Here is a 122956-nt window from a genome sequence, read left to right as displayed (position 1 = left end):
TTGCAGTGAGCCGAGACTGCACCACTGCACTCAAGCTTGGGCAACAGAGTGAAACTCTGTCTCAAAAAACCCCCCAAAATATACTTGCATATCATGATGTTACCAAGAAATTAAAGGAGGTGCAATGTAGGAAGTGGTAAGACTGCTTTAGATGTCAGGAGAGGCTTTCCTGAGGTGATATTTGAGAAGAGACCTGAAGATATGAAAGAGCAAGCTGTATAACGTTCTGACAAAGAAGTGTTCAAAAGGAAGGGGATGGCAGGTGTAAGGGCCTGGGAGCAGAAAATGAGCTCATGGTATTGTAAAAACTTTAAGGAACTAGTGTGGTTGAAGTGGAGGGAGTGAGGAGGAGCAAAGCAGGAGTTAGGTTGGAGAGCCACAGAGACCAAGGGAGCCCACAGCAAAGAGCTGGGCTGTCCTCCCCCATGCGATGGGAAACTGTGGTAGAGTGTTGCGGGGGAAGGGACAGAATCTGAGGTGTAGTTTGAAGGAGCTCTCTGGTGACTGTGTGGAGAATAAACTATTGAGTGGCAAGAGTAGAAGCAACACAGCCAGTTTTGAGATAATATCTAAAGTCTGTGAAGGAGACGGTTATCTCAGAGAAGTGTGATATTTGAAAAAGTGAACAAAAGTAACGGGACTTGGATATATTTTGAGAGTAAACCCAGTAGGGCTTTCTAGTGACCTGGATGTGGGGCTGTTGAGGTGAGAGAAAGATTTGAGATTATGGAATGAATCATTTCAATATCTAGGCATCTAGAAGAGCAGTGTACTACCTTCCTGTAAGCACAGGCCCTGATTGAGCTTCAGCAAGTAGAATGTTGGTGGCTGAGATGAAGAAGATAGTGAGAGAGACCTTTTAGGGATTTGAGGTGGAAAAAAATGTGGATATGAACAAGTTATGTTTTAAGCACCTGTGAACTACTGCTAGTACTACTAACAGTAAGTTAGAGATGAGTCTGGAGTCTGGAAGAGGTCTGGATGGGGAATACAAATTGGGACATTATCAACATGTAGATTCAATATGAGATCACGGAAATGGCAGATTGCTGAGGGAGGCAGAGAGAGAACAGGGCAAAGGACCAAGAATGGGGGCAGGACAATATTCAAAGAAGGATATAGAAAAAGAAACCAGCAAACAGAACTGAAGAGGAGCCATCTGTGCAAAAAATAAACTTCACAGAGAATAAAGTAAAGAGAGTATTCTGAGCTTTCTGAATGTTTGAGTAATACAAGGACATAGAACTGACTGATGAATTTACTGCAATAAAAGCACTGGTGACACTGATAAGAGTGATGAGTGAGGATAAAAGCCTGATTATAGAGTTAAAAGAAAATGGAAGGTGAGAAAGTGAAGAGTGAATATAGAAAATGCCCTCATTTCTTTTTTTTTCTAACCATAGCAGAAAAAATTGAAGATAGCTGGAGGAGATATAGGATCAAGATTTTTTTTTTTCACAATGTGTTCACATGCTTTAGTGGTCAGGATAGGCTAAATTATGCTGCAGTAACAAATTGGACCATAAATCTCAGTGGTCTACAACAAAGGTTTATTTTTCACTTATGCTATATGTTCAAGGAGGGTTGGCTGAAGGCTATGCTCCCTAGTTTCTCGGGTTCACAGTCTGATTGAGGCTCTGTTGTTTTGTATCTGTTGTATATCTGCTCCGTATCTCAAATATGGAGACACCTCATTGCTGCAGCAGAAGAGAAACACTAGAAAAGAATGAATGGGATTTTCACTCTTAGCCTGCAAGTGATGCACATCTAATTGGTCAAAACTAGTCACATGACCTGTGTAACTGCAAAGGCCATGGGAAATGTAGGATAGCAAAGAAAGTCTTTTGTAGCATCACTGCCTCTACTACATAAGCTGATAGGGATTATCCAATAGAAAGAATAAATTTGATGTAAGAGCCAAATTCCAGAGCAGACAAGAGGGAATGGAAATCAGTACACTTTGGAGGAACAGTTTCCAGCAGCCTTATCTGAATAAGGATGTTTTACCCTACCCACTGTGTCAGGAAAGAGAGTAGGGTGTATGGATAGAAATTCATGGAGCTTGGTAGGTGGAAAGATGAATGTGTCCTTTTCTGAATAATTTATTTTCTCAGGGAAATAAAACCAAGGTCATCAATTAAGAATGAAGAAAAGGGAATGATTCTTGTAGGTTTTAAGAGAAAATATGTGTGTAAATATTGGTCTCTAGCAGTGGAGAACCAAGTTTACTAGAAACATGAGAGATGACGACAGAGGCAGTATAATGTGCTACTTACTAGTCACAGACTGTGGAGCCAGAGTGTCTGCGATCCAGTCTTGGCTGGGTCACTTATGATCATGGCCTCAAGTAACATCCAGCTAAGTGCCTTAGTTTTGTGATCTGTAAAACTGAGATAATAATGGTACTTACACCATAGAGTTGCTTGGGAGTTCAAAACAGAGCCTGGCACTTTGAAGTGTCAGCTGATATCATGAGGATAGCCTAACAATGGGACAACTTCAATTTTACAGTCTTAAAAATGAAGTGATGCCAGTTAATAAGGCTGTGTGGTTTTCCTCTAGCCATGTCCAACTGCTTAGGAAGTTCCACTGCTCATCTTGCTCGGAAGCAGGTGTAGAGTAGGTAGAGAATTCGAAGTAACCAGGGTTAGACAAGATGTGCATGAGATAGGGCATTTTGTCCAATGCTCTACTGCTAGGTTTCTGCCTCTCCCAAGTATAAAGATGTTGCATTTCTTATCTGAAATCCTAAGTATTTTTTTTTATTTTCTGTGAGCTATTTCAGATTTTACAATGTCAAACTTTATAAGAGCCCTATAGAATATTAAGAGGCTTAAAATTCTATTTCTGATTAAATTAGTCCTCTTCTTCAAGAAAAGCACCATTTATGATTCCATAAAAGTGGCACATTTAGCAGAGACCAACCTACAAGCCTCTCCATGAGAAACTATCACCAAGAGCCACAGAAGTCAGGTAAATTATATTCAAAGCTTTCCTCTTGAAGGTGAAGGAGATGATTTCTATACCAAATAATATTACATTATTGGGATAAAGTTCACATCATATTTTCCATAGGTGACTGCTTTTTTTTCTATTTTACATCCCTGAGTATCTGAACCTTGATCTTTAGGGGGAGAAATACACCACAGTGTCCATTTCAATTTTTCTGCCAGCTTACATACTGCTTTCTTGGTTGCTAATGATCTGAAGCAAATGTCACCAAGTAGAAAAGAGGAATGATTCCAATGAGACTAAATGGGCAGGCCAACTCTACCTCCTCTTTTCACACAGGAATCTGTGAGGCGGCCAACAGAGGAATCTGTTATTGTATAATGATTATAGGACAATTTTCTCCATGTTTTTATTTGCCTTTAGAATTTTTTTACTTTGGCCTATTCTGCCAAAAATTGCATCTAGCGTCCTTAACAACCCACACTTTATGGAAACCCTTACACTGTTTGGCAGTAGATCTTACTCACTATCAATTCATTGGCATTCCCCATCCTAAAAATAATAGATTTCTGATTTAAAGGGGTGAGTAGCCTCTTCCAACTATCATTAAAATACAATTGTAAGTATATGCAAATGAAAATATAGAAATAGCAAAATATGTAAATTTAGAATAAACAAAAATTGGAAAATAATGTAATCAAAGAAAAATTATAATATTTATATTGCAAATGGAGCCAGATGGGAAGACACTCCCCATTCCATTCTTCTGTTCACAGATGCAGAGACCTAACACCTGGACAACGAAAGCAATAAGCAATTCTCCTATGGCATTATATTTATAATGCTTACTTTATTTGCTTGGGGAAATTGTGAGTGATTTTGAAATTTTTTCTAATTTTTATTCTTTACTTTGTAATTTTTTAGTCTAAATAGCTTTTAAAAGAGAACATATATTTCATATATGTTATATATAGTCTTTCTGTTTTATATTTCCAAATATTTTTACTATATTCGTGAATTACCTTATAATTAGGAAACAAGATATAGTCTTTAAAAGACAGTGCTTTGGAGGACTTAGAAGAAATTGGTTTTATTACCTCTTATTTTAAGTCAGATTTGCAATAAAATATTTTCTTCCCTACTTGGTATGTTTTATCACCGAGGTGAAGATTATCCTTTTTTTAATGAAGAAGGTTAATTTATATAGTGAATTTTGTTTGGCAAGCAGAGAAACAAAATAGCTGTCTGGGTTCTTGTCCAAAATGGAGGGTATGTTTCTGTCTGTTTCGAACTGTAACCTGATTAGTATGCAGAACAGCTATGAAATAGCTGGATCACCTTAATGCCAAAACTGAGGATGAGTTTTTAATACAAATAACTTTAATAATGTGGAGAGAATTATTGAGATGGTGTGTGTCATTGGTAAACTTTCTTTGGGTGTGGGGGAGCTGTGGCATATCCTAGGATATAGGAGTCATCATCAAAAACTACAACTGAAATATGATAAGAGACCCTTGTAACTGCCAATTTGGAAGCACCTGTTTTAAAATGTATTTTTTAATATTGTTGACATGATTGTTATTACTGTTATTATTAAACCATCATTTGTATACATTGAAACATACAGCTCTTAACTGTTTAGGTGTAACTGGCATCCATATGAAGATATGGAACACTTTCATCACCCCAGAAAATTCATTCAGGCTTCTTCCCAGCTAATTTGGTTTCTTTCCAGTTTAGCGCTTCTATGCATAAAGAGGCTGCTGTTCTTGTATATTATGGTGAACATAAGCACTCATTTCTGTTGGTCATATGTCTAGGAATGTGATTGCTAGGTTGCAGGATATGTGTATGTCAAGATTTAGTAAGTACTTTAAAATATTTTTTCAATGTGATTGGACCAATTTCCACTCCTCTAGCTAGGCAAGAGAGTCACAGTTGCTTCATAAACTTGCCAACACTTTGTATTGTTCGTATCTTTAATTTTACCCAACTTACAACCATGATGGGTTCCTATACATACGTAAAAGTGATTCATGATTTGAGTCATTTTTCATGTTTATTGGGTATTTTGCTACCCTGTATAATAAAAAGCCTGTTTATCACAGTGTGTTTTAAATGTTCATTTTCTTATCTACAATTGTGACCTAACAATTGGTCTCTGATTTCCTAAAGGTGAGGGATGCCTTTAATAGGTCTTTCTATTCCTAATGCTTAGCACACTGCTCTAGCACATTGCAGATTCTTAAAAATATTGATTTGAATGAAATGAGGATGATTATTAAATAGCTCCTCCTATGCTCCAGATGCTTTTCATGTATTTCTCAGTTAATCCCCATACCAACTTCATTTACAGATGAAGAACTTGAGGTTTAGAGAGTTTTAGGTACCTGCCATGGTCACAGAGCTACTAATTGGCTTTCATTGCTATAGTCTGAAACCAAGATTTTTGGATTCAAAAACTATTTTCTTTGTTCCTCCATTCACCACAATGGCTTCAGATTAAAAAGAGCCTTCCATTGTATTCATTCTGCACCCATTTACTGAGCAGAATGGCAGAGGATGCCGTCCCTTCCAATATCCATGTCTCTCTTCTGTTCTCTGGGCACGCAGCTAAACTACATTTCCCAGAATGCTTTAAGTTAGATTGCATCTGTTATGACACTGGAATGTGATATAAAATTGTATACCATTTCCAGGTCTCACCTATAAAAATCTCCCACATGCAACCTCCCACTTACTGCTCCTGTGGAACATTTGGAGTCTACATACTGAACATAGAGTTGCCATAATATATAAGAAGCCTGGGTCCCCGAGTGACTCTGTGGAACAGAAAATCTCACCCCACCCCCACATCCACACCCCTGCTATCACAGTGGTCTTTCACGAGTGAACATTGAATTCTCATTGTGATAGACAACAGAGGTTTCGGGGTTTGTTAGAACACCTCAGCCTACTACAATTTTTCTCTAGGTGTTGGTGCAGAGATGAACAGCTGTTAGCCTTAGGGAACTTCAGTTTGATAAACAAATGCAGTTGATCCTTGAACAATGAGAGGCTTTGTGGTGCTGACTCCCTGCACAGTCAAAAATCTGAGTATAACTCTGGACTCCCCAAAAACTTAACTAGCAATATAGCCTAATGTTGACCATTAGGCTTTACCAATAACATAAACAGTCAGTTAATACATAATTTGTATGCTATCTGTAATATATACTGTATTCTTACAATAACATATGCTAGAAAAAAAGATAATTTCATTAAGAAAATTGCAAGGAAGAGAAAATATTTTTACTATTTATTAAGTGGAAGTAGATCTTCATAAAGATCTTCATCCTCATCATCTTCATGTTGAATGGGCTGAGGAGGGGAAGAGGAGGGATTGGTCTTGCTGATTCAGGGGTAGCAGAGGCAGAAGTGATCAAGGAGGTAGAAGATGAGACAGAAAAGGAAGGAACACTGAGTGTAAATTCTATTGAAAAAAATTCACATGTAAGTGACCTTTGCTGTCCAAATCTGTGCTATTCAAGGATAAACTGTAATTCTAACACAATATGACAAATGTTATAAAGCTACAAATGGAGTTCTATGGCAAATGATGGAGACGGAACAATTCTGTCTTATAAACTTATAGAATATCTCATTGAGAGGATAATATTTTATGTGGATCCTGAAAGATCAAATCAAAGCGATGGGCCTTTCAGGTTACAGAAACACTATGAAGAAATGCATGGAATAATAAAGAGCATGGTGTACTTTCTCCTGGAGATTTGTGAAGTTCTAGGTAGCTGGAGTGCAGCTCTCAGAAGGAGCATGGTAACAGAGAAGTCCAATAAAATAGACTGGTGGTTGAAATTGAATATGCTATAAAAAGGAATTAGAACTTGGTCTTATGATTAATGGGGAGCTATCTCTTATGAACTGTAGGGAGAAGAAATTAGAAAATGGAAAATCATTTGAAGATATTGCAATTATCCAGGTGAAAAATAATGAAGATCAGAACTAAGACACTGTAAATAGGAATTAAGAGGTGGTAGAGTCTTAATAGTGTTGTGGATGCAAAAATAATAACATTTAGACTATTCCTTTTGTTGAATGTCTCCCACTATTAAAAAAGTATTACATAAATCAAGTCTGAATGAATCTTTGGTATTTGCAGGTCTCATTCTAGAATCCATGTTTCCAACTTCTCAGAACGTCTAGAAGCCTTGTCTATACACAAAATGTGCTTATCAATAACATTTTATCAATGAAAAAGCTGAGCTTTGGTTCTGGAATTATTAATTTTTTACATGCCTTTCCCCAATTTATCATTTCTTTTTCTGCTTTACATGGAAGACAAACAGTTTAATTCCACAAACAGTTATTGAGCCCCTATTATGTTCTCATATAGCAATAAATACTAATGATAAAGAGGAGTATAATCTTTTATCTCAGTCTTTATGAAATTCCTGGCCTAGTAAAGGTAGAGAGAAAGTAGGCCAAGAAGGACAAGATCACAGCACCAAATGGCTACAATGCAGTCTAAAGGAACTGTTAAAATCAGGTGGTATGAGGGTTCAAGTGCTAAGAGGGTTCAAAGGAGTGATGTTAAAGGATTAGGTGGGGTTGGTATTAGTCATGGTTCTGTGCAAACCACAAACAATGTGGTACAGGTTTTCATGATGAAGACAAGGGTGATGAGATGATTGTGATGATGATGATGATGATGGAGAAGGAGGACAAGTTCCTTTTAGCATTTACAGTTTTATCAGCTACTGCTGACATTGTCTGTGGGCACATGGCCAGGCAGGCCATTCATCCACATTGACATCTGGTTTCCTGCATTAATGACTCAAACCACTGATTATGTAATAATAATGATAATAACTGTTAGGCAAAGAGTCAATTTCCACTGTTTGTTTTGTATCTTCAGGGGATTAAAGGCAGTTTTATAAAACCTCCCTTAAATTTACAGAATAAAGCAACTACACAGGAGGAAATATACCACCAAGGATTAAAGAAGCTCATGTCAGGACCAGGGTAAGAGACACCCAGAAGCTTAGCAAAATGAATGAATGAGTAGTTTATTTACTTTTGCTCCTGAAAATATATGTACAAACAGAATCACAAGTGGAGGGGAGAAGAGTAGACCATTGTATAATGAGGGAAGGTAGGGGAAAAAAGTAGAAAACACAATTTTAACTTGTTTTTAGATTAAATAGGGCTGATTCCAGAAACATCATAAATTTCCCAAAGGGAGAAAATTTTGGCAGAAAATCAGAATCACGATTTTAGAACTGAACATTATTTTTCTAACTGTAACAAAAAAACTCTAAGTTTTTCAGCCTGAAAATGAATTTTGGAAATAATATAATAGATGCATTCATTTATTCTCTAAGCACATAATGATAGTCTCTTTTAGACCAGATCCCATATTAGGTATTGTTAGAAAAAATGCTGAGACAGTGTTATCTCCCTCTAGGAGTTTGCAGTCACATAGAGTGACTCCCAGGGAAATCAAAACAACCAGTAACCATGGTGGTGAGTATTGTGGAGCTATGTGCAAGGATGCTAAGAAAATATGGAGAGATGAAGTCTTGGTCTGCCTGGGACAATGTGAAAAGGTTTCCCAGAGAAGAAACAATCTTCAGCTGGGATAAGCCATATAAGTAGGAATTAGATAGGAGAAAAAAATGGAGATAGGCATTTAAGGCAAAGAGGAAAAAATGAGAAACTGATCATGTATCAGTAATAGTTATTGCAGGTAAAATTCACTGATGAGTCTTAAATTTATTGGGTAAATCTTAAGAAAAAACAAAATTTACATACCCTCAAAGCATCTCCTCCAGGGTATGATTGTCTACAAAGGCAAAGATAATTTTACAGAGGTAAAATCTGGCAGAAACAACCTTCTAATGAATAGAAAACAGCATTACCAGTAATAAGACCTATCAACATTATGAGCTCTGTGATATGATGCACTGAGAAAAACACAACATCATTTTGTGGTGTTCTTGCCAAAAAAGAAAAAAGCATAACTTTACTTTGATCCTAAGAAAACATGAGACACACCACAACTGAGGAACATTTAGCAAAACAACTGATCATTGCTCTTCAAGAGTGTCAATGTCAGGGAAGAGAAGGAAAGACTAAGGAACTATTACAGACTGTGGCAGACTAGGAGGAAATAACAACTAAAATGCAAGGTGGGATTCTGAATATGATATGGAACCAGAAAAAAGTTAGTGGAAAAAAGGGTGGAATTTGAATAAAGTTTTAGTTAATAGTATTTCCTCATGTCAATTCCTTTTACTTGATAAATAAACTATTGTTACACAAGATGGGAGGGGAAGAGGAGTGAGGAATATACAAAAAGTCTCTGTAATATTTTTTCAACTTTTCTGTAAGCCTAAAATTGGTTCAAAATTTAAAAGTTGAAAAAGAGGAAATGCAAGTTTAAGATAATGAAGTGTACATATGGCAGATAAGTACATTGATAGAGTCTAAGTGTTGGGTATTTCTGGGAAATGAGGTAAGCCAAGCCCTTCCTAAGGACTTTGGGCTTAATCCTATAGATAATAACAGACTATTGAGGCAGTTCAGCAGCAGAGCACCATAATGACATTTGTGGTTTATGAACAACCTTTGTTGACAGTGTGGACAAGAAGATAGAGGCCGGGCGCGGTGGCTCACGCCTGTAATCCCAGCACTTTGGGAGGCCGAGGCGGGCGGATCACGAGGTCAGGAGATCGAGACCATCCTGGCTAACACGGTGAAACCCCGTCTCTACTAAAAATACAAAAAATTAGCCGGGCGTGGTAGCGGGCGCCTGTAGTGCCAGCTACTCGGGAGGCTGAGGCAGGAGAATGGCGTGAACCCGGGAGGTGGAGCTTGCAGTGAGCCGAGATCGCGCCACTGCACTCCAGCCTGGGCGACAGAGCGAGACTCCGTCTCAAAAAAAAAAAAAAAAAAAAAAAAGAAGATAGAAACAGTGGAGTTGTGCACACTTCTAAGTAGCTGTAGGCTCAGGGAGAGATGTTAAAGGTTTGTACCAGGATAGTCACAAAGGGGGTGAAATAGAATGACAGAGTTCCACAACAGTCTTTTGAAAGATTAATCATCATTCCCATGCAATATAATTAAACTTAAATATGAGTGCTCCTAGGCCTATATTATATATGAATGTTTCCAAGGCTATTTTTCATACCCACCACCCATATACCCATGTGTGTAGTCTACATTGTTGTCCATTTTACCCTGATTATGAATTTACTGATTCTCTGTCTTCTATGCACTCCTTCCTCAATTTTAGCTTGAAATTTGGTGTTATTACCTGGAGAGCACCTATGCCTCACAAGAACAAGTCAAATTTCTTTCAGTGGATCATACGAGTAGACAATGCATTTTTTTCCTTCCCCAAAACATGCTCCATGTAGGCATCAAGAAACAGAGACAAAGAATTTTCACTCTTTTTCTGTGCTAAAGTTGCCAATCCATCTAGCTGATCAAGACAGCTAGGGCTAAGAATCAAGTAAGTTTTAGCCAAGAGTAGCATTGAAAGAAATAAAGAAAGAGAGAGAGAGAGAAGGAGAAGGAAAGCAAGAGAAAGAAAGAGAGAGAAGAGGCCGGGCACAGTGCCTCATGCCTGTAATCCTAGAACTTTGGGAGGCCAAGTGGGGGGGGCGGATCACCTGAGGTCAAGAGTTCGAGACCAGCCTGGCCAACGTGGTGAAACCCTGTCTCTATTAAAAATACAAAAAAAAAAAAAAATTAGCCAGGCATGGTGGCACGTGCCTGTAATCCCAGCTACCTGGGAGGCTGAGGAAGGATAATCACTGAAACCTGGGAGGCAGAGGCTGCAGCAAGCTGAGAACACACCACTGCACTCCAGCATGGGCCACAGAGGGTTACTCTGTCTCAAAATAAAGAGAGAAAGAAAAGAAAGGAAGGAAAGAAGAGAAGAAGGAGAGAGAAGGAAGGAAAGAAAGAAAGGAAAAAAGGAAGAAATAAAAAGAGAAAGAAAAGAGAGGTAGAGAAGATAGGAAGAAAGGAAAGGAAGAGAAGGAAGGAAGGAAAGAAATAGAGAAATGAAGGAGAAAGAAAGAGAGAGGGGAAGGAAGGAAGGAAAAAGAAAGGGAAGGAAGAAAAGATAGAAAGAGAGAGAAAGAAAGGGAAGAAAAGGATTGTCAAAAAAATTTTCTTGAACCTAAAAAAACAAAAAACAAAACCAACAAAAAACCTCACATCCCCAATCAGTTCACTTCTTTGGATTTGCCACTACTTTGATGCTTTATTACTCACTGCAAAATTCAACAACTTGTGCTTCCATTTGAGGCTGTTTAGTTTTCCTGTGTTGTGATTTACTCTGGAGCTTCTATTTTAAAAGACACAGAAGTGGGAAGGGCTTCAGTTACAATAAGAAGGCTGGCAAATGTATCTTTCTCCATCCTGCATTCTCTACTACTTTCTCAAATGCCTCACTGAAAATGGAGCCCAGGTGACCATCAGGTGGCTTCACAGTAAAGAGTTTTGATTTGATAAGTAGAGGAAATAAGTTGCCTTCCCCGGTGATTTTCCATCTGGGATTTATGCCATGCCTTTTAATTAACCATATCTCCCTGTTCTCCCTAAATATTTTTCTTTTTCTTTTTCTTTTTCTTTTTTTTTTTTTTTTTTTTTTTTTTTGAGACAGGGTCTCCCTCTGTTGCCCAGGCTGGAGTGCAGTGGTGCGATCTTGGCTCACTGAAACCTCCACCTCCCGGATTCAATTAATTGCCCTGCCTCAGCCTCCCGAGTAGCTAAGATTAGGTGTGCACCACCATGCCCGGCTAATTTTTTTATTTTTAATAGAGACAGGGTTTTATCATGTTGGCCAGGCTGGTCTCAAACTCCTGACCTCAAGTGATCTGCCTGCCTCGGCCTCTCAAAGTGCTGGAATTACAGGCACGAGCCACCGCTCCTGGCCCCTAAATATTTTTCTAACAAAGAAAAGACTCCTGATAGGAAGGCTACATTAGGCCACCACCATGTCTGTGTGTTCAATGTTATTAAATCCACTTACCTTGAGTTAAAGCAGGTGGAAAGCCTGAATATGCTGGACACCTTCAGTGGAATTGTGGCATAGGATCCAGTGCAAAAAATATACATAGTGGAGATCCTTGCCTTCCAAGATTCCAGGCCTCCAGGTATTAGCAGAGTACTTGATTTATTCCCATGTCTCCTGCCCTACTTCATCATATCATGCATAAGATTGCCAGACCCATCAGGTACAGAGCTATCCATTGCCTTAAACATAGGAGTAGGTAAGGAGTAATCTTGGACTTGGGTGACAAAGGGTAGAAAAGGATCCCTGAAAAAGATCTTGAAGGGAGTAAAAAAGAGACTTTTCAACCAAAAAAATTAAAAAGGAATTTATTTTTCTTAAGTGAAGATACTCCAAAGATAAATAAATAAATAAATAAGTCTAATGCCTAAGTTGAGATGGGGAACAGAAAAAGTGAGGGAGTGGAATTTGTAACCAGAGGGCAGGGCATAGCCTGGTGACAGGGAGATGCATTGAAGAGAGGAGCATATAGTGCTTGAATCTAGCTACCTGGAATGTAGCTTTGCTCCCATCAACTGGTGTAAAAAAATATGATCAATGTAGTAAACTTTAGCAAGTTTGGTGTTCAGGATGCTGAAACTCTTGGCCTATTGTGTGGCCCTGATATGGGAGTGGTGGGATGGTGGGAGATAAGTCCAATAACAACACCAACCCCAAGAGAACTAGGGGGTATGTATTTGTTTTAGGGGAGTTATCAAAATATTATGGAAGATTCACACTCTTTCTCAGAGTTTACATTTATTCATTCATTTATAAAACAATGGGGATGATTCAGAAAATGTAAGAAAAATTTTAGACAGGTTTTCATCAAAGTCCTTTTATTTTCTACTCAAAATGACGTTAATAATCAGACATTACCCACATTGATTTCTCAGCTTGCTCTGAGTGAGTTTTTTAGGCCTTATTCTTTTTTTTTTTTTTTTTTGATATTGGAGTATAGATTCAAGATCTGTTCTTTTTTAGAAGAAGGAAACAAAAATATTTTTTCTGTTGTTAAGCTGTTGCTTATGCTTCTTCCTTCTTAAGGGGACTTATTCTCTGTTATACTCAAGACTATTAGCAGAAATAACAACTATACGTCATTTCATTTCTCATTTGAGAGTAAGAGGTAGGCTCTCTCCTTTCTGTTACCCAGGTTTTACAAAGTAAAAAGCAGACAAAGTTCACAGGACATACTATAAGATATAAAACCCAAAGAACATGCTACATTTGCCTTCCTGTTCCTTGCTATAAATCGTACACTGGCGTGTGCCATGCTGTTGTAGGGACAGTACTCTCAGTCCCTTATACTGACACAGAGGCAGTGGTCAAGTAGAATTGTTCATGTGACATGTAACATGGTTCCAAAGATAAAAACTCATCTATTTCACAATTTTGCCCTGAACCAGCCCTGAGTCTAAGGAAAAGTCCTAACAACAGTGTGGTGGTGGCTCTGTTGCCATCACAACTCCACTAGTCAGGACTATGGAACAATAGCCCCATCATCACCCGATTCACAGACTCCCCACCAGTGGAGTGAATGGCTGCTGGCAGGATGCAGAGGTTCTTTATGGGCATGGGCAGGATTTCATAACAATTACAAAAAAGCTAGTTTTCAGTCAACCTCCATGAAGTATGATGTGCTATATATTAAAAATATTACTTACCACTGAATAATTTATCCATGACCTTTTGAAATATGAAGAATTATCTTGTCATATATTATCATACTAAATCATCTCTCTCTTTTGTTTAATGGCAGACATTTTTAATATGCCTATGAGGATCTACTTTAAATATTCAGCCTAATATAGAATGTCTGTATACACATATCTTTTGCAGATGAAGTGGGCTGCCTTTCTTTTGCCTTGGAGGTTGTGGGCTTTAGATTGAGAGATGGCTGGGCAATGTGAAATGTTGAAAGCTTTGTTTATAATTCGACTGCTTCATGTTGAAGTACAAAGCTAAGGCTAAGATGTGAGTTGATTGTCTTAAATTCTTGGGCAAATCAGAGGCAAAACCTAGACTCAAACTGAATTTTCTTGATTCTCTGTCCAGTACTCTATCCGGCACATTGACTAAGAGTGGGGTTTAGAAGCAGCTGTTGTCCAGCAAACCAAGACAGGAAAAGGATGAGAGGAAGAAATTCATGACATATATAGTGAGTGATGTTGTCTAATACTGTGCTGCCAGGAAATTAATTATTTGATTCTGTGGAGAATAAAGAGTTCTACCTGAAATCCTAACATAGACCAAGTTACATGTGTACTAGCTTTGGGACATTTATTCTTTAAGAAAATATTTATTAAACACCTATAGCATGCTAGACATTATCATCAATGTTGTCTAGGGATATGGGACACTGGGGTGGGGACCTCCCTTCCCTGGCTCACTGTTTCTACAGGAAGAAGAACATCAGTAAATATATCACACTTGGCATCTCTAAACCTCCACACTCACATTTTCCCAGCCTGGGAGTGGAGGTGGCAGTGACTTACCACGAGGAAGTTTCAAGTAGAAATTTGGCATAGCTCTTCCCCTTGTTCTTTTCCTTCTTTTTGAAACCTGCCTGCTCAGCTCTTGGACATGTGTTAAGCTGAGCAGTAAAGTTTCTGTTCTAATGGGGGTCAATGTGTGGTTTCCCCTCACTGTTTGTGACCAGAACTGTCAATCTGTCTAATACAAAAGCTCCACATCATGAAATCAAATTTGTCTCACATCTATGTGAAGTTTCCTATCAGTTATATTGGTAATGAGGTGGGTTGAAATCAGGCAAAGGGGTGCCAGGTCTACAAACAGCCTATGGGCCATCACAGTGCAGGCCTTTGTTATGCGTGTAGGAGCAGTGCAGTCACACAGGGCCTCTGACTTGAAGCAGCCCACGTTTCCATTTTGCACTAAGCCCCACAAATTATGTCGTGGATCTCTCCAAAGTTTTTAGCCCAATGGAAGGTACTTATTTATGGTACCAGCTGCGTGGCTAAATCTTAAACTACTCAAGTTCAGCTTGAACAGGTATTGGAAGATCATTTTAGATACAATAGGTAGAATATTTGTCACTTTTAAGCCTTAAGGTGGCTGAGACCTATACACAGAGCTCTGGTAAGGTTCTAGTATTAAAATGTATTGGATTGTATTAGATCTGTTATTCCAAATTCAATTCAATATTGGGAATGTGGAGAAAACTCTAAGCCCTGGGGCTTATTAGATGCCTCAAGAATCACCCTTCTCCTACACACACACACACACACACACACACACACACACACACACACACACAAATTGACCTCACATTTGTCCTGGATTAATTACTAAACTTTTTCTGTATTTTATTGTATTTGAAGAGCACATGTTAGAGATTTTGGTCCTCAGCACCCCCCATTACAAATTTCAGCAACAGCAAAAACTATTTCAGTTCCCAGATATTGGTTCAACTGAAAGTCAGATACGACAAGGGAGAAACTTCTTCTAGAAGGCAGGTGTTTTAGGCCTAATCAATTCCATGGCAAGTAGTTTTGTTAATAGACATTGAGGAGTAAGAATGCCTGCTGGCATGGGAGTGAGCAAATATGCTTCCAGAAAGACCCATGCTCCGTGGGTGCCAAGGACACAGGGATCAAAGGAAACATGGAAATTAGGGAGGTTTAAATGCACTTAGTGGGAAATAATGTTACTTCAAGAAAGACTTGATGATTGGACTGCCACCACTGCATATTTGTAAACTCTAGAAGACACAATGCAGTGTCAAATGGCCCTTTCTGGAATGGGAGACAGAATCCCTAAGTGAAATTCCATCTCAGATAAGATAAATGTACAGTGCCCAAGTTAACTTTTGTTCAAAAAGATCTCCTAATTGAGTTTAAATTTACAGTTGATCGTCTTCTTAAACAGGGATGGCCTGATTGGTACATTTGGAGCTGAAATCAGAATTTTTTTCACCTACTCACTTTTTTTCAGATACCATCAAATCTTTGCTATGGTCTTTGGAAGCCTTAAGCTCTGGGTTTCTTTATCTGAAATGAGGTCTTGAGGAGTAGGAATTCCCTTTGTTTCTGTATGTTTAAGATTTGCAGCAGTACTGGAATAAACTCTTGTGTTTTAAAAAATCTTTGGACTCATTAAAAAGTGAGGTACATGACAGACTTGACGTTGAACTAATTCAGTTCCTGAGGTTCAGAGAAATGGCCTGTATTCTAGTGATGGATAACACTGGCTGTGGCTTCTAAAGGAAGCCAGGCATTGAAAATATCTTAAGCTAAGACCGAGTAGAACACAAAAAGGACTTCCCTTTCTTTAGCTTTACATAGCCAAGGACAATAATATTTGATTTTGGACTTAAATTACTTTGAATTTTGTTTTATCTAAATTTGAATTTTCAAGGGGATCTAATCTATAGACTTAATTTTCTCCCAAGGAATTTGATCCTGGAAAGAAGTTTATATTCAGCTATTTGGAATTTTATTATTGTGTTAATTTTAAGTTTCCTGTTGATTTATATTTGGCAATGTGCTGAGAAAATAGGTAGGTAATATAGGTACCTACTTTTACAACATTGTTATAGATTAAATGAGTTAATGGAAAACGCTTAGAAAAATACTATATCAGTGTTTTCTGTTAACCTTTTATCTTATCTATCAATTTGTTCAAAATTTGGGGGGTGGTGAAGAGAGAAGCTGTTGGGTCTTCCATAAAGTCCAACAATCAGTACTAGTTACGGACACACAACAGTATTATTGTTCTGGCTTCAGTCTAATGATAGAGGCAGATGAATAAACTGATAATTGTAGTACATTATGTGTTATATTATAACAAAGATGTGATATACTGTGGAAACTTGGAGATGGGAGCAACTTACAATTCAAATGTTACTACAGCTGTACACAAGACTAGTCCAAGATAAACTGTGAGTCTGAGCCTAGTATTTTTCAGCCCTACAGCTAAGCCTTCCTATTACTGCTCCCCACCATTTATCTGCCACATAGGGACCCATGTCCTTTCACTGGCTGCTCTCCTAGAGTTGCTCCTTCCAATATTTAGTTCCAGATTCAATAGCAGGTTGGCACAACAGCTGCCTGAAGCACCCATCCATATGAGCTGCCAAACCATCAGCTGAGGATTTAAAACATCACTGGATACGGAATAAGGTAGAGAAAATTAAGTTTCTCAGAAAGGAAAGGACATTGTGTACTAGATGAGATTTGCAGATCTAGGCAACAGAAGCTAGCTTAGGACAATTAAACAGAAAAGAAATTTATTACATATATTTAGCAAATCACAGAATTATTAAAAGAAAGTTGGAGGCTAAGTGTTCAGGGTAATGCCTTTAAAGCACACTGTGAAACTGATCTGGTAAGAAAACTGCACACTGACTAGAAAATACAATTTGTACCAGCACTACTTGTGCATCAAGAACTCACTGCTTCTGAAAGCACTATTGTTCCTTCATAATGCCCCTTTGACATAAGAAAAGCACCTTTGCAACTTCTGCAGCCACTGCAGACTTCACATGCTGGATACTTCACTAATCTTGGGAACAAAAACAAAATGGATTATGTGTAATTCTTTCTTCCTCACACTGTTTGCTTTCTATCATATTTTGCAAAGTGTATTCACTTGGTGGAGTCTAGGTAACATGCCTGAATTCAAGCTGCAAGGAAGCTGGCAAAGCCATTTCTATAGCTTCTTTGTTGGAGTGGTGTCTTAGTCAATCAGTGGAAAGTCTTAGTCAATCAGAAAACAAGACAAATGTCTGTATACTAATGATAACTTTGGAGGAGGAGTGAAACTCTTTAAAAACTTGACTAAATAATGATTGATATCACAAAATATCTTATAACGTGCTTCTGTTTCAAATTAATGGAGAGGTTTTGCTGTGGTCTGAATGTTAGTGTTCCCCCCAAATTCATGTACTGAAACTTAATCACCAATATGATATATTAGGAGGCAAAGCCCTTGGGGGTGATTAGATTAGGTGATGGGCTTAATGCTCTTACACAAGAGGCTCCAGAGAGCATCCTTGCCCCTTTCATCATGTGAGAACACCGCAAGAAGGTGCCATCTATGAACCAGAAAGCAAACCCTCACCAGACACTGCATCTTCTGGCTCCTTGATCTTGGACTTCCCAGTCTCCAGAACTGTGAGAAATATATTTTTGTTTTTCATAAGACACCTAGTTTGTGGCCTTTTTTTTATAGCAGTTCAAATGAACGAAGACATAAAACAGTTTTTCTTTTTTATTTTACATGAAAATTTGGAGCCAGAACTCAGAAAAAACATATGCAAGTCCAAGTATTTCCACTATGAGCTTCTGTTATTCAACATTCCCCAAACAGTGCTCTGCTTCTCTTTTCAGTGCTGAGTATATATGAAAAGCAATTTGTTTTTTGTTTGTTTGTTTGTTTTCTTGAGACAGAGTCTCGCTTTGTCACCCAGGCTGGAGTGCGGTGGCACCATCTCAGCTCAGCGCAACCTCTGCCTCCTGGGTTCAAGCAATTCCGCTTCCTCAGCCTCCCTAGTAGCTGGGACTGTAGGCTCATGCCAACATGCTTGGCTAATTTTTGTATTTTCGTAGAGGTGGAGTTTCACCATGTTGGCGGAGCTGGTCTCCAACTCCTGACCTCAAGTGGTCTGCCTGCCTCGGCCTCCCAAAGTGCTGGGATTATAGGTGTGAGCCACCATGCCCAGCCCAAAATGTAAATTATTTTGAAGATGCATCTAGTTATTAGCCTACCTGGGGGCACCCTTGGTATTAACATTTAACCATGTGTCATAGTAAAGGTTCCCTCCTTTCCTGGAATGGGCAGTATCAAGGACTCTTGTTCAATAAATGGTGTCAGATATTGTCTGATAGTCAAAGCCTTCTAAAATCTGGACTAAATTACCACTTCATCTTCTGCTACATTTTCTCCTTCACCAGATGCCACAATGACACTGGACACTGCAGGCTTTGCCCAAATATATTATTCTATTTGTCCCTCTCAGTTTTATAAATTCAGGCCTTGATGCCAAATATGCTTTCAAGTTCTGGCTGTGCAATGTCATAGATAAGATATATTGGTCAAGATTTCCTCCCTAAAGTAAAAAAATGGTAATATTATCAAGTAATTACATAGAAAATATTCGCCATTGTTATTGTCTTTGTTTTTTCCTTTACTTCTCTCACTGTTGAAGTTCTGCTTAACCTCCAAGTCAAAATAAAATACAAATGCTCCCAACAAATGAACTCCCCACTACCACCTTCCACCCTCAACACCATGATGCTTGGTTTTCCACTTATTGCACCAATAACAGTTTCACACTGTCATCATCTCCATTGCAGCCTTCCTTCTCTGTAGAAGTCAGAGTTGGTTTCATCTTTGTATTCCCCACACAAAAATAAGTTGCTTATATGGAGCAGAATTTCAGCAAATATTTGTTGGCTTGAGCTAAATAGTGATTATTATTTTGTCTCATACTCCTGCCCTTTGTTAATTAAGCATAGAGAGGTTAAAGGATTTTAATGGAATACAGAGTTATTGCACCATCTAACTTATTTATTTTTATAAAGGGTTTCTGGAACCACATTGCAAACTTCTTAGGTGTAGGCTACACTTGAGTTGAATGCAGCACCAAAAAGCACTTCCAATCTGTTCTTCCCTTGAAAGATCACTGATGGATGCTGGTGGTATTAGTCTGTTCTCATACTGCTAATAAAGACATACCTGAGACTGGGTAATTTATAAAGGAAAGAGGTTTAATTGACTCACAGTTCCACATGGCTGGGGAGGCCTCACAATCATAGCTGAAGACAAATGAGGAGCAAAGTCACTTCCTATGTGGTGGCAGGCAAGAGAGCTTGTGTAGGGGAACTCCCCTTTATAAAACCATCAGATCTCATGAGACTTATTCACTATCATGACAACAGCATGAGAAAAACCTGCCCCCATGATTCAATGACCTCCCACCAGGTCCCTCCCAGGACATGTAGGGATTATGGGAGTTACAGTTCAAGATGAGATTTGGGTGAGGACATAGCCAAACTATATTATTGGTCTAGTGAAAAACTGCAGTGCTGGACATTATCAGCCAGATTCTTCAGTGACATTTTTTGGTAATAAAATCCCATTGGCTAAAGAAACTGAAACAGAAGGATTAGAAAGGCAGCTTCTCCATCTTTGGACATGGAAATCAAAGGGGAAGAGGATGGCTAACACTTTTCTAAACTTCTTCCAAGGGATTGATCTAGTTTTATTTCAATTTGGAGAAATAAAGTGTGTCATCAAACTTGCATCCTGAACTTTGACATTTTTGACCATGTTTTTACTGTTAAGGCAGTTATGCATGTGTGCCTATATACACAGATAAGGTCTGGGGAAGACTGAAGCTGCAATGGGAAAATATATAACAGTATAAAATATAAGCATAGTGATTTAACCTGTTTGCAGATAATGTCAGCCTTACTTCAAAGCAAGTTCTAGTTGCTATTTAGTCTTCCATTGTCTTGAAGGATCTTTTGGAGGGAAGAATAACAGAATGTTTGACTTAGAAGGAACTTGGAAATTGTACAGCACTTTCATATGATGTAGAAGTATCCTAAAGCCAGTGCAGAAGTGAGACCTGATAATGGTCACATGGAGTAAACAACACCAGTGAGACTGGAATCGGATGTTTCTGTGCCACTTCGTTCTGATCAAAAGCTACCTATAGTAACTACTCAAAGATAGCATTCTTTGCTTTCTTCCTAAGCATCAGGCATGCTTTATTTCAAGCTGTTTCCTTTGCAAAATTATTACTTTGCAAATATTAGCAGCTATGTTGGAAAACAACACAATTTCAGTGTTCGCTATGATATGAAAGGAGAAGGAAAGCTTTGCAAATATTTTTCTAAATATAAGTAATCCTAACTATGGGGCTAATCATTTTCCTGTTACCTTCATCCTCAATCTTAGTCTAAAAGTATATGCTGTTGAAAAACTTGTTCTGACAAGTCCTTTTTTTTTTTTTTTTTTTTTTTTTTGGATAGCAACACTTTTCTTTGCATCTCTTCAACTTTGGGCATCTGCAGGTCCTGCTTTGGCTTTGTTCCTAATTACTATATTATTAGCTGATTTTCATCTGTTCTTGGCCATTTAGCCTACGTGGACTTGTTTTTTCTGCCCTACTAATTAGGAGTTGAGTAGTGGGGTAGCCAAAACAAGTCTGCCCAGATTCAAGAGATAACCTCATTCAGTATCAATTTTCTCATTTCAACAAACTAGGGCTTCTTACATTTTGATGCATTCCCTTTCAATCCTAATCCACTATTTAATAAACTTCCCAAATTAACAACCCTGGGTCCATGTGGCTTATCCAAGAGAGCCCTGTGAGCTCCTGTTAATCCAATCTCAGTGGCAGAGTCTGGGCTTGATCTGCTTCCTGAGAAGCTGTATCTAGTTTTAAGCTTCTGTGTTTGGCAGCTTCACTTGGAGAGAATTTACTAATAACTCAGAATGTAGTTTCCTCTGGGTGCCTCTGAGTGTGTGTAGGTTTTACATACCACAAGAGAATGAAACTATTCATAAAAGTTGAGCTTTACTGCACTAAATAGGAAACTCACGCTGGATGGAAAAGAAACTTAGACTCTTTGAATTGTTCCCATTAAATCTGAAAAGTCCTAATGAATTCTCTTCAGTGGTCTGCATTTCCAACCATTTATGGATTACAGTAGAACAGGGAAAACAGGGCCTGTGAAGAACCCCCACATGGTTGAATGCTCATCTGTTGCTGTCCTGAAACTCTAAAAGCTGTAATCTTTGAAGGTATGTTTTGAATGTGCAACCTTGAAGCATGTGGTTGAACAAAGGATGTACATGGAAAAAAGGTAAATGCTTTCCCCTGTAATGACACTGTTGTCCAGCTTTTTGAACAAGGCTCTCCCTTTTTCATCACTGTCCCGAGTAAGAATGAGGAATATATCAGAGTCCCTACTTCAGCATGGCCATTTGTACCCACATATGGCCCTGTAACCTTCTGTCCTGGCTTGCATCCTACTCACACATCACCTTAATGACTCAGGTTCTCTTTTTCTCTCCTTCACTAGCAGTTATTTAAAACTATTTATTTAGCACTCGCTCTATGCCAAACACCATACCCAGCACTTCACCCACATCGCTCATGGAATCACCATGGTGGCTCTCTGGGATCAGTGTTCTCATTATTCCCATTTTATAGGTGAGGAAATTGGAATTTAGGTTAATAACTTGTCCTGAGTCACATGGTAAGTGTTCAAATGAGGATCTGTTAGGGTTTGAATCCTGACAGATTAAAGTCAGAGCCAACGCCCTAGAAACATGAATACAGGAAAAACAACATTTTTAAAAATGCCCAACTCAAGAATATGATCTGAATATTACACTCTAATTAATCCACCCCATGATTTCATCAGTGGTCTTTTAACATTTTATTGATTTATTTTTGCTTTTTTAAAAAAGTGTCTTCAATATAGTAGTATATTAGATTGTGATCTACTAAAATCCATCTTAACGAGGCATCAATGAGGGAATGACAGCTGTGATAATAGTAATAATAATGACCATCTACTTTCTTTCATTTCATTTTCATTATTTAAAAAAGGAGTAGCTGAGTAACCTGTTTTTCTGCTTAAGGTCCTTAGGTCAAAATTGCACTTTCATTCACTTTTTATTATATTTATTTCCTGATCTCTCTTTCTGTCTCTCTTTCTCAATCTGAGACTAGGTTTAGAAAAATGTGTGTGGTACAAGTGGCAAGTTCAAAATCTGTAGGTTTCAATTTCTAGAACCTGATTCCATAAAAGGACATGTGGCCTCCATACCAATCCTGCAAATATTTCCAAAAACGCCTCTTTGTATAATTCACCATTTATGTCCAAGAACAATCCAAAAGCCTTGCTGCAAGACACTCTCTCCCTTGACTGCCATGTGGGTCATTGCAAATCCTGATCTTAGATGATATTTCAGTCTGAAAAGAGGGAGAGTGGTTCACTTTCATGTCATTCCTCATCTTCTTCTATGGCTACTAAGTCAAAATCACATTGATACACATTTTATAATGTTTTCCCCAAAATCCATGTGTTAAAGCTCTAACTCACAGTGACTTACTGTTAGAATGTGACTGCATTTGGATATAGGGCCTTTAAAGAGGTTATTAAGTTCAAATGACAGCATTAGGATGTGCCTTATTCCAATAAGACTGGTGTTTTTAGAAGAAGAGGAGATTCAGCACACAGACACACCAGAGATGTGCGTGCACAGAGGGACGACCATGTGAAAAGACAGCAAGAGGACAGCCACTTGGATGCCAAGGAGAGAGGCCTCAGAGGAAACCTACCCTGCTGCCATCTTGGTCTTGAACTTGCAGGCTCCAGAACTGTTAGAAAACAAATTTCTTGTTTTTTTGTTTGTTTGTTTGTTTGTTTTGAGATGGAGTCTCACTCTGTCACCCAGGCTGGAGTGCAGTGATGCGATCTCAGCTCACTGCAACCTCTGCCCCCTGTGTGCAAGTGATTCTCCTGCCTCAGCCTCTCAAATAGCTGGGATTACAGGCACCTGCCACCATGTCTGGCTAATTTTTGTATTTTTAGTAGAGATGTGGTTTCATCATCTTGGCCAGACTGGTCTTGAACTCCTAACCTCGTGATCCACTCACCTTGGCCTCCCAAACTGCTGGGATTACAGGCATGAGCCACCACACCCGGCCACATTTCTGTTCTTAAACCACCCTGCCTGTGGTATTATGTTACAGCAGGCTTAGCTGACTAATACGGGATTCTTCTCATTTGCAGGCAAACACATTCTTAAACTGCTCACCTTGTTCCCTGTCCCTTCCAGCCATTGTCTACTATTTTGAACCCTTCTTCACAGTCAACTTCCTAAATCATTTATGTAGTCATCCTTGACTTTTTCCATCACTCATACTTAACATCCAGTTTATTAGTAAATTACACTACCTTTAGCTTTAAAATATTTTCAGATTTTGGTTTTTTCTCACCATTTGACTACTACCATCTGGTGCGAGCTGCTGTTATCTCTTACCTGGATGACAACGATAGTCCCCAACGGCTCTCTCTGCTTCTACCTGGTCCACCTTGCAGCAGCTTCTGATGAAAACCTACTAATTACCTTGCAACTTAGAGGGAAAGACTGTCTTTGAAAAAAGATTTCTAAAGCCAGACATGGTCTACTCTACCACCCCCTTTCACCACGCTGACCTCACCTACTACCCCTTTTTACTTCATGCATTCTACTCAAGCCACACTGGGTGTTCATTGTTGTTTCTTATCAATGCTATTCATGAAGCCACTTCAGGTCTCTTGTATGTACTGCCTCTTCTGCCTGGAATGTACTCTTCACAGATTTTTATATATATATATACTTTAAGTTCTAGGGTAAACATGCACAACGTGCAGGTTTGTTACATATGTATACATGTGCCATGTTGGTTTGCTGCACCCATCAACTCGTCATTTACATTAGGTATTTCTCCCAGTGCTATCCCTCCCCCATCCCCCACCCGCCAACAGGCCCCAGTGTGTGATGTTCCCCGCCTTGTGTCCAGGTGTTCTCATTGTTCAGTTTCCACCTAGGAGTGAGAAAATGTGGTGTTTGGTTTTCTGTCCTTGCGATAGTTTGCTCAGAATGATAGTTTCCAGCTTCATCCATGTCTCTGCAAAGGACATGAGCGCATCCTTTTTTATGGCTGCATAGTATTCCATGGTGTACATGTGCCACATTTTCTTAATCCAGTCTATCATTGATGAACATTTGAGTTGGTTCCAAGTCTTTGCTATTGTCTTCACAGATATTTTCATGGGGCATGCTCTCTCTCATTTTCTATAGGTCTGTGCTCTGACACTTCATCATGAGAGAGGACTTCCCTAGCCAACTTCTCTGACCTCCCTAGATAAGACAACAACCATATCCACTCAGCACTCCTTTAAGTCCCTTTAAGTCTGGCTTAATGCTGCATTATTCTTTCCAGCTGACATATCACATATTTATTTGTATGTTTATTGTCTTTCTTCCCTCTACAACAGAAGTAACTTGAGACACTGTCAATTGACTGCTCAGTCCCAGCATCTGTAGCAGTGCCTGGAATGTAGTAGGTCTCAATAATTCTTTCCTGAAAAATAGCTCCACTTTATTATTTCCCCTTTATTCTCATATTTATTCCAAACTGGTTTTTCCTCTTGTCTTCTGAATTTTCTCTTATCAGGGTCTTCAATGACCTCTGTTCTGCTAAACCCTCAACTAACTTTACCTCTCAGATGGTTTTGACAGAATAAAAAACTACCCTCCTTTTGAATCACTCTCTCTTCCTAACATCTATGATTTTTCTTCTGTGCCGCTGGCCACTCCTCACTTTCTCCTCCTTTATGCAAACCTGAAGCTGTGCAGTTCTTCAGAGATCTCACCAGAGTCCTCCTCTCTTCTCACACTTCAGTTTCTCTCCAGGTGATCTCATCGCCTCCCATGGCTTTAAATACCATGGGATGTTAAAGTCAGGAAATCTATTTTCTCACTCAGCATTATCTTCTGAGCTTTAGGCGGATGCTGTCATTAGGAATCTAGGTGTGATGTGTGGAAACTAAGTGGCAAACCTATTTGTCCTTGAGTGTTACTTCCCTCAGAAAACATTTGATTGCTTAACTTGGAAAGCTGGGAGTCTCTTCCCTTTCCCTTACTTCTCAGATTCAATTCACTAGCAAGTCCTGTCCATTCCACTGTTGAACCATACCTTCTGTGTCCGCTGCCTTCTGTTCATCTCCTTTATCACACCCAAACCACCATCATTCCCTGCCTGAACCACTGCAGCACCCATCTAAATGGTGTTACTGCTTCTGCTTTTGTCTTCTTTTAATCTGTTCTCTATGCAGTCACCAGTATAATCATATGATCATGCCACTTCCTTGCTTAAAATACTTCAAGTGACCCGCATTGCAATTAGGTTTTTAAGTCCATCACGATCTGGCCTCTAGCTATTTCTTTTGCACGACGTCTCATATCTCCTGCTTCCACTCATCATCCTACACATGCTTGAACTCGTAAATAGCTCTTATTTATTGAGCACCTATTATGTACATTGTGGTAGTTATTTAACCTATTTACCGTATCATTTTCACATTATGCAAAACAAGCATTAATGTCCCTAAATTTTAAATGAGAAAGTTGAATTCCAAGGAAATTAATCATGCAACTGAAATCATATTTGTTAAATGGATGAATAAATGAATGAATGAATTTGACCAAGACCACACAGTTGGATGTTGTAGATTTTATTCACCACACAGGTTTATTGGGATGATACACAGGCCAATTTTTCAAAGCATAAAGTACCAAAATATAAATTTTAAAATCATATTACAGTTTGAAGTTTGTGTTACCCTGTATTAAAAAGGCACTCCTGCTGGGTGGGAAATAGACAACTAAAAGGCTGAGTTCTCAACATTAAAGAGCTTATTTTCTCACTAGGCGGGCAGGGCTTACATACATTGAACTCATAAGGAACAATAAAACATGGCATTTAAAAATCCCTGGGCGAACAACTGGAAAAAATCCTGTTTTGCATGCTGTTGCAGAAGGACACAAATAAAGAAAGGGGGCCCCAACCGATCAACACAGTCAACTAAGTCAGCCAATGGAGTGACGCATTGTAGACAGTCTCTGACATACAGTGTAAAAGCCCCTAGAACTTAGCCCTGAGCACATAACCAACAAGAGTGTGTCAAATCTGAGCTTACCTAACAAATGAGGTCTCCGCTGACAATATGTGCACCCCACTCCTACAACTGCCCACTCCATTAACCTCCATACCCTTTAACCTGATGTATTCTCTTCCTTCTCACCACCTGACACCATCTAATTATCTGCTTGTCATCTGCTTGTTGTGTCTCTGGTCTGTAACAGGGGCTAGCACTTGGCAGTTGCTGGAGAAATAATGTGTTACCTGCATGAATCATGAAGCACTAGATTGAACTGAATCCAGTCCTTAACTGAGGGACTCAGAGATTAGGATGGTCACTGTAAAAATTATGGATTCTACTGTTACCCCTTCTTGACTGCAAAATACTGCCTAATTTTCTGCTGTCAGTGTTCAGGATAGGTTTCCCTTCCTTCTTAGCACATCTTATAATAGGGAAAGCTGCAGCCCCATCCACCCATTGTCCCCAGAGAGTATGACCAGAGGCACAGGCCAGGCCCTCTTTAAAGACCCTCTGAGAGCTTCCCTGGGTAACTGTCTGGTGTCTCAGTGGCCTCACTTCCTTTGCTGCTGGCTCCAACCCAGAAGATCACCAGCTCATCTCCAAATGTGCTATTTATGACGATTCATCCAGATACAGCCTTCCAGAACCCAAGGCCCCACACCGGCTCCATTCAGCTGAGACAATGTGCCCAAAAGCTACTGCAGGTTTCACTAAATTATGGAGCAAATGTCAGACTTCCCTCGCATTATCAGACACACATTTTACATGGCCTCTTTATTGGGTTTTTATATCTTGAGGGGGTCTTAATAGGATGAAAGGGAGGCTTGCTAGGTGCAAATGAGTGCCGTTCAACTATTTAAAGGCACATTTAATTAAACTGGATTCATTGCCTGCATGGGGCAAGTTAAATGAAAACTAAATAGATGGAGTATGATTACATATTATTAAGAAGAGAGACAGCTCTGGAGACCAAATTCTTTTAACACAACATTAAGCTGAGCTCATTTCATATGCACAGTTTAGCACCGGCCTATAAGGAGAACGTGTTTTGAGAAAATCAGCAGAATGGCTATGAGCTCTAAACAGCTTTTAATAAAATGCAATGTTTCAGGGAAGGAGCAGCTTCTAAGCTTCACTTAAATATGCTAATTAAAGAAAATGAAGTTTCCCACTGATTCCAGGTTCCCTTTGTGTTCCCTCTATTTTTTATGTTCATCGCACCCAGGCTACTTTCTACCTTATTTTGTAAACTCCCAGAAATGCTCCAGATTCCTTATTAAAAAGATATCAGTGCTCACTGTGAGTTGGGAAGAGAAGAAAATAAACCCAAGTCTGCCAAATTGGTGACTTTATTCAAATTGGCTCTCTGGGTCTGGGTGTCCATAGACTGAAATCATCCTCAGCTTCTAGCTAGAATCAAGACTATTTTGACAAATGGACCTCACTGAGTTTAGCAATAATAATAAAAGTAGTTTCCATCTGTTGAGTCTTTGTACTGGGACAGGTGCTTTATAGACATCACCTAATTTGATTCCCACCATCACCCGGGAAGATAGGTATTGATATCTCATTCCACAGAAACAGAAAGGATAAGGCTATTTGCTCAGGGTTACACAGTCAATGGTATTGCTGGGATTTAAACTCAGGTCTGACAAGCTCCAAAATCCCTGCTCCCTCACTGGCAACGACATCTGCCCTGATCCCATCCAGGGAGTCATATCCCCAGGGAGGGGGTGGTATTTTAAAAGCATGTAAAAATAGTCAACATAATTTTGTATCACAAAAGAGGAGAAAAAAGAAAAACTTACGCTGACTTTCAAAGCATGAACCCTTTTAAAGTAATCTTCTTAGCTGCTGGTCCACAGGTTAAAAAAAAAAAACAAGTTGAAACATAATTGATCTGATTTATCCATCCCCAAGTTACAATCTTCTGCCGTGGCCCCTCCATTCCTCTTTCTTCTGATAGCAACATCTTGGTGTTACTGTGGAGTTAGCTCTCCCCTACTTTTGGTCCATGTGGCCTAAGCTGTATTTACCCTACCCTTTAGTTTCATGAGTTGGCACATGCCCCTGGACTGGGCAACACGTCCCAAATTGGTTCACAAGTCCCATTCCAAGAAATGATCTCCAGCCCCAATACTTTTGTCTCGAGCTACTGAGAGAGAGATCCTCCCTGTAGCTGCTAAGTGGATAGGATACATTCTGTTAGTGGTCCTCTTGGCACCACTGTCAGGCAAGGTGAGAACTTTCCTGAGAATGAAGCCCAGCTGAGAGACGGAAAGGTACAGAAGCCCAGTGACATTGTTTGAGAGCTGAACCCAGGCACACATGAAGTCAAATATCTGCACATGGACTTTCTAGTTCATTACCCAATCAGCTCCATTTTGTTTTTAAGCTAATAGGAATCAGTTTTCTGTCACAGGCATCTGGAAAAGTATGGCTCCCAACCTCACCAATTTTACAGCTGTAGGGTCTGAAGCCCAGAGAGGGAGAGTAGAATTTCTTAAAATGTTTACCACTAATTAGTGACATCTTTAAGCTAAGAATCTAGAACCCCCTCCTTTCCAGCCAGATTTGTTTCCTTTACCATAACCTGCTGGGCCATTGCTTCTCAAAGTCCGATCACCAGACCAGCAGCATCAGCATCATTTGCAACTTGCTAGAAATGCAAACTCTAAAACCCCCATCCAAGACCTACTGAATCAGAACCTCTGGGAGTAGGACTAGCAATCTGTATTCTAAAAAGTTCTTCATTTGACTCTAATGCCTGCTGAAGTTTGAGAACCCCTGCTCTAGATCAATGTTTTTCCAAGTTTTGAATCCTCATCACAAGAAGACATTTTCCCTCCACCATTTCTGCTCAAATTTTCTGTAATTCCTGAAGCTCGATTTTAGGGTGAGATGTTCACTAATCTCTACATAAAAAGGGGCCTTTTGAATATTTGCAGAATTAGAAGGGGGAAGTGGGGTTGGGGAATGCACACCAATGGAGATCTGCCTCGGGAAATCTCAGGGCCTATCCCAGCCCTCCTCCAAATCCAAATGTGGATGTACACACGGAAGAGGCAGCAACTCTTTAAGGGAGCTCAAGATCTGAAGCTTTGATGTCTAGAAATGGTGTAGGAAGCTAGTTGTTAATATATTCCCCTCAAACATGGGGAATTCAGTAGGGCTACTTCATGGCAAATGTATGAAAAACTGCACGTGTTATGGAACCTGGAACTCTCCTTGCTGCATGCTCAGCTATCCTTCCCTAGGGAAATTCGGTCTTTTCCAAAGAGAATTGTATCTATTATACCTGTGTACTCTGAGGCCTCAGAGCTTTGGTGTTCTAACTTCCTAGGATGGATTTCAGGAGACAAAACTGTGTTCAACAAGAAAAGGGATCATCTGCAGGGGAAAGATTTGGGGGCAAGCTGGTTTTATAGCCGTCCAAGGAACACTAGGAACTGCTTCTGCATCTTTGCAATGGTTAGTCATAGTTATAATTCCTGAATGCCCCACAACCTTAACTCAGGCTATTTCCAACAATTTCTACTTATTATTTTATAAGGTCAACTATCCCTTTCCTTGTAAAACTATTCCTGTCTTCCTTGACAGTCTTTATTTTGTATGTGTTACCATTGATTCTTATGCATGATTTTGTTACATTTATCACATTAATATTAGGAATAATTCAACACTAAGAATAATTTGTATAATAATAGATAATACATTTTATACTTATTATTATCTATTATGGGGCAGCCAGGGAGCTCACCATCTTGAGAAGTTAATAACAGCTGCCATAAATCCAATACCTGACATAAACCAGGTACAGTGCCTAGTGAGTTACAGACATTATCATAGGTGAGGAAATTGAGGCACAGAGTTTGTCGCTTGTCCAAGGTTGCATAGCTGATGAGTGGTGGAGCCAGGACTGAACCCCAGTCTTAACCCCAGTAATTTGTCATATAATGACAAAATTGTTCTTGCCATTATATCTATCTCCCTCTCTCATTCATTCATTCATTTAACCTACACTTAAGTCACTTCAGGAGAACCTTCTCCTTACTGCTTCCACAGTGTGGCTAGGCATGTGGACATCCTGAGGGAATACCCTTCAGGGATTTCTGACTTCCACAAGCTCACAGAATGGTAAAGAGAAAGGCCCCAATACTGCAAAAAAATAAATAGGCAAATACAATCCGGTAATGATAAGGGGCTCTTGTCTTGGATCTTCATAGTACTGCTCTTTTACAGACTGCAAACCTCTCAGTACATCAGCAGTGAAATCATAAAAAGATTGTTATTGTTTCACTGTTTTTTGTTTGTTTGTTTTTTTCATACAGAAACAAAGTTCATTACTTTGCAACATCTTCAGGCTCCAAGGAAGATCAAATTAAGCAGGTTATCTTGGTACTGTCCATTATCCCAGGCCTGCTTGCCTATCCCAGCTCTAATTGCCAGCTTTCCTGGGCAGAAATAATTCCAAGCTGCATGCTCTGCATTTTCTCCTCCTTTTTAATATCATCAGATTTGAAATAGACATACACGGCAGCAGAGTTGCTGGAAGCATTATAGAAGCCCAGTAGGAGATATTTGCATATTTATGAAAATAGTTTACCTTCTGCTATGACAATAACAAATGTTCACAGTCTCAGCAATTTGCCCACTTTATTTGAGGAAAACCAGGAGTGCATTAACAATTTAGGAAGGGCTTTTGAGGGGTGGTTACACCACTATCTTATTTTCCTTGAAGTTATCATTTCGAGGGTATTTTTTGGTGCAATTTCTAATGCAAGGAATGACCATCTTCTGACAATGATAAACAGGGAAACTTTTTCAATCATCCCCAAAATGTGCTGAGAGTTTAGGTCAGACTTTGACAAACTTAGTGTTACAGTTTATACTAGGAATTCATACTCAACAAATTTAACTTTTGCCTATTTTTCTGATAACTACTTACAATTGACTCGTCGGTCTCTTGAATTGTTTTCAGTTTTCTAAAAATATTTCTGATGATGTTAAGCAAAGAAGGATGCGAGTCTGACTCAGCAATAGTTAACTTGTAACCTTTCTCTAGAAAGAGAATGAGGATGTCAGAAAAAAAATGTTTTCAAGAAGAAAGATGAGTACGGTGCCTTTAATGACACTAAGTCTCTGTCTAGCAGCCAATATTTGTATAAGACTATTCTATCTACAAGAACAGTTTACTGTAATTTTAAAATGGCCTAAAATAAATGAGACCCAGGTGGAAGAAGCTGAATGGTATATTAGAAAGAGCAGAAGTTTTGAGGTTAGACAGACTTGGACACAAATCCCCACTGACTCACTTACTTGTAGTGGCCTTCTGGAAAACATTTTAACCTTTTTGAGCCCCCATTTTGTGAGCTGTAAAATGGGGATAATCTTGCCTAGGGTTTCATAAGTTTGAGCTGACAAAAAGAGCCTCTAGTTCTGAGCACATAGTGCTGGTAGAATGTGAGTAGGTGCTCAGTAACCTCTCTCACAGAGTATGTGTTCCATGTTTTACTATTATTTGTGTTATAGTTATCATACAGTTTAAATGCTGTTACTTGTATTAGTTTTCTGCAGCTGCTGTGACAAATCACCACACACTTGGTGGCTTACAGTAACAAAAGTTTTTTTTTCTCTTAGCTCTAGAGGCCAGATGTCTGAGATTAAGACATTGGCAAGTCTGTGCTCCCTCCGAAGGCTCTAGTGGAGAGCCTTTTCTTGCTCTTCAAGCTTCTGGTCACTCCATATGTTCCTCAGCTTGTGGCTGCAGAGCTCTAATCTCTGTCTTTGTCTTCCTGTGCCTCTCTTCTGTTTGTCTTCTCTTGTTTTGCCTGTTTTAGAGACACTGGTTGTTGGATTTAAGGCACACCCAGATAACCCAGGCTGATATCATCTTGAAATTCTTTACTTAATGACATCCTCAAAGATTATTTTTCCAAATAAGGGCACATTCACAAGTTCTGGAGATTAAGACATGGACATATTTTTTTTGAGAAGCACCATTTAGTCCACCACACCAGTATATTGTGAAACTACCATGAGCCAACTTTCACAAGATGATTTATTTCAGTTGCTTAGCTTTTAAAAAAAAAAACATTTGCGCCGTTATTAAGCTGAAGAAAATACCATCTAACTCAAAATATTGCAGAGATTAAACAAGAATTGAGAGCTTTGGGTTTTGTTGTAATAAGAACCTTATATCTTGGTATAAACTTTGATAATTTATAGCCCCACTGTCCATAGTATCTTTAACTCAGGGGATCTTTGATACTCGCCTCACACCTTTGGTTTGTTGCCTCTTGATCTTGAGATTCTCAGGCCTGTCATGAACTTTGCTCCCTGATAAGTAGCTGGGTGGGTGCTGGGACTTAGACAAAAGTACAGTCATTTTCAAATCTCACTTTAAATAAATACATCAAATCCATATTTTAATCTTTCCTTTGCCTTTAAAAATAAACCAATATAGATAGAACTTTCTGACACCCTTATAAGCTAGTTTGAGATCACTCAACTCATTTGCATGGATGACCTCTACTTGAACTCATTTCTCTGGAAATAAAAGTTTAGTGCACTACTAATTCAACTTAGAAAGTAATTGGAAGACTTCAGCAAATGAGGAAAATTCTCATTTTATAGGGACTGGGGACTTAATTCAAATGAAAAAACCTTCATTGATGACATGAGTTAATTGTGCAGTTAACATAAAATAACCCTACCTAGAATTATAAAGACTCTGAAAGTATCAATTTGCAGGTATCAATGATTAAAAGATTCTTTAACAGAATATCACATTTGTTGAATTTTCTGCATATTGTATATTAAAGAAGACAGTCAGTGACCACTAATAAGTCTAATACTTTATATAATTTCATTTGATGGAACCCTATTACAACCTCAAAATCTAGATATAGTGTTTCTTCAGTTTCCAAGACACCATACTCTCTCTTTTGCTGAATCCTTAACTTCTACCTCTAAATGTCAGAGATCTCACAGCTCAGCCGTAAACCCTCCTATCTAGTTACATACCTCCTTGGAAATTCCATCCATTCCTCTGGCTGTTAATACTATTCACATGCTACTAATGCCCAAATACTCTATCTCTCTAAGGTTGAGTCCTATATCAATCTACCTATTTGATGTTATTACTTGGATACTTCATAGTCATGTCAAAAGTAACCTGCTGAAAACTAATTCTCTTTTGGGTTGGGTTCCCTAAAAGCAGAGGTTCAGACAAGAATTCTCAAGTAACTTATGATATTGAAATTGATTTAGTGATAGTCAAGTGATTTATTTAATTAGTGCTCTCAGAAGGGGAGTGAGAAAAACAGGAGAGGGCTGGGCAAAAAATGTAAGTGAGTCTAGCTTCAACATGATCCCATACAGAAGCTCTGGAATGCAAATTGTGCACTCAGCTCCTCCCACCTTGAGGCAAGGAAGGAGACTGGCCTTTTGTTGCCACATGTCAGTTCCAGCTTCCTCAGGAGTGACAGATTGTAGGACCTAACTTCCCCAACACTGCAACTACTATCTTGCTGGAGAAAAGCTCCAGAGAAGGTGGCAGCTGTGAGCAACTAGCATCCAACACTCATAGCAGATGGGAAATGGGCAAATCTGCCAAGAGAGAAGGCAAGAACAGGGCACCAATAACATCCACTATAGCTTCTTAATTAATCCTACACTACGTGGTCAAAGTTCTACCTACCAATTCTCCCTGATATCCACCATCTTTCTGTTTCTTCTCCCAATAACCTAGTGATGCAGGATATTTCTCAGTCACTTTGCCAGCCAGGGACCTCCACAGCCAGTGACATCCCCACCTGGGCCTTGCTCAGTCCTGGGCCTGCTACAGGAGGTGCCCCATTCACTTGGCCTGCTGGGTCACACCTGGCTTGCACACCAGCTTGGATCCTGCACTCGCCGCAGGTTCTGTGCTTAGCCTGTGGCTAGGCTGGGCCTGCCCCAGCCCACTTGTGTTAGAGCTCATACCCATGTTTGGTGGTTCCCAAGTTCTTGTCCTGCATCTAAGAAGAATAAGATTATGTGGACAATCAAAGGGTGAGGAGGACAGAGAAGAATTCTATTGAGTGACAGAACAGCATTCAGTTCCTCACAAGCTGAGGAATGTATGGAGTGACCAGAAGCTGGAAGAGCAAGAAAAGGCTCTCCATTAGAGCCTTCAGAGGGAGCACAGACCTGCCAGCATCTACAAGGGTGGTCTCCCTCCCAGTGTAGCTGGGTCCAGGGCTTTTATGAGCTCAGAATGGGGAGTATGTGCTGATTGGTTTGTGAGTATGCAAAAAAAGCTTAAAACAAAGGCACCACTGAAAGGTGGGCACAACAGTGTAGAAAACCAATTAGGGAAGGGTAGGTATATGTAAAATAGGTGAAGGGTGAGGATCAATCAGAAGAAAGCCACCAAATGGGAAAAGAGACTCTCAATCCAGACCATGGATTTGACTCATAGCTTGGCTTCCAGGCTTTAAACTGTCTCGGCTTGAAGGTAGGGTTTCATGGGGGACCCGCCCCTGTCTGCCTTCTGCCACTATCTCTAGGCCAAGCTACTACCACATCTTATTTCAACTAGTAAAATGCTTCCAACACATGCCTCTATGTCCACCTTGCTCATCAGCAATACATTGACCTCAGAAAAGCCAGGATTATTATTTTTTAAACACAAATCTGGTGGCTCCAAATACTTTAATGTCTTCTTATTGCCTTTATAACTAATTTCAAAACCAAGGCCAAGATCTCAGAGCCACTGTGGCATTAGGCCCCTGACTCCAATGCACTCGCCAATGATCTCTCCCTCTGATATACTATGCATCTGATGCTTCTGGTACTTTGGTCCATTCCTATATCACTAGAAGCTTCTGCCTTGTGACCTTCACTCATGTTATTTCCACTAATGAGATGAGAATACTATTTCTTTTTTTGAGATAGAGTCTCACTCTGTCACCCAGACTGGAGTGCAGTGGTGCGATCTCAGCTCATTGCGACTCCTGCCTCCCAGGTTTAAGTGATTCTCCTGCCTCAGCCTCTCAAGTAGCTGGAATTACAAGTGCATGCCACCACGCCCAGCTGATTTTGGTGTTTTTAGTAGAGATAAGGTTTCACTATGTTGGCCAGGCTGGTCTCAAACTGCTGACCTCAGGTGATCTACCCACCTTGGCCTCCCAAAGCACTGAGATTGCAGGCATGAGCCACTGTGTTCAGCTGAGAATGTTTTTTCTAAGTCTCTGTTTAATTTTGTTTGTTTTCATCACTCAGGTCTCAGGTTCAAGGACAATTGCCTGAAAGAGACCTCTTCTGATCTCACCTTGTTCACAACGGTAATCACAATCTACAAGGTTATTTGTTCTCTGAAAAACCTAACTATTGAATGAGCTGGATTTGGTGTATGAAAGCAGAAAACAATTTTCTATTAACCTTGATCTCTTAACTCATTATCCTCCACACTGGGTAATCCTATTGCTTCTTCAGCTTCTCTCAGATATTAAAATTCCAATCCAGTGAAACATCCACACTTTTAATATCTTTGACTTATACTATTTAAAGCTTTTTATCTCCCCCAACTTGGATCTGCCTTGGGCTGGTAAAACGGCATTGAACAAGTAGGGCATGATCAACTTCTTTAGGATTCCCCTAAGCTTGTGTTCCTCTCCTGGCTGCACCCAGCTGTCAATGCTGAGATTTAACTAAATAAAAAGTAGCTGTAAAATAATCTGTTATTAGGTGGGAGATGTAATAGGTATACCTGCTATTTTTGCAGGTAGATGACAATATATGAACAGTTCCATCCAGAAAGTCATGTGATTCTACTCAGTTTGCGATTCAGTTTGTGATTCTACTCAGATAATGAGTCAAGAGATAAAGGTTAATCAAAGAACTAATCAAAAGTAGTTCTTTCCCATCATTTAACTTTTTGTAAAAGAAGGTTTCATATTTACTTTTCTATTTGGGACCTACTGTAGGCAATTATAGCTTTCACAATATGATCCTTTAGAACTATGGTTAATAGCTTAATAGCCCTTTTGAGAATTTCTGGATTCTTGAAAATCAGAGCCCCACTAATGCGAAGGAAGTTTGCCAACAACTGTGAACACTGGAAGTGAGTGGGAAGCTGAGTGTTGGTGCCCAAGTCCCAGACACAACCTCCCACTGAATGGGCCTGTTAGTGAGAGAGGGATGACCCTAGTGGGAACTGAAACAGCCTCAAAGCTGGAGGCCCTCCTCTCCCTCCCCTTCTGCACTATCCTAAGTTTCTGTCAGCACTCCACAACATAACCTCACCACCTTACCCCAAGCTGTTAAGTGTAAGCTTGGTTGTACTTCATATCTTGAAGATTCTTATAGGCATCTTCAGATCTTCTGGGGCAATTAACTTCTGACTGCTAGAAATGACCAAAATCCCAACTTGTATGCCTGTTCATGGAGCTGTTTACCTTCAGATCTGTTTCTCGAATTTCCACCTGCTCTGCTATGTATCACAAAGGGTGGGGAAGCAGTGGAGGGAGAAGGCTAGCTGACCCCTGCAGACTGTGTTTTCCAGGATCCTATGCCAAGAAAGGTACTAATGGAAGATTGGATGTGGGTGGGAAGGAGGGAGAAATTCCCTCTTCTGCATTTAGGGTGTGATTCCCAGGAGCCACTGTTTCTCCTCTGGGTCTCCAGAAAACCCTGTGATGAACTGCCCTGATTCCATTTTTCACCAGGTGACTGTCACCCCAGTGCTCCAGTAACAACACTCCCTTCTGGTCCCTTCAGACTTAGGGTAGGAGCTTCCTACCATCACTCATTTCTGGTTTGCCTCCCTCTGTACTGGATGCTTTCTCAGCATCCTCCCTGCATTCTATATAGCTGTGGAAACAATTCTCTGTGTTTGTTTTAACTCCTCAGAGTGGGTTCTGTACTTCTAGTGGGACCCTGGCTGATCGAGGCTGACTTTAGAAAAGGTGGGTGGGGTGGGGCAGGGCAGTGCAGAGATGAACAAAAACCTATGACTATGGTATACAGAAGAATGAGCATGCGGCTAGAAATGAACAGGTCATGAGAAATGATTCAGACTGAAAATAAGATGTTGTTATCTCCCAAAATGCTGCATTGCAGGAAGGAAGGGAATTATTCACCACCACCTTAATGCTAGCAAACCATCATACCCAAGGCCTTAACACATCAAAACCACAGGCTTTCTTTCATGCAAGAGTACATTACTGGGCTTCCCCTCTGAGAACTGCTTCACTCTCAGCAGGAAAGCAAAGGGGTCCTGTCGCTCATGGAGTAGACAAGAAACCTTGTGATATTCAGGATGGGTGATGGGGATGCAAGCCTCAAAATGGTTACTTGAAAGAGGTATTCCTAACACATTCTATAACTATTAGTGAGTTCCTACCATGTGTTGTGTTGTTTTAGGTACTGGGGATAGAGCAGTAAGCAAATAAAAAAAATGTTCTGTCTTCAAAGAATGTATAATATTGCAGTGGAAGGATGGGAGAGACAAACAGACAATAAACAAAATAAATAAATAACTTTTTTTTTAGTGGGGATATATGCAACAGAGAAAAATAATGCAGGGAAGTGGATAGTACGTGTTGAGAATAGGGGGTTGAAATTTTAAATACAAGGTCAGGGAGGGCCTCAGAGTGGCATTTAAGTAAAAATCCAATGGAGGTGAAGAAGAGAGTCATGGGTTTTCTGGGTAAAGGACATTCAGGAAAAGAGGTGGAAAAGATTTAGCATCATTTTGGGATAGGATGTGAGAAATAGAAAGGACTCCAGGAAGAATTCAAGGTTTCTGGCCAGAGTTTCTGGAAGAATGGCATTATTTGAAATGGGGCAAAGATGAGATAGAGGATATTTGCTTGGGGTTGGGGTCAGGAAGATCAGAAGCTTAATATTTAGACACATTAAACTTGGTAAGCCTATTAGACATTTAACAGGGGATGTGACATAAGTAGTTGCTTCTATGAATCTAGAATTCATAGACAGAGAGAGAGAGAGAGAGATTCTAGAGTTGTCAGCATATCAACAGTACTTAAGCAGTATGTAAAGCCCCAAGAGAATGAAAGTGAGCATAAACAGGAAAATAAAAATTCCAAAATGAAGTCCTTGGTACTCCACCATTAAGAGGTCAGGGAGATGAGGAAAAACTCAAAAAGAAGTTTTAAAAGTAGTGGCAAATGAGGTGTGAGGCAAAACATCAGGGGTGGGGGTGTCCTGAAAGTCAATTGAAGAATGTGTTTCAAGATAGAACATGTAAAATACTGCTAGTAGATGGAATAAGTTGAGCACCAAGGACTTACCACTGGATCTGAGGTCTGCCAAGAGCAGACTGATGGGGCTGCCAAGAGCAACATTAATGGAGTGGTGTGGAGAAAACATGGGGTGGAATCAAGGAAGAATTATGAAAGAAAATGAATCCCAGCAAATATAGAAAACACTTTCCAGGAAATTTTCTGTAAAGGGAAAGGCAGAAATAAATAGTGGCTCGAGAATGAAGTAGAGGTAAAAAGAAGGTAGAAGAATAAAAAGCAAGTTATTATGTTGGTGAAAAAGACTTAATAGAGAAGAGAAAATCATGGTTTGGGAAAAAGAGGGGATAATTGCTGCCGTGATGTCTTCAGACAGCACAGAGGAGCTAGGACTTGGTGCACAAGTAGAGACACTCACATCAGCTAGAAGCATGGACAGTGCATCTATGGTACTGTTATAAGAGTTATTAAGAAGTTACTTTTGGCAGATAGAGAGGAAAAGGGTTCCTTGGGAAGTTTTTGTTTCTTTTAAAGCAGCTCCAGAAATGTTTGTTGTCTAGCAGGAAAGCCCCAGCTCTTAGATGGGCCATGCTGGCCATTAGAAACTGGGTCCACCCAAACATGCTGATTCCTGCATTCTTCTTGCCCTTGGCCCAACATGTGCCTGGCAACATGGCTGCCCCCATATATCCCCACGTGGGTAGAACATCATGGTGGCCTGCATTTACATATTAAAAAGCTAGAGTGGGAGGGCCAGATTTTTTTGCCGGCTACCATGCCTAGTCAAACCAATATCCTGAGCCCTATACAAATCAGACACTTCCTCCTCCAGCCTCCTTAGATAAGCAGCCACTTTTCCACAGCACACAGAGTTTCTTCTTTCAGCTTTGGAGTTCCCCTCCCTCTGTCTCTGTATGGGGGAGCTTCCTCCTTCTTTCTTATTAAACTCTCTGCTCCTTAAAACCACTCCATGTGTGTCTGTGTCATTTTATCAAAATCGGCATGAGACTAAGAACACTGGTGTTCCTCCAGTCATCGGAACCATATCAGTACCAGAAGGAAAAGTAGAGTATAATAGGTACAGGTGCAGGCAAGCGAGTAGATGTGGCTGGAGTTTGCAGAAGTTCTTTTCTGGTTGCTTTTATTTTATCAGTAAAATATGTTGCTGAGAAGAAGGAACCAAGTCATCAACTAATAAGGATGGGGGAAGAGGTATTAAAGATTTAAGGAAAGAACTAAAAATATGACATACTCCACTGGTAGAGTGGGAGAGAAATGGATATGGAAATATATTTTCCAGTTAACATTAAGAGCCCACTTGAGATTAGTGGTCATGAATTTAAAGTGAGGCCATTCATCACGGTTTTACGCTTTTCTTCAGTCGTATTCAGTTGCACAGTTGCAGGCATGGAGTAGACAAAGAGTTAGATTTAAGTAGGGCTGTGTTTTTGCCTATGATGAAGTGAGAGAGTGACAAAAAATTCATGCAAGGGAGGGATTATAATTATTGGTCACCAGAATTTAAGCTGGATTAAAAGAGGATTGAATTGAAGGCAAGCCAGGAAAAGTGTAACACTGATATCATGGAGAAATTGTAGATTCTGATGAGGTCAAAGGGAGGTTGGAGAGGAGTTCCTGGAGGGAGTGGGCTGGAAACATAGCAGAATGTGATACTGGGAATGGAAAATATGGAGGGCACATGGTTAGGGTAAGACAAGAGAGCAAATGTGAGCGAATGGCTGGAAAACATAGGAAGAAAGGAGGTCAGTGACTTAGAAGCCAGGATATTAGCAGGGTAACATTAGGTTGGAGGGAAATTGAAATTACCAAAAAGCAGGAGTGGTATAAAAAAGAGTGACAATGAGCCAGGATCAAAAATCCTCAAAAATCAAGAGAAAATGGTCTCCAAGTATGAGTTAATAACAGAAACAAGGAGGACTGGTATTTCTGATAGCCTGATGACCTGAGATTCAAAGTCGATTTTTTCATGGAGAAAGAAGAGAAGATAGGAAGGAAATGACAATGAAGAGATAAGAGGACACCATCCTTCCTTCAAGCACAGCACATGACAATGCAATGGGCTAAGAGCTATCATTTGAAAGGGCTATGGGGAAAATGGTATCCTCAAGACAGGGCCAGGTTCTGGAACATAGGGGATTGAGAATACCGATGTTTTTAATGATAATAGACAAGAACTTTTAAAATTCACAATGGAAGAGTTTTACAAAGTGAGGATAGTTAGAAGATGTGATCAGAAAAGGACTTTAGAGGGTTTAGGGTACCCCAGCAGTCCTGCCCTCTAGGGCTGCATCTCCTCATCATAAATACGAGATCCATTGAGGACCAGTGTCCTCTCAGACCTTTCACAGCACCCATTTGGGTGGCAGTAGGTACAGTGAGAGGAATCTTTGGAATGCTGTCTCAGACACACTTGAGCCTGTAGAAATACACAGCTTGGAGTGTAGTGTACTCTGTGGCCCCTTCCTTCTCCTTCAGGCTTGGCTACAGAATATTAGAAGTGACAGTTTTACTCTACAGTAGCTGCCCGTGATGACAAAAAGATTTCTCCGTGAAGTTTGCTATCTTCCTGGGCTTCACCCAGCATGGAACCCAGATATGCTGTACTATCAGATCTCTAAATTTAAAATGGACTTTTGTGTTACTGCACATATTTGGCATAAAGTTGAGCATATGTTCTCTCCCCAACCCTCAACAGCAAGCAATAGTTCTCTCTTATATCTAACATTCTTGTTTTTCCAATTACTCTCCTCCCTATTCTGAGTTTGAACCATCTTTAGCTCATGAGGGCATAGGAACTCGGCCAGGGCAGGGAAAGCAAAACATTACTTACTGAAGTCATGTGCTTTATCACTGAGGGGCATTTGATGTCCCTGTTCTTTGGTTCTCCATGAAAGAAAAAAAATGGTGATATCACTGGATAAGACACATGGTAGATTTTCACTTTCTCCTGAATTATCTATTTTTATTTTAGTGGAAAGCTTAAGTTGATAAATGAAATTATATGCACAGCAATTGGTAAATGCTTTCAAAGTAAAAAGCTATATGAATGGAAATAATTGTTTTAAATTCTTGAGAATGAGAAAGGAAGAATGAGCAGATGGCCCATCATGCTTTTGCTGGCTTTCGGGTTGGTTCCAAATGGCAAACTGTTGCCTGGGCAAACATTTGGAATCAAAATGACCATACTTTGTTTGCTGAGAATCTTTCAGTGCATTGTGTACTCTGCAAGTCATGTTCACCACTATGAAAGGACATTAAACTTGATAGAAAAAAAATGTGATTTATTAGAGCACTAGGAAGGAGTTTGAAAAGAAAGCAAGTGAATTAACAGATAGCCATATCCAAATGGCAAAGATGCTAACATGGGAAGAAAAGAGTCCAAGAACATTGTGAAATTTGAAATTAAAGTGGCGGAACTTTTATCTAAATGTGAGCAAATTTTATATGCATGATTGTCCCAAATACCAGAGCTATTTTCAAATGAGAATTGGATCCTGAATTACAAATTTTGTTCTAAATAAGTCAAAGAGAATATTATATAATTTTGATAGAATCAATAACCTTTATGAGAAATAACATTTTACTCATTTTACCTTTTTTTTTTTTTTTTTTTTTGAGATGAAGTCTTGCTGTGTCGCCCAGTCTGGAGTGCGGTGACGTGATCTCAGCTCACTGCAACGTCCACCTCCTGAGTTCAAGCAATTCTCCTGCCTCAGCCTCCTGAGTAGCTGGGATTATAGGCATGCGCCACCATGCCTCACTGATTTTTGTATTTTTAGTAGAAATGAGGTTTTACCACGTTGGTCAGGCTGGTCTCGAACTCCTGACCTTGTGATCTGGCCACCTCGGCATCCCAAAGTGCTCGGATTACAGGCATGAGCCACCGCGCCTGCCCTATTTCGCTTTTATTTAGACATGAAATCACTGTTTTTGAAATAGCTCTTGAGGATAAAATTGAAGCAGGATGGTACATATCTGAAGAGCACCAATGAAATTATTTCAGATAGAGAAGAAAAAAATTGAAATATAGTTAATTGGTAATAGGAACTAAGTTTTAGAGGGCGAGAACTAACATTCTTAATGCTCTCTCTAATTTATTATTTGAGACTAAAAGACAACAATGGAAGTAAATGGCAGCTAGAGATCATGGTATTGCCCAAGCAGTCAGTAAGCCAAAGTTTGAATTTCTGTGGTACCTCCGAATAGCTGTTTAATATTAGGCAAATCATAACCTGTCTCAGAACTTGCAATTTGCCTAAGTATCGCTTTCCTATTCTATAAAATGGAAATATTAAAACCTACTTCATGATTTGCAATCATTTAGCATAGTGTCTGGGACACAGATTTGGGATTTTGTATGTAGTCTCAGTAAATTATCTACCCAAAGCATTGATTTAATATTGTCTGAACTATTTGATTTTTTTAACACATTTGAGAATAAATTCAGTATAATGAATATTTGCTGTGTTTTCCCTCACTTAATGACTGAGTAAAACTGAAGTCCTATTGTCTCATTAAAAGGGGGCTAGAAGGACCCAGACATTAGGATTTCCCTAAAATAAAAGAAGGTTTATTCTAGCTGGCTACACTTTGGTTGTTCCCAATCACTCTAAGCAATTGGTATACTCTGACAATGAATTTGTATTTGTAATTGTTAGAAGTTGGGCAAGTATCTGCTAGTCCACCCTATCCAAGCTAGTGGTCATTCCTATAGTAGGAATTTGTTATTCTCCTCACATTGTAATGCATCCCAGGAAAGGGCATTGTGTTACATGATGGGGTGAGGGGTGGAAGCGGGGAGTATGGTGGTCTCTAAAAAGATGAAATTCTTGAAGATCCTGCTTAAATGTGTCCTGTCCATGAAGTCTGTTTATTTAGACCTCCAGTAAAAATTAATCACTTTACCTTTCCTCAAGTACTTTTTATAGCTCAATTTTGCATTTACATCTCACTCTGTCTTGTATAATATTTGTATTCTTACTTGTCAGTCTTCCTTAGGAATTAGCAACCTCTCTGACAGCTGAAACCAGTCTCTTTCTTCACTTTTACCTTTCATGTGGTACCCGGCATCCAGGCTTGTATGCAACTGGTGTCCAAGCGCTCAGATCAATTCATCACCCTCTGTAGAAACTTGAGACTCGAGAGTTTTAGTTGCTGTCAGTGTATCCATAGAAGTGAATGCCCTTAATTTGGGAATTGGGGAAATTTTTCAAGTAATTGTAATTGTCTGCAACCCCAATTTGAGGTAAGAACGATTGCAGATTGTGGAACCAGTCCATCATGTAATGCAGAAAGCATTTTCTGGTTCTGCTGGCTTCCAGCTCCTTGGCTGAGAAATGTCACAGACTGGTAAAGCTCACCTCCAAGCCAAAGGCACATCTATTTACATGGTCATTACTATTTCTGTTTCAAATATACATCTGCTTCTCAAATGTTCCTTTCCCTTGACAGCAATGTGTCTCACTGCTCCATGTAAATTCTTCTATTTTTCAAATTATTAATCTGAAAGGGATGGAAATGGAGGCTCTTGCATGAAAGGAAAAATCCCCTGACATATGTAGTTACCTTGAAGGCCTGACATTTGCTTTTAGTTGTTACCCTTCAAAAAAATAAATAATGTCCTTCTAAGGCATAAAAAAGGAACTATTAGAAACTCTGATTTTAAATATCCATAGGTATTCTGGACCAGATATAAACATATTTTTCTTGGCCGAAAGTGATTATGTTTTACAGATCTCTTTGATACTATTGTGCTCAAGCCAGCAGACCTCTGTTCTTCCTGATTGGAAAATGTAAGTCATATTTAAGAGTTGTTTCAAAAAAAAAGTCACCAGCTGAGTCCTTGGATGTAAAGTTGCAGCTCACTGCAGATTCCGATAGTTGAGTTACAACTCACTGAAAATCAAGGGTTTAAAATGGAAACACTGACAAACCTTCAAGCCAGGGCAGCACAAATGGCGCCTTGATAATTTATAGTCTACAGACAGCTCTCGGGTTTATTATCACAATGACAAATGCACTGTCATTGTTAATAGGATATTTCCCAGCAAGGACTTCTTGTTATGCAAGCCAGGTCCAGTATGTCATGCTGCATGATAGCAATAAAGTCTACAAGAATTTGTAATGAACTTCAATTACTAATAGATTATGGTTAATGGGAAATATGTGCAGTAAAGATATGGGTTTTTATATGCGACTTCTGGTATTCTATGAGGCAATGATTTATGCTACAATTTATGTTAACATTTTCTACTATGAAAAGGCTCAATTTGGTAGAAAGCCACTTCATCCATAACAAATATTTAAGATAATTTTGCACATAATATAAATGAAGGTATAAAATTAGATATTAATCTATTTAATTCTAGAATTTTTATTTTTATTGAAAGTGAAGACTTTTTTTCCCTCTACCTAGTAGTACCATTGGTTCAAAACTCTTGCTATAAAACAAAAGCATAAAATACATTGATATCTTTGAGTTAAATGTGACATCTTGTATGTTAATTTCTTTGTTTAACTTCCTTTTGTAATTAAGGACCCCATTAAAATTTGATGTATACTGGTGTCTTGCTTATTATGCAAGTATTATTTTAAGTTAAGAAAATGCACAAGTATTTATCTTAAAATGAATTTGTAATCCACATCATGCTTTCTGTCACTGTAGAGATCGACAGCTGGGATACAAATGTGGAAGTACATATATAAATGATTTGTGCGTGTCTTTATGTCTGGGTGTGTATGACACACACACACAGATATTATATGTAGGCCAAGTGTGGTGGCTCATGTCTGTAATCCCAGTACTTTGGGAGGCTGAGGTCGGCTGATCACTTGAGGTCAAGATTTTGAGACCGGCCTGGACAACATGGTAAAACCCCATCTTTACAAAAAATACAAAATATCTACTGGGGGTGGTGGTGTGTACCTGTAGTCCCAGGTACTAGGGAGGCTGAAGCACGAGAATCCCTTGAACCCAGGAGGCAAAAGTTTCAGTGAGCCGAGATCGCACCACTGCACTCCAGCCTGGGAGACAGAGCAAGACTCCACCTTAAAAAAAAAAAAAAAAAATTGAAAAACGCTAACCATAACTTAGCCAAACACAGACAAAAAAAAAAAATCAGTAAAATTAAACTATAAAATTGAAACAATTCACAAGATTTTATTAAATCATGGTGAATTTAAAATTCTGAAACTAGAGTCATCACAATCTTGGGAACCCGCTGAAAGCATTTTTACATCTCTAAAGTGTGTGTGTGTGTGTGTGTGTGTGTGTGTGTGTGTGTTTAAAATTGCTAAAATGATTTATACGAAGCTTGGCCTTTCAGCTCAGAAAATGTGTTTTTATGTTCTCTCTTTTCTTCTAATCCCTGAACTCATGTCTTTTCACAGATCCTATATGACATCTTGCAAATGGCAGGTACAGACATTCTGAACACCTGTGTGCTCACTATTGCTTACTTGAATAACCTTTGAGCCATGATTTTTCTCTCTGAATGATGACGGCTCCAAGATTCCATGAAAGACCTTCCTGTCTAAGAGTTAAACACCTGGACTGTGGGGGAGAAAAATCCAGAAAAGGCCCCATGCTATCACGTTTTAGCTTAGACTGTGGGCAAGTCTATCTAAACCTATCAAACCTCAGACTCTTCATCTGAAAAATGATAATAATTTTAAAGACTGACTTTTTATTGTGAAAACAAAATGAAATAATATGTTAAGAATTTTATATAGTCCCTGGCAAATATAAGTACTCAATTCACTGTGGATAATATTATTATTAATTGCAGCAATTCAATAAATACTGGTTGAGATAGGTAAGAGTATGATTTTAATGTTTCTATAATTATTACTATTTTTTATTGTTATAATATTCTTTCCAAACCTCAATATATTGCAGGTTTAGGTGTTTTGGTGAGCCAGAAAATCACCTGGTCAGTTCACAAAGACAGATTCCTGAACTGCACACATGGTTCAGATTTGGGATGGAACCAAGAAATTTACATATCTAAAAAGCCACCCAGGTCATTCTTCAGTCCACAGAAATTTTAAAAGCAGTGCATGGGCACCATTCATAGAATCTGTTAATGTTCATATTTTTATATTTTATAGAAATCTAACTAAATACCATGATGAATGACTAAGTCATCTGCTCATCTTTTGGGTATTTGACATAATGCAGATTAAATATCTAGGACTCAGGTGATTGATAAGATGAGTGCACTTCTCATCTTGGTATTTTGGCCCCATTTGAAAAAATGTTTTTCTTCCAATGCAGTCATCCACTTTCCTACCCTCAATATAACTTATGTTATATTTTCCAAGGTTTTTTTTTTTTTTTTTTTTTTTTTTACCATTTTCATAATATTTCTTGTGGCTTCCTTTGCAGATTAAAAAAAAGATTCTGAAACAGATGGGAAATACGTGGGTCAAATTAAGCTACCTATGGTAGTTTGGGCATGGTTTCAGTTGCTATTACTCTAAAAAAGTTAACATTGTACGTACAAGGTAGAATGTCCTTTCTCTCTCAGGTGACACTCAGAGGGTAGGTAGTCCACCCCAAAATGGCAACTCTGCTCCATCAGGTCCAGGGATGTGGCTCCTTCTACCTTGTTTCTCCACATTTCCTAGGGTGTTGCTGTCCTTGTCTGCATGGTCTGGCATTGCTGACTACCACATTCCAGCCATCCAGAAGGAAAAAAAGTAGAAGAGGAGAATGTATCTCTTTCTTTGTCATCATGTTCCACAAATTGTGTTATTTCTTCTCACATTCTATTGCCTAGAACTTAGTCATATGGCTATATCAAACTCCAAGGGCGTATAAGAAATTTAGTCTTATCTGGGCAGGCTTGTACGTAGTTAAAAATTAGACATTCTATTACCATAGAAGGAAGGCAGAGGGGGCTAGTCTCTGCCACCTCACCTCACGACTTTGTCCAGCTGGAGCCACACTGGGCTCAATATTTGCTGTTAAAAAGCCTTTTGTTATCAGATGCTCAGCAACTGAGGATATGTTTATACAAGGTCAAAATAATGGATCAGTTCACTGGGATTGTTCTCTCTTGCCCAAGAGACCAAGCCACAATCATACAGGAGTAGCCTCTTGAAGATAATGTATTTTGCCTCTTGAAGATAATATATTTTGGGCCAAAGTTGATCAAGTCAAACAGGTACTATCTTTATGCTAGAGTCACCAGGTGAGATCCGTCCCTGGGAAATAGGATAAAAATTAAGAAGCTAGGAGATAATTCCTATATGAAACTTAAAGAGGAAGTAAAGGGACAGAGAGTCAATGAAGGTCAACATTAAAGACAGCAAGATGTAGTGGTTATGAACATGGTCCCTGGGGTTAATTCGTGTGTATTAGAATTCTGGCTCCACCAGATGTAAGAATGGGGTACACATTATATAATTTAATGTATAATTTAAACCTCAGTTTCTTTCTTTGTGAAATTGGAATAGAAATTGTAACTAACTCACTCATAAGCTTGTTATGAGGATTAGGTTGTATAATGCCTATAAACACTTAACATGAGCACAACACGTAATAAGCCCTCAAGAAATGTTAACTATTATTAAAATGGGGTCTTTTAAATCCCCTATGGTCTGTTTTATTTAGCAAAGAATCTTCCTCCATGATTAACTCTTTTTCAAGCTGGAAACTGTGAATTAGAATGGCCAAAGAAAACAGAGGGAAGCAGCCAAGCTGAAGAGCCAGTTTTTGCTCCACTATTCCTAGGACACACAGATGGGAAACTCATAAGTTGCCAACCTTGCCTAAACAAATCCATCCCATGAGGCTTCTACTGGAGCAGTAAGCCCGGGCTAATTTCCTTGCCTGGGTAACTTATACAATGAAGAATAAGTCCAAACTCTTCTCCCAGTCAGTCCTGGAGAAATAAAAGTAATTATAAAAAAACCACAAGGAGGGTAAAGCACCTTCCATTAAAGGCTATTGTGGGGTAGATGAAGTCTGTTGGGAAATGTGTGGCATGAGGCAGCAATATCTTGATAAATAAGCTAAGGCTGCAATGTGCTCCTGCTGATAATAAGCAGCATGGAGCAACTGCCTCTTCTACAAAACCCTGGGATTTATGTCCAGTCTGCCTGCATTGAAAACCAGAGAATTAACTCATGAAACCCATATATCAACACATGCAGAAAAAGGAATCACAGTATAGAAATGAAATTAGCATGAAATTAGTTAGCTGTAGAACATAAATAAAGGTACTGACGCTTTTCTGCATCTTCTATAGCAAATGTCTTTGGAGAACTCACCAAGGTTGGACTATACCTCATGGCCCCTGTGATTTATTTCAACATTTTCTATCCTAAGCAGGTTGTTTGCAAAGTCCTTCAAGTATCATTAAGACAAACCAGGAAACAGATAATTCTTCAAGAGAAGAATATGATCATGGAAAGACACTGCTTATACAGAGTATCCCCATGTGTCAGTGCAGCCTCCAGAACAGTGTCTTGCTGTATTTATTAATCCATTGCCACAGAGATTACTACAATCTGACTCAGAGCCCTAATTAATTTTTGGCACATCTAGAAATTGTGACTGTCGTTACCCAGAGAGCCCTTAAATCAACCCCCCTTTTACTGCAGTTGCCTTTTTATGGTATATATCACACTGAGAAATGGATTACATGATCCTTAGCTTTAACTATCCTGCATTAGTTGATCGTGTACTATGGATGTGTATTGCACAGTTTATGAATCATAGGGGAGCTAGGGTATGGATGACAGATAATTTAAACATGAAATTGGTGATGTCTGGGACCTGGTAGGAGGTGAGGCAGAGAAATACAGGCAAAAGTTAAGGCAATGGGATGGAAAAATCAGATATTTATGACAAGCTTAAAATGAACTTGTTAGTGAAGTGTAGTATTTAGAAAGAGTACTATCTCATTATTCAAGGAGGTGATTTTTTCATAGTACTCTGATCCTCTGATTGCTTCTTCTTCCCTTTTATAATCAGATCCCCTTCAATGTACAAATGGATATTTGGGGGCAAAGGTGATTTAGTTCTATGAAGTCATACTCTGCATCTAAGATGAATGAAGATCACATATTTAACTTGCCCAATATGCAGACATACAGTGTGAGTCGGCAGGTATAGGGTTTGGCTAACTTCCTGTTATCAACTTGCTTTGGGAGCTGGGTTAAATTATTCAGTGTATTAGTATCTCAGTTTCCTCACCTATGAAATAGGATAATAATAAATAATCTTTCTAATTCATGAGGTAAGAACCAAATAAGATCTTCTATTTTGCTCTACCTAAGACATTTGGGAGGCAAGAAGCAGACACCCACAAGGATACCTGGAGTAAAATGGTATTTGTTTTCAGGTTAGACAGAGATGGGAATAGAAATTGCAAGAACCCTTCCTTGAGACAGCCAAAGCTCATCTCCCATTCAAAGGCCACGTGGTCTTACACTCCTGGCATCTCTCAATCTCTCTGCAAGTTGGTTCCATGCCTCACCTTCAAACCATGGCATCCCAGTGAGGTCCTCCCACATGTGGCCCACAGTGGCAACTCTAGACTTGAATCTATCTTAGGACCTCTCAGCTCAGCTACTATAGAAAGCCACCTCGCCTTCTGATTGTCCTTTAGATATGTAAAGCTTATTTCCACATCAGGGCCTTTGTATTTGTACTTCTTCAAATGCTTTTCTCCCAACTCTATGCATGGTTTGCTCCTTCACTGCATTTCAATCTCTGTTCAAATCTTGTTCTTTTAAAGAGAGCTTCCCTGATCACTCCACTTAATATTTCCCCATCTGGTACTCTTTTCCCCTTATTTACTTTTATTTTCTTAATACCACCTATCATTTTCTGGCATATATTTATTTTTTGCCTATTTCACCCGCTAGAAATCAGGTCACTGAGGTCTGGAACTTCGTTGTTGTTGTTGTTGTTGTTATTGTTTTGCTGTGATATGTCCTTTGCTTAGAAAACTCCCTCACACCAAAGAGGTACTCAATAAATATTGATTAATTGTATATATCACAAATAAGTGAATGAATGCCTCATTGCCCCAGATTTGTAATTTCACATTTTTAAGAGAATTTTTGATGGATGCATTTCATAATTTTCAGAAAGACTGTTTCATCAATTTCTGCCTATAGGTTTCTATCCATGTGCCAGCTGGATAGTCTCATCAGGCAGGATTGAGATGGGGCCATTTAACATAGTACTGAGCACAGGCACTTAGAACATGGATAGCTCAGGAAGGCAGATCCCTTAAGGTGGGGCTTGGATGGTGGAATCCTGATGGCATCTTGAGTCTCTTGGAGGACCAGCTTAGCTCTGAAAGACACAGAGGCCATCTTCCTGTGGCTAAGAATCACAAGGTCAGAAACTAGGTCGGCTCCTACAAGTACTAGCTCTCTGGCCTTAGTTGTAATTTTCCTTAAACTTTTTATTTACTCTGCATTTTGTATTGAGTTCCCATGAGTAACTAATAACAATGGTGGTTAATATTTTTGAGTATTCCTGATGAGTCTAATACTTTACGTGCATATTTATGAAGCTTAACTCCTGGGCTTCTCGTAACCATCTTCTGAGGTAGATACTATGATTCACTTCATTGTGCAGATGAAGAAATATGAGAATAGAGAGAAAATAAGTTACCTAATGTCACTTGGTGAGTAATTAATACAACCGGAATTTGTACCCAGTAAGTCTGGCTCTACAGCTTTATTTAACAAGGTTATTTTAATCCACTCACTCCACTGTGGGACTTCGCAAGGAGCTCACATTTTCTTAGAAGTAACATTCTGATGAGGTGACATATAAATATGATTTCAATAATAAAGTATTATGTGCCAGCTATTCTCATTAAACAAACATTTAAAATACATTAAATATACATTTGGGTCTGTGCAGTTCCACAGACTTAAGATCTAGTATTCTCCTATGGCCCTTGCATCTCTTTTTATGGATGTGCATTAGAAATTACTTAACTTTTATGGCCCAGAATGGCAGGGCCATAAAAAAGTCACCAATTTTTATAATAAGCAAATATCAAGCCCTAAAATGCTGTGCTCCACATCACGCTTTCTCTTTGGGTTTTGGCAATATGCCCCAACAATACATGCAAAAAAGTGTCTGAAAGAGTCCTAAATAAGTTAAGGTTTACACTGGCAACACATAACTTTATTGGGTTTCTTGAGCTCTGTTTATAATAATAATATGAACACACAAGGTATAAGATAAATGTTTGAGAAGGAAATAATTAATTGATCCCCCTTTACTTAGCATTTACCATATGCAAGGCACCATGTTAAACACTGAGAGATCCACAACGATACATAAAACAACATTCCAAATTCATGCTGGGCACTTTTTTCTGAAATACAAGAACAAATCTGAAAAGTTAGTATGTGACTGTCCCAAATTTTGGTATTATCATACAGTGCAAGAATAAAACAGGGATAGGTTTATCCCTTGAATTTATACAACTTCCCATTGCTAACTAGTAGGTTTTCATGGGAATTTCTCTCTTTAAAAAGGCTTGTGTGTTTCAATTGCACTAAAATTAAGCAGGTGAGAATTTATTTATCCTTGTATAGTAAGGGTTTAATAAGGACGAGAAAAAGGCCATATTTACAAACACCAATCTATGGACTGCAATTCTTTTGTATCTTTCAATAGCATTGTTAGTTCTAATTTTGTTTGTTTTTGCACGTGTGCTTTATACAAAAGACTCTGTAAAGTCTTGATTTCCATACTTCTGGTGAAGCTCTTCAAGGTCTTCATGGCCCCATACCCATCAATCATGTGTGCCTCACAGATTTCCTTTGTCAGTAGTACATATCAGTATGATTAATGGTTCAGTGTTCATGTTCAGGAATCTGATTGGATAACTGTCGTTTCATTTGTTGAAACATATAATTCAAAAAGCATTGATGAAGTTGTCCAAAAAAGAGAGCAATGCAAGTCCATTTTACTTATTATGAACAACAAAGCTTGGTAGTTTATTAGCGTAAATAGGCTCTCTATGCCGGTGTATTCCCTGGGGATAAACTAGGTGATTGAGATGGGTCGTTTAACTTTTTAAAGTGATTATACAGCAACATTACATGGAAGCCCTATTGCATGAAAGAGTGAGTATCACACGGGGTTGAAGGCTTCCTCACTGGCAGAATGAGGGCTCATGAGCTGTTTAGTAAAACCTTACTTTTGCTTTGTTTGTGACAGGGAGTACTAATTATTTACATACTTAAAATATTTATTTATTAATTATTAAATGTACTGTTTATGTCAAAAATAACAGAGGGTTATTATTAAAAATAAGAAACATCAAATTTGTTTTCAAAACCCCCCTGAAATCCTACAGTCCAAAGATGAGTCTTGGTCTTATAGGAGGTCTTGAGAGTGACATAAGAAACTATAAAGTATCAAAATGCATTGAAGGTTTTCTAGAACCTTGCATTTACCCAATTCCTAGAAATCTGGTAAAAGGTGCATTTTAAGCTAGAACAGGTTTAGTTTTGTGTTTTTTTGTTCTTCAATAAATTTTGTTTATACATCTGGCTATTATTTTGAGGGGAAACAGTTTGTTCTCACTGTTTATACTTGTCTAAATTTCAAACATATTAAAGATTTCATTTTTTAAAAAAAGCAAAACTATAATATTATTTTGATAAAATGTTAGTATTCTAAAACCTTGGTTTTAGAAGGTCTTTTAAAATGTATCAGAAGCCCAGACTTAAAAAAAAAATCTGGCTGAATATAATAGAAAACTTCAGGATATCAAAAAGACAAACAAAAAGCTATTAATTCACAGATAAAATTACAAGAGAAAACACAATGGGAAGAAATGACAACACGTGATAAAGAATTAATTTTTAATATTCTAAAGGTGCTTACTCTTACAAATTAATAAAAATAAGATAGCACAATAGAAGAACGTACAAAGATAAATGTTTCTTCACAAAACGGCCAAATCAGTAACACAGGCTTTGTTTTCAAAGTATTGATTAGTGCATACTTCACTAATAAAGAATCTATAGTATGTATTTTATTAGTATTCTAGAAAATTTCAGACAATCAGCAATTGGAATGAATTTTATTATCAATATGCCATAGAAATTCAGTCGTCTAATTTTTCTAGCTTATGTTATGTTGAGCCTGCATGTGGTCTCTCTACCTGGAGGAAGAACAGGGTAAGACCAGCAGTATCCCATATGATTCCAAATGGAAGTCCAATAATGTCTTGGAATTTGCTACATCTCATATCCAAACAGTGCTTTATCTACATTAATGGATGAATTTGTGATTTTAATATGGAAATAAATGAGTGATTCAAGTTGTTCAAAATATAATTTTTGAATATACTTTTGTGATTGATAGTTATGCCTCAACCACTATGAAACTCAGAGTATTATTAAAAAGAACCTTCCCCTCTTTCTTAGCACTAAATTCAGGCTCTTGTAGATCTTTCCCAAGCTCTGCTCTGAGATCAGGTGGTGCTGTGGCATTAAAGTTGCAGGTTTCAGTCAAAAAATCCCAAAGCAGGTCTCCATTTTCATTACCATCAATAAAGCAGTCAGATATATCCATGGTGGACAAAAGGTCATAGCACTCATACTTAAGCCCTAGGTTGTCCAGCATCTGAGTGAGGTCATCTGATGTGATATACTGGCAGAGGTCATCCTGGGGAAAGCGTGATCCGTACTTTTTCCACAGCTTGTCCCAGCCACTGCTTCCTGTGCAATAAAACACAAGTCAGGCTTTCATTTATTCTTTCTTTCATTTGCAATCTGCCAGAAAGTACACTAGATGCTTAGAATAGAACAAAATAATAATCTTGTCCTTTGTGCAGCTCATATTTCAAGGAGTACAGGAGAGAGAAAAATAAGTAAATATATGGTGATAAATGCTAAATGAAAAAGTAATCTGAGTAAATGCTAAGAGGGTTAAAGACTTTGATGGGCTGCTGTTTTAACTAGGGTGGTCGCAGTCTGTCTAATAACCTGACATTTGAGCAGAGACCTGACAGCAAGACATGGAGATATCAGGGGGAAGATGACTCCAGGAGAGAGATGAGCAGCTGCAAAGGACCTGAATACAGGATGATACTTGGCCCGTTAAAGAACTAGCCAGGAAGCCAGTGAAATTGGAGCTGAATGAGTGAGGGCAGAGGGGAAAGAGATGAGGTTGGAAAGATTAGGGGTGGGGAGTGGATGAAGGAACCAGATCACTTGGGGCCCAATGGGAAACCACTGTAATGCTGTCTGATAGAATTTTCTGAACCAATGGACACGTTCGATATCTGCATTGTCCAGCAGGATTGTCACTCACCACTTGTTGCTATGGAGCACTTGAAAGGTGGCTTAGGACTTGAGTTTCAAGTGTTACTGAAGACCTGAATTTTAAGTTTCATTCATTTAAATTAATTTCAGTTTCAACTTCACTACTAAAACATGGTTTCTGTATGTAACAGCACATTAGAATGACTCAATATACATTTAATAAGGTCACCCTGGCCTCACCGATGGGAAGAGAGTACTGGAGCATAAGGGCAGAGGCGGGGAGAACAGCGAGAAGGCTACTGTAATCACCTGGGGGATAGGTGGGGGTGGGTCCCACAGACCAGTGAGCTGGGAGGTGAAGAGAAGTGATGGGAGTTTTTATGTGTTATACTCCGAGATCCAACAGGGCTCGCCAACAATTTGGATGTAGGATATGGGTAAAAAGAAAGAATCAGTGATGACCCCAGTAATTTCTGTGAGGGCGCCTGAGAAGACAGAATTGCCATTGTTGGAGAGAAGAATGAAGACGAGCAGTTTTGTATCATCAGGCCTCTGGTTTCAGGAATATAAATTTGAGATACCTACTGGACATTCAGGTGGTGATATGAGGAAGGTAGTTGTTAGTCTGGAATTCAGACAAGAATCTTTAACAGTGAAAATTAAAATGGAAAGAAAGAGCACAGTAAATGGTGATTTACTCAAATCAATGATTTTTTACTCTCATCTCTATATAAAAAAAGATGCTGCCTTGGACTGACAATAACTAGGTGGATTTCTATAAATCTTGTCCCCAAGTTTAGAAGACCTTTTAGCAATGTTTGTAGTATTAAATTGAAATTCTAGCCCTGCAGAGAAGCTACGGAATACCTTATCTGAGGGAGACAGACATGAGCTGAACTCTTCTTCTGATGCTTTATGAATGAGATGAGGCTTGTTATCTAGCCTCTCAGAACTTAAATTTCCTCATCTGTAAAATGGGGATTATCAAACTTACCTTGAATGCAACTACAAGCATTACATGAGATAATTTAAGTGAATTATTGCGTAATGGTACGCACATGAAAGATGTGTAGTAAGTGCTTATAAAATACATGAATTAGTTTGCTAGTGTATTTCCACTGATTGCATTCTTGAGACTAAAAAAGCAAGCCTGCTATTCAGAAATCTATAATAATAATAATGAGTTTCTATTTATGGGCCTTCTAATACATGCATATTACATATATAGTCAGTACAGGGCAGTAATAAAGACCATGGTCTCTAAAACCCAACTGCCTGAGTATGAAGCCTGGGTTTCCTTCTTACCAACTTTATGAACCTGTGTCTCAGTTTTATCATCTGTAAAACAGGGGTGATAATATAATCCATTTATAGACTGCTACAAGGATTCACTGAGTTAATAAAGTAAAGACCCTTAGAACCATGACACAATAGTTAACGTTACTGAAGTGTTAAACTGGATTTGGCAAAAGCAATATAAGAGACAACTTATACTTCCTTTGTGCTTCTAGGATTAAATGTCTTGAGATACTTTTGGTTCCCAAGTCCCCTTTATGATCTAGTGAGAGTAACTGACTCTCCAGAAAAATACACAAACAATACATACCCACACAGTTCTGCATAAGATTATAGAATGCTCAAAGACCCTTGGCTCTCATGCATGGATTAAGCTAAAGTTCGTAGATTTAATTTAACTCAAGAGATGAACCAAGACAAATAATAGGCTAAATAATAAATAGCCTAGGATAATTGATGTTCTACTTATATTTCAGAAGAGGGAGAGGTAACTGCAGGATATGCTCTAGGAGAAGGTGGAATTGGAATGAAGCAGAAAGAATAAAACCTCTGTTCAATGAAAATAAATGAGGGTTGTGAGTATTTATTTAAAAATCTTTTATTCCAAAGACAGTGGATTGTCTTCCTAAATAAGAGTTTGCCGGCAAACAAGACATTACAAGAAAATCAGCATTTCAGTGGTTGAAGAGAGGCTCTGTTATCATCATTATTATTATTTTTAACCTGGCAGAGAAAAAAGAACCAAACACTAATTGCAGAAAATTTGCTGGTGTCAGTGCTGTGACTCGGTGCCATTTCTGAGCTAAGCAATTATGCACTTCCCGACTAATGCATTATCATAATGGCTCTCGGTGGGCACAACATATGGTGTTACTTTTGTTTTCAACATGATATAAACCAGATTTTCTTTTTCTCACTGCACTAAAAATAACACACAATGATTTGCCTCCTTCCTTACTCAGGTAAGGAGAGGACAGACAGAAAGCTTCAGTGATCTCCTTCTGGCTCATCTCCCTTAACTAGACAGGCTGCCTTTTAAACAGCAACCCTCCCAATTGATGCTTGGCTATCACATTTGCAGAAAAAAACTTTTCTTTGATACCATTTTAGTGTGGGATACTCCACATTTTTTAAAGAAATCCAACTCTCTTGTTCTTATGTCTCTTCTTTTTTATCCCCAAATCAAATTTATTTCATCTCCATTATCAGGAACTTCTACTAGTTATCACTAAATGACTGTCTCTTGAGTTGGGGTAATTCTGTAATGGATATTTAGAAACACAGAGGAAAGGTTGATTTCCATCAAGCAAAATATATTTCCATAAGCTGACCAGTAAATGTTGTCATTTAATTCTGATTTCAATTTCTTTTTCTTTCCCTAAAAATACACAAATAGTTTTAGTTGTTTGTTCTTTATTGCTTTTGTCTGGCTGCTTCCATTTGCTCTGTGTGTGTGTGTGTGTGTGTGTCTTTTTTATTGAGCCTTTTATTCGTATTTATTAAACTCCATCTGCAAATATCCAGAACTTCCTGTGTTCTCTGATTTCGTCAAGTCAGTTTTAGCTGAAATATATTCTCTTTTTTTGGATGTATATTCAGAGCTTATTGTAGTTCTGATATCATAAGGCAGAAATAATAAACAATTATTCAGTTCAATTAAAACATATTTACTGAGTATTGTCTCTGTGCCAAAGTCTTTACAAAGATCTAGGAACAGAGATGAATCTCCCTATATGCCTCCCTATATACCATGAGTACTCAGTTTTGTGCATTGGAGAGCAGCTATGGATGACAATATTACCCTGAAACAAATGAACATACACAGAAGCATCTTCCCTTTTAGGTAATTATGAGGCAAATTCCATTGAGAAAGTGACCCAAAGAATCTTAATAAAAACACAACTTAGTGTAAACCAATGTGGTATAGACATTCCAAGTTCTGGGTCAATATTCAACTTTAGGAAATGTTTCAATCTGTTTAGTAAATGAAAAATGGGGTTTAAAGAATTATAGCTCTGGTGGAGAAGGCAAGCTAGGCAATGGTTCCTAAACAGGGGTAAGGAGGGATGTAGATGGAACACCTTGGCTGATGAGGTTTCTCAAACTTGTTTTCTTTCCACTGACTAGTCTATCAGATAGGGATTTGAAGCTACATCATTGAAAGAAAACAATGAGTAGTAACTTTGTGGATCATTCCTATGTGTGTTCACTGACATCAATATGAAAATGTCTGATTGGAAATTTCTTGTGATCAAATTTGTTTCCAATGTTGGAAACTAGACTTGATCTATTTTTCCAAAAGCTGACCAATATATTTCTATTGGTTATGTTAATACAACAAAGCAACTATTGCTATTTTTTTTAAATAGGAAACTACCATCACCCTCATCATACCCTGAGGGGGGCAAAACAATTTATCTCAGGGAAATGTGTTGTTGTTAAGACAAGTTCATGTGTGCACAGGTTTATCTAGGTGATAGAAATAGAACAAAAGGGATTTAAACTACTCTATAAGAGGGTTGCTGGGTCAACTGGTAGTTCTGCTTTTAGCTCTCTAAGAAATTGCCATACTGCTTTCCACAGTGGTTGAACTACTTTACACTCTCACCAACAATGTATGTGTTCCTTTTACTCCACAACCTCATCAGCATCTGTTATTTTTTGTCTTTTTAATAAATAGTCATTCTGACTGGTATGAGATGGTATCTCATTGTGGTTTTGATTTTCATTTCACTAATGATCAGTGATGTTGAGCTTTTTTTCAAATGCTTCTTGGCCACATCTCTGTCTTCTTTTGAGAATTGTTTATTCATGTCCTTTGCCCATGTTTTAATGGGGTTGTTTCTCTCTTGTAAATTTAAGTTCCTTATAGATGATGGATATTAGACCTTTGTCAAATGCATACTATGCAAATATTTTCTACCATTCCGTAGGTTGTCTGTTTATTCTATTGATAGTTTCTTTTGCTGTACAGAAGCTCTTAAGTTTAATGAGATGCCATTTGCCAATGTTTTTATTGATTTTAGTGTCTTTGTCACAGAATCTTTGCCTGTTCCTATATGCAGGATGGTATTGCCTAGGTTGTCTTCCAGGTTTTTATAGTTTTAGGTAGTCTTTAAGCCACATTGAGTTGATTTTTGTATATAGTATAAGGAAGGAGACTGGCTTCAATCTTCTGCATATGGCTAGCCAGTTATCCCACCACCATTTATTGAATAGGAAGTCTTTTCCCCATTGCTTGTTTTTGTCAGCTTTGTCAAAGATCAGATGGTCGTAGGTGTGCGGCCTTATTTCTGGTCTCTCTATTCTGTTTCATTGGTCTATGTGCTTGTTTTTGTACCAGTACCGTGCTGTTTGGTTATTGTACCCCCCTATAGTATAGTTTGGAAACCCATTACTGGGTATATACCTAGAGGAATATTAATCATTCTGTCATAAAGACACATGCACATAAATGTTCATTGCAGGATTATTCACAATAGCAAAGACATGGAATCAACCTAAAAACCCTTCAGTGACAGAGTGGTTAAAGAAAATGTGATACATATACACTATGGAATACTATGCAGCCATAAAAAATAAAGAGATCATGTCTTTTCTGGGGACATGGATGGAGCCAGAAGCTATTGGCCTAAATAACTAATGCAGAAACAGAAAACCAAATACCGTATGTTCTCAATTATAAGTGGGAGCTAAATGATGAGAACTGATGAACACAAAGAAGGAAACAACAGACACTGAGGTCTACTTGAGGATGGAGGGTGGGGGGAGAAAGAGGAGCAGAAAAAATTATTATTGGGTAGTGGGTTTAATACCTGGGTGATGAAATAATCTGTTTAACAACCCCCACCGGACACATTTACCTATGTGACAAACCTTCAGATGTACCCCTGAACTTAAAATAAAAGTTAAAAAAGAGGGTTGCAATAGAAAATGAGGAGGTGGCATCTTAGCACTGAACTAAGAGGATATGAGGGAAGACTGAGAGAAGTTATGAGAGCAGGTTCAACGGAAGTGTGTCCAGATTGAGCAAGAGAAACGTGAGAAAAAGAGTCACGGTGGGACCTTAATGCTGAATTCTGTTCTTTGTTCCTCTTTCTCCCCCACAGGTCTCAAAATCTGTCAAAAGCAAGAATGGTGTTTTGGAGAAGGAAGGAGGTAGGACTATGTCCATGTTTAAGACAATGTGAAACAAGATGAGAAAGGGCGGCTGCAGCACATGCAAGATTTGGAGAGAAGAAATCAAAAGTTGAACTTGGGGCACCCAGTGGATGGCAATCACCAGGAACATTTAAGTCTGACCCCCAGGAACCCTCAGGAGTAAAGGAGTGATGATGAGGGGATGAATTACCCAAGTTACTGGAAATGAGAACTCCGTCATTTATTCTGGATGTTTAAGAGTTAAGTATGACATGCCAATAGGACTGGAGAATCTGGGGACATTCCAGTTCTACTAAATTGATGACAATGATCAACATATTTCACAATTCTATTTCTCTTTTCAGGTAGAATTATTTTTCACTGCAAAGTATTCATTATTGGGAAAAGTAGGTTTTTAAAAAAATTAACTTATATTTAATTTATTTATTTTCTTAGCATTCTGACAAATAGAGGCAAAAAAAGCCAAGACATTCTTAGGCTTAGGAGAGAGAGACGTAGAAAGCCCCAAATAAAATATCGAAATCTTTCTTCTACTTTTGCGAAGTGGTTTTTCTTTTAGGAAGAAATAGATGGCTATAGCTGTGTAAATCTCTTCTCAGAAGAAGTGATATGGTAAAGGAAGGAGATCATCAGAATCTCTTTAATAATCTGTCAAATGTTATGCGTTGCATTCTATTAACAATGTTTTCCTCTTTGGAACAGCTGTCTCCTGTGCTATAAGCAGTAATGAAGAATTGTTAACTGCATATTGAGAAAGTGAGTAAAACATTTCCATCATCAAATACTTCGGTTAAATAATTTTTGACTAAAAATACTTTTCAAAAAAAGCTAACTGATTGTTGAGTCTTTACTCCCTTTCTTTTGATTTTTTTATGATGAATGCTTATTTACAGATGGTACTTATGAGCCACATATATGAAAAGATGTAATATAATGCAGAGAAGGTTGTCCAGAAATAGCCCTTGAATAAACTGAGATGCAGAGACCAAATTCACATAGCTAGAAGTGCCTCAGTATTCTTGCACCATGTATTAACATACAACACATTTCATTGGGTTTATTTTGGTCTTCAAATTTCTTGATGCCAATAATCATCAATTAATTCATTCGTGATACAGCCAGCAGAATACTGTAGCCATAAGGGCACTTAATCAGTTCTCAGTTACTTGTGGACTATTCATGTTCCCTTCTAAACTTCAGGCTGGCTTTGTCTTATTGGTAATATATACTCATAGAAAGCTAACTTCTGGGTGCTCAGATACTTAATTTCTGAAAATATGTTAGAATGAACCAAATATAAATAAGAGATTAGACCTACCATTGAGATGAAATATATTCTAAGATAAAAAATACATGACTTCCCAATGAATTGTTATTTCTGTCTACAATACTTTTTCTGTATGATTGATGAATATCATCAAGAATAGGCTGCCTACAATGTTGATAACTAAGTTTACTTTGCAATTCTAAATGCAGTTTATAGTGCTTTACTAGCTCAGAGAGAGGTTAGTAGGATGAGTCCAGTTTCCATAAGCCCTTCTAAATGGGAAATGAGACCTCTCCCACATAAATGAGTATTTTTAACTAACTAGAGATAAAAATAGTATATCTAAATGTTCCCTTGCAGGAGAGGTTGTGTACAGGAGCTCTCTATTGCCAAACTTTCACATAAGGTCAAACCCAGGATTACAAGCTATAACCATGCTTGCCATCTTTAAAGCAATTCTTCATATTTAAGAACAAGTCAATTTTGTGACATATGGTGGTCAAATATGGGGTCTGGTGTAACCTTAGGAAGACAGAGTCTGCTGTGTATCTAAAATCAACCTGTAAGTACTGGTAGAAAATCCATAAAGATTGCTGAATGAAAGAAGTAATAAATACTGTCCTCAACAATGTCAATGTTTCATTATCTAAAAATGTTTACTTGGGTTCTCTGTGTGATACTTACTAAATCCCTGGCAGCAACTGGACATGCTCACATGCCTCCTTGGAAAATAAAACACCAACACAAAACAAAACAAATGAACTGTTTTTGATAGGCATTTGAAAAAACCTATAGCAAGCAGTGTTGATCATGGCTCTAAGACTGCAAGTCAATTAAAAATGATGACATCTGAAATAGTTTAACCTTTATTTATTAATAAACATCATAGAGGGAAAAGAAACACTCAATGACACAAAGTAGGTAAAATAAATGTTTACTATTTTTAGTCTCATTTAAAATCTTTTGTCAGTTGAATTTACTCTAAGCTATATAAAAAGGATTCATATATAGAAGACAAAGACATATTTTCCCAAAAGAAAGAAGTAAACAGATGTTTAATTCCACTATACCTTCTAAATTGAGAACTGTTGTGAATGACTTCCCTAATACTCTGAAAATTAATTGGCTATGATTAGAAGCCAAGGCAAGAATTTCATAATGAAGACAAAATATATAAGCCTCTTTAAACACAGGAATCCATGCATACGTATATTATTGCTGTTTTAAAATTCAGGCTCAATGAAAATAACTTACCTGACACAACAATAATGAGCATCTTAGCATTGGTACCTAAGAGACTATGGAAGAATTTCAGGGTAGCTGGGATGTCTTTTACATAATACAGCATCTAGAAAGGAGGAAAAAGAGAAATGAGCTGCTTCTCTATGTTGAAGTCTTATTGCTTGGGCTAGATACTCCTACAAAGTTTGATTTTCTAGTTGAGTGAATTTTTACCCAAGAAAACACTTAAGAAATTTAAAGATTAAAGACGTTGCATGAAGACATAGAACAATAATGTGAGAAAATATTTGGGGAAATGGAAAAGTATGGTATTTGTTCGACTAGAGTCAAATGGTTTTAAATTTACTCTTTCTGGCTTCCATAGCACAGACATTTATAGCTGGAGACACTTAGTCACCATTCCACATGGGGACATGAATCCTATGCCTATTCTATAATTCGTGAATTGCAGTTCTTCTGGGAGAAAATGGTTCCGGCACCATAAAAACAGACCCCATTTCATGGAACGTTACTTTACAATTAAGCCCTTTGCACTAGCTTCTCCATATGCTCACAGATGCTTTTTTAAAATCACAGAAAATGTGACAGCCTCTGATGATGACAGATTCTGTAGGAAGTTGGACTAAATAAAGCATGAGGTTATCTGCTTGGTCACAGGGTGTTTAGGGGTCAGGAAACCCATTTTTAATAATTCTGGATCAATCTCTAGTGAAGTACAGGCCTTTCCATCCAGCACAGAGCTTGGACTTATGCATTGACAGTGGGAAATTTTTCCCCATGGCTTGCATCTTTGGACCCCACCCCCATAGACACTTCTTATATCTCATCTTCATCTTTGTTGGACAAGAATTCAATATTCCATATAGCCTGTCCTTAGAGAATTCATTGCACAAAGGAAAAGTACTTTAGCTGTGCCTCTTTCATATGAATGAATGAAATAAAATGGACCTGACCTGTGCATGGCTCATGGTGCCTTAGGGGCCACACTCCACATTTTCCACCACAGGGACCATAGGCAGGTACCCAAATATAGTGGATCAATATGATGGCTAACAATCTACGATATGACCTGTCTAGAAATGTGGAAGTGGGCCATAGAAGATACCTTAAATTTTTCTCAAAGACAGTGAAATTTTCTGAATTGACAGTGAGGTTGTAAAAGTATCATGAGAGTGTGAGGACTATAATGAGTAATAGAGAGGCAGAGACGCTGCTCAGAAAAATGGGGCATAGACAGAGATGGAGAGAGGGGAACAGGATAGAGATGCAGAGGGAAACAGAGTTGTTATAAGAAAGAAGGAACAAACATGGAAGTTTTAAGAGAAATAGGAAAGAGAAGCTGATTCCTGAAATCACAACATTTATAACAGAGAAAAGAATGGGATCCAGGGTTAAACAGAGGGAGTGGTTTTTGATAAGAGGAGGTTTTTGCAATAAGATGGAAGAAGGAGATGATGCACAAATGCAGTTATGTTTGCAAAGTTAGAGGGTAAAAAATGAGTTTCTATCTGGTAGTTTCTATTTTCTCTATACATTATGAAGTGAGGTCATTGGCTTGGAATGAATGGTCTGGGAGAGATTGCAGGAGTAGTAAGGAGACAGGGGAGTTATGAAATAGTTATGTGAGGAAGTGGGAACAAAAGCAAGTCTGGTAGAGAAATATCTAGGCATCCTGGACAGTGATAAGTACTACCTGAGAGGCAAAAGATTTCATCAGCTAAAGAAGCAGAGACATAGAATTGCCTGCATATGACAAAATTGGAGTATTTCTTCCTTTGACTTCTTGTAAGTTTATTCTTTTGGGGTGACTATCATTGTAGACCAGGAAGAAAAATAGTGTTTTGTCGTTAATCAAGTGGTATTGCCAAAATACGTACATTTCCCAATGGTAACCAACTTCCAAAACCCATACATCCCTTATGCTATTCAGAAATATTAGTTATCTCTGGAAATCCAGCCCCATGCTATCTACTCAATAGTCACTCCCTTTCTTTTTTTTTTATTATTATACTTTAAGTTTTAGGGTACATGTGCACAATGTGCAGGTTAGTTACATATGTATACATGTGCCATGCTGGTGTGCTGCACCCACTAACTCGTCATCTAGCATTAGGTATATCTCCCAATGCTATCCCCCCACCACCCCCACCCCACAACAGGCCCCAGAGTGTGATGTTCCCCTTCCTGTGTCCATGTGTTCTCATTGTTCAATTCCCACCTATGAGTGAGAATATGTGGTGTTTGGTTTTTTGTTCTTGCATCACTCCCTTTCTATAACATGTATGAGTCAGTTTGTTGGATCTGGATGATGGAAGTAAAAATTTATTGAACTGAGGCATCATTTAACCTGCCCCTTCGACCATATGTCCACTACAGAAACACTCTGGGACATTGGTCCACCCAAACCATTAGAGCCACTAGAGAATATGTTATGATGCTATCATTCTCAAATCTCTATATAAACATTCAATGATATAAAAATAAATTAAAGACTGGGTGCAGTGGCTCACACCTGTAATTCCAACACTTTTGGAAGTTGAAGAGGGAAGATCACTTGAGCCCAGGATTTCAAGACCAGCCTGGGCAGCATAGTATGACCCCATCTCTATAAAAAATAAAAAATTAGTTGGGTGTGGTGGTGCACACCTGTGGTCTCAACTAACCAGGAAGCTGCAGTGGGAGGATTGCTTAAGCTCAGGAGGTTGAGGCTAGAGTGAGCTAAGATCATGCCACCGCACTCCAGCCTGGATGGCACAGCGAGACTCCCATCTCAAAAAAGAAATAAGAATTAAGCCAACATTTTTTAAAATGGATAACTGTAGAGATATTTTGATTAGAGAAAACTGGTTTTTTGAATGTTAAAGAGAATCTTAGTATAATAAACATCTTTATCTTTTATTTGAGCAGATCATGGTCACTTGTAAAATTAGAAATCAGAAGATTTTCATTTACCTTTTAAAAATTAGAATAGTAGATATTCATTATGTATATATTCTGAAAAGTCTTCTTTCTGAGTATGTATTATAATACAATTTCTTACTTGAATCATATGAATAAAGTCCCACTTTTGAAGCTCCTTTTTCTCCAACATTTTACTTTGATATTCAGATGATGTCTCCTTATGCCAAGCAAACTTTACGTTCTCGAGGTTCGATGTCTTGGCTACAAGCTCTAAAATACAGAGAAGAGGTGACACACCATCAATTTTAATTGCAAATGTGGAAACCATTTCCATTTAGAATTTTAATGCAATCAATGTTATATACAAACAGATAGAAAGAACATTTTTCTTTCTTATGTCTGGGAGACCAGAGAGTTCATACTGCTTTTTTTGTTTTCTAGTATTTAATGAAATTAGAGGTGAAAGAAAGAGTCAGGAATAAATAATTACAAGAACCCTGGGCAGACATAGGTTATATTGTCTTAGTATTAATGAAGAATCAACTGGTGAATTTTATCAATGGAAAGTGAATTGGAAACAGATGATATATTTGTATAATTCAGGAGAAGACAAACTACAGTCCAGGGACTATATCTAGCCTGCTACTTATTTTTGTATGAACCGCAAGCTAAAAACATATATCGTTCTACTTCCTGACTTTGTGTCACTGCCATTCATGTTTCACATCATTATATTTTTGAATGATTTAAAAAAAACAAAAGAAGGATGCTAATTCATATGTGAAAATGATATGAAATTCAAATTTTAGTGTTTACAAATAAAGTTTTATTCAAACACACCCATGCTTGTTAGTTTACCTGTTTTTCTTTTTGGCTGCCTTTGTGGCACATGGCAGGTTGATTAGTTATGACAGAGACTGAATTGACCTTCTGAATCTAAAATATTTACTATTTGGCCTTTGCCAGGAAAAGTTTGTGAACTTTTACTGTAACCCACTAAACATAAGCTCTTTAAGGTTGGTTTAAATAATTCTGGATCAATGAATGAATCTGTACTTAAGCATAAACATCAAAAGGTAATCATTGATGACAACTGGGGAATGGATGAAGTGTTAATAGAAAAGGGAGTTTATTATACACTGTTCACATTTTGAGATGTTTAGTCATGCCTGCCAAGAACTAATTCAGTTCTTCTCCCAATAAGCTTGTGAAAAGCATACCACAGTAACTATATTTTTAATCATTCAAGGGAACAATTTGAGTTAAGTCTTTTGGGATAGGATCTGGTGTAGAGGACCAGGAGTTACAGGTACCTTTGTATTTGGCAATTTGTTCAGCACTTGGCTCAACAACTTCATTGTTGATACAAACTCCTGGGTATTGAGCCTGAACTTTGGAGAGAATTTGAAGATCAATTTCACCTAGAAGATAAACATATGGGACAGGTCACATCATTCCAGCAAGAAATGATTAAAAACAATTTTAGCTGATTTATTATCTGCCCTACCTTTACTAGGAAAGCCTAACATAAATAAAGAATAATGTTCAACTGCTGCCCTGCCATGATGCAGGGCAGCTAGGTTCTAAGTAGGCATAGTAATGTGACTCAAGGAGGGCTGTGAGTGCCATCCATTCGTTTATATGATCTTTAACATCTATCACTATATTTCATCAAATCAAAGATGCTGTTGATTGTAGAAGGAAATTAACCCTTATTTTTGTTTCACCAAGTTAGAAAAAAGCCACTGTCAATTATAATTTTAAGATTTTATCAACTGGAGAGCATAACAATATCAGAGGTATTAAAATACGAAAAAAAAATGCACCTCAGAACTGGCAGAGTAGGCTAGGCCAGAAGAGTACAAAAAGAAAATGTCAGATTAAAAAGAGGGTACAAGCATATGTCAGGTAAAATAAAGAAGAAAAACATGTCAGATATCTGCCCTCATAAACACTATTACCTGTGACACAGACACAGAAATAGCCCTGGCTCGGTTGAATCAAGGTAGGAAGAGGGAAGAGAACATATGGGGAGAGGACGAGAGATGATGCCAGAGTGATGATGCTTCATGGGGGAAGATCACTCATGAACTCTGTCACTCCCAGGGTAAGTGGGAGTTAGCCCAGAAACTGTGGGGAAGTGAGGGATTGCAGGTACAGGGGACAAGATGACAGATGCACACACAGAAAATAGAAGAGTATATTTGGAACTACTAGCAGTCTAGATTTCTTAGAATATTGAGCAAGGCAGGACTTCCAAGCAAGAATCCCTGCCCTGGTGAAAATTCAGCCTCTAAGGGATAGTGTAAGAGAGATGACAATAAGTCAGATGGACTTGAGTTTTAAACCTGTCTTCTTCACTTACTCGGCGTATACGACTTTGGGCAATTTGCTTTACCTCTCCAAGCTTCTTTTTTTTTAATTAGAAAAATAAAAATAATAATAGTACTTAATTTATTAGTTGTGAGGGTTAAATGAAGTAATGCATATAATGCACAGTGCAAAATAAAGTTGGCAGTGAATAAATGTTAGCTGTTCATTATTTTTATTGTTATCTTGAGTACATCTATTTGAAAATATCTCTTCTCTCCCTATTGCTGATGCCTCCAACTTATGTTTTGCACTTTTATTCACTTAGGTTATGATGTTGACCTTCATTAAAATGGAAATACCTCCTGGCAAGATTAGCATAGGAAAATGATGTTAGTCTTTAACATTTGGCATAAATGACATTAGCAGAAACTTTCCAAGGCTGCACATAGCAGGAAGCAAAAGCAGAGGTCATAAGACTGGGAGGTCTGGAAGGAAAGAGATGAGGAAGATAAACCAGGATGCTAGACTAGGAAAATGCTAGACTAGGAAAAGACAGTGGTCCAGGTGCATATGAGAGTCCCAAGTACTGACAATAGGAGATGGCGTACATGGTGTGTGTGGAGGGAAGGAGGGAGAGTGGGAAGGAAGCTGAAATAGAGTATGAAGTCACTTATGTGACAATTTTCTTCACAGCCAGCCCTACCTACTTGAAATCATGTATTTCTTCACTGATGACTATAGCTGCCATTTATTATTGGCCACCTACTATTTGCCAAACACTGTGCTAGGCTTTTTACCTGGAACATCTCATTAATCCTGACAGCAAGTTCCATGATATTATTAATATTCCCAACTGGATTAGGTGATTTGAGTATGTTGACATTCAAGGGATATTGATATACCTGAAGTTTAAGTCACATTTGTCTAAATCTACAATGTTTGTTCTTCTAACTCATTCAACTAAGAAGTAGAAAGATCACAAATGCTAAAAAGACATGAAAAGCCTTTTATTCTTCTGTTCAGCAACTATTTTGAAGGGAAAAAAAGATAACTAAGACAAAAGGCTGGTAAGAATAGCTGTGGGCTAATGGGAAATAGATTCCAGCTTGCCCCCAAGAGACTAGAGACCAAAATTTTCTGTTCTTGCCTCATATTAACCTAGCCATACATTTTAAATGAAAAATTATCAATTATGAGGATCTCAAATTCGACATTTTGAAAAAGATAACTGAAATGCAATTATATCCTCTCAGGGCTTGATGAGCTCTCCTCCAAAGATGGACCTTGACATTTCAGGTTGGCCTGGTTGGCAAAATATATCTAGCACAGTCTGGGACATGTTCAGAGCCAGACAGTACCTCTCCCTGGGGCACTGATAGAGGACACAATGCTAGAATCACAATTGACATATGGAAACCATTGGTTTGCATAACAGCCTCTAGAGTATAAGCTCATGTGTGCTGGATTCCTGGCAAAAATAAATTAAGTTTAAGAAGAGGTGATAATGCAACTATTTCCTTAAGAGTCAATTAGAACGTAAAATCTATTTCTGACCTCATAAGTAGGGTGACCATACTTGTTTGTCAGGGACATTTCCATTTTATACCTGTTGTCTTAGTGCCCATCTGCTTTTGTTTTTTGGTCCTAACTTGTTCATTTTTAATAAAATATCATTAGCAGAATTTTAGTTTTGGAAGTAGTTTTTAAAAAAGAACATTTCATAAATTTACTAATATGAGAAATTTGTTCAATGCATACAAATTTCAAAAATTATAATAATTTTAATTATTTTACCTACTCTCTCCAACTAACTCTCTAAAGTACCCTACATTGGACAATAAATAATACCACTGTGCTCATAGGCACTTACATTCTGTGCTTTTTTTTATTTCTTCTGAGAAAGAATGGAATATATGTGCAGAATGTACAGGTTTGTTACATAGGTATACATGAACCATGGTGGTTTGCTGCACCTATTGACCTGTCTTCTATGTTCCCTCCCCTCAACCCCAACCCCCAACAGGCCCTGGTGTCTGTTGTTCCCCCCTCTGTGTCCATGTGCTCTCATCGTTCAACTGCCACTTATGAATGAGAACATGCGGTATTTGGTTTTCTGTTCCTGTTAGTTTGCTGAGGATGATGGCTCCCAGCGTCATCCATGTCCCTGCGAAGGACATGAACTCATTCTTTTTTATGGCTTCATAGTATAACATGGTGTATATGCACATTTTCTTTATCCAGTCTATCACCGATGGGCATTTGGGTTGGTTCCATGACTTTGCTATTGTAAATAGTGCTGCAGTGAGCATACATATGCATGTGTCTTTATAGTAGAATGATTTATATTCCTTTGGGTATATACCCAGCAATCCCATTGCTGGGTCAAATGGTATTTCTGGTTCTAAATTCTTGAGGAATCTCCATACTGTCTTCCACAATGGTTGAAATAATTGACATTCCCACCAACAATGTAAAAGTGCTCCTATCTCTCCACAGCTTTGCCAGCATCTATTGTTTCCTGATGTTTTAATAATTGCCATTCTGACTGGCATGAGATGGTATCTCATGGTGGTTTTGATTTTCATTTCTCGGATGATCAGCGATATTGAGCTTTTTTTCATATGTTTGTTGGCCACATAAATGTCTTCTTTTGAGAAGCGTCTGTTCATATCTTTTGTCCAGTTTTTGATGGGGTGGTTTTTTTTTTTTTGCTTATAAATTCATTTAAGTTCCTTGTAAATTCTGGATATTAGATCTTTGTCAGATGGGTAGAGCACAGAAATTTTATCCCATTCTGTAGGTTGCCTGTTCACTCTGATGATAGTTTCTTTTGCTGTGCAGAAGTTCTTTAGTTTAATTAGATCCCATTTGTAAATTTTGGCTTTTGTTGCAATTACTTTTGGCATTTTTGTTATGAAGTCTTTGCCCATGCCTATGTCCTGAATGGTATTGCCTAGGTTGTCTTCTAGGGTTTTTATGGTTTTGGGTTTTACATTTAAGTCTTTAATCCATCTTGGGTTAATTTTTGTTATAAGGTGTAAGGAAGGGGTCCAGTTTCAGTTTTCTGCATATGGCTAGCCAGTTTTCCCAGCACCATTTACTGAATAGGAGATCCTTTCCCTGTTGCTTGTTTTTGTCAGGTTTGTTGAAGATCAGATGGTTGTAGGTGTGTGGTGTTATTTCTGAGGTCTCTGTTCTGTTCCATTGGTCTATATATCTGTTTTGGTACCAGTACCATGCTGTTTTGGTTACTGTAGACTTTTAGTATAGTTTGAAGTCAGGTGGCATGATGCCTCCAGCTTTCTTCCTTTTGCTTAGGATTGTCTTGGCTATATGTGGTCTTCTTTGATTACATATGAAATTTAAAATAGCTTTTTCTAATTCTGTGAAGAATGTCAATGGTAGTTTGATGGGAATAGCATTGAATCTATAAATCAATTTGGGCAGTATGGTCATTTTCATAATATTGATTCTTCTTATCCATGAGGATGGAATGTTTTTCCATTTGATTGCATCCTCTCTTATATCCTTGAACAATGCTTTGTAGATCTCCTTGAAGAGGTCCTTTGCATCCCTTGTTAGCTGTATTCCTAGGTATTTTATTCTCTTTGTAGCAATTGTGATTTGGAGTTTATTCATGATTTGGCTCTGTGTTTGTCTATTGTTGGTGTAAAGGAATGCTTGTGATTTTTGCACATTGATTTTGTATCCTAAGACTTTGCTGAAGTTGCTTATCAGTTTAAGAAGTTTTTAGGCTGAGATGATGGGGTTTTCTAAATATACAATCATGTTGTCTACAAACAGAGACAATTTGACTTCCTCTCTTCCTATTTGAATACCTTTTATTTGTTTCTATTGCCTGATTGCCCTGGCAAGAACTTCCAATACTATGTTGAATAGGAGTGGTGAGAGAGGGCATCCTTGTCTTGTACTGGTTTTCAACAGGAATGCTTCCAGCTTTTGCCTATTCAATATGATATTGGTTGGGTAAGTTTGTCATACATAGCTTTTATTATTTTGAGATATGTTCCATTAATATCTAGTTTATTGAGAGTTTTTAACAAGAAGAGAAGTTTAATTTTATCAAAGGCCTTTTCTGCATCTATTGAGATAATAATGTGGTTTTTGTCTTTCGCTCTGTTTATGTGATAGATTATGATTTTTGATTTGTGTATGTTGAACCAGCCTTGCATCCCAGGAATGAAGCTGACTTGATTGTGGTGGATAATTTTTTTTAATGTGCTGCTGAATTTGGTTTGCCAGTATTTTATTGAGGATTTTCCCATCGATATTCATCAGAGATACTGGCCTGAAGTTTCCTTTTTTTTGTTGTGTCTCTTCTTGATTTTGTTATCAGGAAGATGCTGGCTTCATAAAATGAGTTAGGGAAGAGTCCCACCTTTTCAATCATTTGTAATAGTATCTGAAGGAATGGTACCAGCTCCTCTTTGTATTTCTGGTGGGACTCAGCTGTGAATCCATCTGGTCCTGGGCTTTCTTTGGTTGGTAGGCTATTAACTACTGCCTTAATTTCAGAACTTGTTATTGGTCTATTCAGGGATTCAACTTCTTCTTGGTCTAGTCTTAGTAGGGTGTATGTGCCCAGGAATTTAACCATTTCTTCTAGAGTTTCTAGTTTATTTGTGTAGAGGTGTTTATAGTATTCTCTGATGGTAGTTTGTATTTCTGTGGGGTCAGTGGTGATATCCCCTTTATCATTTTTTATTGTGTCTATTTGATCCTTCTCTCTTTTCTCCTTTATTAGTCTAGCTAGCAATCTATTTTGTTAATTTTTTCAAAAAACCAGCTCCTGGACCCACTGATTTTTTTTTGGAGGGTTTTTGGGTCTCTATCTCCTTTAATTCTTCTCTGATCATAGTTATTTCTAGTCTTCTGCCAGCTTTTGGATTCATTTGTTCTTGCCTCTATAACTCTTTTAATTGTGATGTTAGGGTGTCAACTTGAGATCTTCAGGCTTTCTGATGGGGGCATTTAAGTGCTATAAATTTCCCTCTTAACACTGCTTTAGTTGTGTCCCAGAGATTCTGGTATGTTGTCTCTTTGTTCTTGTTGGTTTCAAAGAACTTCTTGATCTCTGCTTTAATTTCATTATTTACCCAGGAGTCATTCAGGAGCAGGTTGTTCAATTTCCATGTAATTATGTGGTTTTGAGTGAGTTTCTTAATCCTGAGTTCTAATTTGATTGCACTGTGGTCTGAGAGACTGTTATGATTTCAGTTCTTTTGCATTTGCTAAGGAGTGTTTTATTTCCAATTATGTCGTAGATTTTAGAATAAGTGCCAAGTGGCATTGCGAAGAATGTATATTCTGTTGATTTGGGGTACAGAGGTTTGTAGATGTCTACTAGGTCCACTTGATCCAGAGCTGAGTTCAAGTCCTGAATATCCTTATTAATTTTCTGTCTCATTGATCTAATACTGACAGTGGGGTGTTAAAGTCTCCCACTATTATTGTCTGGGAGTATACCTCTCTTTGTAGGTCTCTAAAAACTTGTTTTATGAATCTGGGTGCTCTTGTATGGGGTGCATATATATTTAGAATAGTTAGCTCTTCTTGTTGAATTGTTCCCTTTACCTTATGTAATGCCCTTGTCTTTTTTGATCTTTGTTGGTTTAAAGTCTGTTTTGTCAGAGACTAGGATTTCAACCCCTGCTTATTTTTTGCTTTCCATTTGCTTGGTAAATTTTCCTCCATCCCCTTATTTTGAGCCTATGTGTGTCTTTGCACATGAGATGGGTCTCCTGAATACAGCACACTGATGGGTCTTGACTCTTTATCCGATTTGTCAGACTGTGTCTTTTAATTGGGACATTTAGTTCATTTACATTTAAGGTTAGTATCATTATGTGTGAATTTGACCCTACCATCATGCTGCTATTTGTTTATTTTGTACACTAGTTGTTGCAGTTTCTTCATAGTGTCATTGGTCTTTATATTTTGATGTGTTTTTGCAGTGGCTGCTACTGGCTTTTCCTTTCCATCTTTAGTGCTTCCTTCAGGAGCTCTTGCAGGGCAGGCCTGGTAACAACAAAATTCCTCAGCATTTGCTTGTCTGGAAAGGATTTTATTTCTCCTTTGCTTATGAAGCTAGTTTGGCTGGATATGAAATTCTAGGTTGAATTTTTTTTTTTCTTTAAGAATGTTGAATATTGGCCCCCAATCTTTTCTGGCTTGTAGAGTTTCTGCTGAGAGGTCTGTCAGTCTGATGGGTTTCCCTTTGTAGGTGACCTGGCTTTTCTCTTTGGCTGCCCTTAACAATTTTCTTTCATTTCAATCTTCAATCTGATGATTATGTGTCTTGGGGTTGAATTTCTTGTGGAGTATCTTAATGATGTTCTCTGTATTTCCTGAATTTGCATGTTGGCAGTCTTGCTAGATTGAGGAAGTTCTCCTGGATAATATCCTGAAGTGTGTTTTCCAGCTTGTTTCCATTCTCTCCATCTCCTTCTTGTACTCCAAGCAATTGTAGGTTTGGTCTTCTTATGAAGTCCCATATTTCTTGGAAGCTTTGTTCATTCCTTTTCATTCTTTTTTCTCTAGTCTTGTCTTCAGACTCTGATATCCTTTCTTCCACTTGGTTGATTCATCAGTTGATACTTGTGTATGCTTCAGGAAGTTCTCATGCTGTGTTTTTCAGCTCCATCATGTTGTTTATGCTCCTCTCTAAACTGGTTATTCTAGTTAGCAATTCCTCTAACCTTTTATCAAGGTTCTTAGCTTCTTTGCATTGGGTTAGAACATGCTCCTTTAGATCAGTGTAGTTTTTTATTACTCATATTTTGAAGCCTACTTCTGTCAATTTGTCCATCTGATCCTCTCTCCAGTTCTATTACCCCGATGGAGAAAGGTTGAAATCATTTGGAGGAGAAAAGGCACTCTGACCTTTTGGGTTTTCAGCATTGTTTCATTGATTCTTTCTTGACTTCATGAGTTTGTCTAGTTTTGGTCTTTGAGGCTGCTGACCCTTGGATGGAGTTTTTGTGGAGACTTTTTGTTGTTCTTGTTGTTGATGCTGTTGTTGTTGCTTTCTGCTTGTTTTTTTTCTTTCAATGGTTAGGTCCCTCTTCTGTAGGGCTGCTGCAGTTTGCTGGGGGTTCACTTCAGGACCTATTTATCTGATTCGCTGCTGTACCTGGAGATGTCACTCAAAGAGGCTGGAGAACAGCAAAGATGAGTGCCTGCTTCTTCTTCTGGGACTTCTGACCTTGAGGGGCACCAGCCTGATGCCAGTAGGAGCACTCCTGTATAGGGTGTCTGACAACCTCTATTGGAGGGTCTCACCCAGTTGGGTGGCATGGGGAACAGAACCTGTTTAACACAGTGCCTCACTTGCGGGGAACCCACTTGTCTGGGCTGCCTGGATTCCTCAGAACTACCAGGAGGAAAGGCTAAGTCTGCTGGTCCACAGAGACTGCAGCCATCCCTCCCCCTAGGGACACAGGACCAGGGAGATGCAGGTTCTGTCCCTGAGCCTCTGGCTGGTGTTACTGGAGTTGGTGGGGGAAGCCTCACCCAATGAGGAAGGATGGGTCAGGGTCAGGCCTGAAGAGGCACTCTGGCCACAGACTGCAAGCAGGTGTGTTGGACTGTGAGGGACAAGTCTTGGGACCAAGCCGTCCAGCCTCCCTGTCTCCAACAGAGGAAAAGCACAGCCTGGGGCTATAGAGATGGATGCCTCCCTTCCCCTGCCCAGGGAGCTTTGTGTTAGGCAGATGCAAATCACAGTACTGGCTGCTGATCCTCCCACAGGGAGCTCAAATAGCTTTGACAGCAGGCAGCCACACCCAGTTCTGGTCACCCCTCCCTCCAGGAGTTCTGTAGGCTTAAGCAGATTCCTTCCAACCGAGAAGCTAAGAGTCTGTGCATTCCTGGGTTGGGACGCTAGTCCCTGGTGGTGTGGGTTCGCGAGTGGGATCTTCCAATCTGTGGGTTGCACAATTCTGTGGAAAAAGCACGCTCACCCATTGCCTCCCTTGGCTGGGGGGGAGGGGGCTCCCCCACTCCATGTGGCTCTCATGTGGGCTGCCACACCACACTGTTCTTCTTTCTCTCCGTGGGTCACACCAACCTCCTAGTCGGTTCTGATGAGAAAACCTGGATGCCTTGGTTGCTGGTGAAGTATTCACAAGCTTATTATGTTTTTTTTCAATGGGGGCCTCCAAACGCTGCTGTTTCTAGTCGGCCATCTTGGCCCCACCCTGTGTTATTTTTATAATAAGTATAGTATTTCTTATTGTGATATATATGTAAGAAATAATACAATTATCTACATCTATATCTAGCTATATAAATATCTACTTCTATCTATTTACATACATATATGTATCTTTATAGAAATGCGTGTATATGCATAGATCGATATATGTGTGTGATATTATTTTATATATATATATATATGTTTTTATCTATGGCTCCTGGCTTATGATTCCCATAGCCCTTGTTAATAGTCTTTTATTATAATTTTATGGTGCTTTTGGCCTCAGGAGCAGACCTCAGAAAACCTTTCACCTACACAAGGCAGGACTATAACATGTTTCCACCTTTGTGATTGAGGGTCATAAGACCTCATTTCAGAGGAGGTCCTGTCCCATATCCTAGAGGAATTAATGCTGCACAGAGAGGTCAAGAAGAATCTGAACAGATAGGCCTCACTGGGTTTTCCCACTCAGCCTATAAGCATTAGATTATAACCTTTTCGTCCAATCACATTACTACATGGTTGTCCATGCTTCAGTCATGCCTATCCAATGAAGTTTTCATAAAAGGCCCAAGAGAACAGGATTTGAAGAGCTTCCAGATAGTGAACATGTGTAGGATCCTGGCAGGTGGCATATCCAGGCAGAGCATGAAAGCTCTGTGTACCTTCTCTCATACCTTACCCTATGCATCTCTTCATCTGTAGCCTTTGTAACATCCTTTATCATAAACCAGCAAATTAAGCCAGTTTCCCTGAGTTCTGTGAACCACTTTAGTAAATTAATCAAACCCAAAGAGGGGTTGTGGAAACCTCAACTTGAAGCTGGCTACTGAGAAATTCTGGAGGCCCAAACTTGCAACTGGTGTCTGAAAGGGGACAGTCTTGTGGGACTGAGCCCTCAACCTGTGGGATCTGACATTATTTTCAGGGAGACAGCATCAGAATTGAATTGAATTGGAAGATACCTGGAGGTATCTGCTGGTTGGTGTTGGGTGAAAAAAAAAAACTCATGCATTTGGTCACAGAAGTCTTCTGTGTTGATTGTTGTGGTGTGAGAGCAGAGGAAAAAGTTTGAGTTTTTCCCTCAGAATATATACATATGTATGTACATATAAATATGTGTGTGTATATATACATATCCATAAGATATAAAATCATAAAATAAAATATTCCTTGACATTGTATTCTACATGATTTGCTTTTCAGTATCCCTCAGAAATAGGAGACATGTATTTTTAAAAAATAATTTATACCCATAATCTCCAATATAATATTGAAAGAGAAGAATAAAGTTGGAGAACCGACACTATCTGACTTCAAGACTTACTATAAAGCTATATGAATCAAAACAGCCTGGTAATGGCAAAAGAATAGACAGATAGATCAGTGGAACAGAATAGAGAGACCAGAAATAGACCCACATAAATATAGTCAATTGATCTTTGACAAGGGAGCAAAGGCAATACAATGGAGCAAAGATAGTCTTTTCAACAGATGGTGCTGCAACAACTGGATACCTACCTGCAAAAAAATGAATCTAGACAAGGACCTTACATCCTTCACAAAAATTAACTCAAAATGAATCATAGAACTATGTGTAAAACATAAAACTGTAAAATTCCTAAAATATAACACAGAGGAAAACCTAGATGACCTTGGGTACGGCAATGACTTTTTAAATAGAAACCAAAGGCATAATCTATGAAATAAGTAATTAATAAGCTGAACTTTATTAAAATTAAAAACTTCTGCTCTACAAAAGAAAATGTCAAGAGAATGAGATGACAAGCATGAAAGAAAATAATTGAAAAGACCATATCTGATAAAGGATTATTATCCAAAATATACAAAGAACTCTTAAAGCTCAACGATAAGAAAACAACCAGCCCAATTAACAATTGGGCCAAAGACCTAAACACCTCACCAAAGAAGATATACAGATGACAGATAAATATATAAAGAGATATTTCATATCATATGCCATCAATGAAATGCAAATTAAAACATTAACAAAATACCATTACACACCTGGAAGGGCCAAAATCCAGAGCACTAATGACAACAAATGCTGGGAAAGATATGGAGCAACAGGAACTCTCATTCGCTGCTGGTGGGAAAGGTAACTTTGGGTCCACTTTGGAATACAGTTTGGCAGTTTCTTAAAAGATGAAGCATAATCTTACCATATGATTCAGTAATCAAGCTCCTTGGTTTCTACCCAAAGGAGTTGAAAACTTATAGTCACACACAAATCTGCACATAGATGTTTATTAGCTTTATTCATAATTGCCAAAGCTTGGAAGTAACCAAGATGTGTCCTTCAGCATATAAACTGATAAGTAAAAGAACAAACAAACAAAGAATCTGTGGTACATGCAGACAATAGAATATCATTCAGTACAAGAAAGAAATGAGTTACTAAGCCATGAAAAGACATGGAAGAAACTTAAACACATATTACTATCTGAACGGAGCCAATATGAAAAGGTTACATGCTGTATGATTTCAACTAGATGACATTCTGGAAAAGACAAAATTATGGAAACAGTGAAAAGATCAGTGGTTGCCAGGGGTTGAGGGGTGGATGTGAAGGGGTGGAGCATAGATGATTTCGGGGGCAGTAAAACTACTCTGTATAATACTGTAATGGTGGATACATGTCATTATACATTTGTTTAAACCCGTGGAATACAACATCAAAAGTAAACCCTAAAGTAAACTATGAGCTTCTAGTAATTATATGTCAATGGATGTTTATAAATTGTAGCAGATTGTAATTCTGGGAGGGAATATATATATAATGGGGAGACAATGCATGCTTGAGAGCAGGGGTTGTATGGAAAATCTCTGTACCTTGCTGTCAATTTATCTGCAAACCCTAAACTTCCTTTAAAAAAACCTTTCTTTAAAATAAAACAACAATGACAAAAATATTTATTTTTATTTTTTTGAAACAGTCTTGCTCTGTTGCCCAGGCTGGAGTGCAGTGGTGCAATCTCGGCTCACTACAACCTCTGCCTCCCAGGTTCAAGCGATTCTCCTGCCTCACCCTCCCAAGTAGCTGGGATTACAGACACGTACCACCATGCCAGGCTAATTTTCATATTTTTAGTAGAGACGGGGTTTCACCATATTGGCCAGGCTGGTCTCGAACTCTTGACCTCAAGTGATCTGCCTACCTTGGCCTCCCAAAGTGCTGGGATTACAGGCGTGAGTAACCACGTCCGGCCAACAAAAAGATGTATATAATCCTCTTGCCTGTTTAAAAAAACGGGGGGTCAGTAGTTCAGATCTGTCATATTATAGTCTTGTTTAACCATTTAACATTTAGTTTTAAAGTATTATCTTTTCGTGAAACATTCACCCATGCTGTTTGCTATCCATCATCACTCAAAGTTTCTTCTTCCTTTATCTTCCTTTCCTGGCCATCAAGAAGTTTACTTTCTCAATTCTGTCCCTACTAGCAGTGCTCTTATTCAGGTCAAGATTATTCACATTTGGAATACTGCAATAATATCCTAAAACGTCAGCCTACCTCTGGTCTTGTAGTCCTCAAAGCACTTACCATGATAACCATTTTAAACCCTGCTAAGCAAACCCATCACTTCCCTGCTTAAAATCTTCTAGTGACTATAAAATGGATGAAGGTCAAGCTTCTCCACTAAACATAGACTATCTGGCCTGGTCCTTATTCTCATCACTCACAGTTTTATATTCTGAATTTTGCGGCTCCAGGAGCCCTGAATTGCTTGCATTCTACCCTCTTTCCTTTATGTACCATCCTCTCCCATGCTTTCTCCTCTGCCTAAAAGGTCTCCCTCACTTCTTCACTTCAGCTGGCTAACTCCTACACATCTAAAACTCTACCACTCATAGCTGGTAATCTTAGTGGTCTTTCCCACAGAGCCCAGAAGCAGCATGAGAATCCTCCAGACACTAACTACCCATCAATTGACTGGAGTTGGCAACACAGATGAAACACACTTGTCTTTCCTGATCTAAATTATTGCTCTTCTTCATTTATATGATATACTAGCAAAGGCTTGCTTCCAACAAGTTTGTTAAAAAGAACTAAGGATACTTAAATGCTGGATTGAATAACTGAGCTGATTTGATCATTAATCTCTGCAGGCATATGAGGGGTTATTATACCCTATAGAACCATAAGCCATTGGTATAAGAGATTCAAAGTAAAAAAAAAAAAAAAAAGTGGCCATTGTCCTTTCTAACTGAATCCTTCAGAGCAGGACCCACAATGTTATGACTATTTTCCAGAATCAGGTATGAAATGCCTTACAAATGCTTTCAGAGAGAACACAAGCCAAACCAATGTGTCAAAATAATGACAGAAAGTAAACTAGACTTGAGTCAAATAATTCAGAAGTTCTCAACAAATTCAGGGGTAAGTGAAAAAAATGTGGAAGGCAGCAATCTACTTTTATTGTACATTGCAAAACTTTCTAGGAATCTTAAACTTGAGATCCAGAAAATGGCATTTAAGGGGAGTAGGGCAATACATGCTCAGTTTATAGTCAGTCTCTTCCCACATGTGACCTCTCATGACCATTGCTTGGTCATAACTCTGATGATTGAAGGCTACTTATTTTTGACCTCCCTAAGGCCTTTAGATACATACACACCAACAGCTGTTTGGGTTAACAAAAGCCCTATTAAGAAATGACATTAAATGTTTCTCCCTAAAGAAACAAAGGCTACAGCATTTTCTGTGACAAATAGAGAAATAATTTTGATGATTAAACAAACTCTACTCAAACATATCATAGTATTTTCTTTCTTTTTTTCTTTTCTTCCCTTCTGTGAATAGCAAGGCAAATTAATGATTTTTCAGTCTTGCTTGTGATGATGATGTAACTGATTTTCTCAACTGATCCCTTGTGTGTAATTTTAGCAAAGCTGGGCAAATCCAAGTATGTATCAGCATAAATCAATGGGATACACAGCACTTCATTTCAATATACAATGTTTAGAAAGATATGCACCAAATTCAAATCAAGAGTTATCTAATGGTGATAGAATTATAGGTTATTTTTAATTCTCTTTTTTTATCTATAATTTGAAATGTTTCTATAAAAATTTATTCAAATTAATTATTTTCGAAGTGTTTATCTTCCAATTAGAAAATCTTTCTGTGATGGTTACTTTTATGTGTCATCTCTACTGGGCCATGGAGTGCTCAGACATTTGGATAAACATGATTCTGGGTGTGTCTGTCAGGGCATTTTTGGATGAGATTAATGTTTGAATTGGTAGACTGAGTAAAGCAGACTGCCCTCCCTCATCCAATCAATCCAAGACCAGAAGAGAACAGCTTGAGCTGGAACTGGTCATTTCTGGCCTTCAGACTCAGACTGAAATATCAGCCTTTGTTGAGTCTCAAGCCTTCAGGCCTGCTGGCTTTGAGACTAGAAATTACACCATGGGCTCTCCTGGGTCTCCAGCCTACTGACTGCAGATCTTGGGACTTGTCAGCCTTCATAATCATATGAGCTAATTCCTTATTTTACATATTAAGGTATATATATATAAATTGTATTTATATTATATATATATAATCTTGTTGGTTCTGTTTCTCTAGAGAACCCTGACTAATTACTACAGGTCTAAATTTTTTCTTTTATTATTTTGCATGCAAGTGACTATTCCAAGGCATTTATCAACATATATAAAACAACTCAAATTAACAACAATTTGGCCTTTAGCTTACTGTAATCATTTAACCTCTCTACGCTAATTACCATATTTACCACTAACACTAGTACCACATTTACCATTATGTATCTAATTAAACATCTTTATTTAATTTTAATTTTTTTTTTTTTTGAGATGGAGTCTCGCTCTGTCGCCCAGGCTGGAGTGCAGTGGCGCGATTTTGGCTCACTGCAAGCTCTGCCTCCTGGGTTCAAGGATACTTTATAATGCAAGTTGTTCTCTTACATCCTGGAGGCTTACATTTGGTTTTGTAAAATCACGTGTATTTGATTTTAAAAGGCATTGCTGTATTATAGTAAATGTTAGTATACTGAAGATGTGACTATACCTTATATCATATATGAACTTTATCTGGTGACTCAAAGAACTGGTCTTCTGAGTGGGAGACTTTCTGTTCTGGGCAAGTGCACTAGTAAAAGAGTCTACAAAATGAAATTTTTATTGCTTAAAAAATATGGATAAGTAGGTAGACAGCTGGTTAGACGGATGTGTGAATGCATAGACAGACTCACAGACTGCTACTAGTAAGATAGTTACTTGGATGACTAGAAGAATAAAAGTATGTAGGAAAGAGAGAAGTCACAACTTGGAAAAATAGGTTTTCTAGGTGCTCTGCTGTTACATTTTAAAAAGCATGTTTAAAGGGTAAGATGTGAAGATAGGCTGGAAGGAAATCCCTAACAAAAGCTCTACCAACCCTCTACTCTTTAGCTAGCGCATTATGTGAAATCCTATTCTTAGGACACGGCTTTAAATTAGACATACACTTCCACTTGCATTGTTGATGGACATACATTTCTGCTATTTGAGATCCCAAGGCAGTCAAGGGATGGAGTTAGAGCGGTTTTATACATTCTTAATCTTTTTTATTTTTTTAGTTTCGGTTCCTGTGGCACTGCCTTTAGCACACACCAGTTTTGTCCATGCACGTTTTAGGCAGATAGTGAGAAGCTGAGAGTCTTACGTGTCATGTCTCTTCTATCTTAAACTGGTCTGTCATTATAAAATTATAATCCTAGTTTGCTACTATTCAAAGGCAGAGAATAGAACTTCATGACATGATTGCTGGTATATCAAATGTTTTATTAATCACATAATGACTGTAATTAACTCATGCCAGCCCTAGCCAAATGGCCCAATCTTTTTATTTATCCTTATAGTGCTACCAGAATTCTGCATGCTTTTCATAGGGTATTTAAATCTCTCCGAACTCATTTGCTCATCTACAAAATGGGAAAATATAACTCACAGTCACTCCTTACATCATATGGTAACTTTTAAAAAATGTTATTTTTATGATTTTTTTAAGTTTAATTTCCCAATGTCAAACTTATCAACAATCTTCGACTGTAAAATCAGGACAACTGATTAATGTAGTTAATTACCTCAAAAACTTAATTCCAATATTTACTTATTGTTCAGATTTCGAGATAACCAACAAGTATCAAAAATCAAAGCCTGAGACTAATTTGGGAATTTTGCATGCTATAATGTCTTTCTTTCAATCATACATCCACTGAGGATTCATTATATGCCAGGAAATGCCCACTGTTGGGCTTATAGATATAATTTCTTAAAAAGTTAATAGGCACATTGACATTGCTCAAACTCATTAATAATCAAAGAGATGAAAATTAAAATAGCAATACAATATCACCTGATGCTTGTTGGACTTGCAAAACATCAGAAAGCTAAAGAATGCTAAGTGATGTCAGGGATATTCAGATAGAGGAACTTCATCCAGGCCACTGAGAATATAGACTGGAGCAGCCACTATGGGGACTAATTTGGTAATACTTATTCGTATTAAATATATGCATAACCTACGACCCAGGAGTTCTGAATTGAGAATGTAATGAAAATGCATAATCCTAAGAAATTCTCACATGGGTGGATAAGGAGATACTGAACCACGTTCACTACAGCATTGCTTGGGATAGAAGGGGGTTAGATGGAAAGTTATAAGGCAGAAAAATTGTGGTGGATGCACAACACTCAGTATTCTGTAACAGTCAGAATCCATAGATCAGATCAATACTTAGCAATACGGTAATCTTCAGGGTATAGTACTCCATGACAATGCAAGAAAGATTAATATATTGAGGGAAACCAGAACAGGTCACCTCGACATCTGCCTCTTTGACAAGAAAATTGTTTTTGAGCTAAAGGCAATTAAGAAGCAGCAAATGGAAGGAAAATTTTCCCTATCCTCCTGCTCTTCTGCCTAAGGGCAGGTTATAAATTCTCCTTTACTGGAGACAACTCTAAACTCTTACCGTCCCAGAGACAGCACCAGAGGAATCTGCAAACAAACTTACTCATATTTTCCACCCATATATTTACCTTCCCACAGTTTCCCTCCCTTGGAAGCGTAAAATAATTTTCCTTTGTCCTGTCATTTCCCCACAAATTTATTGTTTTTTGTTGAAGATGCTCTATGAGCCAGAGTTCCAAACCACTACTTCGAGTTACTTTTCCTTGGAGTGTATCCTGTATGATGAGCACTGCACGTTAATAAACGTGTTTGTTTCCCTCTTATTAATCTATCTTTTGTTACAGGGACCCATCCCAGCTAAGAATTCATGAGGGTGGAGGGGGAATTTTTTTTTGTTCCCTACAATATATATTGTATACACTATATGTATATTGTATAAAAATATACAATAGGAGAATAAAAATGTACAGATTGGTAATGGGAAACATAAAACACATTAAGTGCAATAAATTATAACAATGGTATAATGGAATTATTCAGGGCAAACAGTGAAAATACAAAGGCAGAGTTAGTGACTGTAGTGAGGACAGGGGAGGCTGAGTCCAAGAAGAAGAGCAGGAAATACTTTGTGGAGGATGTGGAGGATATACCCCTTGGGCAAGTCTGTGTATTCTACTGTTAGCTCTCTTCCTGGTTTTGGGTCACTTACTTTGCACTACTTTAGGCTCTAGAACTTTCTCTATAATGAGCAACTACATAGGTTCTGCATGATATTTATGGATGAGGCTTTGTGGTAATAGGAAAAAATCATGTGCTTCAGGAAAAATCCAACCTGGGCTTGGAGATCGGCTCCACCATCTATTACTTGATGAAATGCATCTTAAACCATCTGAGCCTCAAAATATCTGAACCTCAGCTCTTTCATTTTTAAAGGAAGTCCCCACAGAGTTTCCATTAGAATAAAATGTGATTACATATGTCAAGTGGCTAGCAAAGTGTCTGGAAAATAATAAGCCTTCATAACACTTAGCCCCTCTATGATTCAGCTTCCAAAATAGATAGCACTTAGGCAGTTTATGTTATTACAGCATATAAAGGGAAAGAAAACACTTTTTATTAAGCAATATCGATGAGCAAATTTTTGGAAGCTAGCTGGCTATAAATTTCTTAAAAATTTAATAAATTTTAGTTTAATGAAAACTTGTTTTCTAATCAGCTGAACTGTGGATTTTTTTTTTCACTCCTGTGTAATTTCCTACCAAACAGAATATGCTGGCTTTTTGATTTGGGAAGTTAATGAAAACTGAATTATTAAAAATCTCCTTCTCTGTAAATCTCAATTTTTGGTAACACCCTGTCCCTCAGATCTGCCACAGCTATAGAATTAATTCCCATGTTTCCATTCTGGGCTATGTTGAGTATTTGACTTAATTTTAAAGTCAGATATTTTTGCGGTTATAATATCCTGCTTTCACACAAGCTGTATGTTAAATGCATCATACTTACATTCAATGAAGGGCATGTAATTGAGATCTCTGAATGTGGAACTTGTTAAGTTCAAAAACAAAGAAAAGCAGTGTCTCATTTTCCAGACAACTATTCTCCACTCCCTGAAGTTCAAGGATACGTTTAATAAGATAGCAGAGGAATGCTGCATTTTTTAAAATCCAAAGGCATTTAATTTAAAATGGAAAAAAATCGTGAAAAGAAAAAATTAAGGCTGGGCGCAGTGGCTCCTGCCTGTAATCCCAGTACTTCGGGAGGCCTAGGCTGGTGGATCACTTGAGGCCAGGAGTTCGTGACCAGCCTGGCCAACATGGTGAAATCTCTACTAAAAATACAAAAATTATCTGGGCGTGGTGGCGTGAGCCTGTAATCTCAGCTACTCGGGTAGCTGAGGCACGAGAATCACGTGAGCCTGAGAGACAGAGGTTGCAGTGAGCCTAGATCGCGGCACTGCACTCCAACCTGGATGACAGAGAAAGACTCTGTTTCAAAATAGTGATAATAATAATAAGAAGAAGCCTATAGAGAGACAAAACAACCCAAATTTCTTATTCACTAGAATTATCCTATGCAAATGTGTGGGTCTCTCTGTCCTTTAAATTGCATATGTGTAAAATGGGTATAACATGGTTTATGTTATAGGGTTAGAGGTGTTGTAAAGATTACAGGCATTACATGGAGATAATTTACCACAGTTCATGATATATAGTAATTACTCAAGAAAGTGAAGTTATTATACATTACTTCAACAAATATTATTGAGCACCCACTAAATGTCAGGTTCTAACCATTGGAGATGTAGCAGTGAATAAAACAGGCAAAAACACCTAATTTTACGGATGGTGGGAAGTCCCACGGAGAAAACCAAAGCAACAAAGAAAGGGGAAGCTGCGGTGTGAAGACTTTGCAATTTTCAACTGTGTGATCAAGTAGGCTTCATGGAAAAGATGACACTTAAAAGAGGATGAAGGAAACTAGGAATGAGGGAAATGCAGATTTGCTTTCTAAACGGGCAGCTCCAAATGGCAACTCAGAAGAGCGCTCATCATGGATCCTCATGCCTGGCTTGTCTTTCTGACGGGTGCTACACAAAATGAAACACGAATTCCGCTTGAGAACCCTGGAGCTTCCCCGAATGAGACAATCTGCAGGTCAAGAAAATAGGGGATTAAAGACTGTGGCCATATCTCCTGCCATTCGATTTCAGCCTATCCCTGCTTCATTTCTCATATCAAAATATATATTATCAGCAGGAAAAATTTAATTCTATTACATGTTGCATTAAGATTATTATCATTTTTGTTCCCTCTACTAGAATATCAGGCAGAAAAAAAATGGTTTCTAGAAAGAGCGATTGCTCATATAACTCCGTGCTTGGAGATGAAAAATAATTTCAGGTGTGGGTTTGCAGCCAGAGAAAGAACAATCTGATTGTGAACTGCAATATGAAAGACAGAAGATTCCTGACAAGATCCTTTCTTTTCTTTACTTCTCTTTTTCTCTGTCTATCTCCCTCCAACACCCTGGGTACCTCAGTATTAAAGCAGTTCTGTCTATATGAAAATATGAGTATAAAATATTAAAATAGCTGTAGAGTTTCAAGAAGGGGGTTATAAATATAAATTCTTAGTCAAAAGGGTGTTGCCATTTGTTTTCATGTGTCTTCTGGCCCTTGGCCCAGGAAATCTACTGCCTGAGGGTTTTGCAACATCAGGAAGTCTAAGAAAAGTCATGCAACCAAAATGTTCTACAAAACACAAACTTAGAGAAAATGCTTCAAAGGGTGCTGAAGACTGAAATGTACAGATATTTGATGGAAAACTCAGAAAAGATACAACAAATACCTCAAGAAACAGAGGATAGCCACCATTCTCTTGATCAGCATCATCCTCACTGTCCTCAGAGCTGAAGTATACTCGGTGCTAGGCACTGAGAATCTATAGGCTCTGAAGAAAAGCTCTGCTAATCTACAACATAGCTGGGATTGCTCTTTAAATATTTGCACAGGTATAAAACTGTTACAGGACCAGGCGTGGTGGCTCACGCCTGTAATCCCAGCACTTTGGGAGGCCGAGATGGGAGGATCATGAGGTCAGGAGATCGAGACCATCCTGGCTAACACAGTGAAACCCCATCTCTACTAAAAAATATTTAAAAATTAGCTGGGCGTGGTGGCTGACGCCTGTAGTCCCAGCTACTGGGGAGGGCGAGGCAGGAGAATGGCATGAACCTGGGTGGTGGAGCTTGCAGTGAGCTGAGATCGTGCCACTGCACTCCAGCCTGGGTGACAGAGGGAGACTCTGTCTCAAAAAAAAAAAAAAAAAAAAACCTGTTACAGGTGAATCAAAATCTTCTGAAGAAAAACTGTCAGGAAAACACACTTGTGGGAGCAGTGCTTTGGGCTTCAGCTGTTTAGCTGAAGGAGATGAAGGAGAGGCCGGGGGTCTAGTCCTTACCATCATCTCTCGTATATAAAATTATAGTTTTGTTTTTTTCTCTCTCTGGCTAAAAATTAATAATGCAGAAAACTCAGGACATAGAGAAAGGTAAAAAGTAGAAAACAAACATCTCACTGCTTCCTAAACTTTTATTTTTCTCCATTGATCAAATCAATTTTTTTCTTAGTCTATCTAGGTGAGATTATTATGTATATAAATTATTTTGCCTTTCTCTTGAGTGTTAAACTATGAATATATCAAAATTTATTTTAATGTGTTATTTGTAGTGGCTATACTATATTCTCTTAAATGGACATGTGAAATAATTCATTTAATTATTAATCTTTCATATATAATATAAATAAAATAAAAGTATGGCCAGGCGTGGTGGCTCACGCCTATAATCCCAGCACTTTGGGAGGCCAAGGTGGGTGGATCACGAGGTCAGGAGATCGAGACCATCTTGGCTAACAGGGTGAAACCCCGTCTCTACTAAAAACGTGGTGATGGGCGCCTGTAATCCCAGCTACTCGGGAGGCTGAGGCAGGAGAATGGCGTGAACCCGGGAGGCGGAGCTTGCAGTGAGCCGAGATCGCACCACTGCACTCCAGCCTGGGCGACAGAGCAAGACTCCGTCTCAAAATAAATAAATAAATAAATAAAAGTATACATTTATGTAAAATTCATTTATATTTGTATTTATATATACTTTATATATGGAAATATAGATGGATATATTTTATATGTGAATATATAATTTTACATATAGTTTGTCTTATATAACATAAATTATACTTTATATATTATGTACTATATATAACACATAATATATAATGATACTATATAACATATATGAACTATGCTATATATTATACAATTTACTATAATATAGTATGCCTATATAGTATATTATATAAGAATATTATATAATGTATTACCAATTATATATATTATATATTACTTATTATATGTAATATAATAGATTACCTATTTTATGTATACTACCTATTATAATTATGTAATATGGAGTATACTTTATACTATCTATTATATAAGACTATTATATAATACTAAATTATATAATTATACTATATTACATAATTATAAAAAGTATTATATAATACTATATTACATAATTATAAAGTATTATATAATACTATATTATATAATCATATGTATTGTATAATACTATATTATATAATCATATGTATTGTATAATACTATATTATCTAATCATATGTATTGTATAATACTATATTATCTAATCATATGTATTGTATAATACTATATTATATAATCATATGTATTGTATAATACTATATTATCTAATCATATGTATTGTATAATACTATATTATCTAATCATATGTATTGTATATAATACTATATTATATAATCATATGTATTGTATAATACTATATTATATAATCATATGTATTGTATAATACTATATTATATAATCATATGTTATATAATTATGTAATATTATATTACAGTTAATATATACATATATAACTATAGTATAGTTAATATATACGTATATAAATATACTTAAAATTCACTATCGTTGGTCTCATATATAGTTTTAGATATTTTGCTATTGTGAGGAGACTGATAATGAGCCATAAATTTTTGTGCAAAAATCTTACTTTTTTAAGTTAATTTCCATAATGGGAATTAATGATTGGAATAAGACTCTTGATCTGTGATGATATTTTTAAAAACAGTGATAAACAACAATAACAACCACCACAAAAAGCTCAAGTCCAAGGGTGGCAGGTGCTCAGAAAGGATGCAGGCTGAGGAACTGTAGCACAGTCCTAGCAGCCCTCCTGGACTGGCAAGGCCAGGCCAATTGCTGGAGCCCTGGAGATGGGGGGCGGGGAGGCAAGGTGGGATGTCCAGGAGAAAGCACTGAAGCAGTATCTGGGGCTGTGATAATATGGAAGAAGAGTAGCTGTTTATCAAGAATTTCAATATTTTTAACAACCAGCAGGGCCAGGCCAGGGCATATTAGATGAAAATCAGAACTGTTCTTGCTATATAATGCCAAATTACTTTCAGGGAAATTTTAATTTCATACCTTTACCTTTTGCACATGAAAACTTCCATATCACTGTAACCTCATCAGTATTATATGTTATTGGCTTTTTAAGTCTTTTTGAATTATTCTTAGCAAACATTTGAACTTTTCTTTAAATAAATTTTTTATATTTTGAATAAAATATATTATTAGCTAATTAACCAAATATTTTTTCGTCATTTCTCTCAGATTGTTATTGTTAATAGAGATCAAGCTGAAGGAGACCCAAGGAATTGATCTCAATCCCTGCAACCCCCCCAATCCCCTTCAGGCATATATTATTAGGTTCACTATCTATAAAATGAAGATAACAACAAGTCACCTACACCAGAGTTGCATGACTGTGTATATTAAATTGCAAAGTTTTATACAGCGTGACTGTCAGGAGGAAACTTATTCACTGATTAAGAGACTGCAGACCAAAATGGCACAAAAACTGGCAAGATACAAAATTGCCCTTCAGCAAAATTACAGATAAACACATGCCATGGACTTTTATGTAGATTGTAAATAATCAAAATTGGGAATGGAAAACACTCAAACATTAACAACAACAAAACAAAATAAGAACCTACCATACTGCTTTTTTTCTATTTTACCTGTTTAAGCCCATTGCTGCATTCTTATTAATTATAAGGCTTTAGAACTAAGTTTATTTGCTTTTGTAAGTATACAGTCATTTAATCTGCAATGATAGTTTTGTCCTCACTTGGTTCATTATCCCTTGTTTTGCTGTTTCTAACCTTAGTGAATTAGCCAAAACAATCTTGTTTACTCTGCTTTTAATGACAATCATTCCAGTGTTCTAACACTATGCTCCCTTCTCTTGAATCTGTAACTTATCTGTCTTTAACAATAGCTCAATGCTCACTGAAAGTTTTAAATACAATACAATGGGGTAAGCTATTTTGGTAAAATTATTTATGAAGAATACTTTATTTTTTAATCATATATTTAACAAATGCCTTTAATAAAATGATGCCCCAAACTATAACTGTGTTTATGTAAAGTAGTTCTAAATCTTGTAGATTAGTTTATGATTATAATCTATATCCTTCTGGTAAAGGAGTTAACTGCTATGATGCTGCATATAAGTACTAGTTTTTACTCATTTTTAGTTATAAGCAATTAAAATCCATTCCCAAAGTTGTCTGCAGGTCTAGAAACCCCATTAGAATACCGCTTCCTCAATACAACAAACATGGTAATAGCCACACTACTCCGAAAAATATTCCTACCTCTTTTCTAGAAGGTGACTCATAAAACAAGATTTCAAGACTGAAAGCACGTTTGACGGCCCAAACACACAAGAAAATCAGTGCCTAAGTCCCTACCATAACATATCTGTAAAGTATTTCTCCAACCTGTGCTGACACCACTAGAATGACTTTTTATCTCCCAAGGAGTGGAAGTTATTTTCTATTTATAGACAGGTTTTTTTTTTTTTTTTTTTTTTTGAGATGGAGTCTTGCTCTGTCCCCCAGGCTGGAGTGCAATGGCCGGATCTCGGCTCACTGCAACCTCCTCCTCCCAGGTTCAAGAGATTCTCCTGCATCAGCCTCCCGAGTATCTGGGATTGCAGGTGTGTGCCACCATGCCCAGCTAATTTTTGTGTTTTTAGAAAAGCCGGGTTTCACTATGTTGGCCAGGCTGGTCTCAAACTCCTGACCTCAGGTGATCGGCCCCAGTCAGCCTCCCAAAGTACTGGGATTACAGGCGTGAGCCACCAGGCCCAGCCAACAGGCTCTTACACTGAGCCAAGAAATCACTCTCTGAAGCTTTCAACCATTGGCGCTTTGAGGGCAAATATTCTATTGTTTGCCCATCAGAAAATATACGAAAATGGCAATAAGCACAATCAAATTCTTTTTTCCAAGCAAAAAATACCTCAATTCCCTGTATTTTCTCACACATTTTAAGTTTGTTGATCTGTACTGTTGGCTTACTATGGATCATTGGTAAACATTATCCTTTGCTTCCTGCCACCTCCTAGTTTCTAAACCTGACACACTGGATCTTCCAGTTCCTACTTGAATTACATTCATTCTACTGCCATCCAATCAGCTTAAAGTATTAAGCTTCTGTGTTACCTTAACATGTTATTTATGAAAGGAGACAAGGTTAATAATCTGATAAGGTTAGATTTTCAAATATCTAGTCATTGCTAAGTACCTAATCTCTCCTGTGAAAGGAAAATAAAATCCTGGGACTCCAAACTCACTATGTTAAAAGGAAGAGTTACACTTGAGAACTGGATCACACAAAAACTGCCTTCCCTTTTGTACCTAAATAGATAGGTGCAATGACAGAAGGCCACTATTTCTCCATGTGGCCCCCCTCCTTTTACATATAACATGTGGATTCGGTGAGTACTGATCAAACCCTCACAAGAAAGTGACCACTTACCTTACTCCCTACCCTCCCATTTTTTTCTTTCCTCCTTCTCTCCTGCTGCTCTTCCCCCTTTAAATATTGAAGCCCTCAAACACCTCTTTGGAAAAAGCACAGATCACAGATGCTACTGCAACCTATGTCTCTTTTTCTCAGTTGCATCCTCAACCTTGGTAAAATAAACCTCTAAATTGATTGAGAGCTGTCTCAGACACTTTCTCCTTTACCAGGTTAAGAATTAACTATTAAATCTGTTTAGTACAATTTGTTGGACTGGACTAAAGTCAAGAGATCTGGGTTTTCTTCTGCCTTGATTGTCCCCAGGTTTCTTATTTGTGAAGTGAGAGTGTTGATGGTCTCTAAATTTTCTTCTAGGTTTTAACCTCTGTAGAAATGCTAGTGTCTATATGCTGCAGAACAGGAGACCCATCACACTGGTCTCAACATATGTCAGAAAAATTATTACAAAAAATATTATGAAGGTTGATAACACCTGTATTTCATATATGAGTTGCTTGAGTGGGTTAAAAAATTTATCTATATATGTATATACAATTATTGGTATAGCAATGGTATAGTGGTTGAGTTAGTATACAATAGGTTAATGAAAATAGAAGTAGGAAGCTGGATTAAATGTGATTATTTGAGTTACAGCTCTGTCTAACTCTTAAAAAACTTTCTGGCATTTGAACATAAGAACCAAACAGTGGGACAGATAAAATGATTATCCTTTAAGCAGAGCCCAGAGCAAGGAGAACACATTGGCCGTGACTGCTTTTTGGAACATGTTTTCAGGTATAAATATATGCACTGTAAATTAATAGCATTCTCTCTTACCAAAAAGAATATGGGTTTCTTTTTTCCCACGTACCATCTAGCATGAAGACAACACTCATTAGAAGTTGAATAATAATGAAAACCCCCATCAAGAGGTTTAATTTAAGGAAGCACCAATGTTGATGGACCCAGAAGCATGTTCTATGAGATTTAGAATATATGCATTACTCTCAAAACCTAAAAACAATTGCAGAAATTAACAACATGAATACTTCAAGACCCTGAATAAAGCAATTCTGGCCACTCATTTTGTCTCATTAAAGCACACAAACTCATATACATGAACATACATGCATAACTTTACACTTCCAAGTTTGGTCTCTGTAAAAGCTACATGGTCTGTTTTTCTGTTCATGGTTTGTTTTCCTCTCTTTCTTCCTATTGGGTTCATATAATATTTATTTCATACATTTTCCTAACATTAGAATGTGTAATCTATGGATAACTGTTATTTACCAGTTATAATTTATTGATATGGTAGATGACTCAGAGTCATCTACCTTTCTTTTGAATTTCTCAGAGCCCTAATAATTGCTTGGCATCTAAACTGAAGTGCCAAGCACCTTTGCAAAAACCTCACATTCTCTCTTAAACTATGAAAACTCTTCCCATATAAACACCAGACTCAAGAGGAGAGGCTAATCGATAGGGCATATGTGCATCCCCTCCCTGCTCATGTTTCTGAAAAAAATCAAATAGACCACCCCCCCCAAAAAAAAACATGAGAATTAAGTGGTATAAAAGTAGCAGTTTCATCTAGGAAGGCTTTTAGCTGGTTTGCTTTTGTGTGTTTTTGAAGCACGGTGGGAGAAGTGGTAGCACCATTATGAATGCTTAGAGAATATTTGCACCAAAGCCATGTGCCTATCTATCTGTGCGAACAAGGAAAGAAACTTGAGGTAATAAAACCTGTAAACTAAGACAGAAATGGGACCCTATGAGATACATTATAGGAGCTGAGCACAAAGGAGTGAACAGGATCAATGGCCTCATTTGCTAGGGACTGGAGTTTAATGAATGATTTGGAAGGATACTCAAGCCATGGGACAATACAAAACTCTCAGGCACCCTGTAGATCATAGAATATATGGGGAGACCATTTCTCTAAGGCAAGGATAGAAAGTTCCTTGCTGTAGAGTAACGCGTTGTTCTGCCTGATGCTTATAGTCAGGCCATAATAGGTGATTAGATAACCATCTCCCAGTTGCTACATGAGCACTCAAACTAACTGAAGTAGAGTGTCCTTTCCCCTCAAAACACTGTTCTTTCAAGCAACAGACACCTAGACCTAGGGATTTTAAATGCATTGCTTTTGATTTCATATAACTTAGTTGGGTAGTGAAAGCTAAGTATATATAACTTGAATTTTTCTTGGGGTTTTTCTTACATTTCTGATTGATTTCTTACGAAAAGTGACCTTAAAGGGCACCCACATTTTCCCCAAGGTGGAGTTTGTTATTAATACATTATTAGGGCTCAGTCAGAAGAACTCCAAGAGTTGTTCCCTTTATTTTGTTAAGTTCTCTGTATTAGCTTCCATGTGCACCTTTATGTAAGGACTCACTGTGCAGGCCAAACGTTCCCTTCTCTAGATAGCTTATAAGCATCTGGATAAATTTGCATTAGAAATTCAATTAACTTTATATTAAAAGGTCAATTAACTTGGCCATGATAGAGATTGTTTTTAATTACTTTTTCTTGTAGGCCTTCTCTTCTTGTCCAAGCACAAGTGACACTATGAAATGATAGTCTCATTGCCTTTTGGTTGCCTGAAACTCATATCCAAAACACACAGGAAATAACTGTCTTGGTTAAATGAATTAATAAGACATTCTATAGACAATTCATAACTATTATAATTTTGGGGACTTAAAGTATAACCAATAATAAAGTATTTTAGCTTAAATACCCTCTATGGTATTGTTCATGACAATCCCCTTCATTGTCTGTCTTTGTTGGTTTCTATTTTCTTGGTGAAAGATGATAATAAAGTAAAATGATTTTAATGATTAGTTCTTATTACACTATATCACAGTGTATTTCATGAAAAATTAACAAATAATGACATTAAAAATTAGTGATCTCTGTCGGGCACGGTGGCTCATGCCTGTAATCTCAGCACTTTGGGAGGCCGAGGCAGGTGAATCACCTGAGGTCAGGAGTTCGAGACTAGCCTGGACAACATGGCGAAACCCTTCTCTACTAAAAAATACAAAAATTAGCCGGGTGTGGTGGCAGGTTCCTGTAATCCCAGCTACTAGGGAGGCTGAGGCAGGGAGAATTGCTTGAACCCAGGAGGCAGAGGTTGCAGTGAGCCAAGATCGTGCCACTGCACTCTAGCCTGGGCAACAGAGCGAGACTCCATCTCAAAAAACAAACAAAAAACAAAAACAAAAAATCAGTGATCTCATTTCATTAGAGAGCTCTTAGTTATCTTTGTGTTAATATGAGCCACAGTTCAACTCATTCATGGGGCACTAGAACACTTATACTTAAGAGGTTCAAGGGATTACCACTTGGCATTAAGTTACAAGTGACAATAGTGTCCACTTGATATCGAGTTGTAACCATTACTGAACTATCACTCAGACAAAAGAAAATAACTAAAGATAAATATATAAATAATATATCTACATATTTTATATATTAATGCATTAACCCAAACTTCCAGATGACTTAAAAATAAAGCAAACACTCTTCAGGAGTTGATATGAGGAAAAGTCTTGAGATGAAACTTATTTTACTTTTGCAGAAGGGAATAGCCTTCACCCTCCAGGAGCAATAAGAATGTCCTAAGCACTTTGTAAATGTTACCTATATCACTCTCACTACAACCTTAGGAGATAAAATTCATTGTTCCCATTTTACTGATGTTTCAGCCAAGATCATAAATTTCACTGGAGGCTGAGTTACCTGTGTCCATCTACCTTTCCAGACTTTAAATTTTCCCCTAGAATGAAAGCACTGGATCTAAAAGTAATGACACTATAAAATGCCTATAAAAGGATGCTTAGGGCTGGGCGTGTGACTCATGCCTGTAATCCCAGCACTTTGGGAGGCCAAGGTGAGTGGATCACAAGGTCAGGAGTTTGAGACCAGCCTGGACAAGATGGTGAAACCCCGTCTCTATTAAAAATACAAAAATTAGCCAGATGCGGTGGTTGGTGCCTGTAATCCCAGCTACTCAGGATGCTGAGGGAGGAGAATTGCTTGAACCCTGGAGGTGGAGGTTGCAGTGAGCCAAGATTGCACCACTGCACACTTCAGCCTGGGCGACAGAGTGAGAATCCGCCAAAAAAAAAAAAAAAAAAAAAAGGTGCTTAGGAGTTATCTGAATGCTAGAGGTAATTCTAAGCATTCAGTTTTGGAACTGAGTAAGAGGAAGGGAACAGATTAGGCCCATGCCACTCAAAGAATGAGTTCACAAGAATGTAAATTAACTCTGTCACTGAGCACATTTTTCCCCATGGTGAGACTTTCTCAATGAAAAAACCTGTGCATCAGTTTATATTCCAGTGCACATTTCTTTTTTCTTTCTTTCTTTCTTTCTTTTTTTTTTTTCCGAGACGTAGTCTCGCTCTGTCACCCAGGCTGGAGTGCAGTGGCGCGATCTCGGCTCACTGCAAGCTCCGCCTCCAGGATTCACGCCATTCTCCTGCCTCAGCCTCCCGAGTAGCTGGAACTACAGGCGTCTGCCACCACGCTCGGCTAATTTTTTGTATTTTTAATAGAGACAGGGTTTCACCGCGTTAGCCAGGTGGTCTCGATCTCCTGACCTCGTGATCCGCCCACCTCAGCCTCCCAAAGTGCTGGGATTACAGGCGTGAGCCACCGCGCCCAGCCTCCAGTGCACATTTCAAATCTTCACATGGACCAATAACAGTTTGAAAAACAGTAACCAGTCCATGAACAAGGTTTTAAGTGGCACAAACTTAAGAAGCTTATTATGAGATTTTCCTTTTCTGTGAGTATTTTAATCATTTTGGATAAGAGTTATCCTTAAAGTTATCCTATTTGATTTTTCATCTATCAAAAGAACAAGTCACATCACTTATTCACGATAGAGATAGTAATGAAGGCTAATGTCCTAAACCCTGTAAATCTATGGGGGCATTAATGTTAGTTGAAGTAATATTGCTAGTTTTAATAAGCCGATCTCTTCCAAAAGCAAAAAAAAAAAAAGTCTTCCTAAAAAATGAACAATATTGTCATCACACAGCATAATGTTTAAAGTGAAATATGAACTTTAAAAATATTATTCATACCTGCACCTCCGCCTATGCTTAGAATCTTAATTTCTGATTTTGTGTCTCCAATCCTGAAAGAAAAAAATTATGTAGTTTTAGAAAAATGTGTTAGGTGCTTTGTGAAATCTGATTATCTAGTCTAGTTGAAGAGAACAGACTAAAAATACAATGAATGAAAACTAGGCCAACATGAAATGTCCCAATTATATCAGTTATATTGCCATCTTTAGAGTATATTTCAAAATATAGGTTTTATTCATTAACAATCTTGAACTGGGAGACTTGGAAATGGCAGTATGTACATATCAGAAGTACAAAATGCCATTTGTTTGGTTATGGTTTGGAGAACAAGAACAGAAAAAGTGGAGTTTTAAGTCTAGTCATATAATAAGCCACTCATCATAGATAAAGGAAAGGCTCAGCTGGTTCCCACTATCTATAATGTTTGCCTTCTTTCCTCCCCCTTTTTTTAACCTTCCTTTTAATGAACAAGTGTTTATTAAATATGCATTATGTGTATTCTATCCTAGGCATTAAAAAAACAGATATCACTTTGCTCTCAAAATGAAATGTGAGATAATAAAGCCCGAATTATGACTCAGGTACTAGAAATAGAGTGGAGTGGACAGATTGGGAAATAAGCCAGTAGGACTTGCTGTTAGATTGATGTGAAGAGGTCAGAAAAAAATATGAATGCACAGTGACTTCCCTGTTTCAGGCTTGGATGACTGGGCAAAGGGTGATGCCAAAAAGGAAGCTGAGAAATACAGTTTGGCAGCAAGCTTATGTTTTGTCAGGGCTTTTAAAAAAAATAAATACGAATTCAGCAGACATTTGGATTTGCAAGATTTAAGCTGGGAGGAGAGAAATCAGGGTCAATGATGTATTCTGGAGAATCATTATCATAAAGTAATGGTCAGTGCTAGAAAAGTAGATTCCATCACCCAAAGATATTGCAGAGTTATAGTAGTAGTGGATGGTGATGCAATACCAACTTCTAAAGATCACTGGATTGTGAAGAATATACAAAGAAGACAGAGAAGAAAAGAAATAAAGCACAGAGAGGTACCAGAGTAATTGGAGGCAGAGAAAGCCCGTCGTCATGGCAAAAGCAGCAGAGTGTACTACTTAAAAAAGGAAAAATCTCCATTGAATTTGGCAATACGAGTGTCTTTAGTAATAGCAGTTGTAAAAGAAGATTGAGGACTGAAGTCAGATGGCAATGGGATTAAAACTGAGCTCAAAAATGAGGAAGCAGATCTAAAGTCTGTTGAAACAGGATGAAAGAGAGAAGGAAAAGAGATGACTGCTGTAGGAGAACCATGAAGGGAAAAGGATGGTGTTTGTTTCTTTGGACTTTGGGATGGCAAACAAAACTGTGTTTTGTCTACAGTGCAAAAGCCTGCTCAGTCACAGGATGGGAACAAAAATTGAAGTAAGGTTCTAAAGGAATCTTGCAAAGTCTAGGGTCGAGAACACCTATAAATGATTTGCCTTCTTCAGTTCTAATTATCCTCCAACTCATAATCCTGAGTCCTAACACATCCATTTCTATCTACACCTTTTGTTCATTCTTTAAAATGCTTACATCTAAGACAGCATAGGGAGGCTATGAAGCAGAGCACCCAAGTTGAAATCCCAGGTTACTGTTATGTTACCTTGAGCAAGTTATTTGACATCTCTGTGAAATAAGATAATAATATCATCTCTCTTGTAGGATTATTAATAACTGTTTCTAATTCATGGAGAAGTTGTGAGGATTCAATGATTTAATTCATGTAAATCTCTTAGAAATGTATCTGCACATGACAAGCACTCCACATATATTAACAATTATTATGATTCTAGGTACATGTAAGTGATTTATGTGAATTAACTCTTTGAATCCTTGAAATTCCTCTATGAGTTAGATACTATTATTCATCCCATTTCACATATTATAATGACATCAAATAATTATTGAAAACTTACTATTTTCTAGCCAAGGATTTAAATGTTCTATATGCAACAACAATAACCAACTTTACTATTTATAGTTATTTACTATAATTTTTCCTGCCCCCAAGCCCTGCCCCACCATCTACCCTCAAATAGGGGATTGAAGAATTCCTCTATAGGGAAACAAATCATCTCAGTGATAAAGTTAACATGATTTTATATCTGAGGATCTCCCAGGAAAGAGCTGAGTCCACACTCAATTATTCAGTGAGCTACTCACTCAACAAACCCTGCCCTGACTTACACAAAGAGAATCTGACTACCTTTTAGTGCCTCATTATTTGATTGAATAGAAAACCAAGGCTCTTTAGGTGGTTGGGGAGCTGTCTAACATAAGAAACAGAGATGGAAAGAGGCAGAGAGAGCAGAGGAACATTTTGTAATGAATAAGAAGGTATTACATCTGGGAATGATGAAAAGAATGCTATAGAAAACATTCTTGGAAATTAAAAATATAATAGTAAAAAATTAATAGATGGGCTGAAAGAGGAAAGTTGTAGCAAACTGGAAATATAAGAAAATTAGGTAATCAATCCAGGAAGTATTTGATGAATAAAAGTTCCAGAAAAAGAAAACAGTGGTGAAGAATGATTACCAAAGTTCCTCATAACTGAAGGATCTGAATCTCAATTGAAATAGCCCAGGGAGTACCCATAAAATGGGTAAAAAGGAACCATTTCACAACTCAGTATTTTAAAATTTCAGAATACTAGACGTAAGAAGATTCTAAAAAGTTCAAAATAGGGAAAACAAAACACATAGCAATGTAAAAGTTATTCCACATGCCAAGGATGAGAATTTTGAATAGCATTTGATTTATTTTTTTCTCTTGTTTGAGACAGGGTCTCACTCTGTCATCCAGGCTGAGAGCAGTGTCTCAATCATATCTCACTGAAGCCTCGATCTCTCGGACTTAAGTGATCTTCCCACTTCAGTGTCTGGAGTAGCATGTGCATGCCGCATTGTTCAGCTAACTTTTTCACTTTTTTGTAGAGATGGGATCTTGCTATGTTGCCCAGGCTGGTCTCAAACTCCTAGGCTCAAGTAATCCTCCTGCCTCAGCCTCCCAAAGTGCTAGGATTACAGGCGTGAACCAACACATCTGACCAGTATTTTATTTGTTAACAGCAATTCTGGTATCTAAAAGACAGTGGAAAATTACCTTTAGATCTATTATACAAAACCATTTTCAGTATAGAGTTCTATATCCAGTCAAACGATGAACATAGAACCAAGGGATTTTTAAACATACAAAGTCTCAAAAAGTTTACCTCTCGTTCACTCTTAAAGTTCTTAAAGAATTGTTCAGGAAACAAAGGACCGAGGAAACAAAGAAAAGAAAGGCATGAGATATAGAATCAGGGAATCAAATAATGGAGAAAGAAAATGATTCTCAGAAAGTGAAATAAATTCCCTCCTTAATAGTTGTATAGCAGGCCAAAGCAGATTTTCCTAAACTGAAAAAAAGAACAGAGGGCTTCAGAAAAGTTGTTCCCTTGGGGTAACATAAACAGATTCCTTGATATGTTTGCATATATTGAGAGGAGATTAATATATCTGCTTGAGGATCAAAATAGTAATAGGTACATGGAGAACTAAGAAAAGAAACCAAAATCAAGGCAATAGTCAACTCTAGGGAAAACAAAAAGTTGTACGTAAAAGGAAATATAAGCATAGTCGAATATATTGCTCAATTATTAAGAATATGTACATAGGCAAAATAACATAAACACTCAAGTTATTTAACCAAAATTTTGACTACATATAGTGACATGATAGGGTGGGAAATATACATGCTTACTTAGCTATTTTAATACAGTGAAATGAAGAAATAGAACAATAACATGTTATTTTGAATTATGAAAGAAAATTCCATAAATAACTAAAAGATTTCAAAGTGCTGAAAGTGGTTGCTTCCAGAGAGTGAGAATCAAGAATGGAGTGGGTGGGGTTTGTTATAGTCCCCACCCACTTTAGAACCATTTGATGGTTTTTAGAACCATTTGATGTTTTAAAATATGGCATGTCTTCCTTTAATAAAAATTTAATAGGCTCGCTCCACACTCAATTACCACAGTGAGCCACAAACTCAACAAACCCTGCCCTAACATACACAAAGAGTATCCTAATCACATTTTGGTACTTCATAACTTGTAGACAACTCTAAGTAACAATTTTAAAAGTCCTTCAGCTAAATCTTATTTCAAACACTACCTTCAGGAAAAAAATTACTTTTTAAATAAATGACACTGAGTCTGAACATTCCTAACTATATACTACTGTTATAAGACAAACAGTGTGCCCTTAAAAATTCTTCAGTCTTTCACAGATTTTATAATATTTCCAGTTAGATTTAAACTTTGAAGATAAGGAAGGGGTCATTCATCATCGATTATGTTATCTCCATCCACGGTACCTCTTCAAACCAAACTGTGTATGGCTGAAGAAAACCAAGGATCTGGTAAGCTACAGACACGAGCAAATACTTTTAGTACTGAAAAAGAATTGAGAAATTAACTTATTACCTTTAACTTTAGAAATGAGCAAAGAAACCCAAAGAGGTTAACTATAATTAGTTCCTAGGTAAGAAGTTCTCTATATTTGCTATTTGCTTTGATGTTTGCATCCTTATCCTATTACATATTAATTTTTAATATATAATATCCTATTTTTTGAAAGCTAACATTTAAAATATGAATCATGTTAAATAGAAAAGGAAATAAAATTTTATGTACATCTAATAATGCCTGCTCTGGTCAGACATAGGTACTGCCCTGGTGAAAGAATTTCAGGCCTGCAATAGAGAAATTCAGCAAAAGATAAAATACCACTTTCCTTTGCTGTTTGCAAATTGGATCCATAGTCATTTCTTCCCAGTTTTCCATTATTATTTCCTGAAGTAGAAGGAGTTACAGCAAATCACCCCCAGATAGGTGATTTGATTATCTTTAGCATGTGGAATCTGTTACTCTCATAATGCTTATCAGCTCTGGCACAAATTGAACACATTAATCACCCAAAAAAAAGAACTCTGCAAGAAGGATAGGAACCAGTGAGTTTCACTGATAATGGGAAAATGGTTCTTTTTTTAAGGAACACATTGCTAATATTAAGCTGAAAGAAAAAGACAATTTTGGGGAAGAGAGTGATAACTATAACAATGGATAAGGAAAATTAATTTAAATGGATATTATGAGAACTGAGGCACTCAATCCTCAGGGCAAATCGTACTTTGGCAATTATTTATATTTGATTCTAATGAAAAGCATACCAGACTCCCTTTGGGACTTTTTTGGGATGTAAAATTTGGAGGAGGGCTGAAAAATCTGAGTTCGAAGATTAGCATCTTATCTTTTCCCAAATGAACATGGATTTGTGCCTTCAAATGGTTAACGCTTATCTCTATGCAGCTGGAAATACAACACAAATGGGAGCCTTTGAGTGTTCAAAGCAAACGTGGAACCAAAGCACTGCAGGAGAAAGGCAGGGCAGGGCAGTGAGGAGGGGACGAGGGGGAGCTGCTATCAGTAATTCGCCCTTATCCCTGTGCCCAGCCTGCGAGGCTGAGCGAGACCCATCTATCACTGACGCACAGCCAGTCTGAGGCTTGTCCCTTTGACAACAACGTCCCTTTTGTTACCTTGCTATTATGCCTGGCAGCTTCTTGTCCATGAATTCCTGCATGCACTGGTGTTCCGTGGAATGGTTGAGAAACCTCCGGAAAGATTCAACATATTTCCCGTGGTCAGAAAACAAGCTCCTCATGGAAGATGCCATATTTGGTTTTCTGAGAAAGACAGAGCAGGAAGCAAGGTTTAAGTTCCCCTCCTTCTCTTCCTAGTTCCCTCTTTCTTTCCCCACCCCCACCAGTTTCTATCCAAAAAAAAATGCTAAGCTTGTTTTGAATTTAACATGCCACAAAGGCTGGCGTGCAGAGCTCATTACTGAGTCAGTATTTGAACAGGACTTTGCACTGATACTTTAACCCCTACACGGTTGTTTTGTAAGAAATAGAAGTATTAAGCAAGGCTGTAAATCCACTGCTAAAACTTTTCAAATTCCTGAGGTTGAAAGGTCATAAAAACAAACTGTATTCAAGTCACTTCCTGTTTTGTCAGCAGAGCCACAAGTAAGTTCCAAGTGGGAAAGTGACTGTTCGAAGTGGCAAACACCAGGATAAAGAGGACAGCTACACAGCACTCTCAGAAATCTACAGCAGTGAAATCTTTAACGAAAGACTGTCATCTGCCTCTGTGCTTTCTACGGGATTGTTTTGGGCCTTTACATTCCTCAGCACTTGAATTTTCAACTTATCTGCTGCATTTCTTCAAATGCTGATTTGTTGTAACTCAGAAATTATCTTAAAAGGAAGTCACGAAGGAGGAGCCCAAGAACTCATAGCTAGAAGGTGTCAGAAGCTGCATTTAGGGGAATGAGAGTGGTAAGAGAAGTCTTGGAGCAAGAATGCAGGACACCAGGGTAAAAGTGCAGTCCATAGAATCCTTCCCTAAGCGCGCTGAACACGACGAGGCCATAGATACTTCGCTTGGCTGGATGAGCCTTTGGAAACCCAGTGGTGTCCCCACCAGAAGAGCCAAAGCTTCAGAGTACCCACACACAGTCTTTTTCCTGGGAAGAGGTCTTTAAGAAGGTCATCCTTTATCTAATATTGGGTTGTTAATAATAGCATCCAACTCATGGAGGAGTGCTGAGGATCAAATGAGTTAACTCATATAAGTCTCTTGGAAATATGTCTGCTTAAACTGTCCCTTCTTCTAATTGAGTTCCCAAGCTGCCCTCTAAGCATTCAAAACACTTCCAAACTCTCTTTTTTTTTTTTGAGACAGAGTATCGCTCTGTCGCCCAGCCTGGAGTGCAATGGTGCGATCTCCATTCACTGCAACCTCCGCTTCCTGGACTCAAGTGATTCTCCTGTCTTAGCCTCCCGAATAACTGGGATTACAGGCACCCGCCACCACGCCTGGCTAATTTTTGTACTTTTAGTAGAGACAGGGTTTCACCATGTTGGACAGGCTGGTCTCGAACTCCTGATCTCAAGTGATCCACCCGCCTCGGCCTCCCAAAGTGCTGGAATTACAGGCGTGAGCCACCATGCCCAGCCCCCAACTCTCTTTTATAAGTATGTTTTGTTCTCACTATTCTTAGAGCCAGTGCTTTTACCCTGGGGGAAAGTGGAATATCTGGACAGGCAGATTGCCATGGATGACTCTGCCCTTAATGAACTGTCTGACTTTGGCTGAAACATAAGCTGCAGTTTGCTCATCAGTAAAATGGGAACGAATTTTATCTCATAGGGTTGTACTGAGAATAATATAACTAATGTTTAAAAAGTGCAAGCCAGTCCCTCTGCAAAAAAAATATATATATATAAAATGACAAAAACAGTCGTCGCTTTATTCACGGACATTGAAATTTGAGTTTCATATCATTTTCACATGTCATGAAATATTATCCTCCTTTGAATTTACTTTAACCATTTAAAAACATAAAAGTTATTGGTAGCTCATGGGCTGCACAAATCAGGTTGGTAGGGTTGGGTTTGGCCACAGGCCTTATTTGGCCAAGCCCTGATTTAGCTCCTGTGCCCTTCACTCATCCTTAGATAAGGTCTTTGCTAGTTCTTTACTCACATCTCTATCCAACCAGCCTTCCCTTTCCTCAGATTGGCTCTGACAAACTTTTGCTTCTATTACCATCTTCCATTTTTCTCTTTAGAGCTCAACCCAAATCATTCATTCATTCATGTGTACATCTATCTGTTTTTGTTTCACTTTAACCAAAACCAAAAATGGCCAATAATGTATTCATCTATTGAATAAAAGTTTAGTAAGAGTCACTGTTTGCTATTCTGCTGAGGAATACTCCTGACATGACTTTCTCTTGGAAAGCTGCTGTTAAGGCCTCCCTTAACTGAAACTTGGTCTTCTGAGACCATCACCTCCCTTGCCTGCTGTCAAATATTCTCCAACAGAGCCAGTTCTTCATGTGGATCCCAGTGAGGACTTCCTTTCCATCTCCACTTTTTCCACCTTACTTGAGATTCTCTTTATTTTTCACTTATTGTGCTTTTTAAAAAAAAAAAAAAAATTAAGTTCAAGAGTACATGCACATATTTGTTACATAGGCAAACATGTTTTATTGGGGCTTGTTTTACAGATTATGTCACCACCCAGGTATTAAGCCTAGTACCCATTAGTTATTTTTCCTGATTCTCTCCCTCTTCCCACACTCCACTTTCAATAGGCCCCAGTGTGTGTTGTTCCCATCTAATGTTTCCATATTTTCTCATTATTTAGCTCCCACTTATAAGTGATAATATGCAGTATTTGGTTTTCTGTTCCTGCATTAGTTTGCTAAGGATAATGGCCTCCAGTTCCATCCATGTCCCCACAAAAGACATGATCCCATATTTTTTATGGCTGCATAGTATTCCATGATATACATATGTCACATTTTCTTTGTCCAGACTATCACTGATGAGCATTTAGGTTGATTACATGTCTTTGTTATTGCATATAGTGCTGCAATAAACATTCACATGCATGTGTCTTTATAACAGAACAATTTATATTCCTTTGGGTATGTACCCAGTAATGGGATTGCTGGGTTGAATGGGATTTCTGTCTTTTGGTCTTTGAGGAATCGCCACACTGTCTTCCACAATGGTTGAACTAATTTACACTCTGACCAACAGGGTATAAGTGTTTCCTTTTCTCCACAACCTTGCCAGCACCTGTTATTTTTTCACTTTTTCATAATAGCCACTGTGACTGGTGTGAGATGGTGTCTCATTGTAGTTTTTATTTGCATTTCTCTAATGATCAGTGATGTTGAGCTTTTTTTCATATGATTGTTGGCTGCATGTATGTCTTCTTTTGAAAAGTGTCTATTCATGTCCTCTGTCCACTTTTTCATGTCTTTTTTTTATTCTTGTAAATTTGTTTAAGTTCCTTATAGATGATGGATACTAGATCTTTGTCAGGTGCATAGTTTGCAAAAATTTTCTCCCATTCTGTAGGTTATTTATTCTGTTCATAGTTTCTTTTGCTGTGGAGAAGATCCTTAGTGTAATTAGATCTCATTTGTCAACTTTTGCTTTTGTTGCAATTGCTTTTGGTGTCTTCGTCATGAAATCTTTGTCCATGTGTATGTCCTGCATGGTATTGCCTAGGTTGTCTTCCAGAGTTTCTATAGTTTTGGGTTTTATATTTAAGTCTTTAATCCATCTTGAGTTAATTTTTATATATGGTGTAAAGAAGGGATGCAGTTTCAACCTTCTGCATTTGGCTGGCCAGTTATCCTATAGTGTGTGTGTGTGTTTTTTTTTATTGGCTTTCCTGCTTTAGGAATCACACAGATCCTAACCAATTTTATTGCCACTGTCAACTTCATGTTTTTTTTAAAGTAAGTTTGGATAAAGACACTCTTTTCTTTCTCTCATAATATTTAGTCTCCCCACTGACCCCCACGTCAAGTACAAGATCCATTCTGTAGCCCCCCCCCAAATAATTATCCAGAATTGTGTCTCGTTTACCTCTAGTTTGCATTTATATCCCCTTCAAACTATGCTGCTTCTCTGGATACATTCCTGTGCTTTTTTGCCTACAGCATCTCCTCATAATAGTCCCTTCTGTAACGTGCTGCTTCCTTTCTTACCGCATCCATTGAAAAATTTTCTATTCTTCATATGCTACCACTTTCATATAGCCTTCCATATTTCCCTCAAAATAATCAGCACTCACGCTCGTAATTTCTGAGATTCTTGCAAGCATTCATCCTTGTGTTGTTGTTGTTTAATATATTTGCCTTAACTCCCCTGCTTGTCCCCATGTGACTTAGCTCATAAAGACAGGAACTGAGTCACGGCTACTTCCCCTGATGTGTTGCCCGAAGTAGACTTTCAGTTCTTTTTTAAATAATTAAGAATATGCTTGAACATTTACACTATTGAGTTGTTCTCTGCTATCAGATGTCCTCCACCCTTTTCATTATTGAGTAGCTCTATATGTTACCAATAACACCAGAATTCCATTTATTGAGCACTTACTATGTGCCAGGAATTGTATGGATCTTTTCAAATTTAATGTAGGATTTACTCTTTGTGGTACCTCCATCAGCTTCCCCCTATTACAAATGAGAAAACCAAGTTTCTGAGAGATTAAGCCGACTAGCCAAAAACTGCAGGACTGGTGTTGAATTATAGTCTGTCAAACCCCAGGACTAGCACTCTCACAACAACTTTTGTATTCAGCCAAAACCTGCTGCCCTATAATTCTTAGATACTACTCCTATTTCTGGTTGCTTAAACTAAACAGAAGTAATCCAGTTCTTTCTCCATATAACAACCATTAAGAAACTTGAAATCAGCTGTCAGGACAACCTTACTCCCCAGGTGTCTCTTTTATAGTTCCTAATTATTTATTCTACAATATAGCATTATATAATTCATTACTCTGGCCCCTCCTTTGGAAAGATTCTAGTTTGTCTGGGTTCCTTTAAAAGGTGATGTTTGAAAATAAACGCAATATCCCCAAAGCTACATAAAAAGTGGAGATTTATTTTCCAGGCATATACTAGTGTTTCCTAAAGTTCTGCCCAACCCAACTTCTTTCAGATTTTACTCTGCAAAAAATGGGTTCCATGGTCAAATAATTTAAAAAGTGCTGAATTCAGTAGCTTCCTCTGGATATTCATAATGCACATTAGTATATTAAAGATTCATAAAACCTTTGTCACATGTCCTCTTCAGATGCAAATATATCATGGCGATGACATTTCTCTGATCAGTCTTGCAGCCCCTCAAAAGAAAAAAAAAAGAGGAAATCTTGTTGCTTTCAGCATGATTTGTGTTTGATTAAGTGCTGGTTTCAGCAATCACAACTTCCTTTTAAAATTGCATATAGAATATCTGTTTCATAATCCATACTGCATCTGGAATTTCCTTCTAGCTGGCTGGTTGGAATTACTGAATCTTGAAAATCTTTTTTTCCCTTTTTTTTGGAAAATTGAAGCAACAATCTACCACATCTATCATTTGCCATGACTTTTCAAAAGTTACCAGCAGTGACATCAGTATGACTTTTATAAGTTCTTTCAGCACATTGAAATGTAATTTTTTTAGACCTTAAATTATTGCCTAATTTAAAATTCTTATTTATTTTCTTACCTATTTTGGGCATCCATCCCCTATTATATATCAATTATTAAGCTGTTACTGTGTCAAAGCACGTTATATACTTCTAACACTCTGGGGGATGGAACTACCATCAAGTGAGACTCAGAGCAGATAAATAGTTTAAGACCACATAACTCCTAAGAGAAGAGCCTCGGTCCAAATTAATGTTTGATTCCAAGGCTCATTTAAAAAATTATGCCATATTACCTCTCACCACTCTGTGTCTTTCCAATATGAAGATTATTTTGGAGCAAAATATAGGAGCAAAGAGAAAGATAGGAGCAAAGAGAAAGATAGGAGCAAAGAGAAAGTGGAATAATTCTGTGTTCTTTCTATCACCTTTTAATAGAACACCATCTGTGCTAGGTCAAAAAACAAAGGCTTTCCCTTGTTCATTCTTCTTCCTCTGTATGTGGTATACCAAAAAATAAACAAATGAACAAAAGAGAAGAAAAAACAGTAGCAAAGTCTTCAGGACCCATTTTCTTCTACACAGCATTGTTCTGATATTTCTATTCATCCTGGTCTTTAGTCTTCTGAACACCATGCTCATTGGTCTAGCTTCTTATTCTTATGTCCCATCATCTAAGTGGCATACTACATAGGTATATGTTAACAGCAATATTGTTAAAATATCTTAGTCAAATAGGTCAAAGAATCACATTTTCTTTTCACTTGACAAGAATGGAGGAAGACAGTATTTTATACAAATTGGTTGATTTACTTGATCTGCTAGCTTATTTGAAAGTTATCAGGAAGATTGACCCAAGTGTGGTCTCAAAGGAAGGATTGGAATTATAGCACATAAAATTTTAGAGCTTGATTAGACTGGTAATTTCAGCCAAATATAGGCATCAGGAATCTTACATTCCACGGGAGACTCAGATAAGTTTCTCATAAATATGGAAATAAGAAGCAAGAAAATGGAATGCTATATAAGCCTAGCCTCTTACTAGGTAAATCTGCTGTAAACTTTTTTTTCCATGTATAAAAAAATGTGGAAAGATGAGAGGTGAGATGATCTTTAAGTTTTCTTGAAGTTCTAGTTAAATGCCTTCCATCTTTTAAAAAGATAAATTTTTGTGGGCTTGTGAAACTAAAAGTAGTTGTATATATATTCATAGCTAGTAGAGCCACTGTATCTAAAGATTGTCAATAAATCATAAATGATAACCTAAAGATAGTCTCTGGGTAAGCAGCCCCTTGACTTCGTGGTATTAGGCAAATTTACCAATGTGAGTTGCTTAAGGTCACACAGCTGGTAATAATGCCATGTATCTTGTTACTATTAATGACTTAATTGTTTCAATTATGCTTTATTAATGTGGAGTTTATAATAGTTTTGTTTTAATTAACTTAAGAAAGGAAAGGCCTAAAATACCCAATCAGGGACAAACCAAACCATCTTGTGATAGAGACGAAATACTTGGAGGATAATTAATTGAGAAGGAAGAGAGCAGATGGACAGACAAATCCTGTTAAAAGACATAAAGAGTAATCCGTGAAATTCTAGCGATATAAAACTATTTTGAAATATTTAAGGATGTGAACAAAGAATAAGGCACAACAAAAAAGAAAGAGTCTGTGAACTAACTTTCCTTTTAATAATCAAAAAAATTTTGTCACCTTGAAAGTACTAGATCTCCTCTCAAAGGTAAAGGTCAGTAAGTATTTAGAACCTGGAAAATTAGCAAGAACTGGACAGCTATCAAAACAAAAAATCAAACCAAAATACAATAATACAATTCATGAAATGAGCTTTTGTCTTACTGTCCATGTTACAGATGATGCAAACTTCAGTGACTACCGCAAGGGGTAGCACCAGTGTGGAGGTGGGGATCTGGTGAAGGGAAAAGCTTCATGTAAAAGGAATTTTATAAACAGAGGGGTTGTGGTAAGCAAACTTCTCTGGCATCTGGTGAAGAAGTATGTGCTCAATATACCAAAAAATTGCTCAATATACCAAAAAATATAGTCTATCAAATCCCAGGACTAGAACATTCTCCTGGGCTAGAACAGTCTCCTGTCTGAGATGCCTTGTAATATGATTTGGCTGAGCCTTATTTTCTTACCTGTGAACTAGAGATAATAATTCCTACCTCATAAAAATTTGTGAGGATTAAAAGAAATAATGTGTATCAGGTTTTCAGCCTAGTGCCTGGCATATAATAAACTCTCTGGTGTGAGGTTGACATCTTTAACTTTCAGTTCCTTCATTTATGGGATGAACACAATAATGCTGTATTAGTCAGGTTTCAATACAAATGGCAAAATCTCTGTCCAGGGTTCCAGAGATAATTTTTAATATGGGTAGCTCATGATAAAGGTGTTGGAAGAACTGAAAAGCAAACAAGGAAGGTGAGCAAGCCCTCAAGGCAGGATGCCCTTGCCACCTGTACCACCTGTAGGAGCAGGTGTTACCAAAGTTCTGGAGCTCAAGCTGCATAGTGGGAGGTAGAACAAGCACTCTTGAGGATGCTGCCTGAAACATCAGGACATGGGCAAAAGTACCCAGTGTCTCCTCTTCCTGACCCCTCATCTCTACCAATTTTCCCACTTTACTAAAACTGGCTGAAAACCAGTTGGCAAGGAAGCATGGGTGATATAACTTGTAGGATTCAACTTTTTGAAGTACTTAGTAGAGGATGGGAAGCACCAGAAATGTATCTAGCATCAAACAGTCAATAACCAGAACAAGTGCCTACTATAGTAAATTAATTTGTTGTGAGTGGAAAAAGAAAAAGAAAAAAAAAGCATAAAGCAAAATACCTAGAATGTATTAAGTATTCACTGAATGCCAGATAAAATAGTGAAAACAAAAGGTGTCTATTGTGATAGCTACAGGTCAATGAGAGCTAGTACTCATGAACTCTTTAAGAAGACTGACTTTGTTTGATGAGGGTATTTGGCTAAAAACTATTTCTTGGGAATGTATCAGGGTTTTGGGAAACTCATCAGCGGGCACCCGATAATGAGAGGTCATTAGGAGTCCCATGATGATGGGATTCCTTTTCAGATCTGAGAATTTCAGAGCTGTCTGTCCCTTTCTCCTCCTGTGCTCGCTGGGGGTCAGAAGATGGACTAATGGGCGACTCCCGCTCCTGCTTCTCTCCATGTTACACTGCTTACTAACTCCCTGTGTGACTTTGAGCAAGCACTTAATTCAGTTGCCTTGAATTTCTTCAGATGTAGAGAACTAGATGCCATCATTCACTTCCAGTTCTAAAATTCTAAGACTACTTGAGTTTACACCTGTTAATCAGAGACACGGCTCATATTTCAGGCTGGAATTAGGATGCCATTTGTAAGCCATTTGGCACTCGATGTGTCTCATTCTCTGACTTTTTGGTGCTCCTCCTTCCCTAATACAAATTCAAAGCTACTTTACATTTCTAAGCATAGATTATACCATTGTGATGCACTAACAATTTGGAAAACATAAGGGGATCAAAGTAATTACCCATATGTTCTCAGGCAGTAGAAAATAATTAAAGTCTGTTTATAAATATGGCTAATTAAAAACAAAATGCATATGAATTCAATGTTTATTTTGTTATTTCCTACATAGGACTCTAAGAGTTGTTGTTGTTGTTGTTGTTGTTGTCTTTAAAGACAGGGTCTCACTCAGTCACCCAGGCTGGAGTACAGTGGCACAATCACCACACACTGCAGCCTTGAACTCCTGGGCTCAAGCAATCCCCTTGCCTAAGCCTCCCAAGTATCTAGGACTACAGGCACAAGACACCATGCCTGGCTACTTTACATTTTTTTTTTTTTTTTGTAGCATTGGGAAGTCTCACTCTGTTGCCCAGTCTGGTCTTGAACTCCTGGCCTCAAACAATCCTCCTGCGTCGGCCTCCCAAAGCAGTTGTTTTTAAATATAGTCAATGCCTATAGAAGTAGCTCCCAGGATGTTGTATAATCAGACGTTATGCATGGGGTGTCAGTCAGTTCAAGTAGCTCAGAGATGATCTCTGGTAAAATACATTCCAGAGTTATCAATTTGGCACACATTTTGTGCCATCAACTGAAATTTGTAGTTAATAAACACATGGTTAAAAACAGAGGCATAATGTTCCCAAAAGCGTATTTAAAGACTCTCTGCTCTACTACTCCAAATTAATACTTCCACTGGTCCAGTTCTAGCAGCAGTGAAATGCAGATTGGGTCAAAGATGGTGAAGGTTTATGGAGATTAACTCAATAATTTTTGAAAATTTGCTATTTGATAATTCTGAATTGATCTGTGGATGATCTTATCTCCAAAACTCCATACTACTAAAACAAACAAAAAAGGAAGTAAAGACAATTTTTAAAAGTACAGTGATTTTTGCCTCTCACAAATGTATGTTCTGTTTTATACTGTGTTTCTAGTTATGGTGCCTAATGAAATGCTGGTTGAAATTGTGACAGGCCAGGTTTCACTAACGCAGGCCTCCATAACAACTGTTTCAGTACTGACTGAGTGGTTAAGTTAAATATTAAAAGCCAGTACCCTTATATAAAGGCTGGAATGTAACAAATGCCCACCAAGAGTTTTGCTTAGGCCTTTCCTGGGCCTTAAAACATGACAAAATAACAAAGGAACTCTTAACAGAACCTATTCAGGATTAAACAAGTTTTATTGTGGGTCTGAAGCAACTCCCCAGGCCTCCACAAACAAGTTTATTGGAGGTCTGTGGGAACTCCCCAAACCTCCATGATTTAGCAGGAGACAAGATAAGGGTAATCACCCCAGCACCTGGACCCATTTACATGAAGTAAATTTACTGAGGCTCCAGAGGAAGGTCTTCAGGATTTAGGCCTTAGTTACCGATTAAAAGAAGTTATTCACTTATAACATTAGATGAATGCACACTTATATGTAGACATATAGCTTAGAAGGTATATAAGCTCTGAAAAACTTTGTAATTTTGAGTTTGTCTGGTGATTCAGGCCTTCTCCCTGTGACTGGTTACAGAAATAAAAACTCTGTTTCTCCCCAGTTCATCTCCATCTTGTTATTGGCCCACAAGGGATAGCTGCCCGACCCTCAGTTTGGACCAGGAACAAAATGTCAAAGTTGATTAAAACTTTTCACAGTACATATTTGGTCTTTTACTAGTCAGATAAACAGTGAAAAGCTCATGTTTTTCATAATATTGCTGCTAGAATCATTTTTCTAAGTTTCATTTTTATCACCTTTTTATCTCTAGTCAGGATAGGAAATTAATGCATATTGGAATTGAATTTGTTTGGGGAATTCGTTTTGTTTAATTTGTTTTAAAATACTAACTGCAATCCACTATTGAAAGGAGATATAGCTCAAACTTCTTAATAGCCATATCCAGGGAGACTTCCATAGTGAAAATGTGAGCCGAAAGTAGATATTGATGATATTCAAGAAAATAATTTCAGTAAATTTGGAATGAGTCAAAATTATGTATGAAAACTCAACTTGAAATTAGAATTCAAAGCAAGATCCCCATGAATACAGGGTGTTGCAGCTTGCTGCTAGGTGGCAGACAGAGGGAAGAATAAATGAGCTCCAGCTTTTGAGAAATTTAATTAAAAATTATATCAAATCTGGGATTCTCCTGAAAGAATTTGTACTTACTTTAATAAAGGTTATTTCTCATGGAGAAGCCATTTTAATTTTAGACCGGGGTTGCAACTCTGTGCTAAAAATGGCCTTTCTATGAGATCTTGTTCATTTTTGCAAACACAATATATCCTCTCTGCCCTCAGGACCTTCCTTTAGCACCCAGACGGAAGAGCATTTGCCAAAATAATGATAGGAATGCTCTGAAGACAACAGCTCTTCTCTAAACTTTATTACTATAAGGACATACGACAAAAATCCAGACCACAGGCAATACTGAGGTAAGAGGTAAATCACATCTGCTGCTCAGGTAAAAAATTTTCATTTCAAATTTTTAAATTCCAAGAGAGAACCAGAGAAGATCAGTGACTTTCAGGGGTTAAGGGCTGTGGGAGGATGAGCTACAAAGGAACAGCAAGAGGGAGTTTGTATGGAGAGACAGCACCATTCTGCATTCTGAAAATAATGGCGGTGAGGGACTAATTGTCTAAGTTGGCTGGACTTCCTGGGTCAATAGGGACTTCCCTAAGGGGACTTGCCCCTAAGCCAAAATGAGTCATAGCTGCAAGCTAAGGTATTGAAACTTCAACCAATCATATAGGGAGTTTAAGCTCTAGCTGCAGCCTGATGTTTTTAACTAATCAGGCCTGCCAATCCACAAGTGGATAAAAAATAAGCTAATTCTACAGGACTAAAAAAGGAAAAAAGGAGGGGTCATAAGGAGATATAAGCATAAGACACCCAAGCCAGAAACAGCAAGCCATCCAGGTCCGCTTCCACCACGTGGAAGCTTTACTTTCCCTTTCACTTTAATAAATCTTGCCGCCGCACACTCTTTGGATCCATGTGTTTCTCTCATCGAGCTGTAACACTCGCCGCTGCAGTCCGTGGCTTCATTCCTTGAAGCCCCTGAGACCACGAAACATTGGATCAAGAAAAGACCTTCGATCGGGAGAAGACTTCTCATCTCAGTGGCATTTGTCAAAACTCCTAGAACTGTACACTAAAAAGAATGGATTTTACTGTACGTAAATTTTTAAAAATAAAAAAATGAACATTGTCTACTTGGAAACTTTGAACAAGTGTGTCAGTTTCGCTTTAGATTAGACATGCTCATCAGTAGACTTGATGTTTAACCTGTCCCCTCCACCTCCCTAATTCCTTCTTCCCACCTCTCCTCAGTTTCCCACTTCCTTAAATTTTGCTGGGATTTCCTGACTTCTCTTCCTTTGCACACACACCAAACAAACAAACAAAACAAACAGAAAAACACCAATTTTGAGAACCAAGGCCTCAGATTAATTATGGTGATTAAAGAATTCAGACCTGAGAAGGAATGTTCCGAAAGTCAGGAGAATGTGCTGATAGAAAAGGATCATAGGGAAAGTGTGTGTGGGTGGGAGAGGGGCATGCTTTCACTCTTTTATTTTTATTTTTTGCAAGAACCCTGTGGGTCTAAAGAGAGAGAAGAAGAGAAGGATATTATAATAATCACACCTTATATTTGTAAACTGTGTTATAGTTTATAGTCATCTTTAATTAACTTCTTTAATACTCCATCAACCTGCATTGCCCGCATTTTCCAGATGAAGAGACCATGGCCCAGAACAGTGAATTGCCATTGGTCACAGGACTAGGATGTGGAAGTTTGACTTGAGGTATGAATCATGCTTTTCACCATGGGTAACCTCTGAGCTAAGAGTTTCTGAAAGAAATGTGTAGGTGGCAGGGTCGAATTTCCAAGCAGCAGAAGGCATTAAGAAAGGCATCAAGAGATAACATCTCACTCCTGCAAGAATGTTTTTTAACTTAAAAAGTTAAAAAACAACAGACATTGGTGTGGATGTGGTGGAAAAGGAATGCTAACACACTGCTGGTGGGAATGTAATTTAGTACAATCTCTATGGAAAACAGTATGGAGATTTCTTAAAGAACTAAAAGTAGGCCTACCATTTGATCCAGCAATCCCACTACTGGGTATCTGCTCAAAGGAAAAGAAATCATTATAGCAAAAACACACCTGCACACATATGTTTATTAAGCACAATTCACAATTGCAAAGATATGGAACCAACCTAAGTGCCTATCTCCCAATGATTGGATAAAGAAAATGTGGTATATATACACCATGGAATACTACTCAGCCATAAAAAAGAACAAAGTAATGTCTTTTGCAGCAACTTGAATGGAGCTGGAGGTCATTATCCTAAGTGAAGTAACTCAGGAATGGAAAACCAAATACTACATGTTCTCACTTATAAGTGGGAGCTAAGCTATAGGTACACAAAGGCATGCAGTAGGATAATGGACATTGGAGACTCAGAAGTGGAAGGGTGGGAGGAGGGCGAGAAATTGAAAAACTACATATTGGGTACAGTGTACACTACTCGGGTGACAGATGCACTGCAATTTCAGACTTCACCACTATACAATCATCCATGTAACCAAAACCCACTTGTATCCCAAAAGCTATTGAAATTTTAAAAACATTTAAAAAATAAACACATCAAGAAATTTTAGGCCGGGTGCAGTGGCTCATGCCTGTAATCCCAGCACTTTGGGAGGCTGAGGCGGGTGGATCACTTGTGGTCAGGAGTTGAAGACCAGCCTGGCCAATATGGTGAAACCGCATCTCTACTGAAAATACAAAAATTAGCCAGGTGTGATGGCACACACCTGTAATCCCAGCTACTCGTGAGGCTGAGGCAGGAGAATTGTTTGAACCCAGGAGGTGGGGGTTGCAGTGAGCCGAGATCGCTCGACTACACTCCAGCCTGGGCAACAGAGCAAGGCTCTGTCTCAAAAAAAAAAAAAAAAAAAAAAAAAGCCTGTTGCTCTTGGGGAATGATAAGAAGTTATAGATGATGGAATGTTGGCTGTGAGAGGAAACATTTATTCTCAGAATCAAAGTCAATAGCCACTATGTATCTATGTCACCATATTGCTTCAGAAAAATACAATTCTTTAAGTTATTCCTTGAAATATTTCAGGCTGCTCATTTTTCCTGTCTTTCTCCCGGTGACTCTGTCCACCTATTACTTCCTCTTTTCTTAGCTACTGTGCTTGCCATGTCCTCTATTACTCAGTAACTCAGGGGAGAGATATGGATGGGCTCAAAGCACCAAGGCGCAATACAGCACAAGACATGAAGCAGAGTTTTCCTCACCACACCTATTCCAGGTGCTATTTCAGGCTTCTGTTCGGCAAGCAGCTACCAGGTCCACTTCTCCAGGTCTCCCCGTGATGCTGTGAGTGAAGCAAAACCATTCAGAGGATTCAAATAAATACCTTCTCTGCCTAGGTGGGCTAGCATCTGTTTCTATTGCTTATAAAGAGGGATCCTGAATACTGCAAGTGTTTTTAAACAATTTTTTTCTGACCATATTTCTTGGAACCTTTCCATTCTGAGGTCTCTCAGGAGCCATGTGGAGAGGGTAGAGTCAACCCAAGCCAGCAGCTCCCTGGGTTCTCCTGCAACCAGAGCAGATCAACTTAGTTTTCTTATGAAAAAGGATTTCTGCTGCACCAAAAAAAAAAAAAAAAAAAAAGTTTGGAAACTACATGTGGGTGGCAGGAAAGAAGTTATTTTATCTTTACTAAATTTCTTGAATTTTTCTAGACTTCCTCTGGATACCAAGACAGAACCTGCCAGCCCCAAGTCCTCCAGGTTCCCTTGGAAGATCTAGTAGTAGAGAGTCCTAGCAGTTGCCTGCTATCTCCTCAGCAGCCAAAGCTGGTCCTGCTTCTATTTGTTACCTGGATCCTGGAGACCCAGTGTAGATCTGATTTATGCCACTTCTTAGTCATCTCACCTTGGACAAATACCTTACTTCTGCTGAACTTAAATTCTTCTCTCTGTAAAATAGAACATGAATAATACTCTTCTGTCAACCTCATATGACACCTGTGAGGCTCAAATGATCTAATAAGTATCACCTTATGCCTTTATAAATTATTCTGTACATACAAGATGAAACTATTATAACTATTACAGTCAGCATAAAATCTTAAATCAGTTGGTGAGCTTGTTTCCTGGATGTGAATGAATTAAGCTAGTCTATTCTATGTAAAAACAGCTAGCTCTTGTCACAGGAGGATGCATTGTTTTATACCACAGCTCTGTGGTTAAATTCTGATATGACACTGACATTTTATTTTATTTTATTTTATTTTCTTAGACATGGGGTCTCTCAATGTTGCCCAGGCTAGTCTTGAACTCCTCGCCTCCCACCATACTTCCACCTCAGCCTCCCAAAGCTCTGGGATTACAGGCATGAGCTACTGTACCTGGCTGAAATTTTATAATGTGTAATCTTTAAACCTCAAGGGCCTATAGGCTTTGTCATAAAAAAAAAAAATTAAAAGAAAATTTTAACAGTGGCCACGATGGTTGCAGTCAGGCACATGGGTAATAAAACCTAGGCCTATAAACTAAATTTGACCTCTTACCTGCGTAACTGGAGTTTGTTAAGTATTTCACCGACAGGTACAGGTAATAAACGTGTATCAGAGGTAGAACAAAGACAAGATGGAATCACTCACCCTGTACCAGACCCTCAGATGCCTAACCTTAGTCCCTACCTGCTCAACTGCATGTACACTTTATGTATATATATCACCTATGGATAGTGTCACTGAGCACCAGTCAGAATCATAGGAATGTAACTGCTGCTTCATGGCCCTGCTTCTCCCACCTTCTGTACCACATGCATCCTTCTATTAGGAAATTATATACTGTGCCTCATGGAACCTACTTTGGAGACTCATTCTCAGTCTGCACTGAGTCTGTGTTTCCAGGCTTAAGACCCCAAACTTGGCTCAAAATAAACCTAACCATAATTTCTCTAAGTTTTAGTGCCTGTTATTTCACTTTTCAGTTGACAGCTTTAAATGACTTATTGGTGTTAAAAAATATAAGGGCCAAAACCCTTATATTTTCATTTCTATAAATTTATATATTTATAATTATATACAAATATCAATTATATGCCATTTCAATGATTGGTATTTTAAATACATATTTTGATAGATTTGAATAATATTTACATATTTTATTATTTTTTGTGTAGTGATTATTTTACTACAAATTTGTAAATTTATAATTTCTACAAATTTTACTAGTTACTTTCAATGTACAACACTATGTGATTCTATGTTTATGTAAATGTGGATTGGTCTAGGCAGTATGAGTTTTGGTTATGAGCCTGAAGAGCTTGAAAACTACTTAACTACAAAGCAATTGTTAACAACTTCACAGCAACTTTACAAGAACAAAGTAGTTGCTAAGAAGCCATTGCAAGTATTTGAGAAAATTCATGTGATAAAAACAATGTGTTAGTAAGAAGCAGAGTAATTGGATTAAAAAATAAGTGATTAGAAAGGTAAATAATACATGAACTTGAGAAACTGAAAGAACGGCATTGCCCATAGAAAAGTAGGATCCAGCTGGAGATGTTCATGAAACTTTAGAACATGAAAAACTTTTCCAATATGGCCAGAATGAAAAGAGGAAGGAGTACAGAATATTCTTGTCCTGTAACTTGTATCCACTTTTAACGACCACTGCCACCTGGTGGCTTGTGACCCTGTTTCCACTGGAAGGAAGAAACCCTGTTTATTCTTGATTTTGCATACCTAAGCAGGGATAAAACAGGATAAAAAGAACACTGGCCTGGAACACCAGGGATCTAAGTTCCTGGAGCACAGGGGTTAAAGACCATAGTATGTCTTGTCCATTGAGATCCTTTAACTACAAATACCTATACTTCAACGATTTCTTATGAAATTTGCAGCCAAAGCTGGAATCCAGAAAGAATTCTGACATGAATTAAAATCTTCAAATCCCATCATGTATGTTGAATTACTCCTTTTTTTTTTTTTCAACAAGCCTCATGTCTCCCATCCTGTTAGACCTTGGTAATTTAAGCTCATATCTCTCTCCTGAGTTACTGAGTAATAGAAGACATGGCAAGCACAATAGCTAAGGAAAGAGGAAGTGATAGGTGGACAGTCACAGTGAGAAACCCAGGAAAAATGAGCAGCCTGCAATATTTCAAGGAATAAGTTTACAGTTGTATTTTTCTGAAGCAACATTGTGAGATGAGTACCTAGCTGCTACTGATTTTGATTCTGAGAACGAAACTTCCTCTCGCGACCAACATTCCCACACCTATAACTTTGTATCATTTGCCAAGAACAACCTATTTTATGACTTCTTGATGCTTTTCTGCATGCGTTCTGCTGCTTGGAAATTCTACCCTGTACACATTTATTTCAGAAACCCCTAGTTCAAAGGTTACCCCTGCTATAAAGCCTTCCAACACTCTCTCCAAGCAGAGGCAACATTTCTTCCCTCTGTTCCACAATTGATTGCATTTTGTTTTCACCTTACTGTATTCTTACTAAATCCTCATTATACTCCTGTCTAAACAACATGTACTCTCTTAGTCTGTTTGGGCCCCTGTAATAAAATACTATAAACTAGGTATCTTATAAACAATAGAAATTTATTTCTTATAGTTCTAAAGGCTGGGGAGTCCAAGATCAAGATATTGGCAGGTTCCGTGTCTGGTGATGGTTTGCTTTTTCATAGACGAAGGCTTTTAAATATGTCTTTGCATGGTGGAAGGGGCAAGGAAGGTCTCTTTTACAAGAACACTAATCTCATTCATGAGGTTCCTCCCATGTGATCTAATCATCTCCTAAGGGCCACCACCTCCTAATATTATCACCTTGGGGCTAAGGTTTCAACATGTGAATTTTGGAGTGACACAAACATTTGAATCATAGCATGTACAACATCTGCTTAAATGTGTATCAGTATTACTGCACTTAAGCCTTTTTGGCATCAAACACTGTGTCTTTTAAATCTGTATTCCAGATATTATTTTGGTTGATGGCTACTAGAACAAACAGTGCCTCTGTCTCACCCTCCAGGATGACAATTCTGGGGAGAAATTGAATAACCCTGTGACAGACATTGAGAACATATGATTTTATGAGGGGTAGGAGATAAATGCAGAGTTTCTGTTAGAGTTTGCATACTTGTAACATTTATGAACCCTGAGCTTTTAATCAGTTTCTTAGGGCTCAGAAAACATAGGTGGTATTAGAGCTCAGAAACCTAACAAGTGAGTTTCATCATGAAGGATAACAAAGGGCTTGGCTCTTTTATTGAGGATCCATTCATTTACAACATGTAGACATAGTTTCTGGGGCTCTTCCATTTCTCTAGAGAGAATGCCTCCATCTTTACCAGGGATCTAGCTCCCAACCACCTGTCCATGTTCTGGATACAAGGTAAAAGAGGATGTCCAAGAAGACTGAAGTTAAGTATTCAGAACATGGAGGAAACAGAGGCAGTCCAAGAAATAAAGATCAAAAATCAAAATAATACTACCAAGAGCAATCTCAAATTGATAAGCAAAGGTTTATATCCAGAGGACAAGAGTGCTATGAAAAATAAAATTTAAAATACAATAGCCAAGATAGATTCAGTAAAAGGGTTAGGAGATAAAATTAAGGATATCTCTTAAAAATATAGCAAAAAAAAAAAAAAAAAAAAAGCCAAAGTAAGAAAAAAAAAAGTAGAAGAGGGATTTGGAAGGGGTAGAACCAGAAAGATGGCATCATGAAAAAAACTTTATGAAAGAGCCATGCTGAAAGATGTGGGCAGCCTCTAGAAGATAGAAAAAGCAGAAAATTAATTCTCTTCTAGAGCCTCTAGAAAGATATGCAGCCCTGCCAACACCTTGATGTGAGCTTAGTGAGATGCATTTTAGACTTCTGATCCTAGAACTATAAGATTATAAAGTTAGGTTGTTTTAAGCTTCTAAGTTTGTAGTAATTTATTACAGCAGCCATAGAAAACTAAAAAGGACCATATTGCACTTGTCACTTACTACCTTCAGTGGTGGTTTCAGGACATTTATTCTAGTCCTGTGTCCTTCATCCTTAATCCCTGATCCCCAGGAGTCTTTCCTTCCCATAGTCTCTGTTCTGCACCCAGCCACCTCTGCTCACTGCAGTCAAGCCAGTCTTACCTCCTTGCTGGCTCCTGATTCTCTGGATGCCAGAGTGTCATAGAGTTAT

At 38.0% G+C, this 122956-nt stretch overlaps 1 protein-coding gene and 1 long non-coding RNA gene across 4 annotated transcripts; one reads left to right on the top strand and one right to left on the bottom strand.

Annotated features, from left to right (window-relative positions):
* The first annotated feature begins 35049 nt into the window (after positions 1-35049).
* LOC107973778 (uncharacterized) lies at positions 35050-44747 on the top strand. Of its 2 annotated transcripts, XR_008546595.2 has the most exons (3): positions 35130-35215; positions 35983-36044; positions 44660-44747. It is a non-coding gene; the product is annotated as an uncharacterized LOC107973778 (long non-coding RNA). The 2 variants fall into 2 exon arrangements; XR_001716209.4 differs by lacking the exon at positions 44660-44747 and having other exon boundaries at positions 35050-35215; positions 35983-36232.
* Positions 44748-53826: 9079 nt separating this feature from the next.
* HNMT (histamine N-methyltransferase) lies at positions 53827-103950 on the bottom strand. 2 transcript variants are annotated; one of them, XM_001156140.7, is made up of 6 exons: positions 103730-103950; positions 98110-98162; positions 67428-67535; positions 66254-66384; positions 63226-63319; positions 53827-54701 (listed from the first exon to the last, which is right to left on the bottom strand). In XM_001156140.7, the coding sequence occupies exons 1-6, from the start codon at positions 103864-103866 to the stop codon at positions 54346-54348; spliced, it is 879 nt and encodes a 292-aa protein (XP_001156140.1). In that variant the 5' UTR covers positions 103867-103950; the 3' UTR covers positions 53827-54345. The 2 variants fall into 2 exon arrangements, with proteins under 2 accessions (XP_001156140.1, XP_003309312.1); XM_003309264.6 differs by lacking the exons at positions 53827-54701; positions 63226-63319; positions 66254-66384; positions 67428-67535 and adding an exon at positions 86981-87241.
* Positions 103951-122956: the final 19006 nt, after the last annotated feature.

The sequence above is a fragment of the Pan troglodytes genome, chromosome 13, assembly GCF_028858775.2.
Source record: "Pan troglodytes isolate AG18354 chromosome 13, NHGRI_mPanTro3-v2.0_pri, whole genome shotgun sequence".
NCBI lineage: Eukaryota > Metazoa > Chordata > Mammalia > Primates > Hominidae > Pan > Pan troglodytes.
Note: the sequence above shows the minus strand (reverse complement) of the source record. Positions and strands in the feature narration are given on the sequence as shown.

Bases quoted from the DNA above. Each gene is read 5' to 3' on its own strand.
- HNMT (XM_001156140.7), bottom strand. From the start codon at position 103,866: ATGGCATCTTCCATGAGGAGCTTGTTTTCTGACCACGGGAAATATGTT. The intron at 67,536-98,109 runs GTATGAATAATA...TTTATCTTCTAG, and splicing joins AAGCATAGGCGGAGGTGCAG to GTGAAATTGATCTTCAAATT. The intron at 54,702-63,225 runs GTAAGTTATTTT...TTTATTGCACAG, and splicing joins GCTCATTATTGTTGTGTCAG to GAAGCAGTGGCTGGGACAAG.